The sequence below is a fragment of the Xenopus tropicalis genome, chromosome 7 (genome assembly GCF_000004195.4).
Source record: "Xenopus tropicalis strain Nigerian chromosome 7, UCB_Xtro_10.0, whole genome shotgun sequence".
Taxonomy (NCBI): Eukaryota; Metazoa; Chordata; class Amphibia; order Anura; family Pipidae; genus Xenopus; species Xenopus tropicalis.
In genome coordinates this window covers 99,508,788-99,635,585 of record NC_030683.2, presented here as the reverse complement: position 1 = coordinate 99,635,585, position 126,798 = coordinate 99,508,788, and the positions used below count along the sequence as shown (strand labels likewise).

Genomic DNA, 126,798 nt, shown 5'->3' with positions numbered 1-126,798 from the left:
TCCAGCTTTTTTTTTTATATAGACTATTTTATTACGACACATGGTGTCGTCGGCGTATTAAAATAATCACACTTTTTATACACATAATTGCGTGTATTTGATCGGATTACTCGAGCTCAATTACGTGGCCCTCTCTTCCTGGGGCTGGGAAAAGCCAGAGGGGGTTAATACCGGGATGGGTTGTGTTCATGGGGGGAGGGGCCGGACTGGCAGCTGGTAAGGTGTGCTGGCTCTAAAGGCGGAAGTGATACACTGTACTGCGCCGTCCCTGGTCGTTACAAAATATACGCACGCTGTAATGTAACTACCGAAATTATTACTGTAGGACCAGAGCACAAATTATCTGGGGCAGAGGTGTCCAGTCATGGGTTCCAGCTGTTGATGTACAACCTGCCTTTCCATGCCCCCCTACAGCCACTACCTGGCATTGTTAGTACATCATCTGTACTTCACCTTGGAGTTACCTTTTCAGTATAATGTACAGGGTAATACAGACAATTTGCTGTTGGTCTTTATTTTTTGTAGTTTTTTTTAATTATTTCACTTTTTGTTGACCAGTTGTCCAGTTTTCAGCAGCTATCTGGTTGCTAGGGACCAATTTACCTTAGAGAATGGAATATGAATAGGGGAGAACCTGAATACAAAAATTAGTAATACAAAGTAACAAAAACAATAAAACTGTAGTCTCCCAGAGCAATAGGTTTTTGGCTGCTGGGGTCAGTGACCCCCATGTGAAAGCTGGGAAGAGGCAGAAGAAGAAGGCAAATAATTAAAATGCAAAATAAATAATGAAGACCAGTTGAAAATCTGCTTGGAACTGGCCATTCAATAACATACTAAAACGGGTTCTCAAACTTTTTAAACGGGGCTCAGAGTGTTGGGGGGCCGCACTAAAGTCCTCCCCCAGTGTCCTCATACTATGGCCGTTCCCTGCTGCGTCCTCCCACTCCCTCCTCCAGCTCCCTGCTGCATCCTCACATCAGATCATAGTGGGGGCCTGGTAAATTACCTTGGGGGGGCGTGGTTTGAGGATGCCTGAACTAAAAGTTAACCTAAAGGTGGACCTCCCCTTTAAAATAAGGGGCCCATGCCTTTCCATTGTTTCAAATAAAGCTCACTAACCATACAGGTTGTTCCCATTATAAACTATTCTAAACAAGAGAAACACTGCCTGGAAATTATTATTAATTGATAACCTGCTGCAGTTATTAGATTCAAACCTAGGCACTCATTTACGAACGCTGAAAACATTTGCACAAGCACCAGTGCAGTAAGCCATATCAGCCAATGGGTGATTTTGTTTATTATTATACCTTCAGTAGACTGAGTAGAGCTGACTTTGGTTTATTGCATAAGGTAGATTTGCCCAGTGGTCATCACAACCCCCTGTTTCCCTTAGTTTTCATTTTCACCTATTGTAACAGGCTGTAATGGATCTAATCATTGCTCCCCTCCAGGCTATAGTATTTATAGTGGCCGAACATGGGTTGTTATAATGCATGGATCTACTGTTTGTCAGTGTCAAATAGTGTGTAGCATAATGGTAGTAGGGCAGTGGGGAAGTGATACCCTTCTTTTTCAGTGCCTACATGCATGCACCAATGGATGTTACTGGCAGGCCAGATCTTCTGTTGGGACAAACATACTTTGATCCAGTGGCTAAAATCACACTACTTCCAAGACATATTAAAATAAATATGGCAACCTTTGCAATGGGGTACCTCAAACACAGACTGGCAAGGTGTTGTCTGCTTAAATGATAACTTAAATGCAACGAGGTAAGGCTTTCCCTGGACTTGCTATCTTATGTACACTTTCCTTGTCCCTTAAGGTAATTACAAACTGAAATGCCCTGACAGCAATACAGTGTGTCACATTATTGAATTAAATGGTGCTAATGGTGGCCATACATGGGCTGATTGTTGCTGCCGATATCAGTCCCTTGGACCGATTCGGCAGCTTATCGGCCTGTGTAGGGGCAGGAACGAGGGGCATGCCCGACCGATATCTGGCCTAAAATTGGCCAGATATCGATCAGGCAGGTTAAAAGATTTAGTTGGATCGGGGACTGCATCGGCTCGTTGATGCGGTCCCCGAACCAATTGCCCCATTACCGCCATTATAATTCGATCATTTGGCCCCAGGGCACCTTTAGACAAATTCATCAACTTTTCTGCCCGTGTATGGGCACTGATGGGCCTGCCTGACTGACATCTTGCCTGAAATCGGCCAGATCTCGATCAGGCAGGTTTAATTTTTAGTCGGCTCGTTGATGCGGAACCGATGGACGCTTATACCCGTCATTCTAATTCAATCGTTAGCCTGATATCGCACACCCGTAGGTGGGGATATAGGGAGAAGATCCGCTCGCTTGGCGAGGTCGCCAAGCCAGTGGATCTTAACTTGGATGGCCACCTAAAATGCTGTCTTGAGCCAGTTAATAAAATCATTAAATTGACCATCGTGTGTGTGAATGTGATCGGGCCCTTAGATTGTAAGCGTCACTGGGACAGGGACTAATGGGAAGCTGAGCAATCTAATAAAGTACTTCATAAAGATGTCAGCACTATATAAATGGAATAATAAAAAATTACTTCTAAGAATCTCTAGCAGCTGTAAATCAGGGGAAAATTTACATATTCCACAAGAGATTCTGGCTATGAAACCTTAGCTTCTAAATGTTTGGTATATATTCACAAAATAGCTTTGCATGTGCATCACCAAGTTAATACTGAATCTGCATTATGACTTTTTTTAAAAAAATTTACAGTGCTGTTGGAGGTGATGACTTCAGTTTGAACAACTCGTCTATTTGTTTTTTCCTAAATACCAGATTATACTCCACATTTTTACTAACCTAGATAAGGTGAGAAGGGAAGGAGTTTGTAAAACTAGAAGTATGGGAGAAGAATAAACATGTGGTTTTCATGCAATTTGGTTATTACCAGCCAGTCTGTAAAATCATTGTCTTTAAGTGCAGCCCCAAATGAGCAGTTTGGATGAATGAACACTAGTTTGATTGTATCACAAGTACATGGACAAAACCAAGAAAAACATTTTTGTCTGGGGATGATTTTTGACGTGGACAAAAGGGATCGTCAGTCAATTTAGAACTGATGAGGAAAAAAAAAACAAATACATGTAGTTCTCACCTTTTTTACTTAACATTTAAACAAATTTATTCTTCTTGTGCTCTCCTGCAATGGCAATCTCCTGCATTCTACTACAGGGGAGCGCAGGTAGAAATGTTATCCATTCTTTCGTATGGGGCTGCGCCGAATGCAGGTGGAATGCAACATGCTGCATTTGACACATGCGCCTGGGTAAGTACAGCCCCATTAAGAAGAATAGAATGTGTTTTTATTAGCAGATAAAAACGCCCATCAGTACAAGCCCTAAAGGTAGCCATACACAATTGGTCGCATAAAAGATCTTTCATTCCCTCCACTGATGTTCAGAGCTGAATTGTCAGATATAGAGGTAGAAACAATAGAACTTCTACCCCTATCTGACGATTCAGCCATTAATGCAGCCAGGCCCGGATTTGTGACGAGGCTACAAAGGCCCGGGCCTAGGGCGGCACAAACATAGAGGTGGCATGCCGCCACAGTCAAGTTTTAAAATTTTACTCCCATATCGAGCAAGTGGGACCTCTCCCCACTGCTCCGTATGGGAGTTTTAACTTTGCTTGGGCGCCTTTAACGGCACCTAATCAAAATCTTTTGTCCCACCCAATCAATGAGAGGACCGATATCCAAGGCTTTTGCGATATCAGTCGTCTCATCAATCCACCATACATGCACCGAATATAGCACAAAACCTCGTTTCTTACAATAATGTTGGTGCGTGTATGGCAATCTTAAGGATGACCCAGATTAGACAGGTATATCAAATGCAGATTTAGAGAATTCAAGGTGGAACCAAGTAATATCCATAGTACACACACACAGAAAACCTTTTTGTACAATTGAACTTGCTTGTCTAGTCAGGGTGCCTTATAGAAGTAGAATTCTGCTACTCTTATGCTGGACCAGAGTATTGCCAATTGGGCAAAAGCCAGATCCCAAATGAGAGCACCATATTCTACATACACTGAATAATCTAGATGGGAATGCCCTACCTTTTTAACCAGAGCCACACAAGCATGAAAATTGTTCCTGGAGATGCCAAATAAGGGCTATGATTGGCTATTTGGTACCCCTATGTGGACTGGCAGCTTACATGAGGCTCAGTTTGGCAGTACAACTGTTTTTATGCAACCAAAACTTACCTCTAAGTCAGGAATTCAAACATAAGCACCTGCTTTAAGGCCCTATTTTAAGAGCACAGGCAATGGTCTGGGATACAATCATGATAAGCAAAACTGATGGCGAAAATCAGTGTGTCATTTTTTTGACCCTGCACTGTTTTGCACTCTAAACCAGAGCTTACTTGTAATATAGTAAAGACATGGATTTAGCTATGGTTTAGATCAGTGATCCCCAACCAGTTGCTCACCAACCCCTTGGATATTGCTCTCAGTGGCCTCAAAGCAGGTGCTTATATTTGTATTCCTGACTTGGAGGCAAGTTTTAGTTGCATAAAAACCATGTGAACCACCCAATAGAATCTCCTGTATGCTGCCAGTCCACGTAGGGGCTACCAAATAGCCAATACCCCCATGTACATTTCCCATGCTTGTGTTGATTCCCAACTCTTTTTACATTTGAATGTGGCTTACAGGTAAAAAAGGTTGGGAATCCCAGGTTTAGAATGTGAGTCACATATGGGTTATCTAGTCATTCCCATGTCAGTGTCAACTACTAGACTTCAGATTGTTGCTGGGTGACTTTCTTGTACTGTAATGACTAACACATTACACAATAACTATGAACTTGCACCGGATATGGAAGCAGCAGTTTTTCACAATGGTGGGGGGCAGTAACCAATAATTTGACAATACTGTCCACAAACCAAAGTCTAGCCAATTCTGAATCTTTTTTTTTTTTGTTTCTTTAAATTTACTTCTATAATGCACAATATTTACATAGCACCGATATGCAACACATCCTAGCAAAGAATAAGCACCCCAGCAACCTACACAAACACAGTGAGAACACTTAAACTTTACTCATATATTGACCCCTTATATGGTATCTGTGCACTGATTGGTGCAGGGTTGCACAATGTATGGCCACTTAAAGCTAGCCATACATGTATCGATAAAATCGTACAAAACCATCAAATTTTTACACACTCAATTTCACAGTCAATTTTAGCAACCAGCCTGTACGATCTTAGATACATGCCGTATTTGCGTAGTAAAAGTTTTAACATAGTTTTGGCACCCATCTTCTGGGTAGGCAGAAAAAATCCATATGCAAATGTCCAGTATAAAGTTAATTTGCAGCTGAGACTTGTGAATGCCTGGCTGCTCTGCAGGGTGCCATGAATGTGCGACTTAGGATTTATTTAGGGCAAGAAGTAGAGTTAACTGCCTTTGCATACCAGGACAATGCTGTTAATTTAGCCTGGTTTCAAATATCTGAACTGCGCTCACAGGGGGGGGAGTCATTTATTATCTAATACTAAAAGAGTATGTTTCAAGAGGGAAGAGGATGCCTTTTTGCGCTATTTTGTGCTTACAGTTTGTTATGGTACAGTTGAGTCCTGTCAGACACTTATTTTGGGACTGTATTTTGTGTAAGTCATGGAAACATATTAGTGATTCCCCTACAGAGTTTGACAATGCAGCGATCCTACCACCACAACACCATCTCCCTCCATCAGAAATAGCTTGTGTGGAGAGGAATGTGAACAGGATTCTGCCTTGCTGTAACCCTTAGGTATCCCAGGACTTCTGCAGGGAGCAGCTCTGTAAGTACTAAAATCCTACTGAGCACAATGAACAGTATGTAATAAGTGTAGAATCTGCACATAAATGTAACAAGTGTGTTTCTTAGCTTTAATTGCATCATCCTACCACAGTACTGTAAATGACATCAGAGACAGGTTACATATGGTATTCATATTATGCCCATGTTTGTAGAAGTAGTATGATGTATCTATATATATATACGCACATATACACTATGCATGACTGTATATTCATATCCAGCTTGTGGTAATCTGCTGGCACAGTACCAGGCACTTTGGAGCTGGCTGCCAAAACCGATAACCTTAGAGCTACAGGGCTTGGTGTAAAGAATTTAGAGTAGGGACCTAGACATAGTAATTGAAAATGTACACGCGTCTGATTTCCCCTTTCTTCCTTCTGCATGTATATTGCTTTTCCAATGCAATGGTTAAAACTTTCTAGGTAAACATGTCAGGGGTGCATAACAGTAAAGTTTGATTTTGGAGACATTTCTTAGTTGTCTTCCACGTCACATGGATATTATACACAGCCAAGTTATGGCAGTTGTTTTGGTGTTTTACGAAATCACAATATAAAAGGTAAATTATTGTAAAACTTTGCCAACTTGCTGGTGCTAAAAAATAGGTGATGATGAAATATGTCACATCTTTTCATGCCACATCATTTATTAGTAAAGCTTACTGGTATGGGTTTAGATTATTCTTCCGAAGAAAGACTTGTTTATCTCTATGTAAGAAAAGCCTAGGAAACTAGGAAGCCTGAACCAAGGGTTCCTATAAATCCAAGCTTATATAGCTTCCAACTTAAAGTAAATATACACCCGGATTTTCAAAATGTAATTTTTCAATTTGCAAATATTTGAGGGAGTTGTTCCTAAAGCAGGGGGAATCCTTGACATGAGTAACGTTGGATCTTGACCCGCCCTTCTCCCAACCAACACCCCCCTTTTTACCTGTTTACTTACCATCCCCAATAAACAACACGGACACCAATTCTTGGGATAAAATGGCCGCAGATAATTTATTAACAACAATCAAAGTTTTAATTTAAAACATAACATATATAACAAATGTGAAACAACATTTCAAACATAACACAAATGTTTGTATAACAAACAAACCAACTTTTAAATAACCAAACACTGTAACAATCCAATAACTGCGCAGCGCAACTGGCGCTGCCAGCTGCCCTTCTAGCCCGGAACCAACTACCCAACAAAACTCACCTCCTAATCCACTTTCTTACCCCTGAGGTTCCAAGCATGCCAGCCCCAATTAACTATAAAACTCCCCTCCTAACCCAACCATTGTTTTCCCCCAACTTAATCACCCCGCCGACGACACTCCGCTATCTCCACCTCTATAGGGAGGGAGGGTGGGCGTTTTACTATGCTGACTAAAATGGATTGAGAAGCGGGAACAGTTACCAGCCTTTTATACCCCTTACAAATCAACCAATCACCTGCAACTGGGGGTGGCTACGTCTTACCAACGTATCTGTCATGCCCCTGCTTCCCTACGTTTTACTACGGGTCATTGGGCTACTTTCTGAATAGGGTGCCCTCAATTCCTTGCTGTTCTGGGATACCCCTTCTGGGCTGTGCATAGAGTCATGTGAAGCCAGGTTATTTAAAAAAAAAAAAAAAAAGACCAAATTTGCCAGCTTTTGTATAGTACAACACTGCAGCTTCATGCCTATTGTTTAGTACCACTAGCAACAAGGATGTAAATATAGATTGTGCTGCTATTGGCCCTAGGAGCTGGTGCCCACAGCATTTGGGAAATATGCCATCCAAATATTTCTCTTACCCTTTCTAGATCCACAGATGTCTCTCATTCTAGCTATGCTAGCCTAGAAATAAGAAACTTGCAAAGGAAGAACTCTGAAACTTAAAAGCTTATTATTAAAAAATATACAGTATATCCTGCTGCCCCCCCCCCCCCCCCCCCAATCCAAGTTTTCTATTGACTGGAATGAGGTAGAATGAAATATATAGCCCTATGCAACTGGCAAGAAATGACTATATTTACAAAAAAGATGTTTATATATTATCAATTGCATCTACTAAAGCCAACATTAGGAATAATTAACATCAAGTGTAAGTTAAATGTTTTTCAGATGCTATTGTTACCAAACACCATGCATGCTTTACAACATTTGGTGACTGTCCAACAGAGAACCCTGTAATTACTGGCTGCTTAAATCAGGCCACTGAGCCATAGGCACTCTGATGGTAGCAATTTGATGTCCTGGGCTTCTATTTGAGGGCTCCACACAGAAACCAAACTGGAAGAGACTAAACTGTGTGCCCAAAGTATCCTGTGGGTAGATAGTAAGTTGGGTTGAAAAAAGACATACGTCCATCATGTTCACCCATAATGCCTATATATAACCTGCCTAACTACTAGTTGATCCAGATTAATTACTTTAAACATCAGACAAATATCACATAGTCCCGAGACTCCAAAAAAGCTATAGACAGTGTTTTTCCCATTCACATGAAGTGGCTAGCAGTGGGTAAGTTTTCACCAAAATTTTCCACAAAAAACTGAAAGTTTAAAACACGCAAGCATATCACTGTGTTGCTGGCGTGTAAACAAACAAAAAAAAAATAATTATTATAATAATGTACCAAATGCTATCACCCTCTATGAGGTATCAACCGTCACCAGCATGGCTGAACATCCCAGAACTTACCAACTGAATGATACAATATCTGCTTTGGCTTACAGTTCAATTTATTATATGCAGCGTACATATTGATGATGGTAACTGGAGGTCGTCCAGATGTTGCTGAACAACAACAACTGCATTTATTCCACTAACATCTGGAGGGCTGCAACTTACCCTTGTCTGTTAGAGATAGTGAAAGGCAAATAAAGAAAGATATATTGGCATAATGAAATGTACAGTGTAGAGAAAGTGTAAAATTTAAGTGTTGTACAAATGCATAGATGTTATCTCTTAATAATTTTGAGAATTTATTCCTGGAAAAAAGACCTTATCAGCTTTAGGGTAAGAACCCATGAATCGGTTGAGTTTCCTGCAACAGATCTCTTCTAGCACGGGCAAAAACCACTTCAAAAAGGCTTCATGCGACTTTTAGAAAACACAGTAAGATCTATCACGGCCAACTCTGTGGATTCTTGTCCTCAAAACAAAGCAATACAATCTGTGATTGTGAAAGTTCTCTAAAATAAAGCTGGCCATACATGTAGCAATTATGATCTTTCCTACGACCATTGGTTGCAGGAAAGATCATTTGTTTTCGCCCTAAACGCAGATTTTTCCCAAGATATAAGATATATAAGATATAATTAATACTTATTGGAGGCAAAGCAATCCTATTGGGTTTATTTAATGCTTAAATGATTAATAAGTAGGCTTAATGTAGGGTGATCAAAATTACAGAAAACCCCTCAAGCATTCGTATGTTTATGGGATACAGTGGGTCATTGTCCGATAAGCAATTTTAATATATGTTTATGGAAAATGTATTATTCCTTGATTCGCACAGTAACGGATCATAAAATACAATGCCTAGCCACCATTCATTGTTGTTTCATTCATTGGGACTAAAGGTGGCCATTCATGGGCATATTTAAGCTGCTGATTGAATTCCTTCAGACCAATTTGGCAGCTTATCTGCCGTGTATGGAGACCCCCAATGGTCTTCGCTCTGAAGGCTCATATTCTGGTCATTGTAATCCACCTTAGGAGGGCATATCGGGGGAAAGACCTCCCCAAACAAGCAAAACTTATCAACTTTACTACATGAATATATAGCCAATCAGTGGTGATTATCTTCCAGGGCTGATAGTTATCAATCCACAAATATTTTAGGATTATTGAAAAGCCCTATGACTGGCCATATCTGCCCAGATGGTCAGGCAATATTGTTGAAGTGAGCTAAACTGCCAATCTAAATCTAGTCATGCTTAAAGAAGAAGGAAAGGTAAAAATTACTGGGGGGTGCCAAAATGTTAGGCACCCCCCAGGGACTTTAATCACTTACCTTTTACCTTGCGGTTTTCTCCTAACAGAAACACCAGCCCAGGGTACCTGCAGCGAGTGTTTTCTCTTCCTTCTTTCTTCTGAACCTTTGGGCTGGCGCATGTGCAGTACACTAAAAAAGCTGACTTTTTTGTTAAAGTTCGGCTTTTCATTCTACTTCACATGCTCAAGCGCGCAAAGACAGAAGAAGGAAGAGGAAACCCTCACTCGCAGGTACCCTGGGTAGGTGCAGTTTTCTTCTCACAGGAGCACCAGCCCGGGGTAAAAGGAAAGCGATTAAAGTCACTGGGGGGTACCTTTCCTTCTCCTTTAGGGCTCTGGCACACGGGAAGATTAGTCGGCCGCGAAAATGTAAATCGCCGGTGGGATGGCATACACGGTGGCGCGATTTTAGTGAAATTCGCGGAAGTTGCCTTGCGAGGAATGGGATGGTGGGATGATATTTCAGGGAGATTAGTCGCGGGCGACTAATCTCCCCGTGTGCCAGAGCCCTTAATGTACCTGCCAGTACAACTGAATTGAGAAACAACCCCTCCCCTGAACTGAAATCAAGCCTTATGGGTTCTGAGTTAGAAAAAAGATTATATTTATTTCTGGATGTTCAGATAGTATTTATGCACCTTTTTAAAATAAAGCCAACTGAATGAGCTCATTGAATAAATTGCAAACTTTGATTGCATTTTAATCTGCATTTATTTAGTTAGCCCATTATAGCAAGCAACATAATGTCTGCATGTCCATATTTGTTCTGTGTTCAGGTAAACTCCTTATTAGTCTGTTATCCCAGCATTTTACCATTGGCCCGTCATTGGCTGAGCTTACCTTTCTTTTACTGTCTAAACCAGTGAGTGGCATTGTTCACAGTGATGTATTATATTGTCTATATATGGCCAGTAGCTGATGCTTCCTGTTCCCCGGCATATTTGGGCATTAACCTGTTGTGCAAGCTGCATTTGACATCTTCTGGCTGCTGTAAGGGAATTATTCACTTGTGTCTGCTTATCTGTAAACTGTAAACACAATAAATGCTAGAGGGCTATGGGAGATAGTGAAGGGCAGTTCTAGGTTTACAGCTATGGCTGTCAGAAGCATTTTGTAAAATGCTATTTGATTTGCTTTAAAATGCTACTGTTATGAATAGGAATGACAGACTGAAAAAAAAGATTTATGTTAGCGATATAGATTTTGTGCAGAACCTAGCTAAAAGAATTATATATCATAGTGGCACAGACCAGCATGATGATTGTGCATGGTAGATGGAATCTGATGGATGGAGAGCTGCGTGTCCTTCTCGTGGAAAGATAAAAGGTACTTATGTAAACTGAGAGCTATACATGCTGTCCAAAAGAGGAGGTTTGGCTATGCTGGGTACAGTAAAGACTCTTAATTTAAAATTTGTGTTTTGAGAATTTTGTCACCCAGCATGAAACCGCACAGAACTGCATTTTCGATCCATGTGCGCCTGTCACTTGACGGATCACAACACCTGCAGTCTGCAGATGACTGCCATTGGCTTTGTATGGGGGGAATTTTGAGTGTTGTGTCCCCCTCCGAAAAGGAATGGTTGATGCAGTTCTTTTGAGGGCTGTTTTGAAAAGGAAGCAGCTTTGAGCAGGAGAAGCATGGCACACTCGCAATAAAATTGATCCTTTAAAATACGATGGAAAATTGTGTATTTGCTTAAGGCATGTGCTGGTGCAAGATAACAGTTCATGGGTCCCAGTAATGTAACCAAAAGGTTTATTGTACAACAGGAAACAGACTTGCAGGCACTGCCTTGTCTTATCTCTCTTGGGGCACAGCACCGCCAGGAGGTACATAAGTACTAAATCTTACATGGCTTTTTATCCAGTCTCTGAAACTCCCCATCCAGTGTGCTACAGTCTGGAGTGGTCCTTACGTGAGGGATATTGAGTCACTCACCTCAAGCACAAAATTCCAGCATAGTACCACAAATAGCAGAATATTACAATGTTTTCAGCAATATACGTTAAAGGGCACATGTTACCAACCAGATGCCTCAAAACTGCTCAGCAGGTCGGGAAAAGATGCTGAAAGTGCTACAACCAAGCAGGCTTTTGCCTAATGCCGGCTATGATGCCATGTTTTGTGCAACCATATCTTGGTATTCACGTACATATCGACTTGTAGCCTGCATAGTCACACCCCTGTAAGTGTATTGTTTCTACCAGATTGCATCAACCCACAGCTCCTGTGGGGAGAAGCATTGGTAGGTTGACAAAATTATTTGGATCTAACCAAAGCTTATAATTTACAAGGGGACTCTCAGCAGGGCTTCAGGTTAGGTTGATCTGTCCATTTTTGGGTTGCTTTTCTAGCTGTCATACTAATTGTTTAGATATTGTACATAAACATGCAGATTTGCTGATTTGTCTGACCTCTCCTGCTGCTTAGCCACAAAGGGATGTATACTTGGGGAAACAGGTTATTGCCTGGCTCAGAGTTGGAGAATTCTAATGGGCCTCAAAAACGTATCAAATATGGTAATAAGATTATAGCTGGTGGAAGAAAAGCAAGTCTTTTTCCATAGCTTGTTGGTAATACAGTCAGGCCCTTTATTTATCTGACACTAACTGAAAATCAGGCAGATATCGATCAGCAGGTTTAAAAATTATGTAGGAAAGATGACTGCATTGATTTATGGGCTTTCCCATATCGCCCACCTCAAGTTGAGCATGTTGGGGAAAGATCCACTTGTTTGGCCTTAGCTGCTATAGTGTAGTATGTGTGAGGGCTAGGATATGCACAGTATATTATAGCTTAATCTTCTTCAGGAAAATTTCCCTTTACTGCTGACATTCTCTTCTTTTATATAAAATGTGGAAAACACTGTGTGTGGCACATGTAAGTAAGCAGGGAGTCCATTTGCAGTACTCATGAATCATGATTTACTTTAAAAGGAATATACTTGTAGTTATTCTTTACAAAACCACTCTGTTTTAGAAAGTAGACAATGTATATATTTGTTCCTGCAGCCCTTGCTTTAAAACAGACCACTTATTTTCTTCATTTTAAATAAAAGTAGGACTTAAATATGTTTTTTTATTAGTGTGTTTCTTTTCACATATTCAAAAAAGAACTTTGATAGAGCTTTTCTGTTTTTCATCAGCATTAAATGGATACTGTTTATAGAATGTGGTTTTGCAGCGGATGCCTACAGTTGTGCTCACACTTCTGAATAGCCAGCCTTGTTCCTCTCCTAGACGCTGCCAATTTATCATTACACCTTATGCAATCCATCTGTACTACTGGCATGGTTTTAAGCCTACACCAGCTTCTTGTCACCCTAGAAAAATCGCGGCCACTATTTGTCTACAAGCTGACTGTACTTATGTACTTTTCTATATAATATTATCATATTGTGCTGACAGGAAAATATTGTATATTTATATTATATGAATGCAGCTGAAAGACTTTTTCAGTATCAGCTGAGCAGGAGTATTAATTGCTGTTTGCCAAGAGCTGCATGCTGTTTGGGGAAAAAGGAAGACCTTTGAGATATTGCTGGGAAGGATCAGACAGCAAAGAGCTCAGGGAGAGGGATAACTAAGTGCTCTTGTCCTTATAATACTTCTCATAACCCTTAGAGATCCCAATATCCCTGGTCCCATACCTTGCTGAGAACCCAATTGAACTCTCCCTTTAGCCTGTATGAGAGTGCACCAGCATAACATACACTTTCATACCAGCTGAAAGGAGACCTGACTGAATAGGTGAAAGGCAATAGTGTGTTGTGACACATCTAGCCAGGCAGAGGGTGTGCTCTGCCCCAATGCCTGTACTGCTACAAAAAAAATTGGCTCTCTATTAGAAAGGAAGCAGTGGCAGTATCCCTATAATGGAATGTGGACTAATGTTATTGTTTATTTACTTTTAGTCAGATGAGGAGCAGCACCAGGCCCAGACTGGCAATCTGTGGGTTTTAGCAAATGCAAGAGGGGCTGCTGTAAGATGTGATTTAGTGGGCTAGCGGGGGCTGTTTGGGCTTCAGTGTACTTGAAATGCTGTATCGCAGTCCAGGTCCGAGCAGCACGTAAATATATATATATATTATACACACATATATGTTTTATTGCCTGGTTCAGGTACTTGCTACTGGATTTTTTGATTTGCTGTGTTTTTCCAATAAGAAAAACTTTCCTAAAGAGATTGCTTTGCTTTAAAAGTAAAATATGAGCTTTAAAGTAAAATATGAAGTAAAGTATGAAGTAGACTAGGGCAGTACAGATGGAAGCCTGTGGATTGTATGTATGTATAACTTTATTTATAAAACTCTACACAGGCACACAGCAATCTCACAATATACACGATTACACACGAGGGGGACAAGTGTCATAATAAATACAATTAATAAGTATAAATACAGAGAGATTAAGTGCCATGTGGTATGAGACAGTAGGAAGGAGGTCCCTACCCTGTAGAGCTTACAGTCTATGTGGCCCATAGTGTTTCCAGGGGTTTTATAGACTTCTTTGTATGATGAAATCATTATAATATCATCCAACCCGAGACATGATGCATCAGAATATCAGCCCACTGCATATTAAGCTGTACTGCACAGTTTGCAGCACAGCTATTGTTGTTTATACATGTATTGTTTATCTTTTATGGTATGACTTTGTCAAACTTTAGGGTGATGGTAAATAGGGTGCTGTATCTGCCATGGAAAAACTTCTCTCCCAAGTGCCCAGAAATACATGTGCCATCACACTTGACACGGAGTTAGCTGAATGGTCAACAAGAGCAGAACATGGAAAATCGGTTCTATCATGTCCTCTATTGGCTGAATCATATTCTCTTTCATTGTGCAGGGGGTGAGGATGCTCATTTAGAAGTGTTGGAAAAATATTTTTCCAAGAAAACAGAGGCATATGCATGCAGTGTTCCAAAGGTAAATTGTTCTGGCATAAACAAGAGCCCAAATGTGGGCCTGGGTGTTTGGAAACATATTCCACTTACTAAGCCATGAGACCAGTGCACACAAAAACAAACTTTACAGCACACAGAAATGTAATATCTCCACACATAAGCACACAGAGTTTCTATCATCTTGCACACACATAGTTTTTAACAAGTGCAGACAGAAGTAAATTTCTGCTTTTATGGCCTACAGGAGTCTAGAAAAAAAACGTGATTAATTAGCCCATATTATATAAATAAAATGGCAACCTTTCAGGCAGATCCAGACCGGCAATCTGGATAGTCTGGTAAATGTCAGAGAGGATCTTGTAAACGGTCATATAGCAGTTTTTTTTTTAATATAAGACCTGTGTGGAGATGTTTGGGCCTTTGCATACTTGAAATGCCAGTGCCTATTTTGAATCTCAGTCTGGGCATGGTTTCAGTCCTTTCCATGCCCTTTAAATGAAATATAATATCCAGTAATTAAAGTTGATTGGGGAAAGCTAAAAGACACTGCAATAAAAAGGCACACTGACTTGTATATATTGTATATGTATATTTCCAGTAGTACCACCATCAGAAATTATTGGATGCCATACTATTTAGTTAACAGGGGAAGCCTCGTCAAAGGGCCAGAGTTAGTAGCCCGCCCTCTGCCTGGGTCCCCAGTGGAGTGGGCCCTGCCAACTAAGTAGAATCAGGGGCCAATTTAAAAAAAAAAATGCATAATTACACTGTGCCGTAATCTGCTCTGTAAAGCCCCAGTGCAGGTCCACCCAGTTCAAGGCAAGCCCTACCCCCCCCTTCTAGGGTCAACATATATAGACTTTGCTTCTGGTAAATGGTACACTGGTTATCTGTTGATGTCGTCCTCCCAATGCGTGAGCACCCCTGAGCCAATGACTAGATAGGTTTGATTTATTTTTGTATGGCTTTTTAATGACAGGTGCATCAGATCTGTTTTTTATTGACTCTTTATGTTCCCTTTATGTTCCCTTTATGTCCTTTAATGTGCATGTAGTTCTATTTTTCATTAGACTTTAAAAATAAATGTACTCATTGTTATAGGCAGGATTTTTCAGTGACCTAAACAGTAGGCTGTGCCCTCTGATCTGCTTGTTGGAGACTCAGCTGTTATGCATCAATACTGAATGGACGCCCCAATTTCCTTAAAGAAAAAGCAATTCTTCCTCTGTCTGCCCACCATGAAAGTGGAAAGCAGGAGTTTCAGACTTCCCAGCAGCCTAGCAATACTGCAGAGAGGCAAACAGCTGCAACTATGGAAGCAGTTTTACTCATCAGAACTCTCAAAGGGGTCAGTGGCAATTAGGAAGCTGTCAGACAGGGAGCTGTAAACTGCACGATCCCTGCCCTCCCCGTGTAAGAGTGGGAGGGCAGGTCAGCATCTGTGACTGTCATGCTAGATGTGTGACACTTGATAGGACTGACTCAGGCACACTGTGCAACATTTCATGGGGGTTTGGCTTCTCGTCAGGTGCTCTTAAGTGGCAGTGCTTAATAGGCACAAACACAGGCAACACTGTAACAACCTCACTCTCCTTTTTAGGAGAGAAACGCATGACTATTGCCCCTGCTGGCATTTTCACATGACTGTTGTAAGGCAACTAAGGCTGTTCCAAGAATTTTTAAATGACGGAAAAAAAAAAAAAAAGATGGCAAAGTGCCCAAAATCACACTGTTTGCCATTGTCCTCAGTGCTAATATGTCTATTTCTTCATATATACTTTAGTATTTAAAGGAGAACTCCAACCACATACTTTTTTCCCCCCCCCAAAAAATGTAATTCTAATTCCAAAGTACATTAAACATTTTCATTGTAAACTAAAGGCAGGATCGAAGTCAACAATATAGCAGACTTTTTTTCTAGGTCTGTTAATCAGCTAGCTAATGCTAGATTGTTTCATGAGTCAAAATCAGGAGTGCAGAGAAAATAAACAGCCAGTTAGCTACTGCTTTCTATGGCAGTTATTATATATGAAAGTTGGTAAGAACTGCATTTTCTTCCATTATGCAAAAATAAAAAATGATTTTGGGAGGAGATTCCCTTTAAAAAGGCTTGTTGATTCAATTTCAGTTGCTCTAAACCTAGACAGCTGTCTGCATGGCTGGCTTGCCCAAGAAACACCCATGCATTTGGAAAAGTCTAGTGATTACGCCTCTTTCCAATAATAGAAGTTACAGGGTTAAGATGCCGCTGTTGCCACTTGGTGCAGAGTGAGTCACACAGTGGGCTCAGTGTCTGTCTGCAGTCTGTGACACGTGTGCTTGGGCTCGGCCCACTGGGCGGCCTCAGTGTGACAAAGCCGCACTTCAATCCCAATGTGAACAGCTGCAGCTCAGACCAGTTCCAGACTTTTGTGCCCATAGCTGCTAACTGTAGTAGCAATCTGTCTGTTCCCTTAACCACTTTAACTTGAGGGCAAGAGGATTTAGCAGGGGATACCAGAAGGTCATCTTTTGCTGTGTTTACAGGTTAGTAACCCCTAGTCTTAACTACTACCATATGTGTTTATAGAAGCAACAGAATCTGCAGCTTTCCTGCTGTAGCCGAATTAGAGTGGCTTTTGGGGGATGCTGGGATGTGTAGTCCAACAGCTGAAGAGCAAAAAACACACTATTGTATGTACAGCAGCTTCTACCCAGCAAAATCACTATTTAAGATTTTAAAACAGATTACAGCGTGGAAACAGGGCATACAAAATGCTATTTGTAGGGAATAAGATTGTGTATGTTCTTTTGAATAACAGTCCATGTGTATACAATATCCTGAACAAACTGCACAGTATGTAGCTATAGTACCAGCTGCTTTTATCCTCCACTTACTCTTCTTGTCTGGCCCTTAAAAGATGCCATCACAGAAGATCTGAAGATACAAAGCAGTGTGTACAGTCTGTGTGTGACATGAGTGGGTATGTGAGACTGTGAAAGTACTATAGATATGGAATAAAGTCTGTGTGTGACATGTGTGTGGGTATGGGAGACTGTTAAAGTACTATAGATATGGAATACAGTCTGTGTATGACATGTGAGTGGGTGAGACTGTGAAAGTACTATAGATATGGAATAAAGTCTGTGTGTGACATGTGTGTGGGTATGTGAGACTGTTGAAGTACTATAGATATGGAATACAGTCTGTGTATGACATGTGAGTGGGTATGTGAGACTGTGAAAGTGCTATAGATATGGAATACAGTCTGTGTGTGACATGAGTGGGTATGTGAGACTGTTGAAGTACTATAAATATGGAATACAGTCTGTGTATGACAAGTGAGTGGGTGTATGAGAATGTGAAAGTACTATAGTTATGGAAACAGTCTGTGTGACATGAGTGGGTATGTGAGACTGTGAAAGTACTATAGATACGGAAACAGTCTGTGTGTGACACGTGAGTGGGTACGTGAGACTGTGAAAGTACTATAGATATGGAATACAGTGTGTGTGATATTGTGAGTAGGTGCGTCAGTACTATGGATGCACAATACAGTCTGTGTGTGACAAGTGAGTGGGTGCGTCAGTACTATGGATGCGCAATACAGTCTGTGTGTGACGAGTGGGTGCGTCAGTACTAAGGATGCGCAATACAGTCTGTGTGTGACGAGTGGGTGCGTCAGTACTAAGGATGCGCAATACAGTCTGTGTGTGACGAGTGGGTGCGTCAGTACTAAGGATGCGCAATACAGTCTGTGTGTGAAGAGTGGGTGCGTCAGTACTAAGGATGCGCAATACAGTCTGTGTGTGACGAGTGGGTGCATTAGTACTGTGGATGTGCAATACAGTCAGCATGACATGTGAGTGGGTATGTGAGAGTGTGAAAGTACTATGGATGTGCAGTACTGTCTGTGATACGCGAGTGCCAGTTGGAGGCTGAATTAGTAATGCAGATGACTGTTACATGTGAGTGTGATTCACTATAGGCATGAATGAGTGTGTGTACATGAGTGAGTACACGAGTAATGAGTGGAAATGTGTGAAAGTGATTGCAAGCATATAAGACAGTAACTCTGTGAAACAAGCTTTTAACTGAGCACATAAGGGTATTATATAATTCTGTAAATTCTACTGTCAATATTTCTCCCAGGGGTCCCCAACCCATTCTAACAGGGAGCAACAAGCATAAACACGGTTCTGGGGGTGCCAAATATGAGCTGTGATTGGCTATTTGGTAGCCTACTGGCAGCCTACAGGAGGCTGTTTGGCAGGATACATGGTCTCTATGCCTCCAAATCAGAAATTAAAAAATAAGCGCCTGCTTTAATGCAACTAGGAGCAACATGCAAGGGCTGGTAAGCAGAATGTTGCTCTGGAGCCACTGGTTTATCCATTTCCGCTCTCTGGTTCTGACGCTTGAAACAATGTAGCAAAAGCCAGTTCTTTCCACAGGTCTGTTTAACATTGTTCAGAAGAAATGTAAATAGGTAGTGTTTTCAACAGCAAAAACATTTCAGTGCATGCGGACACAGGCGTTTATCAGCCTAAACTTTTTCGCAAAGTACCTAAAACATTTCCCTTAGGATCCCATGCAGCCTGTTGCTATAATGAGGCAGGGGTGGGTGCAGTATCCTTCCCGGCTGCACAGTGCTATGTCCGCCCCCTTACAGCCCAGCTAGCAGAGTGCTACTGCCATGGCGCTACATTTATTACAGAGCGCCCACTAAGAGTAAAGACACACACAGCTACTAGTAGCAGCTACTTGTTTATGGCTACTAAATTCCAGAAAATCCCCTGCCATAGACAATACTGAGAATTGCCTCTGCTAAAACACAGGTAGAGACAATTATCAGTAAATGATCAGCATTTTCTATTTTAGTAGCCACAACAAGCAGCTGCTACAAATGGCTCCATGTGTCTTTACCCTAATATTAACTGTGCTCCTAGGCACTGCTACTAACCCCGCAAGGCATTGCTTACTGACTAGCGCCCAGCCTAGCGCAGAATCAATACATCCGGCGCGAACGCAAGGCATACGTAGAGAAGCAGCGATTCATGTCTGTGCGTCCCCACTTAGCAAGTTTGACCGTACATGGACACCATAGCGCCATGAAGGCGGCCAGGCCTTTCCTTGTGTAGACGCCAGGGCGCGCAGCATTGCTCCCAAGCAGCCGGCTGGCGAGGCGCTAATGAACGTTACAGCCCTGAGGCGCCTGTAGGCAGTGCGGCTACTCCTGCGCTCAGCGCCGCTCGACACAACGGGAGGAGAAACCCAAACTCGCCCTCCGCTTCCCTTATACTGAGCCGTGAGTGCCCGGGGTACGGGGAACTCCCAGCGCCGGTAACGAGCCATACTGGGTAGAAGTTGGGGGATGGTACCGCCATGATTCTGGTCTGATTCAGTTTTACTAAGTCCCCCTCCCTCAGGCGAATTTATGTCACCGGGACCCATTATAGGTGCCTTTAGCAACCCGCACCCTTTTGTTAATCTCCCATTGCTTTTCATCACCTGATTATTATTTCAATACACCCTATTCATAAGCTGCAATTAACTCCCCTGCCACTCTCTTCCACTGCATTGAACTCCACCTCTCCCGCCCCCCACCTGCATTGAACTCCACCTCTCCCGCCCCCCACCTGCATTGAACTCCACCTCTCCCGCCCCTCCCCTGCATTGAACTCCACCTCTCCCGCCCCTCCCCTGCATTGAACTCCACCTCTCCCGCCCCTCCCCTGCATTGAACTCCACCTCTCCCGCCCCTCCCCTGCATTGAACTCCACCTCTCCCTTGTCTCACCTGCATTGAACTCCACCTCTCCCGCCCCCCACCTGCATTGAACTCCACCTCTCCCGCCCCCCACCTGCATTGAACTCCACCTCTCCCGCCCCTCCCCTGCATTGAACTCCACCTCTCCCGCCCCTCCCCTGCATTGAACTCCACCTCTTCCGCCCCTCCCCTGCATTGAACTCCACCTCTCCCGCCCCTCCCCTGCATTGAACTCCACCTCTCCCGCCCCTCCCCTGCATTGAACTCCACCTCTCCCGCCCCTCACCTGCATTGAACTCCACCTCTCCCTTGTCTCACCTGCATTGAACTCCACCTCTCCCGCCCCTCCCCTGCATTGAACTCCACCTCTCCCTTGTCTCACCTGCATTGAACTCCACCTCTCCCGCCCCCCACCTGCATTGAACTCCACCTCTCCCGCCCCCCACCTGCATTGAACTCCACCTCTCCCGCCCCTCCCCTGCATTGAACTCCACCTCTCCCGCCCCTCCCCTGCATTGAACTCCACCTCTCCCGCCCCTCCCCTGCATTGAACTCCACCTCTCCCAGCCCCCCACCTGCATTGAACTCCACCTCTCCCGCCCCTCCCCTGCATTGAACTCCACCTCTCCCGCCCCTCACCTGCATTGAACTCCACCTCTCCCGCCCCTCACCTGCATTGAACTCCACCTCTCCCGCCCCTCACCTGCATTGAACTCCACCTCTCCTGCCCCTCACCTGCATTGAACTCCTCCTCTCCCTTTCCCGTCCCTCACCTGCATTGAACTCCACCTCTCCCGCCCCTCACCTGCATTGAACTCCACCTCTCCCAGCCCTCCCCTGCATTGAACTCCACCTCTCCCAGCCCTTCCCTGCATTGAACTCCACCTCTCCCGCCCCTCACCTGCATTGAATTCCACCTCTCCCAGCCCTCCCCTGCATTGAACTCCACCTCTCCCAGCCCTCCCCTGCATTGAACTCCACCTCTCCCAGCCCTCCCCTGCATTGAACTCCACCTCTCCCAGCCCTCCCCTGCATTGAACTCCACCTCTCCCGCCCCTCACCTGCATTGAACTCCACCTCTCCCAGCCCCTCACCTGCATTGAACTCCACCTCTCCGGCCCCTCCCCTGCATTGAACTCCACCTCTCCCAGCCCTCCCCTGCATTGAACTCCACCTCTCCCCCCCCTCCCCTGCATTGAACTCCACCTCTCCCGCCCCTCCCCTGCATTGAACTCCACCTCTCCCGCCCCTCCCCTGCATTGAACTCCACCTCTCCCGTCCCTCCCCTGCATGGAACTCCTCCGCTCCTGTCCCTCCCCTGCATTGAACTCCTCCTCTCCTGTCCCTCCCCTGCATTGAACTCCACCACTCCCTTGTCTCACCTGCATTAAACTCCACCTCTCCGGCCCCTCTCCAGCATTGAACTCCACCTCTCCCTTGTCTCACCTGCATTGAACTCCACCTCCCCCGCTCCTCTCCTGCATTGAACTCCACCTCTCCCGCCCCTCTCCTGCATTGAACTCCACCTCCCCCGCCCCTCTCCTGCATTGAACCCCACCTCTTCCTTCTCCCCCTCCCCTGCATTGAACTCCACCTCTCCCATCCCTCCCCTGCATTGAACTCCACCTCCACAACCCTGATTTGCTGGGCTACAGCTCCCAGCACTACTCTGCCTTCATTATATGTTACACTCTTCTGGGATTTGTAGTCCAACAACAACTGAGTAAAATTTGATTGAGCAGTGCTGTGCGGCAGGGTTTACATCCCCTCTAAACTCCAACTCTACTGCTCCTCATCTGCATTTAGCTCCACCTCTTCTGCCCTATCCACCTGATTTTATTCCCCCCACCATAGGTGATGGCTAACATAGCCTGCACTCCTGTTGGGTGAAACAATTTTCCCACATTCCACATGGGGGTAGCACATCATTTTTGGCCAGTACACTGTCCAGTGGGTTGCCAGCCTGATAAAGAGAGGCCAATGGCATTCAGTATCTGCCAGCATATAGACTCCTTACCTTTAGCACTGTTAGTTCAAGTGCGTCTATAGTAATATGATGAATAGGTGCCCTCTCTGTGTTTCTGTGTGCCACCTGATAACTGCTGTCTTTTTTTTTTTTTTTTTTTTTTTTTTAGATGATCAGCCACTGAGGGCCTGGATCATGGATACACCCATCAACACTTCCCCCAGTTCAGCGGGGATTCCAGCATCTGAGGCATCCCTGCCTTTCTACGATGCCTCCCATGCTCTGCACTTGTTACGGGGCATCAATGAGCTCAGGGCTGAACAAAAATTCTTTGACATGACAGTGAGCGCAGGGGGACAGGATTTCCCTTGCCACCGGACTGTGCTGGCTGCAGCCAGCAACTACTTTCGAGCCATGTTTGCTGGGCGGCTACGGGAGAGCCACGTTGACCGAGTTGAACTTCATGATGTGACTGGCCCCATCCTTTCCCTGCTGCTTGACTTTTGCTACACTGGGAGGGTGACAGTCACACTGGAGAATGTGGAGCCCCTGCTGCAGGCTGCAGATCTTTTCCAGTTCCCATCTGTAAAGGAAGCATGCTGCGCCTACCTAGAACAGCAACTTGATGTCTCAAACTGCCTAGAGATCCAGGACTTTGCAGAAGCCTATGCTTGTCAGGGCCTTGCAGAGAGTACCAAACGGTTCATTTTGGCTCACATGGCACAGCTGGCACAGGCCCATGAGGTGGAGCGACTCACCTTTAAGCGAATGTTGGAGTATATCAGCGATGACAGGCTATGTGTGGATAAAGAGGAGGCTGCCTTCCAGATAGCCTTGCAATGGGTAAAGGCTGACCCCAAGCACCGGCAGTACCGCTGGCCAGAGCTTTTCCAGTACCTTCGATTGCCATTCATACGGCGCTTCTACCTGCTGGCTTATGTGGAAAGCGACCCACTGGTATACCGCAGTCCATACTGCCTACAGCTAATCAGAGAAGCCCGCGCTTTCCAGTCCTCTGAATATGATCGCCATGATTGGCCATGCCATCGCATGAAGCCACGGCCCTCTACTGGCCTAGCAGAAATACTAGTAGTAGTGGGTGGCTGTGACCAAGACTGTGATGAGCTGGTTACTGTGGATTGCTACAATGCACAAACTGGCCAGTGGAGGTACCTGGCTGAATTCCCTGACCACCTTGGGGGTGGCTACAGCATTACAGCTCTGGGCAACGATATATACGTGACAGGTAAGTGCCATGCATTCCACAGTATAATTCCATTAACCCTGGATAATATTGCATGTAATGTACTCTGTTGGAATATGCAGTAAATCTTTAGCTCTACTTTCTTCCACCCCACCATGCAGCATCCCCCACTTGTATTTATAAATGTATGTACGACAATAACAAGTGCTGCATACTTAGTAAACACAGTACGCTCAAAGCAGTCTGAGGGCAAGATATTTTCTTTTCATTGCTAAAGAAGCGTGCAGTATTTTATATTGCTCTCCGCTAATATAAAAATTCATAAACAGACTGTACATTGTTGTTTGACAGATCACAGCACTTGTAGCTCTGGCTGCATTGGCCGGGGTCCATGAGAGACTAGAAGTATTCTGCGCATGGGTAGTCTCAAGATCCTCTTCATAATCATGTGCTTGTGTATATTTATAGGTCTGCTGGTTATAGCTGAAGTGGCAAATTTACATCTCAATATAGCTTGCAATCGGAGCGATGTTAACAAACCATGAACTGCTAAATTAATCCCCCAAACTGGTTTTCCAGAGGATAGACTTGCATTGTGCATATCATTGGGCACTAATAAGGAGTTTTGTTGTAGAAAAAACATACATTCCATAACATTATGTTTCAGCACAGGTCCTCTTTTCTTTCGTGCTGATATTCCCATTTTTTTAGTGCAATAGGTGTGCATTAATTACTGCACAGGGAGTTTACATATGATATCACAGAGAATAATGTATAGAGGGGAACATGCATTTTTATTTACTAATACTAGAGCTGGTGACTTGCAGATTATTTAGTGGTACTTATCCAGGATTCACTGCTGAGGCAGCTAGTGCAGTACCACACTTGGGCATATGCTGAGACATAAATTAAGCCTAGGTCATAAGGGTGATAATGATTCAGTCCTGGATTTTTTTCACACTAAATAATAACATAAAATAAGGTCTCAAGAAACAAATAGAATGGATCATTATAACCCTTGTAACAAGGCTGTGCCTCAGGAACATTTTGGTTGTCTGTAGAGTGCCCAGAATTGTTCTCTTGCCCTTAGATACCAGTACTGTCACTTTTCTTGTCCTTGTCAAAACAAAAAAATTCTGGCCTGAAAGTGCTACCTAAGCGCTTTCAGGCCATTTCCATTCGAGGTAACATAAGGTAGAAGGAGGTGATTTGGGGTACTTTCCACTTGGCTGATAGGCAGCCATAAACCTTATTAATACAGGTATTGGACCTATTATCCAGACTGTTGTGGACCAGGGGTGCTCCAGTAAGGGATATTTCCATAATTAGGTCTTGCCTTAAAGTGATACTGACACTAAAAAATGACTCTTCAAATATTAATGTACATTAAAAGTTACCTATAGGTCATGTTCACTCCATTATAATCAAATAATTCTAATTTTTAAAAATAATTTCCCTTTTCTCTGTAATAATAAAACAGCACCTTGTACTTAATCCAAACTAAGATAGAATGAATCCTTTTTGGAGGCAAAATAATTCTATTGGGTGTATTTAATTTTTGAAGGATTTTTCGTAGACTAAAAGTATGGTGATCCAAATTACTTATCCAGAAACCCCAGGCCCCCAGCAATTTGGATAACTGATCCCATACCTGTATCAGCTTATGATCTACTTTATAGACAGCCTAAAGTACTTTTCAACTCCAAAACTGAAGGGGTGTAGAATCCCCAGAGTGTGATCCAGGTTTCTGCATATCAGCAAATATTTCTGGGCAACAGAAGAGGAAGAAAGGATTTGTCACAGGAAGCTGCGCATTCTGTTGTGCTGAGAGAAGGAAGTAGAATAACTCAGGAGAAATGGAAAGGGGAGGCTGCTGTACGAATACCTAAATATCTGTTACCCACTCTTTAGGAGTGGACATAAAAATAGACATTTTCTGGGCACAAAACTGCTTTCTTTGGCTGGTTAAATTACAGTGTGGTAATAAAATGCTTTTTCAGTAATATTCTAAAACAATTTGCAATTGGTCTTTAGCTTTATAGAGCAATAGTTTTTTGGCCTCTTGGGTCAGTGACCCCCATTTAAAAGCTGGAAAGCTGTAGCAGCGGAAGGCAAGTAATTTGAAAACCATAAAAAAAACAGATAATGAAGACCAATTGCAAAGTTGCTAGAAATAGAACATTCTATAACATACTGCAAGTTAATTTAAAGGTGAACCACCCCTTTAATGCATAGCTAAATAGCTAAAGATGCAACTGTATTTGGTGTCCCCTTAGCATGTTATTTTAATCTCCATGAGTAATTTACTAACACAAAAGATTACAATTCAATAGAAAGACAGATGGACTCCTTATCTTGTGTCTGATGCACAAGCACAATGGTCACTTTTTTATTTTGATCTGATTTGCAAAATGAAAATCAGATCAAAATATAAGAGGTTTGCCAGAACGTCCTTGCCATTGGTGCTTGATGGTTTGTGAACCCTTTAAAATTTTCTAAATTTTTATATGAATGTGACCTAAAACATCATCTGATTTCAAAGTCCTAAAAGTAGATGATAAAAACCTAGTTAAACAAATGAAACAAAAATTATTATTGAATACTGCGTGCCGCAGTATTTGGTGTGAGCCCCTTGCGCAGCAATAAGTGCAACTAAACGTTTGCAGTAACTGGTGATCAGTCCTGCACATCGTCTTGAAGGAATTTTAGCCCAATTATCCATACAGTACAGCTTTAGCTCTTGGAAGTTGGTGGGTTTCCTTACATAAACCGCTCACTTTAGGTCTCTGTGCAACTTTTCAATTGGACAAAGGCAGAACCATACCAAAACACTCCCGTTACCATGTTTCACAGAGGGGAAAAGGTTTTTATGCTGGAATGCAGTGTTTTTCTTTCTCCAAATGTAACGCTCCTCATTAAAGCCAAAAAGGTCTATTTTGGTCTCATTCTTCTAGTATCCTACTGGTTTGTAATCTTTAGAATCTTTAGCAGTATTTTTGGGAGAGACCGGTGTTTCTTTTCCTTGCTCCCCTGCTGATCAGTGTTCTCCTGATGGACTCATGAACATCAACATTTGCCAGTGTAAGACAGGCCTTCAGTTGCTTAGAAGTTACCCTGAGTTCCTTTGTAACTTCTCATTCTTTTAGATGCTTGCAGTTGGAGGTAGGGTAATTGCGGTCTTGAATTTCCTCCATTTAAACACAGTCTGTCTGACTGTTGATAGGTGAAGTCCAAACTCTTTAGAGATACTCTTGTAACCTTTTCCAGCTTTTATGGGCATGAAAAACTCTTTTTCTGAGGTCCTCAGACACCTCCTTTGTTCGAGCCATGATACACATCCCCAAATGTGTCGTATGTGTGATCAGGCTTTGCTGGATCCCCGTTCTTTTAATAAAACAATATGTTTGTATCAATGTAGCAGTAACAGCGTTGTGCCACTTTACAACTACATTGCTCCCTTGTGGGCATAGCTCCCACAACTCAAGCCCACAACCTCACATCATATGTGTAATAACAGTTCGTCAAAGGTGTCACTACTGTAGTGATATCCAGTGCAGCTCTCTGCTCATAAATGGAAACATTTGTCCAAATCTTTGCCTGCATCTCATAGGTGTAATGGCATTTTAGTGTACAGCACACACCAGCTACAATAGTGACCTTTGGTCTTCCATCTTTCCTGAAACAGTGATACACTTCTAAAGCTTTGATCTATGTAATCTTGCATTTCAAATGGCCACTTGGCAAAATATCTTAAAGGAAAAGTAACACTAGAATTTTTTAAGTGAAAAAGCTATTCTACCCTGCACCAATAACTGCCCTATCCTGCAAACCCCTTAGTATTTTTAATGCTTTAAAAGAAAATACCTGTTAAAACTTGGCTTCCTGTCAATTGAACTAAGCCGATATGGAGAAGGAAGGAGCAGGCATCAACTATGCGATGATCGATTGATCGAGTCTAGCCCAGGATAGGGCAGTTATTGGTGCAGGGTAAAATAGCTTTTTCACTTGAAAAATTTTAGTGTTACTTTTCCTTTAAAGTACAATTTGCCTTCCACTCATTGTTCCTTGTTCGGTGCTTCCATACTGGAAACTACTGAAATAAAGGTATTAGGACCTCAAGACAAGCTCTAACACACTTATTTCATCAAGGCTCTGTTGCGCTGGAGGAGTGTTATATCATCCCTGAGAAATTCTATCAGTTAATGTATTGTGGACAGCAGTGAAAAATGAAATTGAGTTGGGTTGTGATCTGATGACAGGGATGGCCACGGTGTAAGGTTTAAACTAAACATTTGGGTGCCCTATTGTGTGTGTGTGGTCATGGCAGCAGGGTCATCCTACAACATTCTAATATGCTTTGCCACATCATGAAGGTGATAACTAAGAATGGCACTTTATTGGTTGACCGTTTTAGTTGCAGTTAAATTATTCCTGATATGCCTATTCTTTTCTTTGTAGGAGGTTCTGACGGATCAAGGCTTTATGACTGTGTATGGCGATACAACTCCAGTGTGAACGAATGGACTGAAGTATCTCCAATGCTGAAAGCACGAGAGTATCACAGCTCAACTGTGCTCAATGGCCTCCTGTATGTGATTGCTTCAGACAGCACAGAGCGTTATGACCCTACCATGGACACATGGGAGTCTCTGCGTCCTATGCTTTACCCAATGGATAACTGCTCAACAACATCCTGCAGGAAAAAGCTGTATGCCATTGGCTCCTTAGAAGGCAAAGAAAGTATGGTCATGCAGTGTTATAATCCGGACACTAATCTATGGTCCATGGTAAACTGTGGGCAGCTGCCTCCATGGTCTTTTGCACCCAAGACAGTGACCCTCAATGGCCTTATCTATTTTGTAAGGTAAGATTTCAGTATTACCAGAAGTGTTCTTGTGTGCAAGGAAATATAACAAACTCTCTTTCATATAGGTTCAAATACTACCTTGTAATACTTTTTGAGATTGTAGAAAAAGAGGCAAAATAACATTTCAGATGAAGAACACACACTTTTTAGGGATGGGGGTATGCATGCACACTCAACACACAATTTGGCGTATATACACACACGTATTCACAATTTTAACTTTTTATTTTTTATTGCACACGGTATTGTTCTTGATTACTTGTTTTTGCTCATAAACATACCGAATACAATATTGTATTTTCATTTTCAATATAGTTAGTTTTGTAATACTGTGCATGATGAGCATTGAACTGTTCAAAAGATCCCATGCATTCATATTAAGGATCTTTGTTCCTTAGGACATGTGGGAGATGAGATGCAGTAAAGTTCAAATTTTGATTTAATTTTAAGGCAATGAATAGCTTGCATTTTATTTGGAATTCATAGTCAGTAGAAAGACTTATTTAGCAATTATAACTTTATGTGTACTATGCTTCTCTGGGGTCACCTTACAGTTAGGGTCTTGAATGAAACATAAATGCATGTGATTAATTTGTTAGTCATGAAAATGTTCCCATTCTTTAATCTTGGGGTCTCTACATGCCACATACTTTAGTACTCCTGTCCAACGGTTCAGAGGACAATCAAATCTCTGTTGTTTTATCACTATACCTAGCGGCAAATGGGAGATATGATACAGTTAAGTGGAAGTTTTTAGTGGATATTAAAAAATGTTAGCTCTGATTTTTGGTTGTTTGGAATAGACATTATTTGGTAGAATTTTTACTTTCAAGAAATATATGGTTTTATGGTGTGATTTTACTGTTAGGGCCTTTCTTAATCTGTCGTATTATCACACATCTAGTTACCGTAAATATATGTCTTATGTATTTCTTTATATTATGAACACTAAGACAATGTATAGTTTAGGTAATTTGAACGCTATGCCAGGAAATGCCGCTAAAGAGAAATTAACTGCCATTTGATACAAATGATGTCCAAAATGTGATTGGTACTGAAAAGGTATTAACTCTCAATTGTGGAAGTAACAGACATGGTTAAAATACCTGCACCGCCCAACAGCTGTACAGAATTTCAGTTAAAAGCTTTTAAGATAATGATGCACTGGATTAATGGCATAAAAATGGCACTGGATTAATGGCATAAGAACAATAATCAGCTGAAGCTCATGCAGGGGTGGAACATCTGTGAGATCCGACATATAGAGGGTGGCACCTGTAGGTGAGGCGCAGCCAGTGTCAGACTGGGCCACTGGGATACCAGGAAAAGTACCGGTGGGCCTTCTTTCTCACTCTACCAATTGCCTTTCCATGGCCATTCCCCATTTTTATAAGAGAACAAAGTAGAAATGGAGGAAAGGATAGATGGAAGGAAAAGTGAAAAAGAAAATGAAGAAAGTGAATAAAGAGAGAAGAAAAACATTGTTTGCCTCATGTTTGTGGTCATAGAATTTCTGGTGGGCCCCTGGAACCCCAGTCTGACACTGGATTCAGCACAGATCACAGGGAAGTTCCACCTGTGGGGGGTGATTATAATAGCTTACCTGATACACGGGTCGGTGCTCCTGTTAGAAGAAAATTGCACTGGCCTCGGGTACTTCTGAAAAAGCACTACATTCTGCTTCTTTTTTTCGGATGCTCTGGACCAGAGCATGTGCAGAAGCTGGATTTTTCTTTAAAGGACGTGCAATTTTTTGAGTTGCATCCACTGCTTCTATATAACACATATGCACATAATGAGCAAGTTTAATGTTTTGGTTATTATGCTCATGTGCACTAAATAGCATGGCTGCTCCTGGTGCTGGAGCAATTTTTGGGTGGCCTTTAAAATTTTCATTTTGCTGCACATGTAAAGGAGATTGCAATGTGGTGCTCACAAAAATGAACCTGGGCTGGTGCAGGAGTACTGCAAAAAAATTTCTCAATCATCCATCTTTCACTTGAAAGGAGCTGGACATTTTCTGTACAGTGCACTGGAAGCTGAACCTAAAGCTTAACTGAGTAGCAGGCCCAAACTGGCAAATGCCAGAGGGGCTGCTGTAAGATTTCACAGACAGTTACTATTTAGTTTGGGCCCCTGTGTACTTGAAATGCCTGCTGAGTAGAACTGCAGGGTTTATTAGAAGTTACTGCATAAAATCCCTTTATTTTCCTGTGCTTAAATAGCCATGGTTCTCCCATCTAACACTTTCACAAGCATGAAGTCTAAATATCTTCCCAACAGCAAAACATTAAGTGAAAACCACCTTGGCAACGCAGTGTTACCTGAGGGAACATTGTGTTCTCTTAAAAACGAAGATCCGGTTTTGTAAACACGATTCTGGGAATCGCTAATCTAAATATATGCACTTAAAGCCTGGAGTCTGGACTGGCTCATTCCAGGCATCACATGAATACATTTAGCTCTCACTGTATACACTTATTAGCAGGATTTCCAAGGACTCAAATCTTTTTCATAAGAAAGGCACCTTAGCAGCAATATATAACATAGACACAAAGATACCAATGGAACAGAAAATCAAGGCCTGGACCAAGACCAGACTTAGGGGCTGATTTACTTACCCACGAACGGGTCGAATGGAGTCCGAGTGCGTTTTTTTCGTAATGATCGGTATTGCGCATTTTTCGTAGCGTTAAGTTTTAACGCTACGAAAAATGCGCAACTTTTCGCGTACGTTTTAACGCTACGAAAAATGCGCAACTTTTTACGCAACTTTCGTAATGGATACGAAAAACTCGCGTTTTTACGCAAAAATCGTATTGGATCCGAAAAATTCGTACAGAATCCGAAAAAATCGCAAAACATACGAAAAAGTCGCAAAATGTTCGTTTTCAAGTCGGAACTTTTCCAATTCGGGTCGGATTCGTGGGTTAGTAAATCAGCCCCATAGACTTAGAGCTGAATGGTTAGAGTCTGAGAAATAAAAATGATTATATGCAAAGATGGGTTTTAAGGGGCATTTGGATTTTTGGAAGGGGTTCAGTAGGGCATTGAGTGTTTTTTGGTAAAACACTGAGCACTGGTGAAGGAAAGTGAGAGAGCCTCCTTAATATTAATGCAAGTTCAAGGGAAGGCTTACAGTGACTGGCACTGATTATGGTAGCACAGTCATGCCATGGACTATATGAATTTTTGAGTTCTTGCCATAGCTGGCATTAGACAGCACCATAACATAGGAAGAGTCTAAGCTGAGACTAGGGCTCTCCTTTTCTGCTGTCATATTTGCAATAAACTACAGACAAATGAGTACCTCTCTAATTAATTTACATGATCCAGGGGCTATTTCTGCTTTGCTTTTGGGGAGAAACACAGGCTTTTTGGTTGTTATTCAGAATGTTTCCTACTGGGACAAAGTCCTAGGAATATAAATGAATATCCACAAATGAATGCACATTGCCAACCTTATACATACTCTGGTTATAATTAAATCCCTGTTGGGAAAGACTTTGGTGGTTGAGCAAGAGCTAGATATTTAATCCATTCCCCCAGAAGTTCTACTGTGAATGCTGAGCTGCTGAAAGTGTTGCCAGCTACAGCCACTGTCCCCCACCTGCTCCTGTCAACAACCATGTCCCTGTCCCAGAGGTGACTGCATGGCCATGTAACATGTGCTGCACCAGGGACACAGGCTTACTGCCACTTGTGTTAACTAGTGTGCAGCTTACTCTTTATCCCCTTTAGGACATCTCAGTGTGCAAACCTTTATTGTTACACTGGCATATACACAGCATATTCTGGAAGGGCCCCATGGGTGAAATGATTTGCTTTACACACATATGGGTACTTAAAATGTGTCAGATCCCTGCCATTCTTCTGGCCCCACTGCATGGGCAAGATCTGAATGATTTGTCAGGGCCACCATCAGTTTGGGGCCCCATACAAGTTATTTATATAGGGCCCCCCAAACTGTGCAGTACAAAAATGTTTGGCCACACCCCCTTTTGTGTGCAATATAACCAACTCACATTAATCTATAATAGACACTTCATTGATTTTAATGTGTTAATTAAAAGTCAGTGCATTCGGTGTCAGTGGAGTTTGCCCCTGCCCTTATGGAAGAAAGTTTTTCCGGGCCCGGCACAACACTACCCTCTCGCCTCCCTGATGGCAGCTCAGGGAAGTGGCCCCAGTGAGGGCAATAGGCAGTGGGTGACACATGAGGAATGGCACATGGCTGAAAAGCCTGATATGACCGGCATTACATGGGTGATGGAGACAGACACTGGCATATGGACAGGAACAAATAGAGCTGTGACAGGCATGTATGTGGATAGGAGAGAGGGTGAGGTTAAGAAAATGAAAATGGCAAATGGAGTCATGAAAAGGGCAGTAACTGACACATGGTGATAAAATAAGAAAATAGCTGGTGAAGGTGGCACACAGGGAGAGAGGACTTACCAAGACTGGTGCACTGGGCATGAGATAATGTGTATCTGAGAGGCTGGGTTGCTATTGGCACTTGGGGTTGAAGAGAATGACGCATGGGGAGAGAGGTAAAAGATCTGGGACTTGTACTCCTAAAAGTGGGGGAGAGAATGGCATGTACAGAGAGTGAGGGAATGGCACTTAGACTGGCACACAGCAGTGACGGAGGAGAAAAAAACCTGATGGTGCTGTAAATGGCGCTTAGGGGATGAAGTATATGGAGCGGGGATTGGCACATTAGACGTGGGAATATGGAATAGAGAACAGTAGATGGGGAGGGCAAATAGGAGAAAGGCAGTGTAGCACTGCACTGACGTGGATTAGCTGGGGGGCCCCCCTGCTGTCAGTTAGCTGCAGACTTGGGAAGGGAGGGCGGAAGCTCTGGTGCCAGCAGGTCCTTTCGCTGAAGTTTTAGTCCCGGTAAAGCTGTACAGGGATTGAACATGCCCTGGCAGAAAGTAAGAACGGCATATTAGGGATCAGCATTGGGACTGTGGTACCAGGATGGAAGTGGAAAGAGGAGCTGAATCAATGGCAATGTCTGGTACTAATTAGCCCCACACTGTTGCAAACTGTGGCCGGATTCATGCCCAGGAGCTCTGGAAGGGAACATTGACACTGCCCATGCCACTGGGTAGGGATTGTGTTGTTTTATAATCCCACTGTGGCACCACAGGGTAAATAAAATATATGTATATATGTACGGTATGACTAATTCCTCATGGCCAATTTGTTTTTTTTTTGTTATTAAGGAAGTAGCAAAACAACCCCAGTAAATTCTTTTAGCCTTACCACAAAGACATAATAGCTGTCATACACACGTTGTAATTTTATTGATGAAATGGAAGAACTGTGTAGCTCACAGGCTGCAAAGATTTGACTGGAGTGCTGCTATTGCTTCTGGGGAATCAGCTTTTCACTTATATATATATATGGTGCTGGGATGTCACCCAAAATACTTACATGTAGGTGTGGAACTTTATTCCTTCCAGGATTCACTCTGTCTCTCTCTCTATCTATATATTTATATTATATTGTTCCTTTACAGAGTTACCCTAGGGCTTTAATGGCAAAATGTTATAAAGAAGGGTTAATAACCATGAACGATAGACATGGTAACCCCAGCGCTGCAAAGCAAAATGCATTTCTAGGAAGATTGTGGTACTAGCAATTGGCTCAGGCCTGCCCTCTAGAGGGGTTGGAGTGAAAAAAAAATATTTGTAGATGTCCATGTTCCACTTTAAGAAAATTACTTTGATCCTCCTCTCATAGGAGTGGGGCACTTTTACTTTACCTTTTTAAGATTGAAACTGAGGAATGAGGCTGAAAATAATGTGGCCCAGCTGCCTTCATAAACCGGCATTGTGTTCTGCAAATGTCTGTGCTTGTGTTTCTCATGCCATACGGCACATTGCTTGGGCATTCCATGGAATGTATGTGATACTGGGATTTATGCAGAATGATGGCGTTAATTGATTAATAATTCTTTTTAATTTCAGAGATGATTCAGCAGAAGTAGATGTGTACAGCCCGTCAAAAAATGAATGGGACAAGATTCCACCAATGATACAGGTACTTCTGCTCTTGGCAGACTATAGTATCACTGTGGGGTTCTGACAAACCTGACCAAGATACAAAACCATTTTAATTGTATTATCATTCACAGTAAATGAGAGGGCGATGATGGGTAGGACATTTTTTTTAATGGAAAACCATTCAGAACAGATTGTATATTCTATATATAGACATTTAAAATGTCATGATATGATCTAGGAAAGTATTTTTTAGATGGAACATTGGGAATAGAACAAGTAGAACAATGAAAGCAAACATTTGCCCAGTGTTGGTAAATTGGGTGTAAGTCTTTAGTTCAGGTGCCCAACACCTCTTACTCTTTCCAAGCAGTATATTAAAGTATCACTAAAGTGAGGGGAAGTGACCACTAAATCTTTGGCCCAGTTATGTATAAATGTAAATGAACAAATTTAGATACAGTGGCTTTTTCCCTAGTAATTAAGGAATAGAAAGTGTAGGAGATTTAAAGCCATAGGGCAGGCCCAGACTAAATCTGTGGGTTCTGGCAAGTACCAGAGGAGCTATGGACAGTCACTATTTATTGGGCTGGTGGGGGGCTGTTTGGACCTCTGTGTATTTGAAATGCCAGGGCCTATTTTGATTCCCAGTCCAGGCCTGGGCGATAAACACACAAAAGATGTTTTTTACTTGGAAAGAATTGTGCCCTGATGGAAATGTTATTGATCGTAGGTTCATGTTGGAGGGAGCCTGGCTGCGCTCGGGGGGAAGCTTTACGTGTCTGGTGGTTATGACAACACATTTGAACTCTCTGACGTTGTGGAAGCCTTTGACCCTGAAACAAGATTGTGGAGCCTTGTGGGGCGCCTCCCTCAGCCGACTTTCTGGCACGGCAGCGTCAGTATATTCCGGCAGTTTATGCCACAAACTCAGTACAGTTTAGATGGGGTTCCGTTGGACAACGTCAACAACGAGAGAAACGTAATTAACCTTAACAGAAGACGACAGCACTTGCATAATCACAACCTTAATGAATTACATCGACGATAGGAATGCCAAGTGGGTTTCTAATGAAACTTAAATATGAACAGAGTGACAGTGGGGGGCGGTGACACTCTCTCTCTGTGACTGATAAGCTCATGCTTTGGCAGCACGGTTATCATTACACGAGTGTATGAGAGTGCTCTTGGCTTCATAGTACAATCAAATCATTACTTTCAGTGTCCATGCATTGCCCATAGGTACGCATACATAGAATATATGTATATTGTTACATGTAGCTGCTCTTTATCATTTCTATAGACAAGAGGAAGAATATATATATTTTTCTAATAAACAAAAAATGTTTATATATCCTCAGTTGCCCCCATTTCACAGTATGCCAGTAAATTCCAAGGAGTTACAAGTTTTTTTTGTTTGTTTTGGTTTGTAATCACAGTGTTTGACAGTGCATGTAAGGCTAATGTCACACCAGGAACATTCTTCAAAAGGGATGCTAAGGTACCCTAGTATTTCTGCAGTCCTAGAGCAGCTGCATGGGCCCGTATGGTCAGCAGCTGTGTTCAAAAAAAAAAAAAAAAAAAAAAAAAAGATACCAGCAGTTCCCTACATAAGGTCTCAGGCAGGGATTATGTTCACATGTGTGGAGCTGCTGTACTTGTACACATGTGCAGAGTTCCATTGCCGTGACATACAGATCTCAACAAATTCTGGGAAGTTAAATGCTCTGTTAAATGCAGAGGAAATTTGCACAAATATGGTAGCCTATTTGCTTGCCGTTGCTAGTGGGAAAGACACCATCTAGTAGATGAGATGTACCTGCTCACAGCTGTGCACCTTGCTGGGCTCAAGGCTGATGCCACACAGGGCTGACTCTTTGGCTGCAGATAAAGGCAAGCTGAGAATCAGCCCCTACTCTGGCATCAGCCTTTCTCTGAGCCTGCACCCGGAACCATTGTGCTGGCCTGGGTGCAGATACACGGGGCGGATTGCTGCACTCTAATGCATACTCACCTGTTTCAGTGCTGAAATCCGCTCTGTGTGCCTGCGCCCAGGCTGACGCAATGGCTCCAGGAAAAGGCTGATACCAGTGTGGGAGCTGATTCTTAGCGTCTATTTATTTGCAGACCAAAAATCAGCCCAAAAGCAATTGTTTATGCTGGGTGCTACTCATTGACCCACCCCTGGAGTGACATTAGCCTAAAGCTGAAGAGAGAGATGTGCGATTATTTCTGGTCTTACCTTAGGTGTGCTTTGCCAGATGTACTAACTGCCTGTTCTTGTCAGTATTCATTTGACTTGTTCCCAGAAAGCTTGTACCATAGACACAGCACATGTAGATATAAGGATTAAGCACTGCATATCAACTGTCCTTAATCCTGTTTGACAAGCATTTCTGCAGTTTCCCTTTTTTCTGGAGCTGGAGAAAAAATAAGTCTTTAACATGGAACAGAGTAACTCCCTTCACTCTACATGCCACAATTGCCAGTTCTTCTCTGTGTAATGCTGGGTGTTCTAGTTTAACAAGAGCCGGCTAGCCACACGTGTGACATCCCTGCATGGCATGCATGAATGCTCTCGGATCAATCCAAGAAGCAAATGAGCTTCATTCCCTGTATTATGCATGCTAATAATAACATGGCAGGAGAGGTTTGCTATGGCATGCCGAACAGGCACTCAAACAGATGCTGGAACTGGTGTACTGGCATACTATTTACTGTACAATGGGCACCTTTTTTAAGCAAATGTTTATTATTAATAATAATAATAATAATAATTATAATGGAAAACACAAATTCACAGATGTTTGAAGTGAAATACATAATTGATTGCTGCATATATAGACCTCCATTGCTAACACAGTATCTGCATGGTATTAAGATGCACAGATTACATTTAATTTGCTGGGCAAAAGGACCTTATGCTCTTAATTCAATTTCAATTTAATCCTTTTATCTATTGCCCTAAACCACAGGTAGAAATCCTTGCGCTTTTTAGGTGATGGCATAGCATGATGGGAAATATATTTAATAACAGCGACAGAGGCAGTTGCTAGTGTTCAAATGCTGAGCAAGTTTAATGGCATCAGTAGGACATGGAATGACCCATAACACTGTAAATGAGCCATATTAATGACTATTATGGAGATTTGTATTGTAAGCGCTTGTATATGTCCCTGATGCCTGTTAACATTGAGCATTATCATTTGCCTTTGGAAAAGGTATAACCAAGATGCCCAATGCAGGAGGGCAGATATCTCCGCATGTACCATTTACAAAGTGACTAAGTCTGCTGATACATACCCCAGGTGACATAAGGTAATGGCAGATGAGGCGCTGCAGCACTTTCTTCTATGTTGCTGTTGAGTGCCTGAATTAGTGGGACTATAGATATATGACTATCGAGTGTGTGGCTTTTGTGTGGTATCTGTCCATTTGGCTCACAGGCTGATCAGATGTTTACTGTACGGGATTGGCCCATTGAGGATTGAACCTCAGACTCCTGATGTGTCTGCATCTGGCTGCACTGCCACCTTTGCAAGTCTGGTACAGTCTAACACAGATGTAACCTTTATTTTACTACTGGCCCCTAAGCTTAGCTTTTTAACAGCTGTTTGGAGCACACTGAGCATGTGCAGTGTCACTGACACTCAAAGGATAGCCCAGCAAGACCCTACATGGTGACAGGTCACCATTCATCTTTAACTTAACATTGATTGTTTAGAAATAGGCCCATAATGTCTTCTGGCTTAAGCACTGGTGGCTCAGTCCCAATTGGTGACCTGGTTTCTAATTATTAACCGAAACTATAACCTGGAATTTGCAGACAAACAAATGCTTGTTAAATAACAGCATCAGAGACACATGCTGCACATACCTGCTTTATACCATTACCTTATCTACTGACATAAGAGCTGCACTTCCTCCAGTTAGCACTGCAGTAACCTGACCACCAGGCACATTTCCATCTGCTTTATTCAGGATCCTGTTTGCCGTTTCTTCACTAAATTCATATTTTTCCCAGGGTACAACTGGGAGAATTTAGCAGAGGGTGAGAAGAAGAAAAAAAAAGAATTGGGAGTGAGTAAAAGGGTTCCAATCCCTACAAAGACTGTGCCCCTTAATGAAGTAGTTGCACACGTCACTGTAGCACTGTGGGGTTTGTGGAATTTCTTACTAAAGCTGTTTTGTTTGTGTGTTTTTGTAGAACATTTGACTTTTTGGATTTTGTTTATTGTATTTTCCCATTGTATACTTTAAAATGAAGCCATTAAAATATTGATGGTTGTAAAGTGTCTTCTGCATTCTGTACAATTCACTCCACTGCAGGATGAAACAAATTGCTTTGGGCAAAAAGAGAGAGAATAACCAGGTTGGGGCTGTGGGTGGTGGATGGCCCAGAGAGCTAAAATATATGCTTTCTATATATAAATATATGCTTCTCCTATAATAAGGAGAGAGAGGAAAATGAAATCATTATGAAAGCTACATCTCCTAGCAGCCATGTGTACTTAGGCTGATGGCATCCAGGGCAGAAAAATGGCTGTCAGGCATTTCCTATTCACATTAATAGGAGGTGGTACGGACTGTTTATGTGTAAGAGAAATGTGCCAGTGGTAAAAAGGTTGTTTGTGCCATCACCCTTGTTATCCCCAAGTCAAATAAATGGAAAATTATTCAGATTTCCCTTCTAAGCAGTTCTGACATTTACATGTTGTTTTTTTCTAGTTAAGGGCAGGAGTACACGGGGAGATTAGTCGTGCTGCACGAATTACATTCTAGCCAGTGGGATGGCATTGTGGGGAGATTAGTCGTCCGCGACAATGGAGATTTGTCGTATGACGACTAATCTCCTCGTGTCACTGCCCTTAAACTATTTGTAGTTTTTTTACACTGCTAAAATAATGAAATTGAAACGAGTGCCATCTGCTGGCCAGTTTCACCCACCTGCGTAACAATAGGGAGAACATTTCAAAAGAAGAGGAAAGTCTTTCGATATTGCTCTGCTTAGAAAAGAGCACAGAAACAGCCCTCTCTCTCTCTCTATTCTTTTTACCTCAAATATTCATACAACTATGAAGCTGGTCACCATAACAACCCAATAGGTGTCTGTTTCAAATTTATTGCAGTGGCAAAGTAAAAAAACTGCTAATATCTGCTAATAACCCTAAGAAAAAAAATGGAGTCATTTGCTTTGAGGGGGGAAACAGTTTACTGTGTTATGTTACAATGTTATGTCACACCACAGTGAATTAAATCACCCAGAAAAAAAGGAAATGTAAACAATTAAATGTGAAATAGCTCAGGCCTCTGTTTCACAAGTTACATTATTTTTATTTTTCAAGATAACAGTTTTTACACTGCTGATATAGTGCCACCTGCTGTTCTTATTGGCAACAAAAAAAGGTAACACCAAAAAAATGTGTTTAAATATAACAGCTGCACTGGAATAACTTCCTTGTGAGCTTAAGAATCTCTACTATAGTTTATATTAATAAGCTGCTCTGTAGCCAGGGGGGCAGCCATTGTAGCTGAATGGCCAGTAAGGCATAGGTTACACAGCAGATACCATATAACGTGTAGGATACAGCGGGCTTAGTTCTTACACAGGAAGATAAATGCATCTTTAGCATGAAAACCTCTCATATAAAACAGGGCATTTGTTACCAAGAAACTAATTGTAGATACAGGATGAACAGATGCAAAGAAATTGTAAAAAAAAAATAATTTTCTGCTGTGTGTGGTGGGCCGTAACGAACAGCAGGTAGAGCTGTAGTTTCAGAACCATTCTGTTAGGGCAAAAATGAATATTTTGAAAATAAGAAAAAATTAAATTAACATAAATTGTGAAAGTGCCGAGCAGTGCTATAAGCAATTTTACATTACAATTATACATTCTCAACAAAACATTAAAGGGAAAATATGCCCCCAACTTGTATGACATGAGCTCATTCAGTTGGGATTATGTTTAAAAAGATGCATAAACATTATGCAAACTTTCAAAAATAAATATATATATTTTTTACCCATACATACATGATTTCACAACCTGAAAGGAAACCATGATGGTTACCCCACCCCTCCTTATACAGGAAAAGTCATGTAACTGGTGTAACCTCTCCCTCTCATTGCCCCATGTTGCTGTGGATTCTGGGACTTCAAGTCTTTTCATGGTGGGCAGTGCATGGATACTATGGAAAGCAGAGCAACTACAAGTCCCAGAATCAGTTTAACGTGTTACGCACTGAGGGAGGGGTCAAATGACTGACAGCCAAATTCAAGGTGGAAAAGGTGTGAAATGGTCCCTGTGAGTCAGTGACAGACTTATAATGGTTTCCTCCCACTGTGAGGATCATTTATGTCTATGGAAATATATATTATATGTATGATATACAGAGCCTTTACAGGTAAGTACTGAGCTTCAGCATCCTTAGCACACTTTGCTCTGAGTCTGACCCAATGAATAAATACACGGTTATTTTTCTATGAAAAGACTGAAGTTTATTTGATGAACATGATCACGTTTCACAGTCATGAGGGATAGCTGTGGCGGTTATGATGATAGACTGCTCCATCACTTCCGGTGGGAAGCCCTCTGTGCATATCCTTTCCTCTGTGATGACCTCTGCCAATGTGCTGCCTGAAATAGATTCCACAATGACCTCTGTGGATCCCACTTCCAGTTCATGTGGGCTGTCTAGGCCAACTTCCACCATCTTCTCATCATCAATGATTAGATTGCGGAGTTTTCTCTGGCGGGGATTGTAGTTCTCTATGCGGTTATGAATTTCCATGTGGCGCCTCAGATGTGCCTTTGTAAGAAATAAAGGTGAAGTAGCTGATGAGAAAGCTATCACTATTGTCTTATTTACTCTAGGGCGGTCACTGCTGCCTACACAGTCAGTAGCTCTTGCTAATAATCCCTTAGTGAGAGAACTATGTACTGCTAAGAATAAACAGGGTGGCATCTTAAGGCCTTATTAGGTTTATTCTAATAAAAATGGCTACACTGGCACAACATGACCATGCAGTCTAGCATGTGTAGAATGCTCACCTGTCGTGTGAATTTATAACCACATTCTGTGCATTCAAACTTTCTTACACCTTTGTGTCGTGCAACATGAACCCGCAACTGTTCTATGGCTGTGGAAAGAGCAAAGACATCAATATATTCATTGCATGCACTTATGAAAAAACACTCTCTACTTTACTTAGCCTTTCTTCCCCCAACCCTCTGGAACTTACCTGGTTTGGTTACTACACAACTTCAAGCAGAGCAGCGTTGCAACAATAGGCTTTGTGCATAGGTCAAAGTCCCAATAAGCTGAAGACCAAATGAAAGCAGCAACCCAGTCTATCAGGACTTTGCCCCCACCAAAGTGTGACACTACCAGCACAATACGGTGTAGGCCGGCTGTTTTTTTTCAAAGCAATACATATGGCACCAATCTACCATTTGACTTTGAAATATTTTCTCACACTGCACTTTGGTCACACTCATACTCACATTATCTGGCAAACATCAGCCATGCTTTAACATGGCTTCTTTTCTTTAACCCTCCCACAGAGACCAAGTTTGGGTAAAGCTATTGATATGGCTCTGACCCATGCCTACAGTAATACATAGTGGTGGAATTATCTTTCATCCTCAAAATAGGGGGGTTAAAATACTTAGGAAATAAATGAATCATACTGTTTGCATAACTATCTGCTGTGCTTAAATCACCCTGGCAAGCAGATTTACCTTTAAAAGTCTTTGCACATATCTGGCAGTAGTGAGGTCGTCCTTCCTGATGCCGGCTGGCGACATGCCTCTGAAGGGGAGTCTTGTCTGAAAACTTTTGGCCACAGAACTCACAGCTGAAAGGCCGTTCCCCTGTATGTGTCCGGTTGTGCTTATGCAGGCTAGCTGAGATAAAAATGATGAAAGCCACATAATAACATTCAAAGTCAAACGCATGGGGTGACAAACATTATCCAATTTTCTGCGTTAGTAACTGGGACTACAACACATCTCACTCTATGTGCAGCAAATACAAGCCTTTATTAATAAACAAAAAAAAAAGATAAACTGGTTTAAATGGTGGATGCATGGCATGAGAGAGAGGTGCATGGCATTTATGTATCTTGTACACCAAGGGCACATCTTTATATAAAGCTACAGGAGACACCTCTCTGCTTGGTTAATCATGGGGAAAATCCTTAGGCTAACTAAACATTTTTTATAATATTTGTGGAAAACTAGGGTAAAATATGTCCAAAATATGCACTGCTTTATACAAAATGGCCTCTGGCACCATCCACAGATAAACAACTCCCACCAGATTTTTTTCTATGTATATCAGGAATAATGGGCAATGCAGCAAGTTGAAAATGGCTGCAGGTACTTCCCCCTAGGATATAAAGGGCAATCAGATGAAGCCAGTTCACTCTTTACCTTGAGTTCTGAATGTTTTGCCACACAGATGGCATTGAAAGGGTTTCTCCCCGGTGTGGGTCTTGAGGTGCATATTTAAATTGGTTTTCTGAGTAAATGCATGGTGGCAGAATTCGCAAATATATGGCCGCTCGTTTCTAAAGGTTAAAAAAAGCAAAATAAACAGACAAGTTTAAAGGAGAAAACCCTCTGAAACTAAGGTGCGACTCCATTACTAGACCTTTTTTTTTTTTTTTTTTTAAAGATATTACTGAAAAATATACCCTTTAAATAGGTAGCATCTCTTTATCTCCAAAAACATAGTTCAAGAGGTATAAAGGAAAATATATAAGTAATGATTCCATGACAGTCTGTTGCAGTTGCATTGCTGGGCTCGCCTTTGCGTGCAGGCTCAGATAATACTACAGATATCCCACAGCACTGCAGGGACAGCAGTTTACTATAACCCAAAAAAACAATGCTCACCTGTGTTTAGCTTTGATGTGCATTTGCAGCCCACTCCTGCTGGATGCCCGATGCCCACATTCCTCACACACAAAGAGCTTCTCTCCACGATGCTTGAAGGCTTCATGCAACCGAAGTTCTGTCCGAGTAAAAAAGCATTTCCCACACGTGGGGCACTGCAAGATACAGAAGATTTTCTTTCTTAATATGTTGTGCTGCTGTTCAGATGTACTTCACATGGGTTTCACCTGCCAGATGTCAATGATACCTGTGCTCTACAAGTACTAGCATATCCTCCCAGTGCTCAGGCTCAGGAAAATACAGCTTTGAACTCCTTGTTTGCATTTATTCCTCACTGCAGACAGCAAGCACTGATAGAATGCATAGTGCTGAATTATTCTACCACAATATATTGAAATTGCTCAGGCCTCAATGGTCCCTCTACAGTCCTGGGCCCCCTTGCAACCACAGGGTCTGCTTCCTCTGTAGTTATGCCACTGCCTCCAACCACTTGCAATGGGAGGTATTCACAACAGTAACTGTAACAGCAGTGATCCCCAACTCGTGAGCAACATGCTGCTCACCAACCCCATGGATATACCTACCAGTGATCTCAAAGCAGGTGCTTATTTTTTAATTACTCGATTGGGGCAGGTTTGGGCTGGTGTACTGCCAAACAGAGTCACCTTTAGGCTTCCTATCTACACAGGGGCTACTAAATAGCCAATTGTAGCTTATTTGGCATCCCCAGGAACATTTTTCATGCTTGTGTGATCTCTTCATGAGATCACTGTTCTAGAGGCTAAAAACTCCTGCAACTGTGTGAAACTTTCACTGTTTATTTAACTGGCCAACATGGACCAAGGGGGTGGGTAGGAACTAAAAACGGAAGGGTAGAGGAAAACGGAATTAAATGACAGAACATTACAGGATGCAGCAGAATTGGAAGAAATAGGGTAATATAAAACTAACCAGTAAGAGAGAAAGTGTTAAAACAAAAGGGGGGTGGCAAAGAAATGTGGGGCACAGAAAAAAGGGATAGTAAAACTGTTTGTTTTTTAAATTGATAGTTTTGTTTTCAAGTATCCAACCCAATAAAAAAAAAAATATTGTATAAATGCAAGCACAAAGGCTCCCTATAAAATACAGTGTAAATAACAGTAAGTATGTATAGCAGATGTAATAAATTGCATGTACTAACAATACTGTTGAAGGCGTAATGCAAAGCTTTTCCTTAACTTTATTTTCAAAACGTGGAAATATCCCTCTTTGATCGACAATAGAGCTCCAGGCTCTATTCAGGTCCAAATGGCACTACAGGGTTCTAGAGGAGACATCTGAAAATAAAGTTATGGAAACTCTTTAAAGTATCTATAAAAATCAGGTTGGCTAAAGCTGATGGGTACTTTGACATTCATTGTATCCATCTCCTAGAGCTTTTGTACTCACTACTGACCCCTGCTGGTACATTTAGTATTTTGCAGCAGAGATCTAAATATTTATTTATTAGCATCATTGAATAATCAGCTGCATAGGTTTTGTAATACAGATGACATTTGGCAGGGTATTTGTTCACTGTAGTCATACTGAAGTTAAAGGAGAACCTGTTCTAAAAGTGAATTATGTGTAAAGCCTATTTAAAATCTCTACGCTGTAATAATTATATTACATTAAAAAATCTAGCAGAACCTTGTTTGCTTTGGGGAGCATTAAACAGTCAAACCATCAAGCAGGGCACAGTCACAAACTATTATTACCCTCACAACCAATATATATTATGTAGAATGATAAAGGCATTAACAATAAAGGCATATCCTGGAGAAGTTGTCATTCTTACTGCATGGGGCTTTGGAGCTCCGTGAAACTTAATGTTGTGGTTTTGAAGACTCTTCTTCTGCATAAACTGCTGGGGACAGGATACGCACTGAAAACAAAAAAAAATATCATCAGAATGGTCAATAAAGTATGACCATTCATGAAGAGGACCTTTGCAAATCTGACAGGACTTTAACTGGTTGCCCCCCTGCATTATGGCAAACTGTTTACTCCTGCACCTAGCAATCAAAGGTGGCGAGAGTTTGTCCAAGTGGATATATACACAACTGCTGATGCAGACATACATATATGTAGTGCTACATAGGTACGGGCATGTCACTGATACTAAAAAAGGAAAACATGCCCCTCTAAATGCATGTAATGGTATTCTTTTATAAAAGAATTAAGACTGCCTGGCAATGATTGTTCTCACTGTATTGTAGCTCCAGTATAGTAATCATGCTATGAAAATGCTCTGTTTACTTTATATGAAAGTTCTGTAGGCATACACTTTTTGTACAAAGGTTTAAATAACTTTAGTAGCTTGAATTATGATCCTTGGGTTAAGGCTGTGGCCATATAAATACTTTTTGCTATGCACCACAATCTCTAAAGCTGGCCATATGAGGTACAGGGCTAAATTTGCTGCTGGTCTCGCAGGATTTTCCCACAACTGTTCCCAGGCAGAGGCAAAGGCTTATACTCTGCATGTATTATATAGGCCTTAAAATTGCTACCCATTATTTTCTTGCTAAAAAGAAACAAAATAAAATTGTGGCCCGCTAAAACAAGAAGCAAGTCTACTCACTTTGTATGGCATTTCTCCAGTGTGGGAAACCATGTGCACTCTTAGCTCCAGTCTCCTTTTGAATATTTCCTTACACAAGGTACATGTAAAAAACTGTTTAAATAAAATAAACACATATAAGAAAACATAGAACACGAGCCAGCACGTGACACAGATGAAGATCCAGCTGGTAACATACAATTTCCCAGCATGGCTTCTTTTGCGAACATCTGGGGCTTCAACACTGGCATCATGCCACCTTCTAAGGGTGAAAACACACAGAGCTACTAGTAGCAGCTATTTTTTAGGGCTCTGGCACACGGGGAGATTAGTCGCCCGCGGCAAAACTCCCTGTTCGCGGGCGACTAATCTCCCCAAGTTGCCTACCCCTGCCATCCCACCGGCGAACATGTAAGTCGCCGGCGGGATGGCAGACGCGGCGGGGCGATTTCAGGAAATCGCCGAAAAAGACTCGCGATACTAAACACACAGAGACAAAAATCAGTAAATGATTAGCATTGTCTTTTTTAGTAGCCATGACAAGTAGCTGCTACTAGTAGCTCCATGTGTCTTCATCCTTAAGCAAAACATGGAAAACATTGGAGAGATAAAAAAGTTTGTTCTACAAAACCACAGTACATTCCTTTAACAATTTCTGATACATTGTACACAAATAGCAAATCCATTAGAGAAAATAAAGTATAAAGAAGAGTAAAGGTTATACATTTAGCAAGTAAAGACTACTTCAGCACTCAATGGCAAATATTGAAATGCACTATTGGAAAGGGTCTGAAGAATTGTGAAAAGTGGAGTGCAGACTGAGCAACAGTTAAATGAAACTAAAACAAAAAATGCACATAAGCCTCATATGCCAAAAAAGCAGATCTTTAAACGTATAGGGGGTAATTTTGGAAGCCTTACCAGGCACAATGAAAAAAGTCTTTCACTTCAAATCCCATAACCAACCCACAAGCCTCTGAAAACCCACCTGCTCCGTCCTGTTCATGCAATTCCGAGCCTCGTGCTCTGAAAGGTTCTCTTTCCTGAAGTAACTTTTGCCACATTTTAAGCACTGAAAGGGTTTCTCTCCTGTGTGTTTTCTGTCAAGTCAGATTGAAATGCTTATAGGTGAGCACAAAATATTCCAAGCATAAGATTTCAAGTGTTCATAAATATGTGAATTTAGAGTTATAATACTGACAAATATCATCTAGAACAGAAGTGTGACCTGTAGATATGCATGAGGGAAAGCTGCTGTTATTATGGCAGCCTTTTTTCTCCACAAAAGGGGCACTTAAAAAGGCACTTCATTTGCCCAGGTGCAGTAAACCATGGCAACCAATCGGGTAACCAGTAAATCAAACCTGCTAATTGCTATAGGTGATTAGACCTGAAGCAAATATTGCACTTTTATTACAGAACCCCATAGGTGATGTAGGTTGGGGCAGAGTTATGAACTGCTTTAAATGTGTCAAATTTAGCTGAGCAAAAACAACTGGTTGGTCAAGGTAAATCCAAGCAAAGGTATTAGGTCAGTAATCCTAAAAGACATCCCTTGTATTGCAGGTGAAAACTGTCTTGAATCTCTCCTGCGATAAATCTTCACTACCGCGAGCAAGGGAGATTAGTCACCCGCGGTAGTGAAGATTTATCGGCCTAAAAGGCAAATTATTAAACGTTAAAATTCCTATTTGAGCATTTATGAACAGAGCCACACAGATCACTCCTTATACTCCAACTGAACTGCTGGTCTTGAAAGTGCAGAGAGGAGAGAACTATCATGGATATATATCCAACTTGCAGAAAGCTGTCTTGATCTACTTAGATTATGATTTGGGTGTTAGCTGGTCCACCTTCTTTCTGCAATTATTGTGGGTGCAATACCCCAATTCCCAATGTGGCCAGATCACAATGATCAGATCACCTACAGGCTGTTTTATCAGATCACACAGAGAGGCTTTTTGCTCATGCATAGAACCATGTTGCGAGTAGCAGGTAATTTTACTATTATACATTCAATTGAATGTACCTACCTGTTATGTACTTTCAGATAATATTTGCTGAGAAATGTTTTATGACACGTGGAGCATTGCACTGTCTTGTTAGCATTCCCCTCATTTGCCTGATTTGCACCATCAAGTGCATTAATGGGCAGTACATTGTCAGTAACTACACTAATCTTCTTAACCAAGCAGGCCTTCTGGTTAGCGTCTGGAGTCTTTGGCTCTGGGATGTAATCTTCATCTACCTCTTCATGAATGTATGGATCCTCTTCGGTTATATCTTCATGGATCTGGCCCACTTCTAAATCCCACTGTAATGCAAAACATTTCTAATATAAAATATTATCTGTGAGAAAGGATAACACATGCCTATGTTGACTTCACATCTGTCAAAACAGGTTGCTTATATGATGTGTTTTCTTTATCAGTGTATTTCTTTCACTGCTTCAGTTGTACACAGCACAACATTCATTAAAAAAAAACCTCAGAAATTTTTCTATATACATATGCCCCTATATAGTTCTTAAGCATCCTATCACAATAAGCCACAGGAATGACACAGTGAAATATCTGGGATGTTTGATAGTTCAGCACTAACAAACTTAAAGTGTAGAAGCAAATAGGTCATAAGGACAAAAGCAAATAGTGCACTTTCATGACACACAATTTTTCACTTGAAGAAACCCCAAACTACTTACTCGATTTGGGTTCAGATTGGTAGCTGTTCCTATGTAACACTCCTAAGGGCTCTGGCACACGGGGAGATTAGTCGCCCGCGGCAAAACTCCCTGTTCGCGGGCGACTAATCTCCCCGAGTTGCCTACCCCTGCCATCCCACCGGCGGGATGACAGACGCGGCAGTGCGATTTCGCGCAAATCGAGTCTTTTTCGGCGATTTCCCGAAATCGCCCCACTGCGTCTGCCATCCCGCCGGCGACTTACATGTTCGCCGGTGGGATGGCAGGGGTAGGCAACTCGGGGAGATTAGTCGCCCGCGAACAGGGAGTTTTGCCGCGGGCGACTAATCTCCCTGTGTGCCAGAGCCCTTAACCAGCAGAGGGAGGTGTGATATGGGGACTGTGATAGGAGTTTTAATATCCTGTGTACAAACCCAATTGCTGAATAGCTTGATCTGCTTGCAAAAGATACTGCTGGCTACAGTGAACAGCAATCAGCCGTATGCCTATTTTTTTAGGGCTGCCCCAGCTTGCATCTAAAGAATAGCAAAGTACTATATGTATCAGAAGTAGGCTTTTGGACACTGAGTATGTCTATGGCCTAACTTATACAACGGGTAGTTACATATTAAATGTGGTGCTACTTATATAGCAATGTGCCGGACTTTAACTATGAGCTGAAGATGTGAAAGGAAAAAGATGAGGAGAATAGCAGACACACGGAGCAACTAGCAGCAGCTACTTTTTCACAACTACTTAATGCTATAAAATACCCTGCAATAGACAATGCTGAGAATTGCCCCCGCTAAAGCTGGCCATACACGCACCGATACCTCGTTTCGTACGATATTCGGTGCGTGTATGGCATGTCAGCGAGTCGACCGATATCGCAGGAAGCTGCTGATATCGGACGACTCGCCGATCGGCCAGGTTAGAACATTTTGATCGGGTGCCATAGAAGGTGCCTGACCAAAATCTGCCGTCAGGGCTGAATCGGCAGAAGGAGGTAGAAATCCTATTGTTTCTACCTCCTTATCTGCTGTTTCAGCCCTGACTGTGTGTCTGACGATGTTTCGTGCGACCATCGTTAGATGGTGTATGGCCAGCTTAAAACACATGTAGAGACAATTATCAGTAAATGATCAGCATTTTCTATTTTAGTAGCCATGACAAGCTGCTCCATGTGTCTCCACATGGAAATGGAAACAACTGCTCAAGAATGAAAAAATAAAGAGAGAGAGATGAAATAATTGCAAAAATGTGGAAGAGGTAGAAAGTCAAGGGGACGCAACAGGGCTGCTGACATATGAGAGGAAAAAACAAAAATAAGACACAGCACTTTTTTGTATAAGGTGCAAAAATTAGAGTTAATACGTTAATATAATGATGAATTCTTGTGTTTTTTGCACCTTATCCTTATAAGGATACAAGAATAATCATTATTTTCTGCTCTGCACCTATGTTTTGGCACTATATATTTAAATTTTATAAACATTTTTTTAATAAAATGCAAGCTTTAGTCATGTAAAGGGGAGATAACTAAGCACTGACTAAGTGATGGCATCACTAGCCACCATTTATAAGAACATACATAAATAAACCATTATGTCTTTAGTGAAACCCTGGCTGCAAGGGTCACTGCTGCATCAGGGCCACCAGCATGTATTAATAGAGGATATATTGTGTTTCCCTGACAGCTGCATGTGCATAGCCTGAACGGTTGCTTTACACCAACATTAAAAAGGCTGTAAATCAACTTGCATTGCTATGTGAAGACATTTACATCCATAGTAATGTACATTTTGTTAGTAAGCAAATTATGGGAAAAAAATCCACATAATGGAACAAGCAAAACATTGTACATCAGCATCACTTTTATCTAGGTGGAAAATTAAAATAAAATGAAACAGAAGCACAAATTACCGTTATGCATTCACTGTTAACTGTCTGGTCGCCCCTCTGGCTTTTCTTTTGCCGCTGGAATTCTCTGTGCTCCTGAGGGTCTTCTGTATCATTGGGTTTTTGAAAGGCTTCTGGAAGAACAGGAGAATTTTCCCTGGGGACTTGATGCACAGACACAGTCCTGTCCTGCTCATGGCTTTGACCAGTTATGCCTTCTGGAGACAGGGTATTAGTGAGCACCGTAACATCACTTTGTACTCTTTCTTCATCTGCCTCGTTTGTTTGCTTTAAATGTTCATCTATAGCTTCTTCAGTGTCGGGTTCCTGATCATTACCTTCATTTTCATGAGACTGAAAGGTTTTGGGCTGAAACCTTTCACACACATCAATTGCTTCCAAAATCTCAAGTTCTTTTGAAGTAAGAAGGACCTTCTGAACATTTTCCTCTGTAAGAGCCAGCTCTCCAGTGTAAAGAAAGTCCAGCACAAGCCCAATTACTTCAGAAAAGCTTTCGTGCAAGATAATGTTGGCAGAAGTCCCGTCTCCATATAGGCTCTGGAAAAATGGGCTACTGCAGGCCAAGATGCTCCAATGTGCTTTAAAATTGAAATTTCCAACGACCAATGTGGCATCGCAGTATCGGCCTTCTTCTCTCTGTTTGTTAAGGGCACTGAGCACTTTAACGCTGTGCTGGACAAACACATTGTCCATGTCCTGCAAAATCAAAGTGAGAGGCATAATCAGCTACATTTACTTCTGCAGTAGGCAAAGAAATTTCACATAATTATTTAGATCCCTAATAGCCTTCAGCAGTCACAGGGTCTGCTTTATTTAAAACAACAATAATAAGCTCTCTGAAATAAGTGATTAGGGTGCACTGTAAATTAAATAAGTGATTAGGGTGCACTGTAAATTAAATAAGTGATTAGGGTGTGCTTTAAATGAAGTAAGTGATTAGGGTGTTGTATAAATGATATAAGTGATTAGAGTGCCCTATGGGTTTGCTTCCTGTATAGGCATGCCCCAGCCCAGCAGGTTTGACTGACCGACAATATCCAGCATGTATTTCACTGGGGACTGCTGATAGCTGTAGTTCATAAGCACATGGGAGCGGGGCACATGTTCCATATGCCTATAGTAAGGTGACTAAAACAACCCAACAAGGAGTTTGTGTTGCTAGAGGCATACGCCATTAATATAGGGAAACATGGTGAGGGAGGGATGCTGAGACATGCAACATGCAAACTTGCTTAGTCTATACTTCTATACCGCTGGTATGCTTATTATTTCAGGGTTTAGCATACTCAGTGCATATATAAGCCATGCAAGTGTCTCTCCCGTAAGACACAGTACCTGGGTACCGCTATCGAACCGACACTGCAAGCTGAAACACCAAAACACCAGCGACTGCTCCCCAAGCTGCAAAGCTATATCCGGCTGGGAAGTATCGCGATGCATAAGCGCAACCGCAGGCTGGAGCTCTCGCTACTTCGGCGCCCCCTAGAGGCAATACCCAGGAGCAGCCCGAGTTGCGCATGCGCATGGCAAGAGAGGCCGAAGAGGTTGCTAGGAAACAAGGGGCGCGCTGCAGCCGATTTAAAAGCCCACCTTTGCTGTAGTCTGTGGTACTACTTCTTTATTTGGCGCTACAGGAGCCCTGAGCCCCGCTTATTATGGGGACAGGCGTTTCCCAGCAATGGCGTGCCTCCACCCAGGGATAGTGGTATGGACTTATTTCCTACCCCCTGGGAACTTCATAGGTTGATGTGCCCCTCCGGACTAATAGATCTCACCACACGGGTATATGAATTAAGTAAATGAAAAGGTTTATTGGACGGACACCTCTCCAGGAGCAGCTTAACCATAGTATACAGTGCAGGGTATATCTCCATACATCTCATTGAGTACCATCTCCTGTTGGCCTACCCAACGGTACTCCCGACATGTGTTCCCATCTAGGGGCTCTCCCCGGTACTCACGGCAAGACACTCTACCATAGAGTTCCCCCGGTACTCACGCTAGGACGTTACCCCACAGGGACCCACACCGGTACTCTCACTGGGCATCCTCAGATCCGGCCTCCTGGACTGGTGGTGCCTTGGTACACCTTCCCTAGCCACTTAATTCCCTGCACTCCGGCTGATGTACTGCCGGGAGGTCTTAACCTCGCTTACTACTCCTGGAGGGGCCATGTCCGCCCATTCTAAACTCGCTACTCTACATATCACTCCTAGAGCGATCTATCACAAAACTCCTATCTCAGAACTGTGCCCGGGACACCCACTCCATTACTGGAGCAATCCCAGGACTTCCCACACAGCACCTGCTGCTTCCCTTATATGGGCCTATACACCACCCTGTGGCCATAACCCGAACTACACTTGTACACCCTATTAACCATGTGCAACCCAGTCATCCCAGTGTCCCTGTTTCCCAGCACCACCCTGTGGTCTGTCCTAGGGGTTCCTGTCCTAAGGGCCCGTTTTTGGTAAACCCCTACACGTAAAATGTACATAAACTGGTTACTAAGCAAGTAACTTGTTAAAAGTGGCACTTTTCTCTGCAATAAATGTGTTAAAGGCGTATTCCGGTGTATGGCAGTGTTTATGGTCCTTTGCATGAATCTTTACTTGGAAGCAGCCCGGGAAGTGTAAGCACACTACAGAATGATGTGATGATATAACCCTATGCAGGGCTTGTGTATGAACGAGTGATAAAATTGCCTGACCTATGAGAATACTGTTGAAAGCAGTGGTAAGGGGCAACACTAGTCCTGTGGACCACTAGTTCTTGCCCAAGCTACCGCCCACACCCAGGACTGCAATTCAAAATGGCCCTGGCATTACATGTACTCTGAGGTCCAAACAGCCCCCCCCCCCCCCACAGGCCCAATAAAAAAGTGGTCCTGGTACTGGTGCTAAGCTATAGAATGATGTTGGTATCCCACTCCTGGTGACACCTAGTTTTGCCACTTGTCTGGTATTTTACAGGCCTGGTCAGTAATAATGTTCACAACCCCAATGGTATTAATAGGGCAGAGATATAAAAATGTAGGAAGGCCAGCAACCCTAGTGACACCTTCCCTCACCCCTATTTGTGACACTCTTCCTCCCTCTGTGTTTTTCTACTAAGAGACGTCCTCTAGATTGAGTGTCTGGGCTTGGTCACCTTGTCTATCATGGACGCCTGTTTATAAAGTGAAATACAAAAAGTCATGTAGATCCACCAGTTGTCCTTGGGTTCTGAAAGAACTTGAAGATGAGGGTTTCACTCCAAAGCTTGCCCTGTGAGTTCTGTCATGGTTATAGGCAAAATCATGAGATTATATGATTATTACTTCTATAAGCAGGGAAAGGCTCAAAGCCATTTCTTCTTCAGCTCTTGCCTCAAAACCAAACTTCTTTAGGGGAAATCTGCCTAAAGATTATGTAACAAAAAATTAAAGAGCAGTTTTAAAAGGGGTTCTAAACCTAAAACATTTAGGTTTCCATGAGCACTTGCAAGGGTGCTTAGAGCAGCGTTTTTCAACCACTGTTCCGCGGCACAGTGTGCCGCGAGATGTTGCCTGGTGTGCCGTAGGCAGGGCACCAATGTACTAGGGGGGCACTGCTCTTGGCACCAATGTACTAGGGGGGCACTGCTGCTGGGCACCAATGTACTAGGGGGGCACTGCTCTTGGCACCAATGTACTAGGGGGCACTGCTGCTGGGCACCAATGTACTAGGGGGGCACTGCTGCTGGGCACAGAGTTAAATTTTTTAACATTTTCTAATGGTGGTGTGCCTCGTGATTTTTTTCATGAAACAAGTGTGCCTTTGCCCAAAAAAGGTTGAAAAACACTGGCTTAGAGAACTCTGAATATATTTACATCAGTTCATTTTTAGCTCTCCTTTACGAAATAGCTAATCTGGCAACTGTAAATTAGTCTTAATCTCTGGGATAAAACTGATTAAAATAGGCATACTTGCCGAAATGTTGGGTAATTCTCTTGCCCAGAGTATCCACTTATATCCATAGGCTTTTCTTGCTGGGTGGTATGTATATATTTTTTTGTGAAAATTGTTACAAGCTTGTATATAATGTGATTATAATGTAATATGTGTTTTATATAACCTTTGATTAAGATTTTTAATGCCACCTTGGCGTATATTAATTTTTTGTCAATGTGCAATATCCATTTACTCTTTTAGTCTGTGCATATTGGTTCTTTACTAGAAAGGATTTCTTGATCCTTGCACCTGTATTTAAATTGAAAGTTTTGTTAGCCCAGAGTGCCCATATTACTATTTGATTTCTGTGTACTCATGTATGCCACCCAGATCACACCAACATTTTAGTCATTGTTGCTACACCTACCCCCTTTGCTTAGCTGGAATAAAATACATCCAGTGTGGGCATGTTTCATACCTCCCCACCATGAAAGGCCTGGGATTGAAAATAGGCCCTTGCATTTCAAATGCACAGAGGCCCAAACAGCCCCTCATCAACCCAATAAATAGTGACTGTCTGTGCCATCTTACAGCAGCTTCTCTGGCATTTGCCAGAATCCACATATTGACAGTCTGGGCCTGCTCCCCACATTCCAATTTAATCACAAGCATAAAAATGCCTCTAGCAGAGCTACAAAGAAAGCTGTGGAGACCATCAATATCTGTAATTCCCTGAAATTTTTTAAAGGACAATGTTGGAGGGAATACTCAATTCATTTTTTATACTTATCTCAATTTAAAAAAGAGAATTTGGAGGTATGAATGGATTTATTTGGTGTACTGTCAAATGACATGGGTTTTGATAACCCAGATATGTCCTCTAGGTGGAGCTGTTGTAATTGTGGTGGTGGTGACAGCGACCATATCAACTTTTATAAGAATAAAGACTTTTTTTTAAAGTGCTGGAGTATCATAAGAAATGTGTGCTCTTCCATTAGGGCAATGGTACATGGTACATGTTAACTCTTGGTACCACAGGCGACTAGTCTCCTTGAAATGCATGCAATGCAACAGAGGGAGCCTCATTTACAATTGCAAGCTTAAGTACAAAGTGCCAAACTCACGCTATTTTGATCGGGCATTTAAGGTACTTTTTCACATATACACTAGCTAGCAACTTGCGGGGAGTGCCAAAGCACCCTCCCAGAATACTCTGACATAAGTGTGCAAGTTCATGCATTCACTCTAGGGAACCATGGAAATATTACATACCTCCCAACATTTTGAAAACAGAAAGAGGGACAAAAACAAATGCTGCACATAGTGCAGCAAATGTTTTTGACCACGCCCATTTTTGCGACCACACCCCCTAAATGCCACTTCCATTTGACTAAATTTGGCACTAAACACATTTCTGGGGTTTTGGGGGGTCCTGTTTTATGTGTTATTACAGTTTTGCTGAAAAAGGTGAAATTGCCCTTTAAGCTGCAAGTCTCAGTTCCCCAAGAGACCTGTTTAGCTTATTAGTTACAATTGTATCTCAGTGCAGGGGGGCTTTTTACCTTTCTGGCTCTTTGCCAAAAGCCATTTATTTAATTAAAAGTGAGAAACATTGTATCTAAATGCAGATTTCTGGGCTCTCTGCCAAAAGCTACTTTTAATTAAATTTGTATCTTTTTTAGCTTCAGTGCAGGAGATCAAAGGGAAATGAGAGACTTTTCAATAAAAATCTGGGACTGCGGGGTTGAGCTGTCAAAAGAGGGACTGTCCCAGTTGGGAGGTATGATATTACCAGTCTGAATGTGGCGGGAAATCTAGGGATCCTTTAGCAAACTGCTACATTACATACATTACAACTTGCAAGCAGTTTGCCAAAATATGCCAATATGTATCCATATTGGTGATTGTTGCAAATACAGGTGTGTCTGTAATAACCCTAGAGTAATGGAAAAAGAAGAAACATGGTGATCTAGCTCACTACAGGTGGCCATACACAGACCAGAAGCTTATTGGTCCATGTATGGGGCCCTCCCACAGGTCTACCCAACCAATATCTGGCTGAAAATTGGGTGGCTGTCAACTGGGAAGGTTTGCTGCATTGGCCACATTGGCTCATTGATGTAGTCCTCGATCTGACATCATGTATTGTGATCTAATCATATGACCCAAGGGCCAAATGGGGAAAAGCTAATGCTCCACTTATTTGGTAACCTAGCTTACCACAAGGATCTTTTAATGTATGGCTACCTTATGGAGCATTAAGCCAAATTGCTGCTTACTTCTTTAGAAAAAGCTGGCAGCCGCCCAGATTTACAGCTCCATAGTGATGTAGGCCTAGAATTTCAAGCCACAGTAGTGATGAAAATAGGACAAAAAGTCTTCCAGGTATCAGATCCTGGAATGGACATAATTTTTGTCTTTAAGCTTTGCACTCCAGACAATTATAAAGTGGAGCTAGATATACAATATCTACCTAAACTATTGAAATCTTATTAGGGTCAGGGATGTTATAGGGTTTCAGAACATGCCTGTTGATCCCAGAGCCAGTAAGGCTCAGTAAGGCCAGTGTCTGAGAAATGTTGCTTCCTTAAAGAGATTGTTCACCTTTGAGTTAACTTTTAGTATGATGTAGAGAATAATATTCTGAGAACATTTGTAATTGTCTTCATTTTTTATTATTTGTAGTTCTTTAATTATTTCAGTTTTTGTTCTGCAGATCTCTAGTTTGGAGTGTCAGCAGCAATCGGGTTGCTAGGGTCTCCGTTACCTTAGCAACCAGGGAGTGGTTTGAATGAGAAACAGGAATATGAATAGGAAAGTACCTGAATAGGAAAGTAAGTTATAAAAAGTAACAATAACAATAAAATGTATCCTCACAGAGCAATCATTTTCTGGCTGCTGGGATCAGTGACCCCCATTTGAAAGCTACAACGAGTTAGAAGAAGACCAATTAAAAAGTTGCTTAGAATTGGCCTATAACACTTAAAGGTGAACCACCCCTTTAGGGCTCTGGCACACGGGGAGATTAGTCGCCCGCAACAAATCTCCCTGTTTGCGGGTGACTAATCTCCCCGAGTTGCCATCAGTTGCCATCCCACCGGCGCCAATGTAAGTCGCCGGTGGGATGGCACACGCGGCGGCGCGATTTCTGCAAATCGCTGAAAATGCCTTGCGATGCAACTTCGACGATTTGCCGAAATCGCTTGCGCAGCGTGTGCCATCCCACCGGCGACTTATATTGTCGCCGGTGGGATGGCAATTCGGGGAGATTAGTCGCCCGCGAACAGGGAGATTTGACGCGGGCGACTAATCTCCCCGTGTGCCAGAGCCCTTAAAATGAAGTTAGTAAAGCTGTAGCTTGTCCAGTCATGTACTGCCGGATCTCACCGGTAACACAAACAATGGCATCCATGAGAGAATGAGATCCAACAGATCTAGTTGTGTGACTCCTAACAATGGAAATGATAGATACCATCCTGAGATAATTCCAACTGGGTTTAATTGCTGAAGGAAAGTCCCCCACTGACAGAAAGGAAGGTACAAGGAAGGACGTTATTGTTAGTGTAGCTCATTCCTTTCCTGCATATAGTATCTGCATCTATTCTCAAAGCCGCCATTCTGCCTGTTTCTGCGGAGACATCCTCCATTGGTTCCCAGTTAAACAAGTCACCTGTATGGACAGTGCCCTTTTCCATTGATATCTAGAATACATCAGCTGAGGAATGCGATACAGCAACTCAGCTCACTCTTATATACATGCAAAGTAGCCAAGAGTCATTCATTACTGTCTGTTGTAGGGAAAATATATGGTAGATAGAACCATTTTAGCTTGTTGACAAGATCATCTGACGGTTGCCATTACCACCAAACCACAATGCAACACACTACAGGCCAAAAGCTAAGTGATTAATGGCAGTTGAGAAGCTCACATGTCTATCCTCAAATTACCATTTTATCACTTGCCTCCATATGGACTCCTGGGAGCCATACCCCTTGTCAATGTGTCATCCTTCATTTGTCTTGTGATTGGCCAGTGTTTAGTTTGGACATCAGTGCTCACATAAATCTAACTTATTAGAGCACATCATTTGCTTATCAGTAACCATTGTCCTAATTAATTTATTTTCTGTTCCATTAAGCATTGGTTGTTGAAATTCTCAGTGTGTTTAAATATTTTGCTTGTGTTTATGTGAAAGCAACGTGTTTAATGCCACCAACATATTTTCAGAACAGCTTCATGTATGTTTATCATCATCATCATTATTCTCAATTTCTTTATGAGTACAGTGCCAGCAAAAATGGGGACTTTTTATAGAGTTATAGACTAACAAGGAAGATTTATCAAAATGTGAGATTATAGTTCACCAAAGAAAAATGCACCCACTTCCAATTTATTCCTATAGGACTTTTAATAGAGCATTTATCAATAGGTAACAGCTAGGGGCTGATTTACTAAGACACGATTTCGAATCCGAATTGGAAAAATTCCGATTGGAAACGAACATTTTGCGACTTTTTCGTATTTTTTGCGAGTTTTTCGGCGTCTTAACGATTTTTGCGTAAAAACGCGAGTTTTTCGTAGCCATTACGAAAGTTGTGCAAAGTCGCGATTTTTTCGTAGCGTTAACACTTGCGCGCAAAGGCGCGCCTTTTTTGTAGCGTTAAAACTTAAAAGGCGCGACGTTTCACGCAAGTTTTAACGCTACGAAAAAATCGCGACTTTGCGCAACTTTCGTAATGGCTACGAAAAACTCGCGTTTTTATGCAAAATTCGTAAAGACGCCGAAAAACTCGCGTTTTTACGCAAAAATCGTAAAGACGCCGAAAAAATCGCAAAATTACCGATCATTACGAAAAAAACGCAATCGGACGCATTCGGCCCGTTCGTGGGTTAGTAAATGTGCCCCTTAGAGTTCACCATTTGATAAATACACTTCTCTAAATCCCATAGGAATGAATAGAAATTGAGTGAATTTTTCTGTGGTGAGCGCTAATCTCATATTTTAATAAATCTGCCCCCGAAAATAGGATATGAGGCAACTTCTCATAAGAGCTTACGTTTTGTTTATTGAGCGCCCATAAGCAAAGGGTGATTTTTATATATGGGGAGGTAAATTAAAGGCATTTGATACTCTTTCATAGTATCCCAATGCTAATTGTCATTATATCCCAGAACACAAAGTGGCGATTTTATGTAAAAGGTATATAAGCTGTTATCCAGAGACCCATTATCCAAAAAGTTCCAAATTATGGAAAGGCCATCGCCCATAGACTCAATTTTAAAAGAGCAATTCTAATTTTTAGAAATGGTTTTCTTTTTCAATATAATAGTTGTGTAGTGCATTGTACTTGATATCAACTAAGATTGAATTGATCCTTATTGGAGGCAAACCAGTTCTATTGGGTTTCTTCATTGATTATTATTAATGTTAATGAATTATTAATGTTTAGTTATTTTTTAGTAGAATTAAAGCATGCCAATTCAAATTATGGAAAGCTCCCTTATCCAGAAGACTACAGGTCTCTGGATACAACGTATCTGTATTTTTCAGGAAACATTGCTGCATAAATGTATTGCCAATTATGTGTATAATACTGTAGAACACATGACGAGTTATATGCAATGTTCCCAGAACACATACAGTAGAAATAGTGCCAGGTCCATGTAAAATATTGCAGAATGTATGGTAGGATAAATACAGTGGCAAATTCCTGTATAATAACCTCAGATCACGTACATTATAATATATAATACCTCCATTATGTTGGTATAGTGAGGCTTAGCCTTCCCAAGCTTCATTAAAATTTGCCTATGACAGCACCCCCTGCTCAGGAGCATGTACAGATCTGTCTTTAAATGATGCTCACTTTCTATAATACCAAATGGAATGCTCCACGAGCCTTAGTGTAAGTGAAACCCAGGGAGGGTTTCATGCTCTCCCACAGCTAGCTACTGTACTAGATAATGCTAAACAGTTAGTTGCCTTTGTCTTGCCTGGTTTTGCTTGTTTAACTCGAGGCTTTGTTATGTGCTGAGTTTCACAAAAGGAGAAACTGAGATGATCACATATTTGCTGATATGGGTGTGATATTCACTGAAAGGCTGTCCTTTTGCACTCCCACGTACCCGACCAGTTTTTCCAAAACTTTTGCTGCACAATTGAGTTTTGTATCTTTATTTGTCCGTGCAGTTTTGAGTATAAGCAAGCATTACTCGTTCGGTCAGCTGGTGGCCAGGCTGTTTGTAAAGTCGCTGGATGGAACTCACTCGATGAAATAGTTTCAGGGTTATGGCACCTGTGTGTTTTCAGTGCCACACCTATTCCTGGGAAAAGTCATAGCGTAAAAACACCTGTAATGGCCAAACATGGCTGCCACTGGACTATAACGGGAATTGCAGTAAATTGTACAGATTCTCAAGCTGCCATTGCTTTGGGTTTTAACTAGCTGGTGAATAAGCATTTTGTTGGCATGGCTTTTGTTAAGTGTAAGGGCAAGAGAAGGATTTCTGTTAAAAAAATATAAGTTGTCTTCTTCTGCAATGGTAGCTTTATCTTCTTGTATAGCAATATACCACTGTGCTTTATATCAGCCTTATAAAAGCAGACTTTTAGCTAAATGGGAAGGAATCTGGAGTGATGGGTGACCTTTTGATCACTACCATGATCCCATATCATGTATGAAGTCATGTGTGCCGTGGACCTTAGATTTCAGACTGAGGTAAAACATGATAATTTTGTCATGGCATAAATAGCACCTAAAGAAGAGAAAATAAAGTTAGTCATTAGCAGGCCTGGATGGGCAATCAGTGGATTCTGGCAAATGCCACAGGGGCTGCCGTAAGATACCATAGACCAGGGGTCCGCAACCTTGCTTACTTGTGAGCCACAGTCAAATGTAAAAAGACTTGGAGAGCAACAAAAGCTTCAAAAAAGTTCATGGAGGTGCCAAATAAGGGCTATTGGGTAGTCTCTATGCACACTATAAGCTTACAGGAGGCTTTATTTGGTAGGAAATTTATTTCCTACCAAATAGGAAATAAAACCAAAACTTGCCACCAAGTCAGGAATTCAAAAATGACTACCTGCTTTGGGGGCACTGAGAGCAACATCCAAGGGGTTGGTGTTGCCCCTGAGCCACTGGTTGGGGATCACTGACATAGAGGGATTGGAATGGATAAATCTAACCTGCAACTCGTCTGCAGTTAGCAAACTACAGCTCTCAGGATCTTCCCTAGCAGCCCTTGCCTGTCATTAGGATACTAGGAGTTGTTCTTCAACAATAGCTTGAGGCCCACATGTCAAGAATTCCTGATATGAATACTAAAAATATACCATTGTTAGACAATGAAAATATATGTTTTGTTTACTTTGTGTTTGTGTGTTTTATAATGACTAATATACAGCTAGCAGTGCACAAAGCTACCTCTACAACTACAGAATATAGATCTAATGCCTCCTTTTCCAAAACTACGTAATGTAAATATTGTCATTTGATGGTGGTTTCTTTTCCTGGCCAACTTATAATACCTGCCAAGTTCCACAGTGCATTCATGACTATTTATTGTGGTATGTAGGTATATTTCTAATTTCCCATAAATCATTCTGCTAATGTTCCAAGACCTGTATGTACTACTATAATATGAACTATTTCAGGTCCTCAACTATGCATTTGCTCTAAATACAGCTATAACTTTTGTATATATGCCGCCTATACAACACAGAAAAATTCACTAAAATAGACACAGTGCAGCAATTTATTTTGAGTGATGAAAGCCAAGTGTTTATACAAATTAATGTAGTATTGCACAATAGCACCTGTTTCGTGAATTTCCCCCCATTGTCTCTGTGGTTCTTTCACTGATAGCAAATCTGCTAAAGACTGAAACTGAAAGTAGGCTTACAGCAGGGGTGCCCAGACAAGTAATGCAGGGTCTACTGCTAGTAATGTTGTTTCATCAAATTCTGCCTCTGCAACAGCATTGTCAGGCTACTCTTACATGGAAAAAAGAGTGATACTGATTACAATAAATTGCATATTACTATCTGAAATAAAAGTAACAACCAGAAGGATAGTTTAATATAGTTATATGTTTAATATGCTACTCTTGAGATCTCCTGGTCACCAAATCTACTGGTAGGTCACTCATCAACCAATGGTTTATTTGTGTGCAGCTTATCATACTAAAGCACAGCTTCTGAATTTCTTCCTTCTTCCTTCTTGAAGAAAACATACTAAAAGTTGTGCATGTCCTGTGCAAGAATTCTTGCATTAAAACAAAAATTATAATTTGAGTGAGAAACAGGCATGAGCATTTCATTATAAATTAAATATTTTTATTGAGATACATATATATTAGCTATTTACATTTTATATCCCAAGCAAATTTACAGAGAAATAAACATTTTTGTGTGGCATTTTACATTTTGTGGATTGGGCATTTTTCTATAAAACTGATCCATATTAGATTTTCTGTGCTTACTGGTAGCCTACTTGGCATTCTCTTCCATAATGAATATATGGGCCCGACTGAAGGTACATCATTTCATACAGTCTACTCTCCGGATTACATACAAAGGTACAAGTAGAATCATATAAGGACCAGACTTCCACAGTATAATGTTTTTAAGGTGGCATTAGAACCTATACTCTAGTGCAAATAAATACAGGGCACAGGTTTCTTATTGGCAGGTGTTTTCTCAAGGAATATTCAGAATAACATTACTGCAAAAAGATTTCAGTACTTAATGGAATTAGGAAAATTACGCATATTCTTTAAAATAAAAAAGCACAGAGAAATGGCTAAAACTAAGAGGACAGTTAATGTGAAATAAACCTCCAGTTCTTGACACAAGCCATGTATCATATCTGGATAGCCACCATTTGTAGTGTACAATAGACACATTAGCTACCAAACAGTGGCGGCACAGTCTAAGCACACATTCTGTATGATTTCTTGCTTTAATTGCTTTAGCTTGTTTCATGACTACTATTTGCAAAGGACACACAATGTGTTCTGCTTTATTACTATTCATAGAAACATTCTATGGATATGTGTGCCACTAAATTCTCTAAGCGTCTGTAAATGTTGCATTACAGCAATAGCTGAAAGAAGACACAGAGAAGCAGTACCAGACAGGCTGATAACTATCCTCTTTTACGTACAGCAGCCCCACATTCGTGCCATAGGAATACAGAGGCAAAGGAGGATTCCATTAGTCTGACAGTTCTTATCACTTAAAAATGTCATTATGCACTACAGCTCATTCTTTCTATCAACCCATTTAAGAATTTCCAACTTTAAAAGAACAGACCCACAAAATAGCATGTCGACACCATTAGAGTTCACAGATTGCCAACATTATTACTTATAACTGGAATCTGTTACCAGTCATAAACTGGCTTAGCATATGTACATATCTGCAATAAATGAAACTGACACTGTTCAGTCAATGAGGAACTCAGAGATAGCAGATATATTGTCCCAGACTCACACCTGTATTCCTCTTGGAGTGTGTTTTTCCGGTGCTAATATTTGGGCAGTGTTTTCAGCACCCACTGTTAAATGAAAACACAGTTGTGCAAGAGAGCAAGTGCAAAGGGTATAACCCTATAACCTTATTACTTCATGGGGGTACACAATGACCGAATGCATGAATAGGGTTATACCCTTTGCACTTGCTTCAGTGTACAACTGGGTATTTCTTGAATTTAAGGAGGAGATAGAACCTGCCAAGGCCTCCATATTTTCATACTGCCTGGAGAGACTTGAAGAGAGACTCTCTGTTGGTAGAGTGATTGATAGGGTGCAGGGAGGCAAGAGTCATTCCACGTTAGGTTTTTATTCTCTTCTTGAATATGTCCATTCTCCTGGGTATGCAGAAAGCCCACTGTCTCTTTCAAACACATGTAGTAGCCTTGATAATAGGAGTCCTGTACATTTTCTGGAAGCAGGTGGGAACCTTAAAGGAAAAAAAACAATACTGTCACTCTTTAAAGCAATAAGCAAACCCCCAAAATAGGTCTTGGAAATTGCATTAACATTGGAATTTCATTAACATTTTGGGGGAACCAATCAATAATGATGTACAGTAATTCATTAGGTACACAGCTTTATATTATCAGTTATTCTACTTCTAGGACCTACAGGTTAAATATGCAATTTTGATGTTATATCTCAGAACATTAGTAATCCAGTTCCACAATAAAACACAATTTTGCCATATAAAAAAGACCTAGTGTAAGATATATAGTAAACTATTAATAATGAAAATCTCTTAATTACAAATAATTATAGGCTGGATTAATGAGAAGAATCTCCTTGATAAAATGACACAGTCTACAAAATATACTAGGCTGAATAGGGATGTACAAGTTATTTAATGTGTGGGCTCTTGTTATACCTATCTTTTACTTCCACCACAAAATTTGTTATTACATATTAAATACTCTCAAATGTACCCAATACATCAATGCAGACAGGTAACCAAATAAATAGGCATACCTGTACATAGACTTGGACCTAATTGTGGATTTGGTCTACTGGAGACCCAGGCTCAAGGTAGCCCTGCCAAGTAGGCTGCAATCTCCCCTCTCCATCTGTGCCAAGTTTTTAGGTACTTTTGTATGGTATCAAAATTTCAAGAAATTCACCTTGCAATCAATGCCCTTGGTATTTACCTGTTTCTCCCCAATGAAAAAGTTGGATAGTACTACTCTATGTAGGCATATACAATATCATTTTGGCAAATGAGCATGTAGAAAGGGCATGCTACTTTGTTACATTATATACATGTACATGCATATTTAGGAGATACGTTGCTGAATGTAAGGCCTAAAGAAATAGAACGCTTGCAATGACTTACGGTTCATTTGATGTTTCTTCTGTTGCTGTAGGTAGCTCACTGCCATCTCCAGTATATCCGCCTTCTCTAGCTTGGAATGGGGATGATGAGTCTGAAAGTTTCTCTCCAGGAGTATCCTGAGCTGCTCAATGCTGTGGTTGATGCGATCTCTTCTCATCTTCTCAATCACTGGCTTTCTTATCTGAAACAAATATACAGGTTTATTTATATATTTATATCATTTTTTCTGGTCTTGCAAATTCAAGCATCCCAGGAGGTGATTGGGGACAATATATATAAAAGAGGTTCAGCTGAGATACCTTATTTTTTTTCAAGTCATTCAGCTGCGCTTTGGTATCATCTGGCAACATCTGCAGACTGGGAGCCATTCTTAATGGAGAGAGTCTATAAGAGCTGGTGTTAGTGCTGTGGCCAAGGGTGAATGTTAAGTCTCCTGCCAGCACTCATCTGTATTTATAAGCACAAGCCTCTGGCTGATAAGCAAGTCTTTTGCATGCCTCAATTTCCCACACTAGTGAACCAATAGAGGAAACAATAGAGATAATAGAAGTGTGCCTGAGAGACCCGGCCGTGGCCTGAGGAACATCTCCCCTCCTCCTCTGCAGATGAACAGGTGGACTGGGCGTAGTGCAATTGTAATATGGCTTAAATGAGACATTCACCGTGGGAAAGCTGCAGTCTCATAAAAACCAGAGATTCTGCTTGATCTGAAGGCTGATTACATTCCAGCGACACCTGTTTTCACATTTACAGTATACAAAAAAAGTACAGTGTTGACAATACAGATATTTAACCTTTTCACTGGCTTGTGCCACGATGTGCTCATTGTTCTCTTGCACATGTCACAATGAATTTGTTGGTAGTGAATGCCTTTTGCTGTTTGTATGAAGGAGTAACAGCAACTTGCTAACAGATCCTATGTGCAGGTGTTTTCTTCTACATGCTACACCATCCATATTCAGTTTTTTAAGAGGTTCTGACCTTTCCCTGCTCAGAATTGTCTTGTGTTTATCTCAGTCTGGAATTCCTCTACTGCAGAGGTTCCTACACTGTGGGGCTGCCCATCCCTGAGGGACTTAGAGCAGTGGTAAGGGGGTTCGCATTAAGGACCAATGAGTAGTGATGAGCGAATCTGTCCCATTTCTTTGAAAAGATTTAGGAAACAGTGTGAAATTTGCGAAACGGTGAAAATGTGCATCAGAATAAAATGACACATGCAACAATAAGTTTGACGTGCAACTTTTTTTTATGTGCGATTTTTTTTCCACAGCGAAATTTGTTGCCCGTTTTGCAAATAAATCCACCAATGGTGAAATGTGGAAATTCACAGCGAATTCGTGTCTGGTGAATTATTTCCACTACCAATGAGGTTGCACACTTAGGAGAATGGATATTTGCTTTCCCAGATACACTTGAAATCCAAGCTTAATGGTCAGTTAGGGTAAAATTTGGGGTGAATATGTATTTTCTGTCCAGGATATATTATATATAAGGAATAGTGAAATAGTATAGTAAAATATAAGCAGTCCAATATTATATGTCATTTTTAACAGGTGCTTCTAAGAACCATTTATAAGGATGTCACTATATATATATATATATATATATATATATATATATATACAAAGAGGCAAGCAAGGCGCACACCATAAACAGTTCCTTTACCAGGGGGCAGAAACAGCATGAACAATGCAGAAGAATGGCACTCACAGGATTTGCTGAATTAGTGTTCCAAAGGATTACTAAGTTTCAGTTCCCCTACAGGGACATTTGTCAGGAATCAAACAGTGCAATCAGACCCACAGTAGTCTGACAAAATTTTAACCCCCCCCCCCACATGAAAAAACTAGTTCAGCAAATTCTGTGAGTGCCGTTGTAGGGGGATCCTATTTGCTGCAGTTTGTGGCAGAAATCAAACCAGCAATTGCCTTGTTTGGGTCACATGGCATCAACCTAATAACTAACCATATACTTATTGATAGATTATTGATGGACCATGGTTGCAAGTATGGTCACTTCAGGGAGCAGTTTTTAACGGGCCATCCTGTGATGCCATAAAATTGCAGCTGGCCTGTCTGTACTGAAACTCCATCTGCCAATGCCTTACCCTGGCATATGGAAGAAGATCTGGCAAATGGAATGTGAAAGGGGCCCCAGGTCCAGTTGATTTAGATTTTTTCATCTGGATCATCATCAGACAAATGGACCAGTGTCACAACCATTTGCTCATGACCCTGTTAGCATACAAATCAGCCCATTTATTGCCATCTTTAGCATCTATAAGACTCTTAGGCCTCTGGCACACGGGGAGATTAGTCGCCCGCAACAAATCTCCCTGTTCGCGGGCGACTAATCTCCCCGAGTTGCCATCACCTGCCATCCCCATGCCAACAGGGAGTTTTGTCGCGGGCGACTAATCTCCCCGTGTACCAGAACCCACATTACACATGTAATGTTTAAATGGCTGCTACTGGCAGTTTGATAGTAGTGTTTGGTTTATTTCACTTGCATATTTATCTGTTTTATTTATCCTGAGAAAAGTCATCAACAAAACACCTGGAATTGTCTTCTAGCAAAGTCTATGGTAATGTGGAAAGCATAGTTGTTATTATGTAGAATAATTTCACCCACTTGAAATAACGTGGGAAGTACCTCCTCATTTGCAAAGGGTTTAATACTTTGCTTTTCCCAGGTGGTTCACTTATTGGCTAATATGGCCAGTGCATGCTGGAACATTTTTTATAAGATTCTGTCATTATACAGTACCATACCTGTATGTTAGTACCCAGTTATATTGGAATCTCCAACTACTTTGAAGCATTCCTACTCATTTTAGCTGTGCATGTGCTATGCCTAAGGAAGCTTTTCCAGGTTTGGATTCCCATTCTGTAGCCTTTCCATCTTTCTTTAATCCTAGCATGTGCCAAGCCTATGAACAGAAACCCTGCATCATCTCTTCTGTATAATGACAATTAAAGTCACTAACTAGCCTAGCCCAGACCCATTTCTCCAACATGCCTGTGCACTAGGGAAGATGCCTGGCCCTGTGCCTGGACCATGGAGGCCTTTCCTTAGATCCAGGTGAATGCTGCCAGTATAAGCATACCGTGTGTCTGCCAACTGTTTGCTAAATGGAAACAATGCAACAGACAGCAGGTGCGGATTCCACTGCAATGGAAATGTACCATACAGCCAGGCCTACAATGAACATGCATCATTTTCCATTAGCATCCTGCTGTGCCTGCTAGGTCATGGATTTTGTTGTGTCCTGTGCCAATGCAGTGCCAATGCTTACTATGTCACCCACATAAAGGGTTAAAATCTGACAACTCAGATTAATTCTAATCCCAAGAAAATCCACTATAATTGTCCAGAACAATGTAATTCACTTGATCACTAGCATAATTACAGAATGCTCATCCAGAACCTACAGCAATTTGTAAAAAGTCACTTAAAAATGGAGGATTTTTCCTTGTTAGTGGTTCCCACGCTTTTGCCCTTCTCTGCAAAGGAGTGGCTCAGTAGGTAAGTCCTGGGCTCTGGTCAAATCACTCTGCTTATCTGCTAAGGGCTCATTTACTTAGGGGCTCCAATGTCACACTCACTCTAACCGCCAGGCTTTTTAACCTTTTGGGGTTTTTTCGTATGCCACATATTTTCTCCTAACTGTACCCATACAAAAATCTTTGCCTATTGCAAGAGTGCAACTGTGTTTTATGGGTACATTGTGGTGGGCGAAAGTTGCCATTAGATTTGCACTGGCACCCCAACTTTAATAAAAGTAATACTCCAGGGATGTCCATATTGCAGCAAATGGACTGATAATCTTGATATTCTAACAAATACAAATTGGGCTGTTCTCAGCTACAATGGAGCAGCACTTATTATTGGGTCTGTTGGGAGCTGTTTGGGCCTCAAAGTAAGACATAACTTCCAATAAGTCAGTACAGGTAATAATTCAATCACAGGTCCTGTGGAAAAGGAGGCCCCTGGAGATACAAAAGTACAATTTCTGAGCCATGGAAAGGGCAGGACTTGCAGGCAAGTTGACGGTTTCTGTATAATGGGATGGCTGGGGCAGATCAGGGATGTAGCCATGCATGCAAAGGTCATTTTTTTAAATGAGGCCTCATTCTACAGGTTCCTATTCTCAAGTGGCAAATAGGAAAATAATTGGGCTCCCATAATAATAACTTTGCAGTATGGGGCCCCATGGTTCCTGATGAAGGATCTGGCATCATGGGTGAGTGCTGAAGACCCTTGAAGGCTAACAGTGAAAGTCTGCATCTCAAAGGCGTGGTCTGTGACTTATGTGCACTGCTGGCCTAATACATCTATGCGAAAAATGTGCTCCATGTATATAGTTGCACACTAGGCTTCCTTCGCCAGCTATAAAGGCAGATCCTCTGCAAAAAACACAAAAGTATATATTTTCACTATAAAATCCACCCCTTGTGTGCTCTGGCAGGTACACATCATACCTCTTAGTACATATTGAACATGCGTAAGATCAGTCTTTAGGCACTTATCAGCCACTCTCAAGGCCCTTAAGTTTATCTCTGACAGATAAGGTGTCAACATGCCTGACATGGTGTGCCTTTGGGGCGAAGACACATGAGGCGATTAGTCGCCGTGACTTTTAATGGCCATCGCAGTGAATAATCGCATGCCCAATTTCACTGTGCGGATTAGTTGCGGCGACTAATCACCCCGTGTGTCTTCGTCCTTAGGGTGAAGACACATAGAGCTACTAGTAGCAGCTACTTGTCATGGCTACTAAAATAGACAACCCTGAGCATTTACTGATTACCCTACTGACTACCCTTAGGGCAATTATCCACAACCAGTGGCTCAGGAGCAACATTTTGCTCACCAACCCCATGGATGTTGCTTCCGGTACTTATTTTAGAATTTCTGGTTAGGAAGCAAACTTTGATTGCATAAAAACCCAGTGTAATTGCCAAACAGAGCCTTCTGTAGGATCCAGACAACATAGGGGCTATCAAATAGCCAATTATAGCTCTCATTGGCACCTCCAGGAACTTTTTTAATGTTTGTGTTGCTCTCCAAAACTTTTTCCATTTAAATGTGGCTTGTGGGTATTAAGGGCTGTGGCAGACGGGGAGACTAGTCGCCCGCGACAAATCTCCCTTGTTGCGGGCAACTAATCTCCCCGAAATACCATCCCGCCGGCGAGTATGTAAATTGCCGGCGGGATGGCATACGCGGGGCCTTGAGAGGTAACTTCCATTGTTGCCAGTTGAAGGCCGTTTCGGAGCAGTTAGTCGCCGCTATAGCAGAGATCTATCGCACAACGTAAAATGTGCATATATATGCAAATTGCCCTGCATTTAAGCTAAAATATAACCAAATATCTATTGAGCAGGTTAGGAAATCCTGTTGGTGGAGCATTAGCCTGTTGACACCACATGGGTGGATAAATCTAGCAAATTTCTCCTTGTTTGACAAAGTTGCTAAATAAGAGGATCTTTACATATATTTTACACTTAAATCTATTACCTTTTATGAATCCAGTTTTACTCTACTACATCTATTGAAACCACCCCCCTGTGTAGGCTCCCAACTGAAATCCTTGAAATCAATTAACACTTGCATTGACATGGAACACATAAACATGACAAGAACAAGTAAACCCACCCATAGGTACAAACCCATATATTGCTAACCAAACAAGCTTTCCTGGTTCTATCCTGCCTACATATCTTGGTTATGCCATAGTTTCAGGATACAGAGAGTTTGTTTAATATCCCTCAGGATACAAGTGCAGCTTTGTGGGTTCCTAGTGAGTCGCCAGAATTCAGCTTTACCCTGGGGGTTTAATCCATATTTGTTGGATGTTAGAATAAATAAGAAAAGAGATTATAAAAATGTGACAGTCTGGGTGTTCTCAGAGCGATGTCCCCTGAGCAGGCGGATGTGCTGCTCCTATGAGTATGCCTTTGCTGCAAGTTTCCCACACTCCCCAGCAGCACATTAGCATTAAGGACAATGGGCGCATCGCTATCTTATCTGTGCAGGCTCACCGATTGATAACGTGGTTCTTGGCTCTTCGTTTGGATCAGGTGCAGCTCAGACTGGAGATGAAAGATAAGGGAGAAGATGAATCATTTTGTGACAGCCGTGAGCTCTTATTTCTGTCATTATATTCCATTTACACGCCACAGTAAACCCTAGGTTATCCCTTTGCCTCCACTTGTCCTAAATACTAAAAAATTCTACCTGTGATTATCAGATTGTGGTGAGGATTTCTTTAAGCAATTTAAATGCTCCTCATACAGATACCTATGTGTGTTTGTAAGAAATTAAAGGTAGTTTCAGTGGCCTAACTAGAGGCTGCTGGGCCCCATAGCAGAAATCTTTTTAACGGGCCCTTTTAAACTTTAAGAATAAGACATTTTTCATGCTTTTGTTACCAGTGGGCCATAATAAATATAAAAAGAGCTGGGGAGCAACACAAGCATAAAAATGCAGCTGGGGGTACCAAAAGGGTTGTGATTGCATATTTGGTAGCCCCTATGTAGACTGTACACCTGGTGTTTAGTTTAAAAACTAAACACCTACTTTGAGGTCACTGGGAACAACATATAAAGAGGTTGGTGAGCAAGGTGTTGCTCCTGAGCCATTGGTTGGATATTACAGCTCTATCGCAAGGCCAAGGTTGGTTTCTTAATTATCCTCTCTGTGTTCAATAGAAGAAAAGACTTGCTGGCAAGGTCGTCAAATAAGCTGAACTTTCCCCAATATGTCCACATAAAGTTGGTTGGGTAGGCCCATCGGAAGCCCCATACATGGGCTGATAAGCTGCCAAATGGGTCTGAAGGGTCCAGCTTAAATCTCCCTTTGTATGACCACAATTTAATGCAAATCAGACAGGGTCAAACATTAGCTTCATATTTACAATATGTCATATTATGCTTCCTTTTATTTATGTTATGATAATAACGGCATATAATATCAGAGGAAAATAAACCCTGTTTACAAATGGAGTATACAGTATGCGTGGCACAATTATCCTGTTGAAAATCCCACTAGTGCTGACCCAAAGGAAAGACAACTTTTGAACAAATAGTCTAACTAAAAAAGTTTTTTTTTATCCCCACTGCCTATTGAAATCAGCTCATTAAATTCCAGTGAAACCTGCAGCCCCACACAATGATCTGGTGGGGTATTGATTTATTGGTGCCAGTGGGAGTCATAGCATGTCACAGCCAGAACAATGCAGGCCTGCCCAGAACTCTATTGTATGTATGCAGGGATTTATATATATAATTTTAAATTATTCAGCACCACACTGTGAGCTGATACCAATCTAAGATGGTTTGGTTTCTAGTAATTTGCACTAATGTGTATAATTAAAGCCTAATGAAATGACCAGTCCTTAGGGAAAGTGCTTCACTCTACATTGTGCTGTGCTGGGCCCTTCACAACATTTTTTTGGCAACATTTTTTTGCTTTAAATCAACATTTCACAGTCAGTTTTTTATATTATACACAGCACAATACTTCCAGTGAATCCATGGGTAATATCTGCTTGTTCCTTGTATATATATATATATATATATATATATATATATATATATATATGTGGGACTGCACTTAGTCAAGACCCATGAGTGCAGAAGCTTTTTTGCTTATTTTTAATTTTTCTTGCATCTAGGAAGCTGTTTTCTACATTGTTTGGTGTGCACCTCTGAGTTGTGTATATATAATCATTAAAATTGACAGTGCATTTTAAGGTATTGGTATATGCAATTACTTTTATAAGCAGTATGTTTTGTCCTTTTCTGCAGTGCTGGTTCTGCCTCTTGAAACATTGTAGCAAAAGTCATCAGTGGCTTGTTTAGACGTTTCTGGACCCCTCTGCAAAATCATCCCCCTAAACTTTGTTGCATAAACATATATTGAAATGTTTAACCTATACCTTTTGGGCCCCTGCAAGTCAGGACTGACTATTTATTGGGCCCCACAGCAAGATCTTACACAGTTTATATAACTTATGCAAAAACTTACATGACTTTTATATGAAACAATGACAGCGTAGAGCAGGGGCAGGTAGGTGGAAAGGGGGTAAAACTTAGTGCAAACTCCACTGACCCCCAATAAACTGAATTACTTATTAGCACATATATGAACTGCTTATTATAAAGTAACATCAGCTGTTTATATTGTACACACAAGGGGTGTGGCCAAAATATTAGTACTATGTGCATGTGTTCATGGGGGGCCCCATATCAATAACTTGTATGGGGTCCCAAAGTTTCTAATGGTGGCTCTGGGTCTGACTAGCATACAGGTTGGCCTGTGTAAGTTTACATTGCCTGTTAAAAGGGGGTTCAAATTTGCAGCTTCCCCATATGTCAGTCTGTGCCAACCAAGGCATCTATTAATGACATTTTGTAATGCGCAAAACATCATGGCATTCAACTTCAATTGCATTGCCTGTGGCAAAGTTTAGAAGCATCCATTTTTTTTGCATTGTTCTATATTTTACACATACAACATGGCACTTTACAAAGAATGCTTAATTCTTCATCCCGTTCTGATGTCTGGTTTTGATTCTTAAAAGTCAGAACCAGTAGTGCCTAAAATATAATGTGCTTTAAATAGCAATTACATTTACAAATAACTCCAAAGCCTTTAAACGTGTATCACAAATGTATGTTGGGAAGGTGCTTAGGTGCTTTTTCTCCATTTTGGATAACTTCTACTAATGCCATCTAGTGGTGTATTCAGAGAATGATTTCTATGGATAATGCACATTTATTTTTATTCCTATGAGTGGGGACTGCTATACTTGTTTAAGAACCTGTCTTAATATCATAAAGAGCAGTGCTGTCCAACTGGCGGCCCGCGACCCCCCTCTGTGTGGCCCCCCACCTGTCTGGCTGCTTTGATGACTTACTCTTGTGTAAACTTTAAATGGTATCAGTACTGTGATTAACTGCCCCCCCCCCCCCCCTGCATGGTTCTCACCTCAGATTCAGGCTGTAATCAGGCTGTATTGTTTAAATATGTAATCCCCTTTGTTGTTCACACCTTTTAATCTCTGCATTGTTCACCCCCTGCAGTGTTCACACCTCAGGCTCAGGCTCTAATCACCCACATTGTTCCCCTGTTCACACCTCAGGAGCAGTAGAAACCTACAAATAATCCCTGCATACTACAAAAAGAACATATACTGAGGTGGTACTGCAATTAAATCGTTTTTTAATATATAGTTATTGTGCAGACTGTAGGAGCAGTGCCAGCATTGTGTCACTGTAGGCTGCCTGTGTGTGCCATACACACAGGCATCATAGGGCAAGTAGAGTATGGCACACACAGGCAGGGTAGGGAAGGCAGAGTATGGCACACACAGGCAGGGTAGGGAAGGCAGAGTATGGCACACACAGGCAGAGTAGGGCAGGCAGAGTATAGCACACACAGGCCAAGTTTGGCACAAACCAGCCAAGAATGGCACACACAGTGAAAGTATGGCACACGAAGGCAGGGTAGGGAAGGCAGAGTATGGCAAACACAGGCAGGGTAGGGAAGGCAGAGTATGGCACACACAGGCAGGGTAGGGCAGGCAGAGTATGGCACACACAAAGGCAGGGTAGGGTAGGCAGAGTATGGCACACAGGCAGGGTAGGGCAGGCAGAGTATGGCACACACAGGCAGGGTAGGGAAGGCAGGGTATGGCACACACAAAGGCAGGGTAGGGTAGGCAGAGTATGGCACACAGGCAGGTTAGGGCAGGCAGAGTATGGCACACACAGGCAGGGTAGGGCAGGCAGAGTATGGCAGGTTTTTGCTGTACTACAACCATTAATATGGGTATGGTCATGTGATAACATGGGTGGGTGCAGTTTCAAAAAGGGGAGTGGTCAAAACTGGCATCCATTATCGGCCCTCCACCACGTAGGTCGGAAAAATTCCGGCCCTCGGTACAACAGAAGTTGGACAGCACTGATATAGAGGCTCTAGACTAACGTTGGACTCAGTTGGCCACATTGTCATTAATTATTTTGCGAGTGATGGGAGTCCCCCACTCTACCCAACTAGGAAAGTTATATACAGTTTTAGTTTTATAGTCATAACTAATGAGTATAATGCCCCATACCTGTGCTTTAATACATGGGGAAAGCAGATGCTATGTATAGTTCTGTGTTCTCTCTTTCAGGAACGGCCCTGAGCAAATGTAGGGGGGTGTGTCTGGCTCCCCTGTGGCACTTACACAAATGTTACAGGGTACAATATATAAGACTAAAGACATACTAAAAGCTTTAAATCTAGAAATAATTTCCTGAGTGATTGTCTTTTAGACATTAGGGGTCATTTACTTTTCCCCTGGGCAGAAGTGCAAGATCCTTAGTGCTAATCCATGGAGCACTTCTGCCCTGAGAAATGTCTGCGTTGTGCTCCAGATAAACAATCGAGCACAAGGCACACAGTGTAGAGTCAGGGGGCAGAGGCCAGCCCTGTCATTACTGTCTGCCCTATGGCAGGGCCCTGAATGTCAAGCAAGTTAGGGTATGGAGGGCATCTACGTGCTTTCCCATGCCGCCCCTTATGAATACATTACTGGCAAGTACAGGCAGCATTGTTTTCATGGGGCATGTCTCTGTGCTTTGCTATTTGCACTTTGCACACTGCTTTCCTAACGTTTAATAACACCTAATGACTAATGGCTAGTTACCAACAGTTCTAAAAATGTCTGTTGTTCATTTTGTACTTGTAATTCCTCAGAGCAAACACTAGATGGCAAAAAAAAAAAAAAATATTCATGGCCCTTGGGAAAGATCAATAGTGCTGATTAAAGGGGTTGTAAAACCCAAAATAAAATTATGCAGAATGAATGACAATGACATTTCAATCAACTTCCCATTACAAATCACATTTATTACACAATGGTTTTAAAATTATTTGTAAATGTAATTGCTGTTGAAAGCAGTATCGGTCTCTTTCCATTCTCACCCTGGTGGGTGGCTCTGACTTTTAAAACAATGTAGCAGAAGCCAGTTGCCCTGTCTTGGTGGCTTCTGCTGCACTGTTTCCTGAGAACAGAAAAGATTAACAAATACTACTATCAACCTCATTTACATTTATAAAATAGTTTTAAAACCAAATTAAATGTGTAATGAATATATACTGGGAAATTGCTTGCAATTACAGTTTTCTTTTTGGGGGTAAGATACCTTTTAAGGGTAATAGGAATGTGTAGATTGGTACACAGGGATTGTAGCCTGGAACGTTCTAATCTTTTTAGATATGTGTTTGTACATGTGTGTTTGTTCAGGGAGATATGACAAACCTAAATTGCCAAAAACGAATCCCTAGTTTAGTGAGCCAATAGCCATCATACATTTATTTCATAGGTGTTCAGCTGCAGGTTGACTGGGGATGATGGGAAATGTAGTTTTACCAATTAAAGGTTACATTTGCACATTATGTATAAGCGCATGTTTGCATGGTGAGGTTGATGCCTTTTGAAGCCTTACACTGTGAATCCATGAGCAGCTTTCTCTGGAACTAAATGGGAAATTGAATTTGCTTTTTTGAGCTACATTTCCCTTTCCCCCTGTAGTGTATGATTACTCATGGGAGATATTATTCCTAGTAAAGTTCTAGCAACAGATACCTGTATATTAGTTCTAGCATCAGCAACACCTTCTCACCAATACTAATAAAGGGGTTAAAAAAATGAAAATTGTCAGTGAACTTTGTACAAGATACTTGTGAAAAAAATAAAGGGGTTAATTACCTACTCCACAATTATCTTACAATCCATCACCCAAAGGTTTTACCAGAATAAATAATGCTTTCCCTTTTCAACAAACAATTTATTACATGTATCTAGAACTGTATACAATATAATTCTGAAAGTGCAAAGATAAATACAATGAATTCCTTTTCACAGAAAAGAACAGCAAGGTCCCTTTGATAGAATCTCAGGGAGGGAGCACATAAGAATAGGTGAGGAAATCAGGAGTATCGTCCTTCACAGAAGGAAAACAATTAATTTACATTTCCAAACAGTCTAGTCAAACCTACTAAAGGACTTGCTCTCAACTTGGCAAAACAATATGGTTGAATGGAGTCAGGGACACAAGGAACCCCTAGGTGAGGTAAAACATGTCCAAGCCCAACACACAGCAGTCTTTTATAAACCAGAGGAACTAAAACAGAAGTATTAAGGCTATAAGAACAATTTCTCCTGTATGGGATAGCATGAGATAACATTTAAATAGGAATCAGTTCTCCATGCACTCTCCACTTTCTGTAGTTTCTTTTCCTATATTATTACAGCCCTGGAGCAGGAAGTACAAAGTGCAAAGGAAAAGTGTTGCCCTCATTTGTAACAGTTATACTACAGAGTAATTTATACTTAAGACTTGTGTCCATTTAACTGGGGAGCAGTGTAGTCCTCTACATGTTGTTAAAGGATTTTCCCTTATGATGGTTACAGATCAGCTTCATTAGAAGGGAAATTGCTCCTTCTGCTATAGGAACCCCCACCCCACACTGTAATACCAATAATTTTTGGTTCAGTTAGATACCATATTAACCAAGCCATTAGGCTAGAATGAAACATCATTATTGTCTTAGTAAAGTCAGTGTACTTGTTTCTTCTGTATATATATATTAGATTTGCTCTGTCCTCCTCATATTTCTTTACCAAGGTCTCCATAGGTCTTCATTACTATGAGCTAGGGAGGGCTGCTTAGTGGGGGCCTGGTGAGAAGGAGCCATAGGCCAGCATGTATTTTCTCCTGCCTTTTGGCTTTCGCGGGCTTTCATCAGCAGGTTCACTTCTGCAACTGTGTGTTTCTTAGAAGTGAAGAACTCAACATGTTCCGCTGTGGATGCTGGGAAAATATGTTTGGAAGTTGGCACAGCTATAATGGAGAAAAAAACAAAAAACAAATTAACATTTGCTGTCTAGGCAGGGATTTAACTATACTAGAACTTTATATATATATATATATATATATATATATATATATATACAGTATATAGTACTTTTTCATTATAATACACAAATTTTAGTGAGTTAGGGAGTTAAGGAATCACTCACGTTTGCCCATGATTTGAAGCTGCTGTCTCAGTAGGCTCACTGCCACCTCCAGAATGTCAGCTTTCTCTGGTTTGGATGGGAGATGATGACTATCAAACTCTTTCTCCAGTAACATCCTGAGCTGCTCGATGCTGCTGTTAATCCGATCTCTCCTCATCTTTTCAACCACTGGTTTTCTCATCTAGGGAAGGAAATATAGTAAGCCTATTAGTACAGAACCATGTAGCCCCCACATACCCAGAAATGCGCACAGTTGAGTCCATATCCATATTTAGCATTCTCATAAATTGTGACCCAGTATTTCAGCTGGCCACACGAGGAAAGAGTCTTTACTGGGTGGGGTTGTTCATTGTGTTATCATTAAGTCTGATATCTGGGAGGGTATGATAAGAATCAGGGGAAAGTGTTTTCTAGCACAATATCTTTTTACTACAATATGTTTTTACCACTAAATGGTGATGTTCTGCTTAGGATCAAGCTATTTGGTAGCTCCCACTAATATCTACAGACGCAAACATGTAGAGAAAAAATATTCTCCCTATACTCTAATAGATATTTACATAACCCTACTTATTAATAGGGTTGTTGCATAGTATTACAATTACCAACAAAATAATCTCAGTTGCCAGGGATGGCAGAGCCTACATAATATGTGCATGTTGGACTATTTATTATCTGTAATTTGTTTCCTAGTTATTCATTGCACTGCTACAAATGACCAAATATTAAAATACATTGATATGTATAGCCTAGTAGCATACAAACAAGGCAATGTTCAGCATTTGAACTACAAAAATCCAAGCCAAACGTCGGGGGCCAAAAGCAAATTTTCTTTCTGCCCTAAGCTAAAACTGGCCAGAATCCTAGGGCCAAGATTGGGAGTAGAGAAATCCAATCCATATATGGAAACAGTTAAGGTGGCTAAACACATTGGTATCCATCCAGCAGGGACAGATTTGTTAATAAAAGCATGCTATTATAATACACTGGAATCAAACTGTACCTTTCTCATATCTTTGCCAATGTTATTCTCCATGTGGTGCATCCTGTTGCTATAGGGAGCCATAGTGCAGCAGATAAGTCCACGTGTCTGTAGTCCGGCAGTCTAATATCTGTGAATGGAGCAGCCTTCCTATATAGGCTAAATACTGGCAGCCAAGTGTGAATTGGAGGTTCCCACACTCAGCAGCCAATGAGAGAGGCCGGTGAGACAATGGAAGTGTGGAACAGGACAGCAGTGCATATGGAGCCTGGAATAAAACTTGGAGAGGAAGAAGAGTGTGGGAAAGCACCAGGCTATACAACATGGGCTAATTGATCTCCTGCTCTTCCTTTCACATCTGTTGTTATCAAAACATTGACGTTAAGCCTTTAAATATCACTATTAAGGGAACTTGTGTGGCTGCTGGGCTTGTGTCTGCAATGCAAAGACTCTGTTTTGTTTACAGCTCGTGTCAGCTACTGATCCTACAGATATCCCGAATCATAATACTTTAAATAAATTACTCACCTAGCAGAAGAGGCACAAAGTCATAAAGTATGTTTAATTTTTAAAAAAAGGTAACTGATCAGAAAGATTTTAGAATTACTTTTCTGTGTTGGATGACACACTTTATTATTTTATTTCTGATAATTAATTACATTTTTAAAAAATGAATTCAATTAATTAAAACGTGTGCATTTGCAGATTGGTACCCATACTTCAAACTATGGATTTAAACTATAGCCAGTGCCATATGAACACCTTGTAGCTAAAAAGCTAAGGGCTATGGTACACAGAACTTCAGGTTTTAAGGTGCAGTTCCAATGTACCCAGTAATGTCCTCCATTGGGATCACCTGCAAATGCTTGTTTGTTAGTTGATTGCCATAGAAGTCAATGGGGCACTTTCAGAAACCAGTCTCCTGACACAAGCATTTGCAGGCCATAACCATAGATGTCAATGGATTCTTTAAAAGAAAATTTAAACAAGGTATTTAAAGTGGGCAAATCACCTTATATGCCATTGCCTTAACAGTAAGTATACTTTATTAGGGGTGGGGGCAGACCACACAAAAAAAAAAAATATTGTAGTGTACGCTGACGTCTTTTGAAGCATGGAAAAAAATATATAAATTTATTAAATGAATCTATAAGTCTGTTGTGTTGCAGAGCCTATGTACTTGCCTAGCGTATGCATTACCAGCTGTTATCTGGCACTGATCAATAAGTGTGTGCTGCAGACTGGCTTTTACAACAGGCAGGGAGTGTGCATAGCAGCCTGGGATTTTACAGCTGCTAGGAAGTGTGCATTCCATTCTGGGATAACAGCCAGTAAGTGTGCATCACAGAGTGGAAGTTTACAATAGTCAGTAAGTGTGCTCTGCAGACTGGTCTATACTTTACAATTATGGTTGAAAGGGAAGCAGAGCAGGTATATGACTCCATGTAGTGATGTATCACTTGACACTTTTTCTTCCCCCATCATTACAGGCATGTTAACTCTTATTCAGAATGCTAGGGATTAGCGCTTTCCAAACAAAACATTTTGCATAAAGGATTTTCGCATAAAATATCCCATATCCATATCAGTGATCCAGTGCTTTTTAATATATATTCAGGTAACTAATTTTTTATGATACAAAAAAAAAAACTGGCCATACATCGGCCAATAAAAGCTGCTGACTCCCACTGACAGGCCTAATATCTGTCTGAAAGTGGACCAGATATCAGTCAGTTGGCAATGTTAAAAAATCTCATCGGACAATGATGGCGCATTAATATGTTCTTTGGGCAACGGGTGTCTGTCTGTATGGGGGGACCTGGACTGTGGGGTCCCCCCACCCCAGTTCCTTTCCTACCTCTAAAATTGTGGTGTGGGCTGGGAGTTGTAGCTCGAGCAGGCTGGGAGGTTGTGGGGGAGGAGCGACTGTTTGCACTGGGCCCCCTTAGAATATTTTTTTGCAAGGGGGCCCAATGCGACGTTACATTACTGTTTCCCACTATTATTGTCAATGCACTGCTCTGCTGCTGTGTTGCAAAAATGGCATTAACATCCTCAGCAAAAAAACCCACTGAATATTTATTACTACACTGAATATTTATAATTATTATAAACTAGAGGAACGGAGTGCATGCTTCAGGACAGGGTCCTTGTTAAATTCTGTCTTGGTATGTCATTTGTTATTCACCAGTCTTTGGCACAGCACTGGGTCCATAGCCAAAGATAAGGCAAAATTCTGATATGATATCCCAGTGAATATGGCTTTATGGCTGAATTCATGGCCCCAGTCCCATGCTGAATACCTAATGCTGCTGTTATGCATAGGAAGAGATTCCCACGGCAATGTAGCACCAAGACTTTGATCTTGTGGGAACTGCTTTGATGAACAGATACCAACATGTCTCCAGCCCCTCCTTCTCTCACCTTGCCTTCCTTTACATACAGGTGTCAGATCTCACAGACCAATGTGAACTGCTCTCTGCACTTCAGTTTCATGGCAGACTGGCCTATTCCCACACTATGGATTATATTAGATGCATCTATTTATGGAGCAATTTGAATTGAGACACTTTGGGGTATATATTTACTAAAGGGTGAAAGTTACAGTTTGGTGTATTTTTACCAAAATTTTAAATTAAAATGTGAGTCCTATAAGTTACGGTGCCAGTTGAAATTTTGCCAGTGCTAAACTTTGCGTTTGCCAATTTTTTAAAAGGGCAATTAATTATTTTTTTGCCAAGAGGAATTTCTCCAGGTTCTGACTAGCAAACTACCATCATAAAGACAGAGCAGACACTTTTGTTTTTGTGTGATCTATGTCATATCCTCCATGCTAATACCCCATATAGGTTATTTCTTTATGAAAGAAATAGCAAACTGACCTCTTTGCAATTGTATAGGGAATATACAGTGTATGTAAAAAGAGGCAACTTTTTGTTGCACCTGGTAACTGGCCGCTCAGTGGCGTCTGAAGCAAGGTTGACTCATGGCAGGAACATTAAACACAAAACCTACAATACCTCAACTGGCCTTCAGACTGAGCCCCCTTTCTCTCCTACACAGCTTTGGCCCCTATAGTGAGGTCAGCCACACAGTTTAAGGACCTATAACTTAAGTTGGGCCTTATAGGGTTGACATTTTGTCCCCTGTGCACTGTAACAGTTTGATTCAACTCTTATTAATACATACATATTTAGGCCAGTTTTTGTCTGTATTAGTCTTTTCTCCACCAGCAAAGAATGAAGTTCTCTACAACAGCAGGTTGCCCACACAAATGATTTTTTATACTGCACAGGGGTCCCTGTATAGTGTGTCCACAGGAGGGCGACTGCTGCACTGGAGCTCCCTACTGACCCTGCATCTGTAGAAACTATGCTGACGCAACTCTAACTGCAATCTAAGACATCATTCATGCACTGACTCACTGAACACCCTCTAACTCCCATGGCATATCACCTTTATCTCTCTGTGCCACCTGTCATTTATATCAATAATAGGTAGAACAGAGAGGTATCAAACGTTCTTCATCAGCTAAAATATCCAGCTATTATTACTCAGTGTGTTAATCCAAAATTATCAATATTTCAATGGGCTGGCTTTATATTTTGACTGCAAAGGCCTCCTTGGTTACTCTAACCAATGACTGAAATATTTTATATGTATAATATGGGGCACAACATGAGTGATAAAATTAACACGGGACCAGCTGCTTGGCAGTTAGTAGAAGTAAACAATTTGTTCTGTTTTCTATCTGTTTTGAGCTTGTCAAACCACAGTTGGCATCCTAGTTGGCTATGGTGGTGGTACAGAATGAACGACAGTCTTGTGGCCAATAAAATGCCCCTGTTGTCATCTATCCTTCTAAATAACTAAATGAAAAGAATCATACAAGGTACACAGTCATTTCCCAGCATGTGATCACTAGGGCACTTTATATTTAGTTCTATCATGATTGGTGAAAGGCAATTGGGGCAGTTTGAGTGCCACTGTCCTCCACCAGAGGGCAGCAGAGGTTAAAATGCCCCAGTGACGTTATTTACTTGTGTAGCATGCAGTAATGCTTATTGTGTGTCATAAGTTTGTAATGTATGGCAATGATTTTGGGTAAGACACTCCTTTAAATAAACTGATATTAGAGCATTCAGTATTTTTAAACTTACCTCCTCTTTATAATAAGAGAGTTATAACATAATTAAGAAAACAGAGGTCAGACAATATAGTCAATGTAAACCCTGTTTAGAGAGCACATATCTTATAGACAATCTATAAAGAAAATGTGAAATGCATAACAGTTTTGTGGAGACCTCTACAGAAAAAAATGTTTTCTGGGATAACACAAGGGAACTTTTATAACTAAAAATATGCCTTTGAGCAGAATGTCTTGGAAGTGCTAATGTAAAGCAAGAGGCTATTTATTACTCCCCATCCAGTTCCCTCCCTGAGCTTCCCTCAGTCTCACTTCTTATGGCCCTAATGAGGGACAGTGTGAAAGTGTGTTCTCACCTAGCTGTGAGATGTTTAGTCTGGCTAATGAACTCAGGAAGTTGCAACTCAACCCCCTGCTGTGAGCACTGTGGTATCTCCATGATTCTGTACCTGTATAAGCAGCGTGTCTATAAACTGAGTTTAGCTAAAGATTAAACTATATGATTCTGCAGGCCTAGACTAGCAATCTGTGCATTCTGGCAAATGCCAGAGAGGCAGCTGTAAGTCGCTATTTAGTGATCTGCTAGGGCTGTTTGGGCCTCTGGGTACTTGGAATGGCAGGATCTATTTTGACTCCCAGTCCAGGCCTGCATTTCTGATCAAAAGTATGAGTTTCAAAAGAGTCAGTTCATGGCCCTACCCCTATAAAGAAACAATACAGTAAACACAGGACTGTGTCCCAATAAGCACTGACCCTGTCAGTCAGGGACCTATCCCAATAACAACTTACTTTTCCAGCACAAAGCAGTTAGTTCTACTGTGTGCTACCCCTATGAACACTAGTTTCCCACCATACAGTAGACAGAACAGAGGTCCATCCTTTATAAGCACTGAGTTATCCAGTCCATAGCTAATAGTACAGAGTTATGAGCCTGTAAACACTGAGTTTCACAGTTGAGAAAATACAGCAGGGGGCAGTGGAAACTGTGGGCTGGGGGTCTGTACTTCCTTTCCTACATGTGTTACATTTCACAGCTCTATAGGCAGCACACTTCCAGGCACAAGTACTGGTGCACATACAGTCCCTGTTGTCTGCTGCAGGCTGCCATCAAAAGCAACAAGTGAGGCAGGAGGTGTGAAAGTGTGCTTGCCAAATAGCCTTTATAACTAGCCAGCTCCCATCAAAGTAAAACCTTGCAACCCACAACATAGAGCCCACAATAGAACTCTTTGAACTTGCTCTGGGATCCTGCAATTGTAACACTTTTCTTTCTAACTGTATTAATATGCAGGAATGGGAGCTGGTCCTATAAAAAAAATTAACACTTTCAGTATCAGACTTTACACTGTTACAGCACATAAACTGTTTGGAAAAGCAGAGACCTACTGTTATCCACATTGGTACAAGTGCACTGATTTATAAATGGCCAGACAGCCACAATATATACTGTATATACCAACACCAGGAAGCAAAGTTTGGCCCATTATAACTGTGTCATCTGGGGGTACTCACCCCTGAGCCCTCTGTATAGATATAATACTAACAATTATAGAGAATACTTAGTTTTCCACTAAAGAAGTAAAGTAAAGACAATACATATTGTGCTAATATATCTTTATTTTGCAGACCAGTCATTGATCTGTATACCTTATCTCCCCATGACACTCCCTCCATTCCAGCACCACTTCAGCAGTGTTTGACAGTATTGCTGAATGGAAGTAGGTGTGAAAGTGTGTTTGCACAAAGCTGTGAATTGCTGTTGAATTGAGGAAGCTGGGATGCAGCCCACAGCATAGGGCAGACTAGTGTCACACTGTGAGTGAAACCCATAAAGCAAGCTTATTAATATAACCCACTGGCACCCTGCACCAGTCAGCCTACCCACATAGGTAAGATAATACTGAGCCAATGTAGTGGTCAATGTAGTGGGAGTGTTCTATAATACAAGTCCAGGGGTGTGTTTTATAATTCTATTATACAAGTCCAGTGGAGTATTTCATAATTCTATAATACAAGTTCAGGGAAGTGTTCTATAATTCTATAATTAAAGTCCAGGTAACCCCTGTCCTGTGACTCTCAGGAGCGCAATTTTGGTGGAACCCTAGATGTCCTACATAACCAGGACTATAAAGTTTCCTATATTGGTCTTACTAGCTACTATAAGCTCTGAAGTTTTCAGTGTAGAAAAAAAGAGGGGTAGTGGAAGCTGTGGGCTGGGGGTCTGCACTTCCTTTACTACAGGTGTTACATTTCACAGCCCTGAAGGCAGCACACTTCCAGTACCAGTGCTAGTACTACATTCACAAACAGATTGATGGTTTCTGTTGTAGACTGCGATCAAAAGCAACAGCAGCAGCGAGTCCCAGGCAGGAGGTGTGAAAGTGTGCTTCCCTGATAGCACCCATTCCTAACCAGCTCCCATCAAAGGAAAGTCCCGAAACCCACATCAGGCAGCTCACAATAGAACTCTTTGAACTTGCTCTGGGATGCCGCAGTCTCACTACTTGTCTTTATTATGCAGAAACTGGAGCTGGGCACATACTAAGATTTACTTTCGGTAACATGAGATACAGTATTACAGAACATACACTGTTTGGGAAAGCAAAGGTCTACAATTTGCCGCATTGCTACAACTAGATTTATTCATATTATGGCACACAATCGTAATATATTATATCAGCACCTAGAAGCAGAGCTTTAGCCGATGGCCCATTACTAGTTATCATAACATTACCTGGTGCTTTTTAGCATCTTTATCATAATTATAAAAATACCACAGAATAGTAAAATCGATACTTTGCCTTTGCACTAATACTTCTCCTGTTTAAATGAAGTCTTAAACATCCGTAGTTCTCATCCCACCCATGACACCCTGCTGAGAGTGTTACTGAGAGATCCCTAATGGGAGAGGGTGTGAAAGTGTGTTCGCATAAAGCTGCCAACTACAAGCAGTTGCTGATGAATTGAGAAAGTTGGAATGCAGCCTTTAGTACTGGGTCTTCCATGGTGACACAAGAAAGTGCATAATATCATTTGAATTTAATAATATGCCATACACCCTCAAGCACTGTGTTTCCCAATACAGACAAGACAATTTTGAGATACAGCAGTTGTGGCAATTACTGAGGGAGGGTTATATTCTATATTGGTCTTACAAGTTGTACATTTTCCAAGCTATAGTAAGAAGCAGGGGGCAATGTAAGCGGTGGGCTGGGGCTCTGTTATCTGTACTTCCTTTCCTGTAGGTGTTACATATCACAGCCCTGTAGGCAGCACACTTTCAGGCACAAGTTGTGCTGCACACACAGATTAATGGTCCCTGTTGTCTATTTCAGACTGCGATCAAAAGCGAGAGCAGCGAGTCCCAGGCAGGAGGTGTGAAAGTGTGCTTCCAAAATAGCACCCATTCCTAGCCTGCTCCCATCAAAGGAAAGCCCCGAATCCGCAATAGGCAGCTCACAACAAAACCCTTTGAACTTGCACCGGGATTCTTTAACCCTAGTATTTCCCTTTATAACCTCTTTTATATGCAGAAACGGGAGTTGAGCAAATACTAGGATTTTAACATCTAGTCCAATCTTTGAATGTGTGCTTCTTATAGGAAAAGCTTCCAGATTGCTTTAGTTTACTGGGGTATGGTGCTCTATTTATTTTGAAGTCACTTGCAGTTATATATGATTAACTAATTATATGGTTTAAAGTTAACACGTACGCGATGTCCCTTTCAGCAAGAGAAAGTGGCATAGCTTAATGATTGTTGCATTTATAACAGAGATAAATTAATATATATATAGTCACATTTGGGTCACTTCATGCTACAGTTACCTGCTGCTTGGGGTGTATGCAGTGAAACTATGCTCCCACTCTCGCATCTGAGGTCCAGGGCCCCATAAACCCTAATCTCTTGAATCTTATCAATCCCCCAATGCATACTGTTACTGGTTTGCCCCACCTGTTGTCTTTATGGTAGGTCGGAAGAAACTATGAAGTATATGTGAAATCACCATTAATAACAGTAGCAACGATTGTCGTCCTTCCCATGGTTTCAAGCTGTTAGAACAGATCAGAATCTGCATTTTTGGGGTGCAATGTATTCCCTAAAATGCACGTGTGGTTCTAAAGGTTGATATTCCATATCTGAGACATGATTTTGTGAAACACAAATTTATACTGACAACAGGGCAAATAAAACGTAACACCTACAGAGATTTCTGTGACAATATATTTTATGTCGATTTGTTATTAAATCTAAACATTAGATTCTGCTATAGGTTCCTACAACATAGTCTAATCGTTTAAACATTTATTTGCATTTTATATTTATTACAGAACATGTACGTTTTATATGACGCTATTTACTTCTGTTTTATGGCATCCCACCAATAAAGAACTGTAAGGTAATTCTAAGGGGCATGGCATATGCCAGCAGATGCAGTTAGTGCTTTCCTGGTTTTCCCACACTTTCATGTGAGTGTGCACAATACCAGCTCCAGATGCTAGGCTGCTGTCACACTGCATTGTGCACACTTCATTTATCCCGGGGAGCCCTCTGATTGGCTGCTGAGTGTGGGAACTGCTAACGAGGTAGCGCCTCACACTTTACTATACGGGCTGTGGGGTATAAAGGGAGGAGGCAGAGCGCTTGCAGTCAGACAGCAAATTGTTGAAGTCGCAGCAGCACAGCTCCCACCGCGACAGTAACCGAGCGCAATGGCACCTTGCAACATTAGCCTGCAGCCTGCTAACAGCATTAGAAAGGTAAGTTATGCACACGATTTTAACAAATATTTGCCTTAGTTTTGTTGTTATTATTACCGAAATATACAAATTTCGTTTCACCTAATTCTTTCGGTACATTGGCAGCACTTATATATATTACGTATCCTATGAGTGCCTTCTAATTTATATGTAATGTAAACTGTTCCAGAACATCGAATGCTATTCAAGTACTGTGTACTAATAGACTTGTATGTTCTTTTCCAGATAAGAAAACCAGTGGTTGAGAAAATGAGGAGAGATCGGATTAACAGCAGCATCGAGCAGCTCAGGATGTTACTGGAGAAAGAGTTTGAGAAACATAATCTCCCATCCAAACCAGAGAAAGCTGACATTCTGGAGGTGGCAGTGGGCTTTCTGCAGCAGCATATAGCTACTAAAAGTAAGTATCCTTTTCTGTGTGTCATACCCCTTCAACGTAACACTTTCTTTTATTTTCATCGAAACATCTATCGTTGTAAAACTAAGCTAACATACTTTTTCTTCTGTTACAGCTGATGAGATATCAGGCAAATCCTACAAGGAGGGATATTCCAAATGTGTTGAAGATTCCGTTCATTTCTTGTCGGCTCACAATCAACACAGTCAAGGGAATCTGCTTAGAAGTTTCCATGGTCATCAGTTTTCCTCAGGAGAAACCCATCAGTCTCGACTATGTCATGGACAGTCACCTGTGACCAACAGCAAAGTTTTGTGGAGACCGTGGTGAAAGGGTTAATCAGAGGCACAGTCGGTGGACTGACATTTTGGACTGCAACCTGGAAACACTCTAATAGTGAACATGTACATTCCCGTGGAATAATATAAATGCATAGCCTCTAGGTTTAATGTATATCCTTATGCAGTGCAATATTTGCACAATTTAACGTACAGCACTGACTGAATTTCTATATATATTATATGTTAGGCATATTGCCTGTCTACTTTGGTAGTTCTGATAGAAATGCCTCCCTCATTTCTTCGGCAAGGGACTGGCTGTGTTTCCAGCAGCTGGACTTATAATACAGTATTTTCGTCTTGAACATAGATAGAGTAGGAGGATATCCTTCCTTTGCTCGTTTGACAGCTCAGCGCCACACGCTAAGTAGAAGGTTAAACGATTCTGTATCGTAATGAATATACTATCATGTGTTTTTAACAATGAAAGTGTACTTTTCTAAATGAGAATATATTATTTCTATGAAATAAGTTATCCTGTTAGTAACATATTTGACAAATATGACATATTTATATGTATTCTGTGATCAGAAATGGTGTGCACTGTGCTGAGCTGAATAAATACTCGATTTGTGCAAGTACTTCTGTCTCTTACAAGTTCCTTCAAGCAGTACATTCATAGAGGGTGCAGAGCTATATTCATAGCTGACCCATGTGCCATATACTGTGCCCCATCGGCTGTATTTACAAAACTTCCTCTACCCTTTCCTGCAGCCTTTTTTAAAACTAGTTTGTAGTACAGTTTTCTGTTTTTCTTGAACTTAAATACAGTACCCATGGCCAACCACACAGCCCAGTCCTATGCAATTGTTCATTCTGTTTAACTAAAATATAGCAATTCTATACATGAGCAAACATGAAAAAACAGAACAGCATTAGCCATCATGCTCCCATATAATATCACACAGTATTTCTTATAGTGCCACAAGCTAGCTCAGTGTGCCACAAGCTTGCCCTTATTGCTGTAATGCAGTATATCAATCAGAGTGTGCCAGAGGTTCCCAAGCTTGTGTTCTGTCCCAGGGGAGTCCAAAGTAGGGTCTGCTGACCCAGCCCAAATGGCAGTTAAATGGTAAATGCTTCTTTGCTACCTGTTACCTTATATTTAAGAAAAGGGGCCAAAGCAAAAGAGGATGAGGGTTTGAACCCCAAAGATTGTAAGATAGATGTCTGTAATACTTTATACTTTCATATCCTTATGGTCAATTGTTAGTCCCAGTCTGTGACCAAGTTGTTAATAAATACTTGTAAACCTATTACTAACTAGAGTGCTGTCCATGTTACAGCTGTCCATCATTCCTGGGGTGCTGTGCAAAGTGAGTCCTTTTTCTACAGAATGTATTTTTGGCTTATCCCCAGTTTAGGGTAATGTAATAAAAGCTCAAGTTTGCATCAGGTCTAGCAATCCATGGCAGTCAATAAGACATTTCCATTCTAACAGATGATTAGTAAATGCTGTCTACTGGCTAGATGGCATGAGTTATTAGGCATAGAGCAGCGGTTCTCAACCTGGGGGTCAAACTACCCTTTCACAGGGGTTGCCTAAGACCATCGGAAAACACATTTCCAATGGTCTTAGGGATAATTTTATGGTTGGGGGTCACCACAACATGAGGAATTGTATTAAAGGGTCGCGGCATTAGGAAGGTTGAGAACCACTGGCATAGAGCAAACGTTGTGACTCTAAAGGTCCCCATACACAGGCCGATTCTAGCTGCCAATATCGGTACCTTAGACCAGTTCGGCAGCTAATCGGCCCGTGTATGGGCACTACCGACGGGCCTACCCGACCAATATCTGGCCTGAAATCGGGCAGATCTCGATCGGGCAGGTTAAAAAATCTAGTTGGATTTGGGACTGCATTGGCTCGTTGATGCGGCCCCGGCCGACTTTGCCTACACCCGCCGTAATTAATTAGCAATTTTAATATATCTTGGTAGAATTGGTCAACTTACCAATATTTAGGGGCCCTAATTTGAATTTGCTGTGGGGCCCAATAAGATCTAGTTAAGCCACTGCAAGAAATCATGCCAAGGGTGAATGCCTACTTTGCCCTCTATGCTCAGTTGTGTCCTATCAGTCCTTGACTGGCAATGCCACTAAGTTGTAGTTTAAGAAGAGCCCCTGGCAATGCAGGATGTGTCTTGAGGGGGACCTCAGTGGTAAAATACATGGTTCAGGGTTTTGCAACCCTCCACCTATTTAATAACAACTCCAAGCGTCCCCCAGCAGCCTTTGCATTGTTGGTGTAACAGGTCAGCATTACTGGGCAGCAGCTTGGGCATCCCTTTATTTATAAAGTGCCAATATATTCCACAGTGCATTACAATAAGTAGGTGTATACACTTTAACACACAGATTACACACAAAAAGAAATATATATAGTTATAACTGATACAAGATGTAAAAAGGGCACAGTCCAAAAAGAGCTTGCAGTCTTTAAACTGATATATCTGGCTACACTATAACTCTGTACTTTAATCACTGTTCACTTTAATCACCGTTTCCTTTCCCCAGGGAGCCCCTATGAAGCAATGGTCTCAAGGCTAATGTTCCCTCTATCCTGCCAATTTGCCATGAAACTTGGCACTGATCCCACCTAAGCTAGTATCCCTCAGGCTAGTAATATAGTATATTATAGTAGTATGACACAGACACAAGTCTGTTGTCACTGGGGCCCCTGGGGATGAGCCCTCACCCCATGAGGTTGCACTGGGGATGGAGGTGTGAGAGTGTGCTGCATATTTCCCCTCCCGCTCCCACACAGCCCCGGGCCCCTACTCTAATTAGCCCTCGGCCTTCCTGCCTTTGAAGCGGAGAGGGCTGCACACTTCTACAGTTTCCCGCCAGCGAACGCACTTCCATTGTTGTGTAACAGGCCGCGGCTTCTGTTGCTCTATAGAAAGGGCTCCAAGCTGCCGAATCTAGGGACTCCCCCGTAACTCTGTGTAGGGAAAAGAAGAGGCATTATCGGCCCCCGGGACTCTGTGTAGGGAAAAGAAGAGGCATTATCGGCACCGGGACTCCCCCATAACTCTGTGTAGGGAAAAGAAGAGACATTATCGGCCCCCGGGACTCCCCCATAACTCTGTGTAGGGAAAAGAAGAGGCATTATCGGCCCCCGGGACTCTGTGTAGGGAAAAGAAGAGGCATTATCGGCACCGGGACTCCCCCATAACTCTGTGTAGGGAAAAGAAGAGGCATTATCGGCCCCCGGGACTCCCCCATAACTCTGTGTAGGGAAAAGAAGAGGCATTATCGGCCCCCGGGACTCCCCCATAACTCTGTGTAGGGAAAAGAAGAGGCATTATCGGCCCCGGCTGCGCTTGCAGCTTATCTCTGTTTGTCAGGCCACTGGCTTTTTATTGTATTGAAGGGCCTCTGTGCCCTCTTTCCTTTGATGAATGTTGGGGCCATTAAGGTGAATCAATTGCTCTGATTGATAGATCTCTTTCCCTCAGAGAGGAGAGTTTTCCCACAGCAGCTAATGTTCATCTCAGGGCCTTCCTATCATCTCCCCCACATGTTCCCTCGCCCACCCCCTACTCCCACTTGACACACTTCTATTGTTCGAGCCCTCACTAATCCCCTGCTGAGTGTGGGAAAGCAAAGGCGGCCCCCTCCCCACACAGGCACAGACAGGGCCGAGCGTCAGGCTCCTCTAACTGCTTATCGCCTGGGGTCGCCACTCTCTATGGGTGTCCTTAGTCATTAGCATTAGAAATTATATTCATGCTCTTGGGTCACACGGACACTCACGTACTGACATGCAACCAAAGACATACTCGTAGTTTACATTTACACAGATAAAGTGATTCCTCCATGCGTTATTTGCCAATATTAATGCCGCCCACAGTCTGGTATTGTCAGGCAATGCAGCCCCTGTGGTACAACTCAAACTGCAGAAAAAGTTACTATAGGTAAAATACATGAGGCCCCCAACTATAGAACTGTTGCTTGCTTTCTCTGCAGAGCTTAGAAATACTCACAACTCAACTGTTACTGACAAAGAATTTCCCAAATTCTGAGTGTTTTCTAGATTTATTCAGTTTAGAAGAAGTGCCATTACAACTGTCAGTCATACGACTTCCTGGGCCCTGTACTACTTCCCATAAAGTACATATTCAGTGGTCCCAGGTGTGTAACCCTTTAATGTGCTTTGCAGGAGTAGAAGCGTTTGGATTTTGCACAGATTACATATAGTGGTAATATCAGAACATTCACACAAGTTTCCATATCCCCCCTCACACAACTTGTTTAGTCCACAAGCCATAGGGAACTGTGCTCTGCGTGGTCACCTTTAGTGCTAACTGCTTCTTTGATATTGAGATGCCACCTGCCATGTATTGTGTATAAAAGACACACACTTTCACACCAATGTGTTAACACTGTTCTTTGTGTCTCTGTGAGCTAGCATATAGGAAGACTCTAGATAGGAAGGAAGCAAAACATTACATTCTGGAAATGCAATGAAAATGGGAATAGGATTTTTTTTTTAAAAAAATTGCAATTATTTTGTGTAGCTAAAGGGCTAAACTCCACAAGCATTTTTCATCAGATTTTGTGACACAGATTTAATCTGATCCTCGTTGCAACACTCAACACCACGCAACACCATGAGATATTTTAGGATCCTACAAAATCTGACCTCCATAGTCTGTAATGTAATTTCGAATCAGATAAAGTCAGATGAAGTGTTTTGTTTTTGCTAATGTTTTTAGTAATTTGCCACTATCTGATGATGGAGGCACTGCAATGTACTGTTCTCTTTCCATTGTTTATGTGACACTCAATGCAGCCATAATTGTCTATATACACAAGTAGTATTTTCCCAGCAGTAAGCGAGTATTAGTATTATTGTAATATTAATTGCCCATAAAAACATATTTAGCTACTTTCTCATAGTTTTCAATAATTGTGTATGACTCCTTCCAAGCATATTGAATGACATTACATTACATCAGTGCTGTCCAACTGGCGGCCCGCGGGCCGGGCCCCCCCCTCTGTGTGGCCCCCCACCTGTCTGGCTGCTTTGATGGCTTACTCTTGTGTAAGCTTTAAATGGTATCAGTACTGTGATTAACTGCCCCCTGCATGGTTCTCACCTCAGATTCAGGCTGTAATCAGGCTGTATTGTTTAAATATGTAATTCCCTGTGTTGTTCACACCTTTTAATCTCTGCATTGTTCACCCCCTGCAGTGTTCACACCTCAGGCTCAGGCTCTAATCACTCCCATTGTTCCCCTGTTCACACCTCAGGAGCAGTAGAAACCCACAAATAATCCCTGCACACTACAAAAAGAAAATATACTGAGGTGGTACTGCAATTAAAACGTTTTTTAATATATAGTTATTGTGCAGACTGTAGGAGCAGTGCCAGCATTGTGTCACTGTATGCTGCCTGTGTGTGCCATACACACAGGCATCATAGGGCAAGCAGAGTATGGCAAACACAGGCAGGGTAGGGAAGGCAGAGTATGGCACACACAGGCAGGGTAGGGAAGGCAGAGTATGGCACACACAGGCCAAGTATGGCACAAACCAGCCAAGTATGGCACACAGGCAGGGTAGGGAAGGCAGAGTATGGCACACACAGGCAGGGTAGGGAAGGCAGAGTATGGCACACACAGGCAGGGTAGGGCACAAACCAACCAAGAATGGCAAACACAGTGAAAGTATAGCCCACGCAGGCAAGGTAGGGAAGGCAGAGTATGGCACACACAGGCAGGGAAGGCAGAGTATGGCACACACAGGCAGGGTAGGGAAGGCAGAGTATGGCACACACAGGCCAAGTATGGCACAAACCAGCCAAGTATGGCACACAGGCAGGGTAGGGAAGGCAGAGTATGGCACACACAGGCAGGGTAGGGAAGGCAGAGTATGGCACACACAGGCAGGGTAGGGCAGGCAGAGTATGGCACACACAGGCCAAGTATGACACAAACCAGCCAAGTATGGCACACAGGCAGGGTAGGGAAGGCAGAGTATGGCACACACAGGCAGGGTAGGGAAGGCAGAGTATGGCACACACAGGCCAAGTATGGCACAAACCAGCCAAGTATGGCACACAGGCAGGGTAGGGAAGGCAGAGTATGGCACACACAGGCAGGGTAGGGAAGGCAGAGTATGGCACACACAGGTATGGCAGGTTTTTGCTGTACTACAACCATTAATATGGGTATGGTCATGTGATAACATGGGTGTGGTTTCAAGTGGGTGCGGTTTCAAAAAGGGGAGTGGTCAAAACTGGCTTCCATTATCGGCCCTCCACCACGTAGGTCGGAAAAATTCCGGCCCTCGGTACAACAGAAGTTGGACAGCACTGCATTACATCAACATTTATTTATAAAGCGCCAACATATTCCGCAGCGCTGTACAGTAAGTGGGTTACATACATTGGACATACAGAGTAACATATAAAGCAATCAATAACCGATACAAGAGGTAAAGAGGGCCCTGCCCAAAAGAGCTTACAATCTACAAGGAGAAAGGGTTGAGACACAAGGTGTGAATGACATTTTAGTGTGAGCTTCTCTGAGCCTAACATGGTAGACAATAGTAGGGACAAATTCTGCAGAGAAGTAGTAACAAGATTACCTACAACATCAGTCTTCTGTAAAGGCTTTGAGCTAAACATGCATTTTATAGTAGGAACAAACTTTGCCCAATTTACCCCCTTAATTTGCCCTTCATAGTAGAGCTATGCTATACAAGGTGTAATTGTACAGTACTCTTGTGTAGAACATGGAAAGCCAAAATACCACAAATATCACTTTAGACACTTTTCCTATGGCAGACACTGGCAGCAACAGGCAGTAGAGCAGTTAAGCTCCTTTTCACTTTTTGTTCAGTCAATTCACCATACATCGGCCAACATGGTGCACAAGCAAATAAAATGTCCAGACTGGACAGATTATCTACATGTTCTGTCAAAACCCATCCCTACATGTCCACAGGGTCAGGTCTGGTTTCCCTACAGGACCACCGTGGGGAGGCAGTTAAAAAAATCAGCTATATTACATTACATTAACATTTATTTATAAAGCGCCAACATATTCCGCAGCGCTGTACAATAAGTGGGTTACATACATTGGACATACAGAGTAACATATAAAGCAATCAATAACCGATACAAGAGGTGAAGAGGGCCCTGCCCAAAAGAGCTTACAATCTACAAATAAATGAACTGTCAGTGATGCTGTTTATATGTGATCATAAGATCATTGGTGGCCACCTGTAATTTTATTGGCAGGAAAGCAGGTCTAAATATGCAGAGGGTCAGCTGGGTCCCCATCATACCTGACAACAAACTGCAAGTATTAGCCCACCCTTTCCACCCAAAAAAACTAGCATTACTGCAGCTTGGAAGAAAAGGTTGTTTGGACATTTTCTAAAATTGGTGAACCCATGGCTTTAATACTTGGTGATTTGTTCTTAACATAGTAAGTTAGGTTGAAAAAAAGACACACTCCAAGATGGCAATCAGACCAGTCCCTGGATCTATGGTCTTAAATGAACAGACTGGCTGGGAAATGGCTAAAAGTAATATTAAATTGTTATTTTTAAAATAATGTAACATTAATGGAATAAATAAAGCTGCAGCCAAGCCGTTTTTGGCACATTTATTTAGGGGAACACAGAGGGGAGGATTAATCGTAGTTTGTGTACTGATCACCTGAGGCCCACCTACCCCATATATTGCTCACAAGCTAACAGGACTTTGTGTATTTTAATGCCACATCTGCAATGCAAAATGAATATATATCTATATATATATTTATATCTAGTACATATGAGAAGAAGGCATTGTCACCATCCTCAGCAGCTGAGGTTGAATTTGGAGAGTGTCAGAACATACAGTTTCCTTTCCTTCCCAGAGCAGAGAAAGAGAGAGAAAGCAGCTGCCGGGACATAGAAAAGTGGTAGGACTGAGTTTTTCTCGCCTACATGTGACATGTCTGTGGGATCTCAGTGTCACACAAGTCTATTAAGTTGTTTATAGACTACAGAACTGTTGGTGGGAAAGTAAACTCAGGACTTAGTATGGCTCTCTGACTTCCAGTTCTGCTTCCCATGTTCACATATCCACATACCACCAGTGTTTTTAACCTTTTCATTATCAAAGATAAAAGCAACAAAGCGAGGAAAGCTTTCTACATATGGAGTGGTCAAAGTCTGTTATATGTGTGTAAATGAGGATAAATGCAACCTCATTAAATATCCATCCTGGACAAAAAGCTTATTTTAAATCAATTACACAGACAATTAAATATAATATATATCTTACAACAGGAGTTATATTATTGATTGATTATATTACATAGTAGAGGGCACATTATCAACTATATTGTATATGCTATGATGCTTGTGGGCCCTGACACCTCAGGGGTATGTGGACCCAAGAACACAAATACTTATATCTTAAACTACATAAGAATTGAACATTTATATGTAAATGGGAAATTTCTGGTCTAGGAAGATACACTATAGATGAACAGAGTTCATAATACAGTTTTCTCTGTATTCACCCTTTAATAAAAGGCCTCTAAAGTTCTTTACAAGTAAATAGTGAGCTGTGACATTTCCATATAGTGTAAATATTCCTCTATCTCTTTTGATATGAAAAACACATTTGTTGATCAAACAGACAAGGAAACAAGGCAAGACAATGATTATATTCATACAGTGCTTTTATTGAAGTGTACTGGTAGAAACTTCCATTATGGAAACCAGACTTATATTCTGTCATGAAAGTCATTAATTACAGTCAGTGTCAGATGCATTGTGCAATACTGCATACCATACACCTCATGCTCTTACAGATACTGCAAGCATGGATATTCAGTGAACTATTAAGAAATCATTATGCTATAATACATTCCTACCAACAATTTATTTGATAAATCACCGCACACATCCAAATATTGAATGCATTAATGTGTAATCCTCACAGAGGATACAGGATTGCTTATGTTACACAAAGTGTAAACTTCTATACCTATAATGGTATTGTATTACATTATTAATAATTATATAAAGTTGTAACCGAAATGTTACAAATACAACTATATAATATTATTATATATACTATATTATATAACTATTACATACTTAACCTAATAATCCTGCACTTGTAACAGAATTATTATTAAAGGGAGTAATGTGTCCCTAAATTAAATATGCATTGGAGTTGAATGACTTTTAAGGTACATAACACCTATAGAAGTCATACTATATAAAAATAATTATAACAATCATTCAATAATCCAGAATCATACCATTATGGTACATAAATACTAATGGGATGGGGTGCAATACCCCCTCAATACCACATCATGCACTGATATAAACTATACCTACAGTTACATTGTAATATACAGGAAATATTTGATACAACACAATTCATTTCCTTCTCAGAAGGCAACCTTTGTTTTTCTCTTGGAAATATCTTACTGAACAGACATCTCTAGCCCTATAACATATAAGATAGGACACTTTGATGTTGAATTTGTTATAACCAGTTACTTATAAATAGCAACCATGACCTTTTTTTCATCAAAAGGCTTAATTTGTCCAATTGCAATTGCCCTGAAGAAGCCAGGAGATAGCACAAAGCAAATGATGCTGCATAAGAAATCAGAGTCCATTAAGTATCTACCACGGCCTCCATAGAACTTTGCTGGCCCAAGGGGTTTTGCATTTGGTGGGTGTCTGGTACAAAGGTGACAGAGGAGGACTGACTGTCACAGAATGATCCTCATGGAAACTGTGCAGAAACTTCTTTGAAAACTCTGGAAATTGCAGAGAGTCCTGGAGATATCTAGAGTGGTCTTCCATGTGGACTGGACTGTCTGATTGTGCATCTATGGAAGAAAAGAGGAAATTTATTAGGTTTGTTATTAATCTTGTATGTTGGTTATTTCTAGAAGGAGATCCATTCCCCATTTGCAAGTGACACACAGGAAAGGACACTTACATTTGGTAGCCATGCGCTGCTGCAGGAAGCTCACTGCCACCTCTAGGATGTCAGCTTTCTCTGGTTTGGATGGGAGATGATGTTTCTCAAACTCTTTCTCCAGTAACATCCTGAGCTGCTCGATGCTGCTGTTAATCCGATCTCTCCTCATCTTTTCAACCACTGGTTTTCTCATCTGGGGAAGAAAATACAGCAACAGGTTAGCAACAGATTCTTAGGGAATCAGATGGAAGCCCAGGCTAAGGTGCTGATAAATATACTTAAGGACTAAAGGGACTTGTGTTTAATATGTAATAAAGACACATATATTCCCATTTCCCACAAACATTAATGTTTAAACCCCAAAGCCTTACCCAGAGTCTATACAGAATAACATTAATCAGAATGAATAAACATACCTTTCTTATTCCTTGTGACTTGTGCTCAGTACTGAGTATGTTGGTAGCGCTGTAAGGAGCCATCCTGTTTGGTCAGAGGATGTGATGGAGCTGGAGAGCTAGGAGATAGTGTCCTGTGATATCTGATCCCAGGGAGATGCAGTGAGTGAGCAGGCAGCCCCTCTTTATACTCCTCTCTTTGCATAATAATGTGTGAGGATCAGGCTGTGCAGAGGTTCCCACACTCAGTAGCCAATCCCAGCCCCTGCAGGTACAATAGGCGTGTGTCACATTAAGGGTGGCATCTGGGGCTCTGAACAATATAGGAAGCAGGAGGCAAGCTGTGAGATGGGGGGGAAGTGTGGGAAACATTTGCACTGAGATCCTATTCAAAAGTAATGATTATTGCTCCATGTAGGGGTTTCATGTTAAACTATACCATAAGTGTATTATGCCAGAAGTGTATGTTTCCAGAAAGTGTGCTTTAGTCATCCCATATATTCATATATTGTGCATTATAACAATAAGACTGATTTGGCCAAGGGATGGCTACATTTAATTATATAATGTTTTTTACAAGGTATATACCCATCACATGGAACCTCAGTGCAGTGCCCAACCAATAACAGATCTCTGCCCCCCAGTTCAGTACTGGTGCATAGGTTTATCTTTTCACCTTGTTCTACAACACAGCAAATAGCAAACACACCACCTTAATCTTTGCACATGATTTAATTGTTTTGTGATATTATAGTTCAGTCAAAGCAAACAAGTTGCCATCATTCTGGCCACACACATGAATATCTAAAAAGTACCACTTAGATTGTTTGGCCTGTGGAATTAAGGACTGCATAAGAAATATGGCACATGTGATCTAGAACTGACAGCAATAAAATTCTCATGAATGAACTGGTCAGCTATCAGCCAATGCCCACTGGCCCCCCTATACCTCCAGGGTCCCTTTAGCAGTTGCAGGGTCTGCTTCCTCTGTTTAGAGGTTGAAGGTTTTTGGGCTAAAAAAGATGAGTACTGACATGTTCAGTGGTTTCCCCATTCAAGTCAATGGGAGCTCCTGAAGATGATTTTGTGTGCTCTTCAGCCAGCTGAAAAGTGCCATGTGTGCCATAAGCTTTAGGGATATGTTTCTTAATAGGTGAGCTGTTTGCCAGGTGCCACAACTGATCAAGACAATTTTGTTTCTACTTTCATTGTCGATGTCACTTTCTATGATTATAGATCCAGATCCCCTCAAGGACTGGTCCATCTGACTATTTCAAATTGATTTAAATGGGCTGTAGTCTAGAGTACATTTAACAAAAGACTTAAGGGTTAATTTATGTAGACTCTGGGCAGAGGTGCACAAATGTGTGACCCTTTGTGCTAGGGTCTAGTTGTGCTCTACACCTCGGGTCAGATAGGAAAATTTGGTATAAAATCTCTGCTTCAGAAGGGAGTGCAGAAACCTTTGGCAATTCAGGCAGAGAGGAAGCAGTGTGCATTTACGACTAGCTTCCTAGTTGAAAATGACCCCTTTAGCTTATAAGATGTACTGCATGTGCCCTTGTTGCCCAACACAGTACAGAGAACGCACAGGGCTATTATTTTTCTCTGGCCCTTTTCATTTGAATATTTTCTCAAGGATCACTGGTGGCTAATGTGAAGCAAAAGCCCAGTCCAGATGGTGCTCAGAGTTGGATTTCAGTGTAACACACAGTGAGGTCAAACCACATTGCTAATGAGGCATATAGTATGGCACACGTCTTTTGTTGTGCAACTGAAAGCATTGAACTAGTGTGGGAAACTCCAAGATACTCTGAATCTCACACCGCTGCCAAAACCATGTCTGTGCAGCCGCTGTCCCTGCACATGAACACCTGCCTGAAACTGTATCTCCTCCAATATTTACTGAGCCCTTAACTCAATGGAGGTGCTTAGGAGAGTACATCTGAAACCTGATGGTGTTTGTATCTTGTGGCAGGGGAAGGGGGGCAAGTGTCAAATGATATTCTTGTGAATCTGCTTAGAAGATTTTCCCCAGCAACATTAACCCATGACAGGAACCGGGGATATACTGAATTCCCAGTCTGCATTGCCAGCCATGGGAGGAGATCTTCAGACTGGGCACATGAGTTGTGCTTTGAAATTGTGTAAGCTATTCTGCCAGTTAATTATTTGTATTTGTAGCTTTCCCCTCCTCACATGAGTTAACCTGAGCTGTGACTGTACTCAGGGTTGGACTGGGGTGCCCAGGGCCCACCAGGCTCCAACCTCAAGGGCCCACTTCCCCCTACATGCACCACACACCTTTACCTTGTACTTCCCCCTTCTCCTTGCAGCCACTGGTCTTGATGGGGTCAGCAGGCTTGGAGCGGCAGCACCCATCAAAATTAATTTCCCGATGTCCTGCCAGCCTAGTCCAACTCTGACTCTGCTGTACCTGTGGGTGCCAGCTCATTGCTCTAAAGAGTCCAACATATCAAAAAGGTCAGTGCGCCCTGACATAGGACAGGGCACTTGTAGGTCAATACTTTAGATCCTCAGTAGTTTATATGCCACCCAAAGTCATGCCAATGAGTGGAAAAGACAAAACAAAACATACTCAGTGCCCCCTTATTGTGTGTCTAAGCTCAAATCTTTACTGTTTCAACCTGTTAACCAGAGCTGTGATTATACTGTAGCTGAGGGTGCCAGGTCATTACACTAAACAGCCAAACATCAAAAAGGTATTGAGCAGCGAGGGTAAATGAATAGTTCATTTGTATGTATGTATGTATAACTTTATTTATAAAGCGCTACTTATGTACGCAGCGCTGTACAGTAGAATACATTAATATAAACAGGGGTATTAAAATAGATAAATACAAAGTATTACAATAAGCACAAATAAATACAAGATACAGTTGCAATAAGTTAAGAGTCAAAGACACAAGGGTATGGAGGTCCCTGCCCCGTAGAGCTTACAATCTATGTTAATTTTATTTTGGATAACTGCATTCAACCTACTTTAATACCTTATCAAAGGAACTGTAAAATGTTGGAAATATTTACAGGGATACTGTTATTTCAAGGTGCTGCAGAGGCAGCAGTAAGCACTGGGCTGCATTGCGTCACCTTATTTTTATCCCCTGCTACAGGCGACATTCTAGCTCAGTGCTCATTCCTCTAGTACAGGGATCCCCAACGTTTTATACCTGTGAGCCACATTTAAATGGAAAAAGAGTTGGGGAGCAACACAAGCATGAAAAAAGTTCCTGGGGGTGCCAATATGAGCTATAATTGGCTATTTGGTAGCCCCTATGTGGAATGGCAGCCTACAGAAGGCTCTGTTTGACATTATACTTGGTTTTTATGCAACCAAAACTTGCTCAAAACCCAGGAATTTAAAAATAAACATCTGGTTTTAGGCCATGGGGAGCAACATCCAAGGGGTTGGAGAGCAACATGTTGCTCACCAGCCACTGGTTGGAGATCACTGCTCTAGTACATATATGGAATGAGGTTTTGCACTGAGTGTTTGACTACTATATCTGATGTCTGGATCAGAGTATATGCACCAACACAGGTGCAGGAACTTTGTTGTGGGCATAGGGAAGGAGTAAAAGCATATTATCCAGATTTACCTAGAAGGTACATAGACTGAATTGAGGGGGAGGGGGTGGGTTGTTCCCTATGGCTGCTGCAGTATAGGAACCTCCAGTAAAGCAAACCATTTCACCACAATTTGTCTAGAGCTTTACTTTCCCTTTAAATGCTGAGTGCTTTCCAGCAGTGACTTCTGACAGATACTATTAAAGTGTACTTAATTCACACCATTGGGCAAGTTTATTGTGCATTTGTTTAGACTTTTTTCCCCACACTGTGGCCAGTGCTATAGAAGTTGTATAGTGTATGAGCCTTTCTCCAGCTGTTCCTTTGTTGGCACATAGTTCAGTGAGACACACTTCTATTGTTCCCTAAGCCCCTCACTGTGGGAAACTCCAACAAACTTACTGCAGAGTGCATATTTGTATGGTGCTGACAGCAAAGACAGACACCATTAGTTTCACTTGATACTCCTGCCTTTTATTTATAACCAAATAGTATTGAGCAGAGAAATATTTCTAAAAAAATTCAAAGCAAAATATAAACATACTATGAATGTTTTTGCTTGACAGCAACAAAAGGTGACTTACTATTTGGTAGTCTTATTCATAGCAATAACATTCTGTATGTTTATTACTGAAAGCACATTTCAGGCTCAATGCAGATGCGTGTATTTTGTGGATGGTCTCTGCTTGAAGACAATTTTAACACAAACATAAATTTCCTGATATGCTGAAAGCATTAAACAAACAGTAATATTCTGAGCCAATTTGCAGTTAGTCTTTATTTTTTATTATTTGTATTTTTTTAGTTATTTCACAGTCCAGTCTGGAGTTTCAGCAGTTATTTGGTTGCTATGGTCCAAGCAGTCCCAAACGGTCGCATTTTTTGATCTACTTACTGTAGTTAGCCAATAAAAGGTTACACCTACTCTATATCATATGGTTGTTCTACCACGGTACAACAGTCTGCTACTAGGTATAGGAGAAGCATACCTGATGCTTCAATAAAAGTTCTCTTTGGATCACCAAACAAATAACCTTGGATGGTCCATCTGCAAACAGCCCTGACCCCTTGTTTAATTGTTATTAGCAGTGGAGTCACTCACCAGATCAAACCCCTGGTCCAGGTGCAGTCATCCCAAAGCCATTGCTAGATGTTTATAATAACAAAGGAAACTTCACTGAATGGCACGACTCTGTAGCACAAGTAGTTGATGGAAACAAGAGGGATAAAAGCATCCAATCATATATGCATTTTTTGAGCTGTGACTAAAGTAACCACTATTCATGACTTAAGAAGGGATTTTGAACAAAGGAAGAACATTCCAATGGGTCTTGAAATGAAATAGTAACCCTCCACCATGGCTCAGAGAGGAAAGGCTGATGCAGCTGGTTTAGTTTAAACTCCAAATGGGGCATCATGTACGTTTCACCAGGGTGCAAGTGCTAGAGCATGGCCCTTAGTGGTCATCTAACAATCACTTGCACCACAAGAAATGCTGCTTTCTGCTTTTTGAGCCGGACTGAAGATATGGTGCAAGGAGCAGAACACAGTATCAGGAGTCACAGGTCAGCCCTTGAGTCTGGTCTAAAGGACATAGCGCTGACTGCATTAATCAGTGTTCTATTCATGAAAGATGGAAGGCATATAGGTGTGCCCCTCCCATTTCTTAACTTGCACATCATTCAGCCGTGCAAGTTAAGAAATGGGAGGGGCACACCTATATGCCTTCCATCTTTCATGAATATAACACTGATTAATGCAGTCAGCGCTATGTCCTTTAGACCAGACTCAAGTCTCTGTGCTTTGTTTCCTACAGCAATTATACAAGACAGAATGACCCCTCTGGTGTATCATTTTAGCAAATAATAAAGAGTAATATTATTTCTAACATGTGTTAATAAAAAGATTTTATTGTATTATTTGTAATAAAAGAATTTGTTTTGCATGCAAACTATATCAGTACATTTGGGGCTGAAACACTTCTGCGCATTGTCGGGCTGCGCACATTTAAACCTCAGCCCCTTTGTTTAGGTTCCCACTTAGTGGAAAATGGCCTACTTGCTCTAAAATATAATATATAAATAAAGTATAATGGAAGAGTTTTTTGTATACATACAATGTCTGTTAAAGTGTTCATTTTGGCATAGTCAAGACACTAACCCTTGAGTACTTTTGTGATTTTTTTATACAGACTCATGGTTGCTCAGACCTTGGGCTTTACTACTTTTCAGAGGTGAGTGCAGATCAGAATTACTGATCTATTCAGTGTAATTTTGCCCTAAGATTTATAGTTGGTATTATAGAAAGCCCAAAGGATTTTACAGTTTAGTGTGTATTAAATAGCACTAAGCACTTAAACACTAATTTATTTATTCTGTCTGCCTAATTTGTGATTACTGCATATACTGTGGTACTATATAAATAAACAAATACATACATACAGTTTTCTGCTTGTTGTAAATAGGGAAACTGATAACACTGTTTGTGAAAACTTCTCCATAGACATTTGTAGAATAGCACCTCTAGTGGTTACAAATTAATGCCAAATATTATACAGAGGTCTATGTAATTATACCGTATACATATAAATGCAGGTATGCAGAGGAATAATGTTCTTCCCATGCATTTTATTTGAGTACAGAAACCATATATTTATATTTCACCTTTAAATAGCCCAGTTTCATAGCCTTATGGGACATATAATTAAGCAGAAGAGAGAAATACATTCATTTGTAAAAAAAAAATCAATTTATTGAAAGGCCATCGCCATCATTTTAAATAAAGGCACACATTTGATATTCAGGCACAAATAAACATGCAAATTTTGCATAACACACATATATATGTATATATAAATATATAATATACCAATAAGTGCAATAACTGCATACATTGAATGAATCACAGATTCAGTTAGTTCTTAACAGGACTGAGATAACAATTATCCAGTTCTACAACTGTTGGGAACTACAACTCCAAGCAACCCTTCAGAAAAAACATAGAATACTACACAGTAGAATACATATTAATAAGTCACAACTAGCTATATAGTTTTACAATTTTCCTAAACCAAACTTAGGAATATATTTTCTCCTCACTGAGGATACAGATATTATAATATATAGACACATTTGCACAGCAGTTCAGTATCTATAAGGTCTGACCTCTTCTTAAAGCATCTATTGTACTTTCAGGGTCAACGTCATAAGTATATCATTATATAATAATAACAATTAATTTCACTTAGGTAAGTTACTTAATGTCCTTACTGACAGCTACAAATATCTGTCATTTAACTGAACAGTCTGGTAGAAGCCAGATGCACCAGACATTGTCTGGATATAATCCATACAGCTACAGAATAGCTTTGGTATTGCACCATTACAATAACCACTTATTCTATTACATAGTCATAGTAAAGTATCAGGTAAGCCACCAGCCTGCAGGATATCCTGGAGTTAAAGGTGATGCTCAGAAAGTTCATTAAATGTCTAAAAGGGTCTCCAGATAACTTTGCTGGGCCCAGGGGTTGTGCATTTGGTGGGTGTCTGGTACAAAGGTGACAGAGGAGGACTGACTGCCACAGAATGATCCTCATAGAAATTGTGCAGAAGCTTCTCTGGAAACTCTGACTGGTTCTTTGGGGAGACGAACTGCAGAGAGTCCTGGTGATATTTAGAGTGCCCTTCTATTTGGACTAGACTGGACTGTGCATCTGTAGAAAAAGGAAAAGAGAAACTTTATTAGCTTTTTTATTAATCTTGTATATTGATCATTTCTACAAGTAGACCATTCCCCAAATACAGGTAACACACAGGAGGGGACACTTACATTTGGTAGCCATGTGCTGCTGCAAGAAGCTCACTGCCATCTCCAGGATGTCAGCTTTCTCTGGTTTGGATGGGAGATGATGACTCTCAAACTCTTTCTCCAGTAACATCCTGAGCTGCTCGATGCTGCTGTTAATCCGATCTCTCCTCATCTTTTCAACCACTGGTTTTCTCATCTGGGAAAGGAAATACAGCAACAGGTTAGCAACAGGTTCTTAGGGAATCAGATGGAAGCCCAAGCTAAGGTGCTGATAAATTTACCTATGGAATATTGCTATGCCCACCAAGAACTTTCTAACAGCCCCATCATTTCACCAACCAGAGAGACTAGTTCTTAATGTGTAAAAAAGACCAATATCTTGCCATTTCCCCAAGCCTTCCCTGAGTACATACAGCTGAATAACATTTATAAGCAAAACATACCTTTCTTATTCCTTGTGCCTTGTGATTGTGCTCAGTAGTGAGTATGTTGGTAGCGCTGTAAGGAGCCATCCTGTCTGGTCAGAGGATGTGATGGAGCTGGAGAGCTAGGAGATAGTGTCCTGTGATATCTGATCCCAGGGAGATGCAGTGAGTGAGCAGGCAGCCCCTCTTTATACTCCTCTCTTTGCATAATAATGTGTGAGGATCAGGCTGTGCAGAGGTTCCCACACTCAGTAGCCAATCCCAGCCCCTGCAGGTACAATAGGCGTGTGTCACATTAAGGGTGGCATCTGGGGCTCTGAACAATATAGGAAGCAGGAGGCAAGCTGTGAGATGGAGGGGAAGTGTGGGAAACATTTGCAATGAGAGTCTTTTCAAAAGAAATTATTATTGCTCCATGCAGTTTTTTTTATAAACACACATGGCATAAAGTCACTATATATATATATATATATATATATATATATATGCCTTGAAACCTTTGAAAAAGACTCCAAGCAAGAGCTGAAATGGTGGTGAAATGGAATAAAGCACAAATATGTGGAGTGCGGACAATATATATATATACACACCTCTGTGTGTGTAAAATGTTGCACAAATCCTGCTTTGCCTTTCTTACTCGATTGTCAGTCACCTCATATTTTTCAAGTTTGGTCTAGTATCTAATCAATGAATATGATGCTTTATTTAAATGCCGAAATATTTTGAAGCAGACTAGTTTATTGTGCTGTCAGAGAGTACTGCTGTGCTCAAAATGAACTTCTGGTTATTTTAGGTGTAACTAATAGTAGCATGTTGATCAAAACAGTCTGTGTAAAATGAAATTTGCCAAATGGTGTAAAAAACTGGTGTAAAAACAATGGAGAAGTTCGGCGTCCAAAGCCGTTATTTTATGTTAAGTTCTGCCGGAAGAAAAAACACATCAGTAAAATTACGCCAAATTTACACTGATTTTTTTACACTGCATAATATGCTTTTAGAGCACATGAGGAAACTGGATTACCCTAATAAAACCCACGCAACTAAGGGAACCATTTGCCATCCCCTCTTCAGACAATGCTGTGGTCAGAGTAAACCTAAAATGCCAGTGATGTGAAGAAGCAATGCAGCATTATTCTGTCTAAGCTTAAAAGAATCTAGTTCATTTGGCTTAGTGGCATAACAGGCATTGGAATTGGCACTGGTCACTTCCTATTGACAGTAATGATTAGTACCAAAACCCCACAGCCGCACAAGGCTGATAATCACAGGCTGAGAATCAGACCATGCGCTCAGACCAGTTTTCTGATGGCCAGTGGAGCAGACTTCAGCGCCAACATGCGTTAGTATGGCTACTGCCACACTGTGGATAAACATAGGGGCTGACTCTTGGTCTGTGTTTATATCAGCCCTGTGTGGCCGTAGCTATAAAAGCCTGCAATAATTGCCTTTCTTGTAAGGAATAGCCAACTATGTCTAGGTTTTTTATTACTGATAACATTCATATCAAATGCTTTACTGCCCAGACGGACACACTTTTATAATCTGTGTCAGGCATCTATACTCAAGTTCAACTCCCCCCCCTCCACCACAGTGTAATAAAACCTTTCCTTGGGTTCTCGGGCTATAAATGTAGCTTATTCTCTGGCACCTTAATGTGACTTTATTACCTGTGACATCAAAGAAAATGAGATGCGGCTGGGCAGCCAGCACAGGGCCAAGCTCACAGTCTGGTGTGAAATCAGAGGGGGGGGGGGGCATTGCTTTAGGGCTTTGCCTGTAAAGGCAACTTAAGAGTAACTATGGCTAAAACCAGTACATAAATGTATGTGTTATGCCTATATATGTGTGATGGTTCATGGTTTGAATAGAAATGCCTCTATATCTAAACTAAAAAAATTAAAGAAGTCAAAACTATATACATAAACACCCTGAATTATACTATTCTTATTGCAAATACAGAATAACAATCACTTATTTTACTTTTTATAGCACTAATGTATAGTATGGTTCCACACAAGCAAAGGTTTTCAGATTTTTGCATGCCTGGATTTGTGGCCCACAAAGGCCCGAGCTGCCTAGGTCGGCACAAATGTAGGGACGGCATGCGGCGCATAAGGAGCAATGGGGACCGGATGCGCAGAAACTTGCACGCACAGGGTGGGGGGGTCAGCCTCAGGGCGCCCTATTCTCAAATCCGGTCCTGGATTTTTGGTTTGTGATCCAGCATTTGATCAGACCCTATTCATTTACTAATCCACGAACGGTCTGAAGGCGTCCGAATGCGTTTTTTCGTAATGATCGGTATTTTTTGCGACTTTTCCGTCGCCGTTGCGACTTTTTCGTATGTCCCGCGTTTTTTTCATCGCCGTCGCGACTTTTTCGTATTTTTTCCACGACTTTTTTGTTGCCGTCGTGAAAAAATCGGATTGGGTTTTCCGCCGTTTACTATCGCTCAATACGAAAAAATCGAGACGGCGACGGAAAAGTTGCGACAAATACGAAAAATCGCGATGGCGAAGAAAAAGTTTTCGTTTCCAATACGATTTTTTCCCTTTCGGGATTCAGATTCGTGGATTAGTAAATCTGCCCCCAGGGGTACTGAAAATATGTTTATAAACAACAAAATATTCCAGAATTAACAGTGCAGGGCCATAGAAGGCCATAGAAGCCCCTAGCTACTACTAGTAGATAATTAAATAATGCCTCTTTCTATACCTGTTTGCTAATTTTAACGAATAAAGAAATAGTAACAAATATATTATGTTCTGCCCTTCTTCTGGTCTATTATGCTCTACACAAAAATACCTTTTATAAACCCTCTAATAACTAGTTTTCTTCCATTGTGCAAAATCCTTTTAAGGCGCCACCTTATGGATCTATTTTGTGTTACATGCTCTTGAACTTCTGCTCAAGAGAATAGTAAATGTCCCCTATAATGTATGTATGTATGTATGTATAACTTTATTTATAAAGCGCCACAAGGGTACGCAGCACTGTACAGTCTTACAGAATACAAAATTACACACAGGGAGGACAAGTGATATAATAAATAAATACAATAAATACATATATGTATATATATATATAAGTGCCATGTGGTATGAGACACAGTAGGAAGGAGGTCCCTGCCCCGTAGAGCTTACAATCTGTAATCCTTATTTTCTTCCCTATATATCATATATATACAGGTATTACAGCAGCTACAGTCACAGTGGAGATAACATGAAAGGGACTGTGATTTGGAAAGCAAATATAATACAGAGAGATGGTGCATTAGTAGGTGGTTAGTAGCAGTGGGGATAATAGCCTCTGGGAAGGGACTGTGGCTGTGGGATAGCAGGTATAGTAGGGAGAGGTGGTGCCTATAGTAGCAGTGGGATAATAGTCTCTGGGAAGGGACTGTGGCTGTGGGATAGCAGGTATAGTAGGGAGAGATGGTGCCTATAGTAGCAGTGGGATAATAGTCTCTGGGAAGGGACTGTGGCTGTGGGATAGCAGGTATAGTAGGGAGAGATGGTGCCTATAGTAGCAGTGGGGGGATAATAGCCTCTGGGAAGGGACTGTGGCTGTGGGATAGCAGGTATAGTAGGGAGAGGTGGTGCCTATAGTAGCAGTGGGATAATAGTCTCTGGGAAGGGACTGTGGCTGTGGGATAGCAGGTATAGTAGGGAGAGGTGGTGCCTATAGTAGCAGTGGGATAATAGTCTCTGGGAAGGGACTGTGGCTGTGGGATAGCAGGTATAGTAGGGAGAGATGGTGCCTATAGTAGCAGTGGAATAATAGCCTCTGGGAAGGGACTGTGGCTGTGGGATAGCAGGTATAGTAGGGAGATATGGTGCCTATAGTAGCAGTGGAATAATAGCCTCTGGGAAGAGACTGTGGCTGTGGGATAGCAGGTATAGTAGGGAGAGATGGTGCCTATAGTAGAAGTGGGGGGATAATAGTATCTGGGAAGGGACTCTGGCTGTGGGATAGCAGGTATAGTAGGGAGAGATGGTGCCTATAGTAGCAGCGGGGGGATAATAGCCTCTGGGAAGGGACTGTGGCTGTGGGATAGAAGGTATAGTAGGGAGAGATGGTGCCTATAGTAGCAGTGGGGGGATAATAGCCTCTGGGAAGGGAGTGTGGCTGTGGGATAGAAGGTATAGTAGGGAGAGATGGTGCCTATAGTAGCAGTTGGGATAATAGCCTTTGGGAAGGGACTGTGGCTGTGGCATGACAGGTATAGTAGCGAGAGATGGTGCCTATAGTAGCAGTTGGGATAATAGCCTCTGGGAAGGGACTGTGGCTGTGGCATGACAGGTATAGTAGGGAGACATGGTGCCTATAGTAGAAGTGGGGATAAACACCTCTGGAAAGGGATTGTGGCTATGGGAAAGAAGGTGCCTATAGTAGAAATTGATATACAGGTATGGGATCCCTTATCCGGAAACCCGTTATCCAGAAAGCTCCGAATTACGGAAAGCCTGTCTCCCACAGACTCCATTTTAATCAAATAATTCAGAATCTTAAAACTTTCCTTTTTCTCTGTTATAATAAAACAGTACCTTGTAACTGATCCCAACTAAGATATAATTAATCCTTATTGGATGCAAAACAATCTTATTGGGTTTAATTCTTGCTTTATTGATTTTTTAGTAGACTTAAGGTATGGAGATCCAAATTATGGAAAAACCCCTTATCCGGAATACCCTTGGTCCCGAGCATTCTGGATAATGGGTCCTATATATCAAAGATTTGTAAATAATTTTTTGGGGAATATCAAGGAGTAAACACAATGTTTGCTCTATTTTAACCCTTTGATAAATATGATATTATTGCTCACTCAACATGTGGTTCTTCAGTTGCTGAACTACAACTTCCAGCATTCACCGACAGCCCCTGCCCTTTGGGAATACAATCTATAACAACATCTATAGGAGCATGGTCTGAACAGTTCTACCTAACATAATGTTAACTGAACACACCCAGCAATGCTCATGGAAGAGCACTCTGGCATCTTTCTTAATTAGAATAACATGGATATGTCTTGTGATGTATGTACTTCTGTTCCTTATATGCTCACACACACAGGAAAAACAAAATGTATTCATATAAATTATTTTATTAATGGGCAAGTTCACTCATACATCAATTGTATGGAAAATTTCCATCAAACAGTTTGCAAATATTGCATATTACCAAGAAATGTAACAGTTAATATACTGTTAAATACTGCAAATATTGCATATTTCAAAGAAATATAACAGTTACAGTACTGTTAAATACTGTAATTATTCCATAATACAAAGAAATATAAGTTAAATTATGCAAATATTGCGTATTACAATGACATATAACAGTTAAGTTACTGTTAAATACTGCAAATATTGCATATTACTAAGAGATAGAACAGTTAATATACTGTTAAATATTACAAATATTGCATATTACTAAGAGATATAACAGTTAATATACTGTTAAATACTGCAAATATTGCATATTACTAAGAGATATAACAGTTAATATACTGTTAAATACTGCAAATATTGCATATTACTAAGAGATATAACAGTTAAAATACTGTTAAATACTGCAAATATTGCATATTACCAAGAGATATAACAGTTAAAATACTGTTAAATACTGCAAATATTGCATATTACTAGGAGATATAACAGTTAAAATACTGTTAAATACTGCAAATATTGCGTATTTCAAAGAAATATAACAGTTAAGGTACTGTTAAATACTGCAAATACAGTTAATATACAGCAAATATTGAAATTTAAAAAAAATAATAAAAAAAAAAAATATATATATATAAAACAGTTAAGATACTGTTGAGCACTGCAAATATTCCATATTACAAACAAATATAACCGTTAAATGATGCAAATATTGCATATTACTAAAAAATATAACAGTTAGTATACTGTTAAATACTGCAAATATTGCATACAGCATAGGAAATCTTAAAGATGCACTTTCATGGTAATGTAATTATAAATCACTAGCAATGTAGTGTTACAGTAAATATCCAGACCCTGAAAGGCCAATGGACACCGCACTAAATGCATTCATTTCTGCTGGTCAATCAGTTATAATGCCACAATGTGTGGAAATAACACAGCATGTATTTTTGACTGCTCTGTGTGCGCCATAATACATTTAAAACCAAGCAAGCAGAATCCTTACAAAGGATACAGACACAATGCAATATACAAACAGTTCAATACTACTTAATATTGCCCTCAGTGTATTATTATACACAGTTAAAGCAATTATGCTCTATTCTTTTCTATTACTGTAACTATTACATGCTTCCGTTTTAGAAGGCAGGCATATGTGCTATGACATCTGTCTTTTAGCATAGACTAAAGATATAGATATTCTCCTCTTGGATACCAACAATGTAGAGTAATTAATAATCTCCCATATATAGCTCTAAATGAGCTTATGGGCAGGCTGAACAAGTCCATCAAATCAGTTCCAGGGTCTCCAGAGAAGCTTGGCTGGTGGTGCTGTGCCTATAGTGGGGGTCTGGTAGTAGGGTGACACGGAACGACACAAACCCTGTGATAGGGAATGGTTCTCATGGAAATTCTGTATTACTTTTCTGTGAAGCTCTGCATGTTTCTGCAGGGAGAGGAAGTGCAGGGAGTCCTGGAGACATTTAGAGTAACCTTCCATTTGAGGTGCACTGGATGACTGTTTACCTGATAGGGAGGAAAACAAGGAAAAAGGTTAGGTTTTTGTTAAGGGAATATATACACTATTTATAACTAGGTTGTTTTTTTTAAATAAATAGTTGCTAAAACCTCCAAGTTGCTTCCATGTTTGCATTTAGCAATAAGTGGAGGAAATATGATAATGTTTTCTCTGCAGATGTAAATATCATCCTTTGGTGTTAATGAAAGCTAACATGGAAATGTGTCTGCAGGTTGCAGATTACTATTTTAGTCTATAGGTTCCATCAGATTGGGTTAAGTCATTTTAGATCATTCCAAAAAATTCAGGTGACAGTAAGGAGAGGGAACTTACATTTGGTAGCCATCTGTTGCTGCATGAAGCTCACTGCCACCTCCAGAATGTCAGCTTTCTCTGGTTTGGATGGGAGATGATGTTTCTCAAACTCTTTCTCCAGTAACATCCTGAGCTGCTCGATGCTGCTGTTAATCCGATCTCTCCTCATCTTTTCAACCACTGGTTTTCTCATCTGGGAAAGGAAATACAGCAACAGGTTAGCAACAGATTCTTAGGGAATCAGTTGGAAGCCCAGACTAAAGTGCTGATAAATATACCTATGGAATATTGCTATGCCCACCAAGAACTTTCTAACAGCCCCATCATTCCACTAGCTAGAGAGATAACTTGTTCTTAATATGTAATAGAGACTCAAACCTTCCAATTTCCCACAAAGATTAATGAATGTTTAAACCCCATAGGCCTTCTCCAAAGTATATACAGCCGAAGAATGTTTGTAAGCAAAACATACCTTTCTTATTCCTTGTGCCTTGTGATTGTGCTCAGTAGTGAATATGCTAGTAGCGCTGTAAGGAGCCATCCTGCCCGCTAAGGGGATGTGTTGTAGCTGGAGAGCTAGGAGATAGTGTCCTGTGATATCTGATCCCAGGGAGATGCAGTGAGTGAGCAGGCAGCCCCTCTTTATACTCCTCTCTTTGCATAATAATGTGTGAGGATCAGGCTGTGCAGAGGTTCCCACACTCAGTAGCCAATCCCAGCCCCTGCAGGTACAATAGGCGTGTGTCACATTAAGGGTGGCATCTGGGGCTCTGAACAATATAGGAAGCAGGAGGCAAGCTGTGAGATGGAGGGGAAGTGTGGGAAACATTTGCACTGAGATCCTATCTGGAAACATGAATAAAGTCCTTTCCAAGCCACAATTTTATGGAAGATTAAGCAAATGCTTTTGATAAACCTGCTTGCTCTGCAGGGCAAAGAATACATGTGGCTTCAGAGAGATAACAACAGCTATCACAATATTATACCATCAAGTCCCATTAATTGTAATAAAGTGATAAAACATGCAACCCATTATCAGAGAATTTATATTTCATTGCAGACGGAACCTGTTGTGACATAGCAGACTGAGGCTTGTGCTAATGTGCATGCATACATTGCTGTGATGGGGAAATTTACATCACTTTGCCTTCCAGATTTTTTTAACTACAGCATTCCTTAAACAAGACAGAAAATCAAAAACACAGGTTGCCAATTTTTTAGGGACATATATGCAACCAAAATCACATACCTGCTACCCCAGGCTTCCTCTGCTTCTGTGAGGTATACCTTATGCCACCCTGTGCAGGCACATGTACAGTATATTCATTTTTTAGACTTTACTACAAATGTGCCAGAGGAAGAAGGAGGTGCAATGTAATGTTGGAATCTATGTTAAGATTTTATTCATTTGTTTAGACATTTATGTGTATATAGGACTCAATAATGGTAACTGCATTTTAGATTATAGGATTACTAACCCCAACACTGTGCATGTTGGGAACAGGGCCCTTATGGGATTTTAAGAGGCAGTTAATGATAAGATTATTGGCTGTTACGCAGACTGACACAATCAGTAATTTACTGGATTAAATGTCATCGTTTCTAAAAGGCCATTTATCAGTGTCTCCTTGTTGCCCAATTAAAATAGAATAGGTGTAAAATTTCCAGCTAATGCGTTCAACAAAAAAAGCCATCATCGTATTTTATGTAGATGCTGAAATTAGGCCCATGCAGTGGGACATTTAGAGAACCTTTGCATATCGTTGGCTGTCCCTGTTTTTGTTCTGGCAAACATAGGAGTGCAATGTTAACTATTTCAAATGCTAGCAGCAGTCACCTAACCGCTAAAATATCTGTTACTATTCAGCTATGGTTCAGCTTTTACTACTGCTTAAACCTCCCAGATTTACATGAGCATTTTTATGAATGTTTTACATTCATCAAATCACGAGTTTGAATTTCTGAAGATCGCAAATATCACGAAAATGCGTACGAAAAAACCATATTAGTCATGATAATATCGTATTGGCGATCCAAAATTTTTGTACCGAACGTTTGTAAACAGCGGGAAAACCTTTCCGACTTAGATCCTTCTGTGCATGGTTTTGGAAGCCTCCCATAGGACTCAATGGCACTCTGCAGCTCCAACCTGGCCCAAGGAAAGTCTCCCATAGGGCTCAATGGCACTCTGCAGCTCCAACCTGGCCCAAGGAAAGTCTCCCATAGGGCTCAATGGCACTCTGCAGCTCCAACCTGGCCCAAGGAAAGTCTCCCATAGGGCTCAATGGCACTCTGCAGCTCCAACCTGGCCCAAGGAAAGTCTCCCATAGGGCTCAATGGCACTCTGCAGCTCCAACCTGGCCCAAGGAAAGTCTCCCATAGGGCTCAATGGCACTCTGCAGCTCCAACCTGGCCCAAGGAAAGTCACGATAACAAAGCTTGAATGAATCCGAAACTTTCGTACTCTGCGCGACAATACGATTTTGTCGCACAAATTTTGTTGCAAGGTACGAAATTATAATATTATAATAAAATATATTATTATTATAAAATATAATATTAATATTAAAAGAGTAATGTTCACATATTCATGATGTTTAAAAAGCTGGGTATGGGGCCTCTAGAATCCTTAGGATATAATATTCTGCCCCAATAAACTGTTGGACACAGCCTGACTGTTGGGGTGATGAGGCCAATTCAAATTTCTTTTTGCTTCTCAGCAAAGTCTGTGGGAAGTGCATTGTGTTGGTGCGTACCTCTTCAAAACACAGACATCCGCACAGAGAGGAGCCACTTACAGTATACAATACAGTCCCAGGCAGCTTTTCATCATGATTTGTCACCCAATATCTACTAATCCTTGCACAACAGCTTAAAATTGACTTCAAATAATATACGGAATGCAACATCTGACTATTAAATACATTATATTTGACTGCTGTTATTGTTCCTGTATGCAAAAAAAAAAATTCAAAGGGTATTTTTTATTTTTTCCATATCTTGGAATTATTTTGTGATTTTTTTCTGTGTATGATTACCTGCTATTTACTTAAAGAATATAAGGCAGCAGTATCAAGTGAAACTCAAGTGAAACTAATGGTGTCTGTCTTTGCTGTCAGCACCATACAAATATGCACTTTGCAGTAAGTTTGTTGGAGTTTCCCACAGTGAGGGGCTTAGGGAACAATAGAAGTGTGTCTCACTGAACTATGTGCCAACAAAGGAACAGCTGGAGAGAGGCTCATACACTATACATCTTCTATAGCACTGGCCACAGTGTGGGAAAAAAGTCTAAACAAATGCACAATAAACTTGCCCAATGGTGTGAATTAAGTACTGTGAACCATATTTAAAGAATGGTGATGACACAACAAATAATGTATTCAAGGCTGTATTTCTTCTGACTTTTAATTGCCTTTTAGGTTTTTCTTTGTTTTTCATGTTTGCTATGGGTAGGGTCACACACGTCATGTTTGTTACAATGTAGTTGGGCATAGAGTTAAGGTTGTCATTTACTTATATATTCATGCACTTTTGAACCTTACTGCCTGACTGTTGGGCATTATAGCCTTATTGGGAAACAGTTTCAACAAAATGGTGACAGGTATCTCAATACTGACAATTTGTCAATAAGATACCACTATGCTCAGAAAGGGTATGGCTTGAAGAGGAGCATCTATGGCTTCACTTTTACACTTCAGGTAATGTATTTTGTGTATGCAGATTCCCTTGTACAGACCCTCCCCCCCTGCAAGTTAAATGGAATCTATTCTTAAACCTTGGCCATTACTACCCTGGCCTAGAGGACAGAACTACCTGTTTGGCTGTAAGAGCAGTTGTTTGTTTTTTCTGTGCCGTGCTGCAAAATCTCTATGCTCTCCCACTGGTAACTCCCATACTTCTTCTCAAGTCTATAAAAGCCTGTGATATCTTTGTTCTGAGTTCTGACTCTGGGTTAAATCCATGAAACTTGTGTCAAATAAACTTTGTCTTTCACCTCAAGTGGTCTCCAGTAACTGAATTTGCCACAAAGGGAGGAAAGGGGGATTCACAAAATTTTAGCAAGAATGCAGTTGTAAAAGTGTCTGGACAGATTTTAGCAAGAAAATGCAAAACTGTGCATTATCACATAGAAATCTGCAGCACCCATACACTGATAGATAAATGCTATGCCTGCATCTGTACACAGGGCAGATAGGCGTTTTCTCTAATGGCATAGAGAATACACTGTGTGCCTTTACCTGACACTCTTCACAACCAAAAGTCATTATTCTTATATTGTAGGGGTTATTTGCAAAACTGTACAACTACAAAGTGCGAAACTGGCTGCAATTGGCCATTTCGTTTCACTCTGTACATTGAATTCTGCTCTGTGCAAATTGCCACAGGTCTGTGCCCTCCATTTCAGAACACCAAAGACCTGTGGCTTCAACCATGAATATACATACCAGTATAAGGGCATCTCTGCAATATATTAATTGGGGAAGGCTTTTCACAGGGTTAAGATGAAAATTGAATGGGGTATTGCAGCAAAACATCCAAAATTATTATTATTTATACTGTGTATATAAATAGTAAACAAATGAGGCAAGAAAGTTGGGGCCCTTATTATTACAGGGGGGTCAGTTAGTTGATGAGATCAAGGAAAATAGCAGAAATTCTGAACTCTTATTTTTCATCTGTCTATACAACTGAGGAACCAGCTAATCAAGGCTTTCCTTTTAATAGACTCAATTTTGATGTGTGGGTCACTCAGGAAAAAATTCAGAAGAGACTCGAACATGTAAAGGTAAACAAAGGTCAGGGACCAGTGTATTAAATAAGCTTAGCTCTGTGATTGCCAAACCTATTCCCTCAGAACATTGCTGTCCAACTTCTATTGTACCGAGGGCCAGAATTTTTCCGACCTACGTGGTGGAGGGCCGATAATGGAAGCCAGTTTTGACCACTCCCCTTTTTGAAACCACACCCACTTGAAACCACACCCATGTTATCACATGACCATACCCATATTAATGGTTGTAGTACAGCAAAAACCTGCCATACTCTGCCTGCCCTACCCTGCCTGTGTGTGCCATAATCTGCCTTCCCTACCCCGCCTGTGTGTGCCATACTCTGCCTTCCCTACCCTGCCTGTGTGCCATACTTGGCTGGTTTGTGCCATACTTGGCCTGTGTGTGCCATACTCTGCCTGCCCTACCCTGCCTGTGTGTGGCATACTCTGCCTTCACTACCCTACCTGCATGTGCCATACTTTCACTGTGTTTGCCATTCTTGGCTGGTTTGTGCCATACTTGGCCTGTGTGTGCCATACTCTGCCTGTGTGTGCCATACTCTGCCTGTGTGTGCCATACTCTGCCTTCCCTACCCTGCCTGTGTGTGCAGGGGCGCTTCTGCCATGAGGCGAGTTGAGAAACTCGCCTCAGGCGGCAGAAGCGCCCCAGTTACAAGGGGCGGCAAAAAGCCGCTCCTGGTAACTTTAAGAGCCGAATTTCCGGTTTTTAAACCAGAAATTTGGCTCTTCTAGTGCAGAGAGCGCAATTGCGCTCTCTGCACTAGCGATCAGACCGCCCCCGGACCCGCTCCTGCGCTGGAGAGGTAAGCGCTGGGGAGCGGGGGGGGGTGGCATCCAGGAGCCGCCTCAGGCGGCAAGAGGGGCCCAAACGCCCCTGTGTGTGTGCCATACTCTGCTTGCCCTATGATGCCTGTGTGTATGGCACACACAGGCAGCCTACAGTGACACAATGCTGGCACTGCTCCAACAGTCTGCACAATAACTATATATTAAAAAACTTTTTAATTGCAGTACCCCCTCAGTATATGTTCTTTTTGTAGTGTGCAGGGATTATTTGTGGGTTTCTACTGCTCCTTAGGTGTGAACAGGGGAACAATGTGGGTGATTACAGCCTGAGGTGTGAACACTGCAGGGGGTGAACAATGCAGAGATTAAAAGGTGTGAACAACACAGGGGATTAAATTTTTAAACAATACAGCCTGAATCTGAGGTGAGAACCATGCTGGGGGGGCAGTTAATCACAGTACTGATACCATTTAAAGCTTACACAAGAGTAAGCCATCAAAGCAGCCAGACAGGTGGGGGGCCACACAGAGGGGGGTCGCGGGCCGCATGCACTGCCTCAGAAGCATATTTATTATAGTGAGTAAGCCAGCATCACCGGTGATGTTGCCTATAGCAACCAATAAGCAATTAGATTTTAACGGTCGCCTACAAGTTAGACAATAAACAAAAGATCTGATCGGTTGCTATGGATCTGGCATGGTGCCAAGAGACGTGGGTGAATTGCTAATACTATGTATTGTGCCAGCATTATCTTGCCAGACTAGAGTGGTGGTAAATGGAACATTTTCTAATTGGACCAGTGTTATAAGTGGGGTACTGCATGGGTCCTTTTTTGTCCCTGTACTTTTTAACTTGTTTTATAATGACCTGGAGGTGGGCATTGAAAATACTGTTTCTATTTTTGCAGATCATACTAAATTGGGCAAAACTTTAAGTCCCATGCAAGATGCTGCCATTTTGCAGAACTATTAATTGGAAACATGGGCAGCAGAATGGAAAATAAGGTTCAATGTTGAAAAGTGAAAAGGTATGCACTTTGGTAGAGTATCCTTAGGGCTCTGGCACACGGGGAGATTAGTCGCCTGTGACAAATCTCCCTGCTCGCGGGCGACTAATCTCCCCGAGTTGCCATCAGTTGCCATCCCACCGGCGAACATGTAAGTCGCCGGTGGTATGGCACATGCGGCGGCGCGATTTCGCTAAATCGCCGAAAATGCCTCGCGAGGCAACTTCGGCGATTTGGCGAAATCGCCTGTGCAGCGTGTACCATCCCACCGGCAACTTACATGTTCGCCGGTGAGATGGTAGTTCGGGGAGATTAGTCGCCCGTGACAAGGGAGATTTGTCGCGGGCGACTAATCTCCCCGTGTGCCAGAGCCCTTAATTGAGAAGGATCTGAGGATTTTGTAGATAACAAGTTGTCTAATTCCAGGCAGTGTTATTCTGTGGCTACTAAAGCAAAGTGCTGTCATAAAAAAATCATTGACTCAAGGCAGTTATTCCCAACCAGCTGATGTGCATAAAGGCTGCCTAATAGCCAATCTTAGCCCTTATTTGGCACCTCCATGACCTTTTATGATGTTTGTGTTGCTCTCCAAGTCTTTACATTTGACTGGGGCTCACAAGTAAAAAAGGTTGGGGACCCCTGACCCAAGGAATGAAAACAATGGAAGAAGCAGTTGCGAGGGGGGGAGGGGGTTTGTGCTGGACTGCAGGTTCTGCTTCCTTGATTTTACATATAAATGGCCACTCCACACCTGCTCCAAGGTAGGAGAGTGGGGAGGGATCGGGGATTTATATGTGAGTGGGCAAGGACAGAAGGGATGCGCCAGGGAGGAGGGAGGACGCATCAGGGCAAGGGGGCCTGGTAAATTTGCTACTCTTTGCCGGGCCACTTTGAAGATTTATTTTGCAGGGGTCACAGAGCAGAGTAGTTACGCCACTGATATTGCCTCTTTATAGGTCCCTGGTAAGGCCTCACCTTGAGTATGCAGTGCAGTTTTGGGCTCCAGTCCTTAAGAAGGATATTAATGAGCTGGAGAGAGTGCAGAGACGTGCAACTAAACTGGTAAAGGGGATGGAAGATTTAAGAGAAGCAATTATCTGAACACTCCATTTTGTTACTAGCTATGTATGGAATATGCATGTCCTGTTTTAATCCCATGAATTGTTTGCTATAATGATTTGTCCTATGGTGATTTTCTAAATACTTCTCCTTTATTTTTAGTATAAGAATACGTGTACCCTTTTTTAAACTCATGAACTGTTTGTCAGAGTGATTATTTGTATTTATGTGGGAATGGAATTGTAATAAACAGAATTTTTTTAATCACGAGTAGTACTAATTATGAGCGCAAACTCTTTGAGGTAGATGGAAGATTTAAGCAATGATGTTGGACTGTCAAGGTTACTCAGTACAAGTACATTAGAGGGGATTATAGACAGATGGGGGATGTTCTTTTTTCCCATAAAAATGATCAGCGCAGCAAAGGCCAACCCTTTAGATTGGAGCAGTGCTGTCTAACTTCTGTTGTACTGAGGGCTGGAATTTTTCCAACCTACGTGGTGGAGGGCCGATAATGGAAGCCAGTTTTGAGCACTCTCCTTTTTCAAACCGCACCCACTTGAAACCACACCCATGTTATCAAATGACCATACCCATATTAATGGTTGTAGTACAGCAAAAACCTGCCATACTCTGCCTGCCCTACCCTGCCTGTGTGTGCCATACTCTGCCTTCCCTACCCTGCCTGTGTGTGCCATACTCTGCCTTCCCTACCCTGCCTGTGTGTGCCATACTCTGCCTTCCCTACCCTGCCTGTGTGTGCCATACTCTGCCTTCCCTACCCTGCCTGCATGTGCCATACTTTCTTTGTGTTTGCCATTCTTGGCTGGTTTGTGCCATACTTGGCCTGTGTGTGCCATACTCTGCCTTCCCTACCCTGCCTGTGTGTGGCATACTCTGCTTGCCCTATGATGCCTGCGTGTATGGCACACACAGGCAGCCTACAGTGACACAATGCTGGCACTGCTCCTACAGTCTGCACAATAACTATTAAAAAAACTTTTTAATTGAAGTACCACCTCAGTATATGTTCTTTTTGTAGTGTGCAGGGGTTATTTGTGGGTTTCTACTGCTCCTGAGGTGTGAACAGGGGAACAATATGGGTGATTAGAGCCTGAGCCTGAGGTGTGAACACTGCAGGGGGTGAACAATGCAGAGATTAAAATGTGTGAACAACACAGGGGATTACATGTTTAAACAATACAGGGGGATTACAGCCTGAATCTGAGGTGAGAACCATGCAGGGGGGCAGTTAATCACAGTACTGATACCATTTAAAGCTTACACAAGAGTAAGCCATCAAAGCAGCCAGACAGGTGGGGGGCCACACAAAGGGGGGTCGCTGGCCGCATGCGGCCCGCGGGCCGCCAGTTGGACAGCACTGGATTAGAGGAATGTAACTTTCATTTGAACAGCGTAGGTGGTTTTTCCACAGCAAAGGCAGTGAGGTTGGGGAATGCCCTTCCATGTGATTTTGTGATGGCAGGTTCTGTTGATGCCTTTAATAGTGGTCTGGATGATTTCTAGAACATCTATGGCTATTGTGATACTAAAATGTACAAGTAGTATTGATGTTGGTATATATTTTATGTATGTGAGTGTATAGATAGGTGGTATAGGTTTGTGTGTGCACTGGGGTTCACTTGGAGGGGTAGAACTTGATGGACTTTTTCAACCCAATGTAACTATGTAACTATGTTGCAGCAGTGAAAAACATTTTTTTTCTTACTCAAACTTTAGGGAATTCCCCCCTAAACAATGTGGCTACCTGATATTTTTTTGTTTGCCAATGGCTGTAAAAGCTGAGGAGCTGAGTCCTCTCGATCAGTGACAACCTAAAGCACTTGCAAAAGGCAACTGCATATATTTTCACAGGTTTTGTTGAGGCTGCCCTATATTTCATGAGCCCAGCACACTGTTTCTCCCCAGATGTATCCATTGCCATTTCCTTTGCTAATCACTATCACTGAAGTACATGGTACAACCTTTTTTACTTACAGGCAGATTTATCAAAATGTTTAGAGCTGAATACATAAAAACTCACCCACGTTCTATTCATTCCTATGGGATTTTAGAAGTGTATTTATCAGTGGGCGAAGTCCACCATTTCATAAATACACTTCTAAAAATCCCATAGGAATGAATAGAATGTGGGTGAGATTTTATGTATTAAGATTAAGGGGCTGATTTACTTACCCACGAAAGGGTCGAAATGAGTGCGTTTTTTTCGTAATGATCGGTATTTTGCGATTTTTTCGTATGTTTTGCGATTTTTTCGGATTCTTTACGAATTTTTCGTTACCAATACGATTTTTGCGTAAAAACGCGAGTTTTTCGTATCCATTACGAAAGTTGCGTAAAAAGTTGCGCATTTTTCGTAGCGTTAAAACTTACGCGAAAAGTTGCGCATTTTTCGTAGCGTTAAAACTTACGCGAAACTTTGCACCTTTTAAGTTTTAACGCTACGAAAAATGCGCAACTTTTCGCGTAAGTTTTAACGCTACGAAAAATGCGCAACTTTTTACGCAACTTTCGTAATGGATACGAAAAACTCGCGTTTTTACGCAAAAATCGTATTGGTAACGAAAAATTCGTAAAGAATCCGAAAAAATCGCAAAACATACGAAAAAGTCGCAAAATGTTCGTTTTCAAGTCGGAACTTTTCCAATTCGGGTCGGATTCGTGGGTTAGTAAATCAGCCCCTTAAACTCACATTTTGATCAATCTGCCCCCATACATGCACTGACCTAAGCTACCAACTAGGTTCCTGCAGACCGAGTTGGTAGCTTATATGCACATGTATATCTAACAGAAATTTGGGTAGATATCTACTAGTTTGAAAATCCTGCGAGGCGAGGATCACATAGGTGCGTTGGATGTTTTTTCTCATTGGTGAGTCTGCCCAGGTCTGCATTAGGATCTGATTGTTGGCCCAGTGGCCCAGTGGCCCAGTTTGGCCAATTAAATGATTGGTCGCGAAAAGATATGCTTGTTTGGCTACTTTTTCCAAATGAGCTGAGTACCGACCCGGATATTATATAAAAACATTCTCTTAAATCATGCTGCAAATCCACTGGGAACCCTGGAATTTTTCCATAACAATAAACCTTTATTGGCATTAAGAAAGCTAAATATGTGGCACTGCAGAACAATCTGTATAGGTACCCATGGCATTGTCTCTTCTGAATACTTTGACTCATTGATAAAATACTATCCTTTATTCATTTTTTTTTCTCTCTACATTGAACATAATGCATAGATTTCTCTTTCAATGATTAAAGGATTCACTATGTGAAATGGTACAGAGTTGGGATTTATGGCTGCCGGTAGCTTGGGTGGTCGATAACATTCTCACGGGATTGGAATTCATTATGTGATTTCTTCCGTTTCACACTATAGGCTGCAAAAGCCCCTGTGAATAGACCTCTTAATACTGAGCACTCTTACAATGTTCAGTTTAATGAAAAGTGCCATTGTGTGGGAGACAATACGGCATGTCTGCATTTGTGTTTAACCTGAACTTGATGCCTTAGAACCTTGTTGGAATTAAATGTTATTCAGTTTAAAATAATTTACTTAAAAATGATCTTAGAAAAAAAAAGTCGCCACACTGCGAAACTATATGGTAGGGCCGTGGTATGGTAATTACATATTGAACACATAGTGAACACTAAATTCTACTTTTTACATATGCCGTGGTTTACTAGCTAACATATAGTTAATGCTTTGAGATCAGCAATTGGTTGATTATATGTGCAATACTATTGGTTATTGTGGATTTAAAAGTTTGCTGTGTTTTTTGTAACCTTTTTTGGTGCCTTTGAGTAAGTGCTACCTTTAGCATAAAATGTATAAGGCAACAAGTTTGCCTGTGTTTCAGCAGAAGTTTTTGATTTTACAAGTCTGTTGGATTCTGTGCAACTTGTTCATGCATTTAGATCAGGGGTCCCCAACCTTTTTTTTTTTTTTTTTTTACCAGTAAGCAACATTTAAATATAAGTTGGGGCGCAAATAAGAATGAAAAAAGTTCCTAGGGGGGTGACCAATACGGACTGTGATTGGTTATTTGGGAGGAAAATGTGGCCTATTAAACTATAGGAGGCAATACACTTGGTCTGTATTTTTCCAAATTTGCTTCCAATTTAGAGATTCAAAAATAAACACCTGCTTTGAGCCCACTGGGAGCAACATCAAAGGGGTTGGTGAGCAACATGTTGCTTCTGAGCCACTGGTTGGGGATCACTCATTTGGATGGTTAAATAGCCAATGCTTAAACAAAGGGATCTAAGGAAATGTGAGGAGGAAGTGCAATTAAGGAGTATGACTGGGAACTACAACTCCCAGTATAGACATTAAGCATGCTGGAGAGGCATCCACTTGATGTTAATGAATGCCTGTGTCCACAGATGCAACTTTTAAAATTCCACAACACATGTTATTGGACAGTGGGTACTGTTCATTAGAATAATGTCTGGAATTCAATGTTCTAGGGGTAGTATATGCCTGTCCTCAGCCGGGTTCTTTAAGGGCTCAGTAAATATTGGAGGAGATACAGTTTCAGGCAGGTGTTCTTGTGCAGCGACAGCGGCTGCGCAGACATGGTTTTGGCAGCGGTGTGAGATTCAGAGTATCTTGGAGTTTCCCACACTAGTTCAATGCTTTCAGTTGCACAACAAAAGACGTGTGCCATACTATATGCCTCATTAGCAATGTGGTTTGACCTCACTGTGTGTTACACTGAAATCCAACTCTGAACACCATCTGGACTGGGCTTTTGCTTCACATTAGCCACCGGTGATGTCAGACCTTGAGAATTTATTCAAATGAAAAGGACCAAAGAGAAATAAT

General features: G+C 41.4%; 8 protein-coding genes across 14 annotated transcripts; 2 read left to right on the top strand and 6 right to left on the bottom strand.

The window, feature by feature from the left end:
* The first annotated feature begins 5,748 nt into the window (after positions 1–5,748).
* Positions 5,749–38,856, top strand: klhl21 (kelch like family member 21). Of its 5 annotated transcripts, none has more exons than XM_004916197.4 (5): positions 5,749–5,856; positions 22,646–23,722; positions 28,139–28,544; positions 34,532–34,604; positions 35,298–38,856. In XM_004916197.4, the coding sequence occupies exons 2-5, from the start codon at positions 22,672–22,674 to the stop codon at positions 35,613–35,615; spliced, it is 1,848 nt and encodes a 615-aa protein (XP_004916254.1). In that variant the 5' UTR covers positions 5,749–5,856; positions 22,646–22,671; the 3' UTR covers positions 35,616–38,856. The 5 variants fall into 5 exon arrangements, with proteins under 5 accessions (XP_004916254.1, XP_004916251.1, XP_002933898.2 ...); XM_004916194.4 differs by lacking the exon at positions 5,749–5,856 and adding an exon at positions 17,100–17,287; XM_002933852.5 differs by lacking the exon at positions 5,749–5,856 and adding an exon at positions 19,663–20,049.
* Positions 38,857–39,757: 901 nt separating this feature from the next.
* Positions 39,758–52,099, bottom strand: zbtb48 (zinc finger and BTB domain containing 48). Its single transcript, XM_002933851.5, has 11 exons — positions 51,983–52,099; positions 50,651–51,343; positions 48,081–48,361; positions 47,036–47,147; positions 46,069–46,161; positions 45,283–45,369; positions 43,467–43,621; positions 43,002–43,138; positions 42,309–42,473; positions 41,619–41,707; positions 39,758–41,376 (listed from the first exon to the last, which is right to left on the bottom strand). The coding sequence occupies exons 1-11, from the start codon at positions 52,085–52,087 to the stop codon at positions 41,083–41,085; spliced, it is 2,211 nt and encodes a 736-aa protein (XP_002933897.2). The 5' UTR covers positions 52,088–52,099; the 3' UTR covers positions 39,758–41,082.
* Positions 52,100–62,872: 10,773 nt separating this feature from the next.
* On the bottom strand, positions 62,873–66,142 carry hes5.10 (hairy and enhancer of split 5 gene 10). 2 transcript variants are annotated; one of them, NM_001045713.1, is made up of 4 exons: positions 65,723–65,816; positions 65,424–65,604; positions 64,253–64,520; positions 62,878–64,157 (listed from the first exon to the last, which is right to left on the bottom strand). In NM_001045713.1, exons 1-3 carry the CDS (start codon positions 65,789–65,791, stop codon positions 64,270–64,272), a joined length of 501 nt encoding a protein of 166 aa, NP_001039178.1. In that variant the 5' UTR covers positions 65,792–65,816; the 3' UTR covers positions 62,878–64,157; positions 64,253–64,269. The 2 variants fall into 2 exon arrangements, with proteins under 2 accessions (XP_012822165.1, NP_001039178.1); XM_012966711.3 differs by having other exon boundaries at positions 62,873–64,520; positions 65,723–66,142.
* Positions 66,143–77,256: 11,114 nt separating this feature from the next.
* hes5.9 (hairy and enhancer of split 5, gene 9) lies at positions 77,257–79,598 on the bottom strand. The gene is given in 3 exon segments (NM_001044486.1): positions 77,257–78,322; positions 78,502–78,682; positions 79,505–79,598. Coding segments are annotated over 3 exon segments (468 nt in total). The 5' UTR covers positions 79,568–79,598; the 3' UTR covers positions 77,257–78,098.
* Positions 79,599–80,383: 785 nt separating this feature from the next.
* hes5.8 (hairy and enhancer of split 5, gene 8) lies at positions 80,384–89,704 on the top strand. Of its 2 annotated transcripts, none has more exons than XM_031905854.1 (3): positions 80,384–80,473; positions 88,614–88,788; positions 88,901–89,704. In XM_031905854.1, exons 1-3 carry the CDS (start codon positions 80,438–80,440, stop codon positions 89,113–89,115), a joined length of 426 nt encoding a protein of 141 aa, XP_031761714.1. In that variant the 5' UTR covers positions 80,384–80,437; the 3' UTR covers positions 89,116–89,704. The 2 variants fall into 2 exon arrangements, with proteins under 2 accessions (XP_031761714.1, XP_002933896.1); XM_002933850.4 differs by lacking the exon at positions 80,384–80,473 and adding an exon at positions 88,273–88,388.
* Positions 89,705–97,795: 8,091 nt separating this feature from the next.
* hes5.7 (hairy and enhancer of split 5, gene 7) lies at positions 97,796–99,613 on the bottom strand. The gene is made up of 3 exons (NM_001044524.1): positions 99,498–99,613; positions 99,100–99,274; positions 97,796–98,986 (listed from the first exon to the last, which is right to left on the bottom strand). Exons 1-3 carry the CDS (start codon positions 99,558–99,560, stop codon positions 98,778–98,780), a joined length of 447 nt encoding a protein of 148 aa, NP_001037989.1. The 5' UTR covers positions 99,561–99,613; the 3' UTR covers positions 97,796–98,777.
* A 6,176-nt stretch (positions 99,614–105,789) lies between these two features.
* On the bottom strand, positions 105,790–107,541 carry LOC116412194 (transcription factor HES-5-like). The gene is made up of 3 exons (XM_031905853.1): positions 107,318–107,541; positions 106,896–107,070; positions 105,790–106,779 (listed from the first exon to the last, which is right to left on the bottom strand). The coding sequence occupies exons 1-3, from the start codon at positions 107,384–107,386 to the stop codon at positions 106,556–106,558; spliced, it is 468 nt and encodes a 155-aa protein (XP_031761713.1). The 5' UTR covers positions 107,387–107,541; the 3' UTR covers positions 105,790–106,555.
* A 4,846-nt stretch (positions 107,542–112,387) lies between these two features.
* hes5.5 (hairy and enhancer of split 5 gene 5) lies at positions 112,388–114,896 on the bottom strand. The gene is given in 3 exon segments (NM_001172280.1): positions 112,388–113,997; positions 114,323–114,497; positions 114,777–114,896. Coding segments are annotated over 3 exon segments (477 nt in total). The 5' UTR covers positions 114,846–114,896; the 3' UTR covers positions 112,388–113,764.
* Between the last annotated feature and the right edge of the window lie 11,902 nt (positions 114,897–126,798).

What these genes read in the sequence shown, in the direction of transcription:
- hes5.7 (NM_001044524.1), bottom strand. Translation starts at nt 99,560, where the DNA reads ATGGCTCCTTACAGCGCTACCAACATACTCAGTACTGAGCACAAGTCA. An exon ending in AGTCACAAGGAATAAGAAAG is followed by an intron (nt 99,275 to 99,497) that starts GTATGTTTATTC and finishes TTTCTTCCCCAG; the next exon opens with ATGAGAAAACCAGTGGTTGA. An exon ending in GCAGCGCATGGCTACCAAAT is followed by an intron (nt 98,987 to 99,099) that starts GTAAGTGTCCTT and finishes TTTCTTCCATAG; the next exon opens with ATGCACAATCAGACAGTCCA.
- klhl21 (XM_004916197.4), top strand. Translation starts at nt 22,672, where the DNA reads ATGGATACACCCATCAACACTTCCCCCAGTTCAGCGGGGATTCCAGCA. An exon ending in CAACGATATATACGTGACAG is followed by an intron (nt 23,723 to 28,138) that starts GTAAGTGCCATG and finishes TTTTCTTTGTAG; the next exon opens with GAGGTTCTGACGGATCAAGG. An exon ending in AGATTCCACCAATGATACAG is followed by an intron (nt 34,605 to 35,297) that starts GTACTTCTGCTC and finishes TATTGATCGTAG; the next exon opens with GTTCATGTTGGAGGGAGCCT.
- hes5.8 (XM_002933850.4), top strand. Translation starts at nt 88,341, where the DNA reads ATGGCACCTTGCAACATTAGCCTGCAGCCTGCTAACAGCATTAGAAAG. An exon ending in CTGCTAACAGCATTAGAAAG is followed by an intron (nt 88,389 to 88,613) that starts GTAAGTTATGCA and finishes GTTCTTTTCCAG; the next exon opens with ATAAGAAAACCAGTGGTTGA. An exon ending in GCAGCATATAGCTACTAAAA is followed by an intron (nt 88,789 to 88,900) that starts GTAAGTATCCTT and finishes CTTCTGTTACAG; the next exon opens with CTGATGAGATATCAGGCAAA.
- hes5.10 (XM_012966711.3), bottom strand. Translation starts at nt 65,791, where the DNA reads ATGGCTCCCAGTCTGCAGATGTTGCCAGATGATACCAAAGCGCAGCTG. An exon ending in ATGACTTGAAAAAAAATAAG is followed by an intron (nt 65,605 to 65,722) that starts GTATCTCAGCTG and finishes TATTTGTTTCAG; the next exon opens with ATAAGAAAGCCAGTGATTGA. An exon ending in GAAGAAACATCAAATGAACC is followed by an intron (nt 64,521 to 65,423) that starts GTAAGTCATTGC and finishes TTTTCCTTTAAG; the next exon opens with GTTCCCACCTGCTTCCAGAA.
- zbtb48 (XM_002933851.5), bottom strand. Translation starts at nt 52,087, where the DNA reads ATGCATCGCGATACTTCCCAGCCGGATATAGCTTTGCAGCTTGGGGAG. An exon ending in CTGGAGAAATGCCATACAAA is followed by an intron (nt 45,370 to 46,068) that starts GTGAGTAGACTT and finishes TTTTGTTTTCAG; the next exon opens with TGCGTATCCTGTCCCCAGCA. An exon ending in ATGTGCAAAGACTTTTAAAG is followed by an intron (nt 41,708 to 42,308) that starts GTAAATCTGCTT and finishes CTCTTTCCACAG; the next exon opens with CCATAGAACAGTTGCGGGTT.
- LOC116412194 (XM_031905853.1), bottom strand. Translation starts at nt 107,386, where the DNA reads ATGGCTCCTTACAGCGCTACCAACATACTCACTACTGAGCACAATCAC. An exon ending in AGGCACAAGGAATAAGAAAG is followed by an intron (nt 107,071 to 107,317) that starts GTATGTTTTGCT and finishes TTCCTTTCCCAG; the next exon opens with ATGAGAAAACCAGTGGTTGA. An exon ending in GCAGCACATGGCTACCAAAT is followed by an intron (nt 106,780 to 106,895) that starts GTAAGTGTCCCC and finishes CTTTTTCTACAG; the next exon opens with ATGCACAGTCCAGTCTAGTC.